Source organism: Myotis daubentonii, chromosome 6 (genome assembly GCF_963259705.1).
Source record: "Myotis daubentonii chromosome 6, mMyoDau2.1, whole genome shotgun sequence".
Lineage (NCBI taxonomy): Eukaryota > Metazoa > Chordata > Mammalia > Chiroptera > Vespertilionidae > Myotis > Myotis daubentonii.
Genome location: NC_081845.1, coordinates 27164646 through 27308824, shown reverse-complemented (window position 1 = coordinate 27308824; position 144179 = coordinate 27164646). Strand labels below are relative to the sequence as shown.

The window sequence follows — 144179 nt, the reverse complement described above, 5'->3', positions numbered from 1 at the left end:
TTCAAACCATAAAAACTGCTTTTAGATTCCGCATGACCAGAGAGACAAGACAGTGTCATGTGGTAAAGACATGGCCAATGATCTATCTATACTAATAAAAGGGTAATATGCAAATTGGTCATGATGCCCTCACAAGTCACGACCAGATATACTAATTAGTCATGACCAGTATGCAAATTGACCATCACTCCAACAAAAATAATAAGAGAGGGATATGCTAATTAGCCCTGATATGCTAATTAGTCATGATCAGTATGCAAATTGACCACCACTCCAAACACATAAGATGGCCACCCCCATGTGGTCAAAGATGGCCACCCCCATGTGGCCACAAGATGGCCTGCAGGGGAGGGCAGTTAGGGGTGACGAGGCCGGCAGGGGAGGGCAGGTGGGGGCGACCGGGCTGGCAGGGGAGCGATACTGAGGGTGACCGGACCGGCAGGGGAGGGCAGTTGGGTGTAACTGGGCCAGCAGGGGTGGGCAGCGGGGGGCAATCGGGCTGGCAGGGGAATACTTAGGCGTCGATCAGGCTAGCAGGGGAGTGGTTAGGGGCTGATCAGGATGGCAGCCAGAAGCGGTTAGGGGCAATCAGACAGGCAGGCAGGTGAGCGTTTTGCAGCCAGCAGTCCTGGATTGTGAGAGATTGTATTAACGGGCAGTCGGACATCCCTCAAGGGGTCCCAGATTGAAGAGGGTGCAGGCTGGGTTGAGGGACACCCCTCCCCCAGTGCATGAATTTCATGCACCAGGCCTCTAGTATATATATAAAAGCCTAAGCGACCGTTACAATCAGTCAACCAGTCACTATGATGCACACTGACCACCAGGGGGCAGATGCCCAACATAGGAGCTGCCCCCTGGCGGTCATTGTGCTCCCACAGCCAACCTCCCTTGGCTGGCCAACATCCCACAGTCCCTCCCTGTGGAATGGGTGATCGGCTCCAATGGTAAACCAGGCCAAGGGACCCCACCTGTGCACGAATTCATGCACCGGGCCTCTAGTAGATTCATAAGGAACAACCAAGAATATATTTCCTCATTAAAAACAAGAAAACTTAGGAATAATCTATATGTATAAAAGCATAAAATGCTAAGTGTCTGACCATTAGGTCAACCACTTGACCAGTCGCTATGACGTGCACTGACCACCAGGGGGAAGATGCTCCTACTGGTATGTTAGCTTGCTGTTGGGGTCTGGCCCACCAGAACTGGGCAAGACGGACCTGACATGCCCTGGGGCCCTCCTGTGGTCTCTCCCTGGCCAGCCAGCCCCGATCGGCTCCTATGGAACTGGGCGAGACAGGTGGACACACCCTGGAGCCCTCCTGAGGTCCCTCCCCAGCCCCAATTGGCCCCAATCGGGACTGGGTGAGATGGGCTAGACACGCGGTGAAGCCAACCTCCCTCTACCTCTAAAGTATTTCTTCTAATTGATTTCCTTTCAATGTGTCCTCTCTTATCCAAATATGTAGTTTTTCCTAGGCTCTCCTCCAACCACATGCATTACTTACAATTAGGTTCAGTTGAGTGAAAGAATCAGAGCAGGGGATGCAGGAGGAGGCTGGGGCATAAACAAAATAGAATTTGAAGTCTCCATTCAAATAAATATCTGGGTAGGTGGTCTATAGTATGAAGCACTCAATCTCCTTATTGCTCATCTTTCTATGAAGCATAAACTCAATGGTCCAAATGGTGGCATCTATAGCCAAGGTATTTAGGTTGAAGAAAAGCTAATACTTCACATATGTCATCTCATAGGGAAACTTCCCAGAGGCTGACACATGACATTTTTGCTTAAATCTCAACAGCCAAAACTTACACATCTAGTCATACCCAGCTGCAAAGGAGCTTGGGAGATGTAGTAAGCTTTTATTTTGTAGTACTTCCAATATGGCAGTTATTACCCTTGACTCCAGTGACCTACTATTATGTTACATCTATCCTCCTTTTCATCCTACTGCCTTTTCCACTATTTCTGCCCCAACTGACTAATACCTCTGTCTGCTATGGCTGCTGAATACCCCAGGTACCTATTGCCTCATGATTTTTGTTTGCTACCTTTCCTCTGCCGCTCTCAGTGTCAATCTTGCTGCAATACTTTTCCTCATATGCCTGATTGGAAGTAAGAAAATGGATTTTGACTGTATTATATAATTACCACACTCCACACTGAATGCCCCAGCTAGGCAAAGCTGTCAGTCTTCTAGTCCATGCCCCAGTATCCTGGCCAGCCAGAGAGGGCTACTCACAGACTGAATTCAAATTCAAATGTTGCCAGACCATAAAAATCTGATTTTATATTCCACATGCAATACAAAGGACCTATTAAGAAGTACATGTAGAATGGGTTATGTTTGGTTTTCTAGACCACAGGTAATCATAATAGTTTTAGCATAGAAAATTGAAAAGAAAAAGACACTAATTTCAGCCTGTTAGAAGTCACTAGCCAGATGTTATAAAAAGAACCACTAATGAAAGGTCTCCCTGGAGATTTTAAAAGTTTCTTTCTATTCAGCCTAATGCTCTTAAAGAGAATATCACATTTCATTTACATACAAGGCATGCGAGTTAAATTAAAAGGTTTGAAAAATACCCTTCTCTGAATTAAAGTCTAAGAGATTGGTTTTGAAGTTTGCCTACTTTCCTAAAGGACTTTGACTTCCCTCTGTCATAAATTGAGTAATTTTTCCCAATTTGACTTGATGCCATTCAATCTTTTAAATTAGACCTACAGTTGGATGTTCAGTTCAGGTGAAGCTGAGTCAACAATCACACTTCAAGTCTGTTGGGGCATAGGAACTAAGCAGTTAAACTACAAGTGAATTTAAAAGGCAAAATAAATGTTTTGTTTTGTTTTTTTCCCAAAATCAGGAGGAGGGAAAAGACCAGGTAATTAAATATTTTGTTTGGTATGCCTCACAAAAGTCAGTGGTCAGTTGTTTTCTATGTACTTGAGTCAAGAAATAATTTATAATAATCTGGGGAAACCAAATGTAAGAAGAAGCAATATATTCAATTTGTTTTAAATAGATCTGGCATAGTTGCAACCTTATCTCCACAAGAAATTCAACATCTCTTTTCCATTTTTTCTAAAACCAACTAATTTGCAGTTAGAGTTTTCATTCTGAACTGGTGCCTGCAAAAACTCACTTCCTGGTTATTTGTAGCAAAATGATTCCTTTCCCTGCCCCCATCTGATTCTAATGTGATGAGGTAACTTTGAACAGTTGTGTTCATAACTCATTTTCTTCACTGCTGGGAAAACATGAGTTGCTTGGGGAAGGGGGGGCTGCTCTTTTTTAAAAAACTCAACCGTCAGTCAGTCTGCAGCAAGTTCATATGTTAAAAGCAAATGAAACAAAATTTAAATTTTCTTTCTCCTTAGTTCACATTCATTTCGCAGAAAAGGAGCAAATTAGCTAATTGCTGTGGTAAGCATCACTTTAAAAGACTACTATATTCATACAGGAATTTGAGAGATGAAATATTGGAGAGACTATAAATATTTGGAAAATTACAAAGGCAGTCGGACTGCCAGAGACAGAGAACTTGAAGCTGAAATCAGAGAAACAGCAAGTTTCTAAAGAATATAGTACTGATTGCTTGGGTGACTTTTACATATAGGCAGGCAGGTTCTGCTAACATAGAAAATAATCTCTCTTGGTAGACATAGCGTTCCTTTTCCTGCACTCTAAAATGAATCCAGTTACATAAGTAAATGACGGTAATTAGGATATTCAACAGGAATTACCTGAGCTGACAACTCCCACTGGGAAGGTGGCAAAAGACAGAGCAAAAGCCAGAAAGTTACATGGGCCTATGCAGAATAAATTGACCTTCGAGCCAGGCCTCTGCTGATCTCATTGAGAGAAAAATCACTGAGAATCCAGGGACTTTTACACGTGAAAGTCCATGTTTGTTTCTGTGAACATTTATCTTTCCATCTGTGAATCATTATACGTACTCCCCATCCCTCTTCCTTCACACTTCTGCCCTGTCACCCACCTGCTTGCTTATTTTACTTTGGCCTTTTCCTCCCACTTCACTGACTGTTTTTCTAGTCCTTTTTATGTATCTCATCATCTTAGGTTTTCCATCTTGCCTGTGCACTTTGTGCTCTATAAATGTTTCAGTGCTTACAAGTAATATGAGGAGGAGGAGAGTCCTAGGACCTACCAAGTAATCTAACTCGGTACCTCTCATCTTCCCTGAACTAAATGACATGTTCAGTGGCCCCTAACACTGGTAGAGTTACATGCCTCCCAAATCAGGGAGGATGAGCCCAGTCTAAAACAATACAAATTGAAAGAGAATTTTTAAAAATGTATATATCAGAGTCATATATATAGTTGAAGTCATTTCTATAGTCATTGAAGTCATTTAACTACTCCTCATCTAAACCCAATAATCAATAACCACACAGAAATACTAGGATAGTGAAATCTTATGTTATAGAAGAATTGCTATTTCTATTCTCCACAATTACAAATGTCAGTTTTGGTATAGGATATTATATACTAATAAACTTCAGACAAAATTTATAACTTCCATGCTATGGACCTTTACATTAGCTTATTGTAGCATTGCCAATATACACATGTAATTAGTGTCAATTAATGCTCAACTCATTTAAAACGGTTTTCCCTAGCTTTGCCTCCTAATATAACCTTCTACTTCTATATATTTTACTTTGCCAAGCAGCAACATAGCAATTATAACCAGCAATGCTAAAATAAAAGTTATGTTGGGTTAAAATATCCCCAAGCCTCCCCCCCACACCCTTAACAAAACATTGCCACCACTTCTGCCAAGGATTTGTGAAGAAAAGATGGTGAGAGGGGGCGGAAAACAAACATGAGGGACTTCAGACCAGGGCACAACCTAAGAGGGGAGAACTTTTATTCATACCGGCAGTATAATCTTTCTCTAGGAACCTCAGTGGTCAGGATTATGCATGTTAAGGGTACATACCAAATGTAAACACATGAAGATTATCAGAGTCCTGACGAAAAGAAAATCAGTCCTGACAATGTCAGAAGTCCTTCTATTAAAATGATGGCTCCCAATTGTGTTTCCAAAACCAACAGTGTGCCCTAGGGTGTAATGAAATATTCTCTGGCAAAGAAAAAAAAATGTGATGGTCAAAGAGTTTGGAAACACAGGGTTAAACAGATATGTAAACCCATTTTGAATCACCCAAAGGTGATAAAAATGCAACTTTTACCAATCTAATTAGACTGTAAAACTCTTTGATCATAGAAAACATTAACATTGCTCAAAACACTTATTGTCCAAAAGGAAAAAAAAATTAAACTTTCGGAGCCTCTATATTAGACAGACAAGAGAGGACAGGATCGGGTATAAAAATAGGAGGAAGCAACCTACAGCGATGGTCACATGTTCTTAAGAAAGGACACTTCTGCAACATAATTAAAAAATAATAAAAAAAACTTTTAAAAATATATTTTATTGATTTTCTACAGAGAGGAAGGGAAAGGAATAGAGAGTTAGAAACATCGATGAGTGAGAAACATCAATCAGCTGCCTCCTGCACATGCCCTTGACCGGAATCGAACCTGAGACCCTTCAGTCCACAGGCTGACGCTCTATCCACTTAGCCAAACCAGTAGGGCAATAATAAAACTTTTAAAGGACACTTCTACACCATACCTCAAAAAGCATCTTTTGTACTTTAAATTTTTGCCAATTATTTATGTATTTATTTATTTTCAATTACAATTGACATACATTATTATATTAGCTTCAGGTGTACACTGGAGTGACATTACATAACTTACTAAGTGATCATCTTGATAAATCTCACACCCATCTGACACCATACATAGTAATTAAATTATTATTGACTATATTCTCTATGCTGTACTTTTTTTTTTATTAATGTTGTTAATCCTCACCTGAGGATATTTTTCCATTGATTTTTTTTTTTTTTTTAGGGAGAGTGGAAGAGAGAAGGAAAGACAGAGAGAAATATCGATGTGAGAGAAACACATTGATTGGTTGCCTCCGACCAGGGCAACCATGGTAACCTGCCCTCGACTGGGATCGACCCAGGACCCTTGGGTCCACAGGCCAACGCTCTATCCACTGAGCCAAACCGACTAGGGCCCTATGCTGTACTTTATATCCTCATGACTATTCTGTAACAACCAATTTATACTTCTTAATCCCTTCACGATCTTCACCAAAGAACAATTTAGAAAATGCTGTATTTCAATCTAAAAGCCCTTGAAATCAAGGTCTTTATTAAACACTGTGGCTATTCATCAAAATGATGAATTAATAAAAGGAGTAGCTACATATATAAAAAATAATTTAACCATGACTTTCCTAAAAGTGTAATTAAATAAGCAGACAACCAATCTGTTACTGTGCACATGCATTCTGTAATATAATATGATGATCATTTAAAGTTCATACTAATTTTTAAAATTTGCATTGTACTTTAGGGGAAAATTTGCCTTTATTTCTTCCCAGGTGCTTGTTTTCATAGAAAAAATGTAGTGTGGACAATGAATTTATTAACTATAAAGTCTTTACACCTTATCTTTCCATCTCTCCTAATGCTTACAAAATATTTTAGAGATTTTCCTCAGTTCAATGAATGGATAGAGTGGCCCAAAATGGAAAGACTTTTTTGTGTCCAAATATTTATTAAGAAGCAGCTCAGATTATTGCCTGTACCATTTGAAACTGGAGATTGAAAAATCACCCATGAATGAGAAGGTGCTTCCTGCTCATGTTTGGTGACTGAAATGCATTTTTTTTTTTTTGCATTTTCCTACTTTCCTCTGAAAACGTGGGATTTCCTTCAGATGGAGGGCTCCTTTATAAGCATTGAAATTGCTGAAGCAGCTTATTCTTACACAATAAAATCTATATATAACATGTGTCATTCTATCACTCTCGTGCTAATCCAAAATAAAAATAAATCATATATGAACTGAAATCTGACCTGTTTCTTGAAGCATAGCTCCATGGAAAGGCAGCGTTCTAAGACATTTACATTTAAAATAAAGAAGATGATAATTTTACCTTAAAAAACATAGATACTTTTTGAAGTTTTGGAGACAGTTAAATTTTATCCAATGCAAAAATGTCCACGAATGTGAGTTTTCACATATCTTAAAAAATATATAGATATCTATTCGATAATCATTCGCTAATATCTGCAACTTTCTTTAAGGCTAAATAAATGAGGAAGCCTACTTGTTTTCCACATCGCTGGCTCTCACATGCTATGGAAATCACCATGACAACAGGCGCAGGTTCGCCTGGTGGAGACAACAGTGTAGGCCTCACTTCCTAAATGCATGTTTCCACTGAAATTGAATCACCAATTAAAAGACTCCTTTCTGTCCTTGGGGACTTCAGAGATGCAAATAATATTGGGAAGGCTGACTGGTCAGCTGTACACCTAGTAACCCCTGCTGATTATCCAAAAATAAAAAGACTCTTTAAAAATCTTTAAAGTAGGTATTTCTGAATCACATTGAATAGGAGTTAATATTCAAAATTGAAAGACTTGCTTGATATTGTGAACTACCATCCTTGTTATAACTTGTGATTACTCTTTAAATCCCTTAAAAAGACTACTCTTAATGTATTTTTCTAAGTATCTTATTACAATAATTATGAGATACACAATGTTTGTTAACTCTCTGTGTCAATCATTATGCAAATAACAGACTGTAATAATGAAAAATAATATAGATTCTTCAAAAGATATGAAAATGTGTGATGATTACAGAAAATTAAATTTGATTTCATTCTAAATATATTCCTAAATATATTTAGGTGCCTTTTTAAATTAAAGCAAGAAAACAAAGTAGATTTTTTAAAATACCCAGATTCATAAAAGAGAATTTTCTTGACATTTAAATACAAACTACAAATGTCATTAATGAGATTTGATTTTAAGAAATGCTATTTCAGTGAATAAATAAAAATAAAAAGTTTAACGGAAATTTTTGAATATAGTAATTTTTAAAATATAGATCACTATTATTCTTTGCATGATAAATGATAATGTTTGTCATCTATCTCCCTAATGTATAGTATTCTATGAATTTCTCCTTTCTGTATCAACCTGATGAATACTTATTTCAATTTTGACATCTTATTATCCTAATTTACAAAAGAAATATGAAAAATATCCCAATAATGTTACTCACTATATTTATTATTTTTATAGTAAGAAAGGAGGATATGAGAACTGCAACAAAATTAATTTTCAAGTAAAATTACACATTTCCAATAATTAGCATGTAATAAAGACATGCTATTAAATGGTGCTATTAAGGAATTATATGCTCAAAATTAACAATACACACTAGCTAATTTTCTGTAACGTGTGTTTGTATGTTTAACTGTTTCTTTGTACAGCTAATTAAATGTTTGTTGCAAAGTCTCATGGGAAGCTCATTTGCATATACCTTGTTATAATGGCTAAACACATTCTCACTAAGTATTGCCTGATGAATAGATATTGTACAAATGCCTGGCATAGACACAACAAACAACTATAGGCACATGTCATTATTATTATAGTTCATCAGCACAACTCTCCATAGTTCTCTCTGAATAATTGACCTCATTTAGGAATTACTCATTTGCTTATGAGTGGTTAACTAGTGTAGCATTGCATTTTAATTTAAAAAGTTCAATTAAGATAAAAAGTTGTTCATTTTTTTACATATTTTAATATGTATAGGTACTTTAATGTGAGTTCATACACAAGTCTGATTTTATGAGAAAGTATTGCATTAGAAACAAATTGTCAAATTCAGATATAAACTGCAATGAAAATGAACAAGCAAAAATATTAACAATGTATCTTCTGTCACACCCTTACAATGAGAATTATGTGATAATAGATTTAAATGAAATGACTATCCACGGCTTTACAGTAAACATTAATTTTCTTCTAGTTTTTGCTCTAGAATGACACAACTTAAAATGACATTTTAAAAAGTAGGTAATTTTTAATTATTCTGAGACTCATGAGATACACTGGCGTAGATACGAACGAAGTTTCCTTGGTTTTGGAGTGATCGTAGTTTTACAGCCATCCAAAATTATAAAAGCAAAAGTTGTATGCCTTCTTCCACTTCCTATGAGTAAATGGTGGGCTGACTACTAAGCCTTTAACACATTCAATTAAATATTTTGCAATATAAATACCATTTTGCTATTTCTTTCACATATTTCTAACTGCTTTAAATATCTGTCCTCATGGATTTTCTTAACATCTTCCCATGTAGCATCATCTGTAAATTTAATTGTTTTATCTGTCCCTTCTTGTAGATCGTTTAAAAGCGTGCTAAATTAAACCATGGCAGACACCTACTAGACCCCACACTATCTTGTCATGCAAAACACTTTACCTCACAAAGAACCAAGATTACCTATACTGCTTTATAAAACACATGAGTCATGCAAGTATTCCATTTTTGCCAATGGAAAGAGCCCTGAGTATTTTGGCTAGGAGACTACTAAATTTTGTAACAGTATGGCAACCATAATTTTATATAAGTTATATAAAATCAACCTCACTAAACTTACTAAAGCAGGGGTGGGCAAACTTTTTGACTCGAGGGCCACAATGGGTTCTTAAACTGGACCGGAGGGCCGGAACAAAAGTATGGATGGAGTGTTTGTGTGAACTAATATAAATTCAAAGTAAACATCATTACATAAAAGGGTACGGTCTTTTTTTTTTTTTTAGTTTTATTCATTTCAAACGGGCCAGATCCGGCCTGCGGGCTGTAGTTTGCCCACGGCTGTACTAAAGACATTTAAACCAACAGTTATATGCATATATATGTATATGTATGTATATATATGTAAAACTATTTAACATGTACATTTGTGAATAAATGTATGAATCAATGCCATGTGTCAATGCAAGTACTCAACTGCTCAGAGGAATGGACTCTGAGGAATGGAATCAAAGAGGATTTTCACTCACTTTTTGGGGGGTATTTTTAATAATTTTTACAGTGAGCACAACTTACTTGTATATTAAAAAACTTAAATCTATCTCTATACATTATAGAACATACCTGCTTGATCTACCCTCACCATCCTAAATGGGCACTTAGAATCATGTGGCATGAAGTCACTGAAAGAAAGAGGTCACTTTTGCAAGTTCAAGCAAATTATAATTTTAAAATACCAAATTTTGTTCACTCAGTCTATCAACAAATCTATCTGGAGAATTTATGACATGTGACACATTTTGCTGGGCAGTACATGGAATGGACAGTTCATTCATCAGGAGGCAGTGTGGCTTAGTGTTCAGGATGAAAGTTTATAGCTGTAACACCTACTAGCTATGTGGCCTTAAGCAAATTAATTGACATCTCTGAGTATCAGTCTCCTCAGCTTACAAATGAGCAGCATAATAGTACCTCTCATAGGATTGTAGTGAGGATTAAATAAGGTAATTTTTGTGAAACCCTTAGAACAGTAACATTTACTTTAATTAATGAATTCGGTACAAAGTTGATAATCCAAGCTGTCTTAAATCCTTTAGAAACAGGGAGAGTTGAAAGTAAATGCTATAGACTGAATACCTGTGTCCTCCCCAAATTCATATGCTGAAACCTAATTCCCAGCATTTAGAGGTGGGGCCTGTGGGATGAGATTAGGCCATGAGGGTGAACTCCTCATGAATGGGATTAGTACCCTTAAAAAAGACCCTAGAGAGCTCTATTACACCTTCCCCCATGTGAGGATACAGAGAGAAGCCAGCCATCTATGAAACAGGAAGCAAACCCTCACCAGACATCGAATCTGCTAACATCATCTTGGACCTCCAGCCTCCAGGACTGTTATTTCTAAGCCACCCAGTCAGTCTATAGTGTTCTGTTATAGCAGCCCAAATGGACTATGACAGCAGGCCAATAAACAAAGAAAATATTATAAACAAATAAATAACCAAACAAGAGCAGCTGAAGGAATTGTAATAGTCTCTTGATTCTATGTTATGTTCTAATTAAATGAAGAAACAAATGAAGCAAGCTATGTGTGTGTGATACAATGTGCTGCCTTACAGTGATCCTGTGAATGAAGCCATGTGGAAATAGAAGCAAGTGATCAGTACTACCTTTCTACTGCAGAGAAAGTTTCAAAAAGCATATGTTCATTCTTGCTAAAGTCTAAAGAGTATAAGACACAGGCCTTAAAAATCATGTTAAGCCAGACCTTTTCATGAATGCTTCTTCTCATGTTTATAGTTTTTAAGTCCAAATTGATCAGCCTTGAAATAAAATATCCTTCTTAGTTGGATCCAAATTATCTTTCCAGTTTCATCCTTTTCATTCCATCTTAACAACCAATACAATTTCCTCTTCTATCCCCATAATCTCTTATCCAACAGGGGCAGGGACAGATGTGTCTTAGAATTCAGAATTTTTCAGATTTCAGGAAGGAAATTTAATACCCATCCTTAGGTTATCAAATTTCTGAAGTAACACCACATAATCAAACACATCTATATCTCTGCAACAAGGCAAAATTATTCATCTCATGCAAGTTCAGGTGAGATCTGCAGACAACTGAGATCAGAGCAGATCAGGATCAAAAAAAAAAAAAAAAAGAGCTAAGAAGAATGCTTTGTTTATGGAATATTTTGTATTTTGGAACTGTGAATAAGGAATTGCTGATCTCTGTGGCTCAACTCTGCCATGCTCTTTTCTTCCTGTTGTGGACAAAAGGGGCCACATGCTAACCTGACAAGCTCAGGGAAGGCCTGCATGGCAGTCTTGCAAACTCAGAGACCTAAAGTAACCACAAAGGATGGCCTGAAATTAAACTTTAACTCAAAGCAGATATGGTGGGTAGTTACGTCCTAGGCGGTATCTTCACTGACAAGTTCAACCTTTACCTTAAGTGAGCCTGTCTCTCTTTTTGCATCTATGATAACATATCCTTGAAATGTCTAGTTAACTTGTAACTTCCCTTTTTCCAGACCCCTTGGGTTCCTTCATTGTTATTGTTAACATGTTAATTGTTGACTGTTGACTATCCTTCACCCACAGGGGTCTCCCCCCTTTCCCCACCCCCACTTTGCTTTCTCCCACCTCTCTAGTCTATCACCAATAGATTTCATGTAACCCACTTATGTCCCCTCCTTTGATTGCAATGTATAAAAATAGATGAAAACTTGCCATCTGGAGCACTATCCCAATTCCTTGAGATACTACTTCCCGGCAACTGTGGACAGTTTGGGTCAAATAAACCCACAAAAATTCTTTAAAGGTTTCAATGTTTTTACGTTAACATTCTGTAAAATGTTTCTTACTAATGTACCTCCGTTTCCAAATAATTTATCCTTCAAGGCCCAACTCAGCATAATCATTTTTTTAAATTTATCCTTACTGTTGAAAGTATTACAGATGCTCCCTTTTTTTCCTCATTGTCCTCTTTAGCCCACCCCCACTCCCTGCCCCAGGCCTTCACCATACTATGAAGATAATCTATGATATCCAAGATACATCTCTGGGTCTCATCAGTACTCTGTGAATCCTTCTCTTATTGTTTTGGTGGCACTGCACTTTAATTATTTACTTAAATGTTTGTCACTACATCTTAACTACAAGCTTTCAAGGACAGGGATTATGTCTTAATGTTCTTAGTATCCTCTGTTACTAATACATTACCTGGCATATGGTAGATGCTCAATATTAGTGGCGGAATAGAGTGAATTTATAACTATTTACATATATAACACACTAGAGGCCTGATGCACAAATTTGTGCACAGGTGGCGCCTGGCTGGCCTGGCCCCAATGGGGGTCAATCAGGGGCAGAGCTGGCTAGGGGAGGGGCTGCTGGAGGTTGGGGAAGGGGGCAATCAGGGCCCCAATCGGGCCAGTTAGCTGCTATAGTGCACGTCATAGCAACAGGTCATTCGGTCAGTCCAGTGTTCCGGTCACTTGGCTTTTATATATATAGATTATACAAGTGTACAAAAATCTACCATCAAAGTGTCAAGTTATAGAAGTCATATGAGTGGTTCAGACTAAAGGTTATAGGAAAGCAATCATAAAAGTTTTATATATTATATATATGACATATAAAGAAATATGTTTATCAAGGGGATATAGGCTTTAAAAACATACTGAGGAAGAAGTCCAGATGAGCTAGAGGAGATGATTCATATTGGGGACAAACAAGAGATAAGGCTACAAAAGGTGAATGCTGATAAATTGAAGAGAAGTAGGAACTCTATATTAATACAGTCTGTTCTCATTCTATAAGACATCAGACACAAATACTTTTATACTTCTATATTAGACAGGGGAACACCCAGTAGAATGAAATTAGGCAATAAATCCTTCCACTCTGATATGTTATGTTTTGGTAGGAAAAGAATTTATACAGCAAGAAGCAAAACAATTTTAGGTGGATGGTTGATGAAGAAAATCATTGCTCATTTCTACACACTGAACCATGAAAAACAAATACAGGTACGTTGATATGACTGTGAGGCAGGAAAATCAATGAAAAAGAGGTTACTAGTTTTCTAAAGAAAAAAAAGGATAATTGATGGGTGAATTTTTAAAATGCCTTCACATGTTATTCCAACTCTATGAAGAGGAAATGTATTTGCCATTTTGGTGAAAATAAAGGGGGTAAAGAATTTCCAAATTTTAGGGGAGATAAGATATGCAATTATGCAAAATGTTTATTGGTAAGTCTGGTTATAAAATATTTTTTAAAAGAAAGTATATGCTGTTTGTAGAAATACATTAATTATTAAAACTGCTTTATGTATTCTGTGACTTGTTTTCCAAAATATGGTATTTCTAATATTAATGGTTATTTTTCACTAGGTTAAAGATTATTAAAAATGAATATTTCCTGAAGTAGAGTCCTGAGAGCAGGTTTGGACAACTTCTGTGATGTGGTTTTCTATGACTCCATCATAGAAATCTCTCTCAGTTCAACTCAGCCTCTGGCCTCCCATGGAGACTGAATACTAATCATGAAAGATCATTCCATTGGGTCATGAAGGGTTTCCATTTATTGGGGTTTCCTATTCAAATGGAAATACTCTCCAAAATGTAATCCTTTTTAAACCCATGTCACTGGGATATTTTAGCACCCATTCATTCAAAGCCAGTTGCAAAGTTGAAGGCAGAGGATATGTAGGTACGTCATCTAAAATTAAACAAAGGTAAGTGGAGGGGTGCAACAGACACAGACAAACTTCACAGTGTTTAATGACCTTACGCACACATGAAAGTGCATTCCTGAAATGCCGGCTCCTCTTCCCTTCTTGCAGTGCCTAGTTTCACAGCAAACAGAGTTGACCCCTCAGTTAATCATAAAATGGCATAAACCAGAAGCCTGGATCCCTCAACCATGCCTGTTAATTCCACTACTGCCCAGCCTGATACTATTGACTCTTTGGATTCTTTCCCTTTTAAAAATCATTTTAGAATCAAGAGATTACTTTGTGGAGACTCTTACCAAAAACCTTATACCACACTTACAAAAAAAGTTATTTGTAACTAAAGCCATACTAAACATCTATACATATATGTTTGCATTGAATTAGAAGAGGTGGTTCCTAGAAGTAATAACACCAATAGGATAAGGCTCCATTAATCTCTTACTTAGCCCTATCCATGTTAATAAAGAAGTTCCCAACATAAACTTCATTACTTTATCATAATCTAATTACATGTCAATAATATATTTAGTTTTAATATAACTGCCTCAAATCCTTTTGGAAACCAGGAGGAATAAAAGTAAATACATTTTGCTGTACAAAATTAAATTGAAGGATCACTCAGAAAAAATATGATCTATGTATTATAATTAGAGACTGGCTGACCTCTCCAATCACTTTCACATGTAATCTATGAAAGGCCTTGAAAATTCTTAAGTGAACTTGTACAAATTTCAGTGTAAATGTATTCTCATGGCCCACCATCTCAAAAATTTTGATTTTCATTATATTTCTTCTGTGTATGTTTATCTAGCAAAATGTCATGCTCCCCATGGAGTCTGAATAATTTTGTGATAATTACATGGGAATAAGTAATAAAATACAGTTCATAAATCTTGGGAAAATGTATCTGTTTCTCTCTCTCACTTTCACACATACATACACACACACATACGCACATGCAGCAAATACATAAATCTGTTAACTCATTTACACCCTAACCTAATCCCCCCCCCAAATAATGATGTGTTATTTAAAAATGCATAGATATGTGTTATTTAAAAATGCATAGCAAGATCAAAAAACTGTTGCAATAAAATAATAGTCAAACATTAATGCTGAGGGGAAAACCAGAGGAGGAATATAGACAGGAAACACTACCTGAGGAACATTGCTATTATTGGGCCAAGTTAGTGCATCATTTCCTAAGAGCCTAAGCTGGTAAGAGACAACATGATGGATTATAGGGCTATTATTTTCTATGAAAAGAAAGCACACCAGTTCATCGACAGAGGCACTTTCCTATCCCCAAGTTTCAAGATGAATTTGTCAAAAAGATCTTTATGTAAGGGGACAGTGAGCTCCATAATGTCCCCCATAGCAATTTTGCAAGCAATATAGAGACATTTCACATGGCTATTCCTTATAATGTCATGGCACTGAAGCCAGGTGCATGTTAAAAGTTGGGGTTTTAGCCCTAACCAGTTTGGCTCAGTGGATAGAGTGTTGGCCTGCGGACTGAAGGGTCCCAGGTTCGATTCTGATCAAGGGCATGTACCTTGGTTGCTGGCATATCCCCAGTAGGGGGTGTGCAGGAGGCAGCTGATCGATGTTTCTCTCTCATCGATGCTTCTAACTCTCTATCTCTCTCCCTTCCTCTCTGTAAAAAAATTAATAAAATATATATTTTTTTTAAAGTTGGGGTTTTATAAAGGCAGCGTGGGAGGTGCAACTGGGGAATGGAGAGAAAAGGGAGAAGCTGGCAGAAAGAAGAGGCCCAGATATGCATGTCTCCGCTACATGGCTTCATGGAAATTTATGCTTTAAACAATATTGAAAACTGAACAGCTAATACTTTCTTAGAATGTCTGCTTAAGCTTCTGGTGAAAGTTATATACCAGATCATTTAAGTGCACATACTAAGTTGTTACTCATGCTACCAGATGCAAAGGTAACAAAAATGGCATATTATTATGACAATTGAATATATTATTATGTGTTTACCATATCAGATAGCCCAATTACATGCACATGAAGTGGTCTGTAGACATCATCTATTTTGTTTTGTTTTGTCTCGTGTTTCTCCAGAAAATAGCTCTGTATTTTGAATAAGGGCTCAGTGGAAGCATCAAAGAGCTTTCCCACTGATGTACATGTAGTTTATGTGGACACTTAAACTCTTGCTTTACTGGCTTCATGGAGCTTTTAGAACATCAAAATTGTATTTCAAAGTCTATAATTTGCCTAGAAGAAAGACAAATGTTAGATATGCAACCCGTAAAAATGAGTTGTTTCCCTATCACTTATAAAAGAAGCTATTAGTTTAAGATTTAAACATGTTCTTTATAATAATAAATGTAACTATACATTGGATGAGCTTTCTGGGAAGACCCAGATTATAATCTCAGCTCTAACAATTATTAGGTAAGTGCGTTTTGGCAAGTAGCATAAGTTTTGCTGGCTTCGGGTTCTTCATCTGTAAAGTGGTGATGGTAATGCCTCTCTTGGATGTTGTTTGGAGGATGAGAGGTCATCTGGGGAATGCACCGTGCCGAAACACAATGTCCACAGCATCCAATCAGCCAACCAACCAATCAATCAGCCATAGCTATAAGCATTTTGAGGACTACAATCTCAGCTTCAGAACTAAGTCCTCCTTTCTTTTCAGAGAAGCAGGGACTCCAATTCATTTGACACACAGTTTGCTAAAGGAATCATGGTTTCTAAATGCCAAAAACTATATAAAAATAAACACACACTTAAATTAAGAGGGAAGTAAGTGGCTTAAATTGCAGGTATATCTCTCAATGGATAGATATGTGTGAACCATAAAAAATGTGTTTTTTCTCTGTCCAAAACCTTATAGGACCAACAAATTTTTTAAAAAAAATTCCAGGTGGATTTTAAAAAAGAGATTTCACAAAGACTATAGCAATTTCCTGGAAAAAAAAATTGCTAATATTTTTCTAATTATTTTGTGTAGTTAAATTTTTACTTAAACTAAAATCTGGTGAAACAATTGATTCAAGAGCTCATTTAGTAGATGAAATCTATTGATCTTTCTATGGCATGCTTTGCTACCAATAACTTCTTAATAGACCACCATTTGACACTATCAGCTCACTTACTAGCACTGGCAGGTGGAGTCTCACAATTTAAAATGCAAAAAAAAGCATCTCAAAATACTGCAAATGTCCTAGGAGCTAGCACTTTGCATGAGATTTCCATGAAATGTTGCTGACTTTGTGTGTATATATACCTAAATAAAAATATAAATGAACAATGATTCTCTCTCTCTCTCTCTCTCTCTCTCTCTCTCTCTCTCCTACATAAATTAAAAGGACTATTATTCTGCAAATCAGCTATTACTTTTATCTTGTTTAATATCTACAAGAAGGAGATGGCATTTATTCTTACATCTGTTTATCTTCTCTCATGGCAAGTGATATAGCAGAAAGAATGTGGCTTTCTGAGTTAGACCAACCTGTATTTTCATTCTGTTTCTCCTATATGCTAGTTGAGGAAACTTGAAAACACATAAACCTCTTAAACCTTGGTTTTGTCATGTGTAAACAGGGCTGATAACAACTGGCTCATTGTTTGAAGCCAACTTTTCTATTCTAGGGGAAGTAAAAGAACTTTTTACTTGAATATACCATTATATAGAGGCTGATACAGACTATACATGAAAGCTCAAACAAGCTTTAATGCTGTCTTTAGCCCCCAACATTGAGTAAGGAAAGGGATGGAATTCCAGTCAGCGTGGGATATTAAGGGTTACACATCTTTACCACTCCAGGCAGGCATGAAACACACCAAGAGCAAGGAAAAACTGGGTGTTATCTTGACAGCCACTTACCCTTAGAAACCCTGTTCTTTTCTGACAATGCAAAGGAATAGCAAAACTTCAATCAGGAGATTCCAGGAAGGACATGAGCAGAATATGTCAGGCCAAATTCATGTCCATGGCCTCAGACTGTCCCAGAGAAAGGTCATAAGTAACCCCCAATCTACTATGTCTAATGGGACTGAGTAGAGTCAGGCTCTCTTGTGGCAGGGAGAGATGAGCGGAATGGGAGGCAGCCTAATTATATTTAGAGTGAGGAAAGGTTAATGAATGGAGGTTGCCCAGGGTGTCCAGGAAGATGGGGCCTATGATTTTCCAGGCAACTCCAGTCAAACAAATCTTTAAAAATGATAGCTGACATCCAATCCCATGTGATTCCCAAATCAAACTGTGATGTCAGTCAAATGCCTCAGATGTTTTTCTATCTAAAGTCTATAACTTTTAAATTCCTCACAGGCTGGTTCTGTGACCAGATAAAATCTCTTTACAAAGTGGCTTCTCCTTGGAATAGTCGACCCAAGGAAGAGGGACTGTCCCAGAGTCCCCTGATCATGATGAAGGGCAAATAAAATACCATATGAGAAGTGTCTGGCCTATAGGAGGCACTCAGTACATGCTGGTTCCTTGCTGTGGTTGGTTTCATTTCTCCAGCCTTATAAATAAATATATACATTCATTGCATGACTCCCATGTGCCAAGTATTAGACTGGGGCTAAGCAGTGACCAAGAAAGGCAAATCCGGGCACTCCTGGAATGTAAAGTCTGGCTTTGCACTATGCTTAAACTATTTCTTCCAGACATGGTCTTGACAGTGTGATTTATAAGAAAGAGCATTTCACTAGGAGTTAAAAGAGAAAAAGGGGGGTTCTAGTGCTATCGTTAATTAGCTATGACTTTGGAAAAGCCATGTAATATTCCTAGAAGTCAGTTTCTATAGAAAGAAAAAAAACATATTTGGAAAGATAAGCTCTAAAGCCCCCTTTTTCCCTGAGCATAAGTAACTACATAGTTATCAAACACGTGTCCTTGGACTTGTGCATGCCATACTTCAACCAACCAAGCTCACTCGCTCTCTCAAGGGTGCTATTTTCCTTCCCTGATCTTGTTGTGACTCTTTCCTTATGCCTAGCTTGCTAATAATGGCAGCATGGTTCTTTTTGCCCAGTGTTAGCCACCTTCCTGTGGCACAGCAGTTTGCAGATCAAAGTGACCCGCAAGGCTTAAAGTGCAGCCACTGACAAACAGGTCTCAGGACACCCTCTCCAGCAGTGGACAGCTGCTCAGAAGCTGTCTACACCATGATTTAACACTGTGAACTTGTTTTGAAACAGCTCTCTTTGACACCAGATGTCCAACAATGGCTATTTTCACAGGCCTTACACAGTCCCTGCAATGCTCACGCATGTCATTTTGCTCCAAAATGTGCTATATCAATAACATGTCTGGACATCATCTCCTATCTCAGATTTCATGAGAAAAGGAAGGGGTTGGGGTGAAAAGTGGAGATTCTGCTGGACTGTTTGGTAAATTTCAGCCTTATCTCCACCCCCCTACCCCCCCACCCTCCATGTTTCAGGGTAGTTTTGTGCACTTTGGTGATGCTGAGAACAGATTGATACCAATAAGCCATTCGAGATAAGAACTAATTGGAAACAGAAGGTTGAAGAATGATGATGCTGGGAATGAGCAAAGGGGACAGACAAGTAATTATTCAGGCAGAATTTCTTTACACAAAAGGCAGATGGAAAAGGGAAAAAAAATTCCAAAGTCAGTGGCAGAAGTAAGCAGCTGCACATTTCTTTTTTGTGGAAAAGCAAACAGTGATTCACTGGGTTGGTAATGGGCTGGGATCCCTAGGGATTCACAATGTGCTGGCAGCCCTCAGCATGTAAAATCACTCCGTGGTCTCAATCTCACTCACCTCCTCAACTGACTCTAATTGTGAGGCACATGAGACGAGATTTAAGGGAAAGACTGAGGAGAAACAGGCGCCTGTTCACACATGAATCACGAAGGAGATGCACTGCGAAGAAGGCAGGAAGATCAATGCATACACATGTTCCACGTTTGTAATGAGGCATAGATCAGAATGAACTGAGCATTTCCATTCATAAACATAAACTCACTTCAAATAGAAAGCATCGGAGAGTGGGATCCTGTAAAATATTCCTCAAAATTATCAGTCATCAGGTTGCAGCTAAATAAAGCTCTATGCTCTCAAAACTGAATTTGAAAGACAAAGGCAATGATAATTAGTAATCAGGGTGGGAAACTGAGCCTCACAACTTCCCCTAAAAGCAAAATCCATTAGCAGCAATCTTACTCAGCGGGAGTAATTTAAAAGCTGTTTGACACTGGACTATTAATAATAAGAATAAATAATAATAATAATAATAATGATAAACAAAGTAAAGGCCCCAAAACTCTCCCTTAGTTTTTGTCTAGGGCTCAAACTAACTATCTATCTATCTATCTATCTATCTATCTATCTATCTATCATGTCTACATATCTATATATATGTGTATCTATATAGATATTCAAAAGTGACTTAAGAACAAATGCCTTAAGAGAATACTCTTCAAGGACATCCCTTCCCAAAGAATGAGAGAGTCAAAGGGAAAAGGCAGGGCCCTGTTAGCTGGGAACATAAAGCCAGATCACAGGCATCACAGTGATGAGAAAAAGTTTTAATATGTAGAAATGTATAAAGAAAAAAAAGAAGGAAAGAGAAATAAGATCTCGTACAAAGTATGAGTCATAATTTCGTAATAAATGATAAAAAGAAAGATAGGTACAGTTATTAAAGAAAACAAGAAAGGGTAATAACAGGTTTCAGAACAAGAACAACAACAGATTTCAGAATAGTACATTTTAGGATGGAATGAGGTTATGAACTTTTACAATGCTTGATTGGTTTGGGGTATTTACTTCAAATTGAAATTGAAGTTCATCCAACTGCAATCACTTCTCTGCCCCAACTCCCTCTTGCTTTCTTACCCTCAAGTCAAAACTCCTTCCTGCTTCAGTCCAGATCCCAGAGTTCTTCTGTTGCTTTAGTTCTTTTCAACTCTTCCCTCCAGCTAAATCACACTCAACCTTCCAGCCTCAGATTCAAAGTCTCAGAAATGCCAATTTTGACTGCCCTCCTCACTTTACTATAGAAGCTCTAGATTATTTTCTCATCAAACTCATGAGTTTTCTGGCACATCACATAATTCAGTTTGCAGTCATATATTTATTTCTGTGTGTATTTATCATCCCCCAGTTCACTGTGAGCTCCCTGTGGGCAGGAATTGCCTGATTTGCTCACCTCTTTGATATCCAGTTTCTAGCAGAAAGCCTGGCACAGAGTAAATGCTGAATTAACAGACATCACCCCCAAAACCTCTCATAGTCTTGGATGAGTTGGAAAATGGGTGAAGCAAATATTCAAATTTTAAGAAGCAAGTAAAGCAGCATTTTTCTATCTGTGGCTAAAAATGATGATGATGATGATGATGATGATGATTACATTACTAGAGGCCCTGTGCTCAAAATTTGTGCACAGAGGGGAGAGGTCCCCTCAGCCTAGCCTGCACCCTCTCCAATCCGGGACCCCTGGGGAATGTCCGACTGCCAGTTTAGGCCCGATCCTCAGGACATCCCTCCCACAATCTGGGACACTGGCCCCAAACTGCTCACCTGCTTGCCTGCCTGATTGCCCCTAACTGCTCCCCCTGCTGGCCTGGTCACCCTCAACTTCACCCCCCCCCCATCCCCTGCAGGCCTAGTCGCTCTGGGCAGCCTGCTGTTCAGTTGTTTGGTCGCCCCTCACTGACCCCCCTGCCGGCCTGGTTGCCCCACACAGCCTGCTGCTCAGTTGTTTGGTTGCCCGTCACTAACCCCCTGTCAACCTGGTTGCTCCACGCAGCCTATTCAGTCGTCCATTTGGTTGCGATGGTTGCTTAGGCTTTTATATATATAGATACACAATATATGATAAAAACCACAATTATATCTAGAACTTATATATAGATTAACCATGTGTCAGACATTGTTCTGAGAATCTTATTTACATTAATTCACTTAATCCTCATGAGACTCCACTCATGTGGGTACTATTGTGATATCCATTTTAGAAATGAAGATATTGAGGAATAGAGCATTAAATAATTCAAACTCACTAATAAATGATGGAACTTGTAATAGAAAGTGTTCCCTCCAGAGCAATAGAACCAATAGGATGTGTATATAGAGTGAGAGATTTATTTTAAGAAATTGGCTTGTTTTTTGCAGGGAAAGGCAAGTCTGAAATCTCTTGGAGACCCCAGGTAGAGTTAATGTTGTCATTCATGCCTGAAGGCATTCTGCTGACAGGATTCCTCCTTCCTCAGTAAATGTCAGTCTTTTTCCTTAAGGACTTCAACTGAGTGGATAAGGCCCACTCCCCTTATGGAAAGTAACCAGCTTTTTCAGAGTAAACTGATTTAAATGTTAATCACTAAAAAATACCTTCACATCAACATCTAGACCACCATTTATCAAAATTGGGTACCACCTGTTGGTGTGGCTCAGTAGTTGAGCATTGACCAGTGAACTAGGAGGTCAGGTTTCCAATCCCGGTCATGGTACCTGTGGGCTTGATTCCCAGTGCAGGAGGTAGCTGATCAATGAGTCTCTCTTATCATTGATGTATCTATCTCTCTCTCTCCCTGTATCTATTCCTCTCTGAAATCAATAAAAATATATTTAAAAAACAAACAACAACAACAAAAACCTGGGTATCATAGCCCAGCCAAGTTACCATATTAAATTACCCATCACAGAACCAGATTATAAAATAAAATTTTACTTTATTTTGCTTTGGTAATTTCCATAAGTAAAAATATTCCTTCATTTTATTGAAATAGCTGTTAAGTAACAAGAGAGCAAAAAAAAAAAAACCCGTAGGATTTGCAATGTAAAGATAACATTGCTTATTATCAATTTTCAAATGAGCTTTAAGTAGCAAGAAAAGAGCTCAGCACTTCAAAGCAATTCTTGCACTACAGTATTCCAAGACAGCAAAGTAACTATAGTAACAGTTATGTTTTCAAAGCACAACAGTGAAGAGAAGTGACAACCCAAGAGTTCCAGTTGTGTTTCTGCCATAAGTTGGAAAGTAGTCAGCAGAGCCAACCAGGAGCCCCCTGGATGCCCACAAGTTCTCCACTGTAGCATCTCCAGAAACTTCCCTTCAAGTCTAATAGAACAAGTTTCATGCTCAGTCATAGAGCAAGGTACTGCCTCTGGAACATCTGGGTTAAATAAAAATGTGTCACTCTGTGGTTAATATATTAGGTCATGAACAAATGCTCACACAAGCAAGATATAGTTGCTTTATAAGCCACCATAGTAGAGAGCCAAATTCTGTCATAGCGGAGCACAGGTCATTTCTGTTTTACTTTTCACATCCACAAAGTAGGGATAGAATTTCCAATTATGCACATTGATACATTATAGAATATTGGGAGAAGCAATTTCAGAAACACACTTCTCCAAGAACAGCTTTTCTTTTAAAGCCTGACTTTGTAGGGGATGTCCAATAGAGAATTGGAGTAAATATTTATTTGCAAAGATTCTTGGTGTGTGTGTGTGTGTGTGTGTGTGTGTGTGTGTGAGTTGTTTTGTTTTTTTGAAGAGCTGAGGATAAAAAAAAAACACTATTTGTTAAGAACTTTTATCCACTGTTAAAACAAAGACCCTGAAGCCTGCAGTGAATAGAGTCCTACTCCACCCCTGACATCCCCACTTTTTGATATAAACTATAGTATAAGTCATGAGTCAGGAGATTCTAGAAAAATAAGACTGCAGGTCAATTCCTTCGGGGCAGTACATCCAAATGCAATGATAGCTACATCATTCACCAGAAATAGATATCAGTTTATCTAAAACACTCAAGTTGAAAGTCCAACTTGAGGAATCAAAATTTTATGCGTAACTAGAGGCATGATAATTGATAATTTGGAACACCAAGAAACAATGTTTACATTACAAACATAGAGAGCTTGATTTTCCTGGTATGGACATGAAAAAGACAAAAAAGATGTGTACAGTTACACAGGAGAAAACGTGTTTCAGCTATGAACATTTCACCAGACATGACAAAGAGAGCCTATGGGAAAACCCAGAAGACAAGAAATTGTGCAAACACCATACGAACTTGCACAGAGAGATGATGTTAAAGGGGATAGAGTCAGGCCCCCTTTTAAAAAATCACATTTTATAATTTCTTCTTTGCCTGGTTCCTCCAGCTCCTAAAGGCAAGAAGAAAATTTGATGAATTATTTTCGGGGTCCCCCAAACAATGCCATCATTAGGCAATTCTGTGAGTGTAAACACCAGAAGCATTGCAGATAAGGTTAAAAATGATATTATCAAAAGGATGTGATAAATATATTGGCTTACAAGAGAACAGTAGCCAGGAAGAGGTGACTTGAGAGTCTGGACAGTGCAAAGTTAAAAAAAAAAAAGCAAAGACTATTTATCAAGGGACTGTCTGAACAAGGAGAAGCAGGCGTGAAATGCTCTCCCAAATTCTAAGTGAGATGTTGGAATAAAAAGTCACTGCCCATGTGAACATAAAACTGGTAAGAAGAGATGCTTTGGGAAGAAATATCTATGATAAACTGTTTTATGAAGCACCACTGTGTGTCTGGGGCATATTGACCTCATTTTGGTGTGCAGGTGGCCATTTCTAAGAGGCAAGAGAAAGACAGAAAAGTGTAACAGGCCAGGGTTAGCAAGCGGGAAGCTTGAGGGGTCATTAATATGCATGGCAGGTGGCAATTGAGTCGGGTGAGTTAATAGGATCCCCCAGGTAAAACAACAGATGAAGAAACCAAATGGGAAAGTAGAAAGGTGGGGCAGGCGCTGAAATAAGTGGCAAAGTAATGAAATATACAGTGAATTAGAAAGAGGAAGTATTAAATTTAGTAGAAAGAAAAAGAGGAAGCCTGTAAGACAGAAATTGATGAGGAAAAGGGACCCACGTGCAAAATATAACACTTAACTGATTTCATGAAAATTATACAAACTGGAGACAATTCAATTATCCTGGTCAGTCCAGTAGCACAAATGTTAACAAGACCAACTTTGAAGGTTGTCTCTGTCCCAGGCCTCCAATACTTCCACAAAGCAAACAATTCCTGTTTGCAGAGTATTTCTACCCCTGAACAGATGGTACATGCTCTTAGTCGCAGAGGAGCAGGGATACAACCTGAGCTTCATGGGGGTCTGAAAGAGAGTCACACATCTTTTTATTCTCCAAGGGTCAGCACTCTGTGATCATTAGCAAGTTCCTGCAACAACCTCAAAAGGTAGGGTATTAAAATATCTGAAGCCAAGGGGATGCTAGAGCTACTCGGAAAGAATGCGCCAAGGAGGCGTAGCTGTTGACTTTCAGTTCCCATTCCCCTTTCCACATCTCATTCCTGCTCTCATCTTGACAGCTATTCTAGAAATCCCAGAACTTGGCCCTGCCTTCCACCTTATCAGCATCTTGAGAAGACACATTGCCAGTTGCCACAGTGTGGTTAGCCCATGATGAGTCAAAGGACATACATCTGGGTTTTTAATCTTCATTTGGAGGCTTGCTTTTCAAAATTTTAAACTACCTTTTCTCTGGTTTGTGACTTTTCAACATCCTAGTAAACCCTTTGCTTCCTTGGTTCTCAGAAGGAATGGTTCGAACAACCGCCATCTATAAGTCAGAGGCAGGTGTGAGGTGGAAGCATTTGTCCCTCTCCCCTGTCCACTCTCATATTTTAAATGACCATCAGTCTTCATGTTTGTGGAAAAATCATAGAACCACATTTCAATTTCCCCCGAATGCAATCTCTCGCATGGCCAAAGACTTGCAATAGCTTATGGAGATGACAACATGCTGGAGTTTAGCTTTTGTGGTGTGAAGTGCATGTGTGTGGGGGGGGGGGGGAAGGGGGGAGCAGGGGGCTGTCCTTCCACAAGGAAGGTGTTCTTTTCACCTCGTTGGGGCTGCAATAGAGAAGAAAGCCTCTACAGTTTACGTTCGCTTTGTCAGACGAGTAAGCAACCATCTGTTTCAAGCGGCTGAGTGTGATCTGTCAGTTTAGTTTTTGGTTGGGATGCAGTGGCTCATTGTTGTTTCTTCGAGAACCACAAAGTAATTAACCATTCCAGTACTGGCTACAAAAGAGATGGCCGCTCTCAACATTGGGCCAGATTTCTGCTTTATCCAGTGCTGGAAGTATGACAAAAACTTGAATAGCTATTCATCGTGTTTCATTGTTCCCTAAAGAGGCAACATGCTCTTTGTTATAAAGGCAACCTGGATTTCCCGGCATACCATTTCATTTCGGTGTCTGTGTGCCAAAGATGGAACAAAGTCTGGGTGCTGTAGACAAACAATCAAAACATGACAGTGACAAACATGCTGAGAGACCTCATTCTCCAACACGTGAACAGTGACATGTTCACAGACGATGGGAGGTGTGAGTGGGACTGGGAAGAAATAAAGAAGGAGGGGGGACAGGGGGGTGATTTTTAATATGTTTGGGAATGTAATGCTTTCCTGAATGAGGATAATGTTATAGTGCACAATTCTAATAAATCAAAGATCAGTGGAAAGAGATAAGAGCAAATTGGTTTTTATGTTTCACTCAGTTTTCCTCATGTCTCTGCTCCATTTTCCTTCCTTCTTTCACTTCAGTCTTGAACATGATGTTTTGTCTCTTTTCCCATCCATGAAATGGGATTAACAATTAAATTTTAAACTATGAGATATTGAAAAACACCTCTCAAATGGATATGTAAAATAGATTTTAAGAACTTTTGGAAATAGTCACCCTAAAATGCTATCTCTATTTTCAATGGACTACTTTATCTTTCCCAGCAAATTAAAGTATTATGAAACAGGTTGGCTGTCACATGAGATAAGAAAATAGTGTGAACTAAATATTCCACATTTGTAGCTATTATAGCCATATACACAATAGCAGGGTTTGAAAACAGGTTCTCATCTTCTGAATATGTCCTTGCAAAAGCCGTCCTGACAGCTTACTAGATGTCTTATTTTTCCTAATTGACATTATTTTGCCTTAAATAATATTTTATAAAGATATTTTACTGTGCAATTAAAAATACTTCTTATTACTTAATGACAGCAATTAATCCATGTCTGGTTGTTAATATTTTTTATAGTTCTGGGAAGATTTCAAGTCTTCCATTCTTTTTACCTCTACATTCAATATTTATCAATTTTACTGTTTCAAGTAAATGTTTAGTTATTCATTTTTTTGGTCTGCTGTTTTGATTGTTTCTTTTATAAAAACTGTATACATAAGTATTATTGAAGCCTAACCAAAACCATGTGAGACAGTGTGTTAACTTCCTATATTTCAGAATGAAAATTTCTTGTTAGGAAAATTACTGCTTTTCAAGTTAAAAGGGTATCATTTTCTTAACTTATATATTATACCTATGAGTCTCTATATGTATTTAAAATTTTTGAAGTATTTGTATATTTAATTATAATTAGGATCATACACATGTTTCTGGTACATTGATTAAATTAATGTTTAAAGCATCATGCTGCTCCTTACAGAAAATAAAAAGGAATGTCCTGGACTTGACCTTGGGGCCCATCTGGTCTAGTGGCCACAGCATTTCTGACTGAATTGACTCAACAGGTATCTTTATCCTGCTGTCTGCTTTCAAAATTATACAGATCACTCTTATCAAGACACAGTCTTCCAGGGAACACTGAAAGCCCAGCCAAAGAGCAAGTTCATTGCAAAATTTCAGAATAAGTGATGTTTTAAGTTGTATAACTCTGCCCTTCTCACTAGAATTCAATATCTGTGAGGGCAGAATCAATGTTTTGTGCAACCTTGTAATTCTTTCTTTCCCCTTCAGTCTCAGACTCTGTTCTTCTCGATTAGAAACAGCGGAAATACCCAGGGAGTTCCTAAGATTCTTGCTTTCTTTCTCTTTTATCCTTATCTTTCGAGGATATTCAAATACAATCCTGCTGAAGACCTGCTTTCCCCAAGAGTGTTAGCATGCTCTTGCCTAGAGGTGCTCTCCAAAGTTGCTGATGGGGTGATTACCCCATCAACAATCAATAAAATCTTCTAAACTAATATATTCTATACAATTATAATTCTACCCCCAATTCCCATTCTGATGTGTGGGGGGTTTGCCCAATACCAAACAATTAACTCAATTCTGACACTATATATCCCTGGAGATTTCAGAATCCACTGGTTAAGTGCTCAGTCATACAAAACCACCCAATTCAGATGTTAATAGCAAGTCCAGGTTGTCACCTGGGCTTCTAACCAACCAGGTTTCCAGGAGGGTCCCACAATCTCCTCAGATTTGATTAATTTTCTAGAAGGGCTCACAGAGCTCAGGGAAACATTTATGTACTAAATTACTGACTTAAAAAAGGCTATAGCATATATACCCACATGAGGAGATGCAAAGGACAAAGTATTGGGAAAGGACAAGGAGCTTCCATGCACTCTCCAAAGACAACACTCTCCCCAATCTCCAGGAATGCACCAACCTGGAAGCTCTCAATCTCTGGCCTATTCATTTCCATGGAGGCTTTGTTACATAGGCATGATAGATTGGAACTCAATCACTAGCCCCGTTTTTCTATCCTGATGTCATAAGGTGGGGCTGAAATTTCCAACCCTCTAATCACATGGTTGGTTCCTCTGGTGACCAGCCCTCATCCTTAGGTGACATAAGAGCATTCCAAAAGTTACGTCATTACCATAACAAAAACTACCTTCTCAGCAAATTCCAAGGGTTTTAGGGGCTCTGGCAAAAATTGGAAGAAGACCAAATATGTATTTCTTACTATAAATCACAATACCACTATATATATATATATATATATATATATATATATATATATATATATATATATATATATATTTAGAGAGAGAGAGAGTGTGTCTGTGTGTATATATAGTGTATATAGAAACATACAGATAAACATACATACACATATATACAAATAGTCATTTCAACAGAATGGAATAAGGAAGAAATGAATATATTTTTTATAATATATTTTTTATTGATTTCAGAAAGGAAGGGAGCAGGAGAAAGGGATAGAAACATCAATGATGAGAGAGAACCATTGATCAGCTGCTTCCTACACGCGCCCCACTGGGAATTGAGCCCACAACCCAGGCGTGCACCCTGACCAGGAATGGAACAGTGACCTCCTGGTTCATAGGTTAATGCTCAAGCACTGAGCCACAGCAGTCGGGCAAAAATAAACATTTTTGACATAATTTTTATTTTTCTTATTAATGTGCAAAATATTTTTATTTCAGAAAAGATATTATCAGTGAAGAAGCTTTTTTTAGGGAATGCAATGTTGAAAATGCTTCTTTCTTTTTAAAAACCTTAGTTTAACATTAACATAAAAAGTATGGTAATAACTTGAATTTATTTTGATCCTTGATTTTCCACAGCTGTCACAACTGAGACATCCACATGGAAAAATTCCACTATGGCTACACTTACAAAATCATAATACTAATTTTTCAACCCTACCCGATAATTTTGAACAAGATTGTATTGAAATGTGGCTGGCTATAAATTTGCATCTTCCCAAATGTCACTCATCTCTTCTAGGAAATGAAGATTGTATAATTTTATATTTGTAACAAATAGGTACAGTTGAAGTTCCTCAGCTGTAATATATCAAAACAGATTTCGGAATTCTTTTTCCATAGTTTTTAAGTGTTCAGATATGAGACTTTAAATAGATGACATATTTGCATTGTTTTTAGCAACAAAATCACTCCACATTTTCCTACCATCCATTTTTAAAAAGGTTTCTCCATGGCAAGAATATTTTTCAAAAGGCATTGCTTTCTCAATCCTTGTAAAAAATGGCACATTTACAGATCACTTAGCACTGGCAGCATTCTCTCATAATTTGTATGATCAAGAGATTCTTTGATGGACCCAGTACCAATTGGGCCATTTTCTTGTTTCCTTGTGCCTGCCTTATTAGCAGTTTCTCAGCCAGAGTTTTCTTTACAGGAATCTTATTAAGGCACTTGTCTATTTTATCCATTACCTATACTGAATGATGCAATAAATAAATCAAACTAATGTGGCTATACATTAATTAAATTGAGTATATCACGGTATTAAAAGCAAATGAGGTTAAGAACAAAGAAAATTTTTACAAATCATATATCCAACAAAGGACTTGAATCCAAAATATACAATTTTCAAAACCCAGCAATAAGAAAATAAACTGTAAATAAAAAAAAAAGCCAACAGCCAATACAACAATAGCCATCTAGTGTGAATGAATCAAAATTAAACTTAGTTTTCGTCAGATCAGCAAAAATAAATTTTTTGGTGTGCTACAAAATTTTAGTGATTAGTTTATGTGTGACATGAGATGAAAAAGGTTGAAAATGTCTGGATTAGCAGCATTTTGCAGTCCTCGGAAACTTACTAGGACTCTGAGTATAAATTCCAGCAATCTGGGTTTTAACAGGCCTGCTACATGGTAATGATAAATGCTAAATTTTGAGAAACACTTTCTAGAGTGTCTTAACATATAGTTTCCTGGGCCCCTTCCCAGAGTTTCTGATTCAGTAGATCTTGTGTGGGAAAGCAGCTATTTAAATTTTAATTAATTAAAATGACATAAAAATTAAAATTTTAGCTTCTCATTTGTACTAGTCACATTGAAATTGCTCCAGAGTCACATGCTTTACCATGCGGCCCTTTAAGAAACAGTTTCCTGACTGGTGGGGAAGCACTGCCTACCTAATACAACTAGGTGATGATGGAAATGTCCAATATCTGTCCTAATAGAGCAGTCACTAGCCACATGCAGCTGTTCAAATTTAAATTCTAATTAATGACAATGAAATAAAATTAAAAATTTAATTCCTCAGTGAAACTAGTCACATTTCAAGTATCTATTAGGTACATGTGGCTAGTGGCTACCATAATAGATATCACATATATACACGGCTTCTAGCATCACAAAGAGTTCTATTTATTAAAAAGTGCTTCTCTAGATCATGAGTCAGGAAATTCATAACATTATCTTAATCATAAATAGTAAACAATTGAGGCTTCCAGTCATAACTATTCAACTTTGCCTCTGTAACTGGAAAACAGCCACAGACATTAAGTAAACAAATGAGCATGGCTCTGTTCTGATGAAACATTTACAGGAACAAGCAGCTGGCCTACAGGCCATAGCTTGCTGATTCCTATTCCAGACCATTCCAATCTCCAAGCCTTCAAAGTCTCTGGGATGCTGCTTTCACACTACAAAATGAACACTTCAGATATTAATTAAAAAAGCACGAAATGGGAGAATCTACTGACAGCTATCTTGGCCCCTTTAATCCTGGTTAGACCAAGGTGATGTTTAAATGTTGCTGTAAGAAGATTATGTAATATTATTGGAAGGGATTTAATGTCAAGAGAGAAAGGTTGGCTCTGAGGTTAGCCTAAAATAAAGGTATTTTGATACAGATGTAACACTTTGGCAACGTGTTGCTTTATTGTTTAGAATAGATTAATAACGACTATGAAGCACTCTTTTTTATTATTTCATTTAGTGCTTCACAGTATATATTTCCATATAAATTTTTTTCAGTATTTTATACTAATTGACCCATAGTTTTCTAATTTTTCTCAGTAATATATTAACTCATATTTTTGTAAGTATCTTAATTATAATACTACTTTATTATCTAATGTATATATTACAGCACACTTGTTTTGTTTTAAATATTAATACTTTTTTCTCAGATGTCTAGTAATTAATTGATTCCATTGAGCACTAATGCAATAAATTTTAGTTCAATTGGTGTCTTTTTTAATTCCAGTTACTCGCTGTGTTTTATTGTTTCCTTGTGCTGTAGTCAGTTCTTTGAGGGCAATAAAACTGATAAATGAAAATTATCATTGTCTCATTCTTTACATTAAAAAGTCTATGTACAAAGGGAAAACAGTTAACTATCTAATGTTTAAATTTCCTTTCAAGGTATAAAACATTATTTCTAGCCCAGCCAGTGTGGCTCAATTGTTGAGTGTCAACCTCTGAACCAGGAGGTCACCATTCGATTCTTGGTCAAGGCACATGCACACAGGTTGCAGGCTCGATCCCCAGTGTGGGGTGGGCAGAAAGCAGCTGATCGATCATTCTCTCTCATCACTGATGTTTCTATCTCTCTCTATCCCTTTCCTTTCCTCTCGGAAATCAATAAAACATATTTAAAAAATAAAATAAATTAAAAGTTATTCTATATAATAAAGAGATAATATGTTAATTAGATGGACAGTGGAACAACCTTCTGGAACAACCTTCTGGAATGATCAGTGGATGGGGGGTAGGGGCAGGGCCACAAGGCAGCTGGGCCACAAGGGCCGAGCCCCTTGCAGGAATTTCATGTATCAGACCTCTAATTTCTATATAAATTGAGTAAGTATTTAAGTATGCATAATCTACTGGGCACTGGAAAACTGTGAGATAAATATACAATATTGCTTTTGCTAAGTGTTTAAATGAACGTTTAGGTTTAAAAGCGCCTAGAATCTAAAAGCAGAAATGCATCAGTTGGTTTTCCTCACTTTATCTTTAATAGGTAAGACAGTTATTCCCAGGAGCCACTGGGTTCCTTGGGGGTATTGCTGAAAGAAACAGAAAGGGGTAGCCTGGCAAGTGAACTCTGTATGAATGTGGGAGGGGGAGCTGTTTATCTAAGTGTTCAAAAGAAGGATCAAGGTCATTTGTTAGGATTCTTTTCAATCACTTTATTTCTATTTTTAACTGCCTTTATTTTCATTTCCATTTTGTCCTTCCTTTGAAAATTTTCAAAAAGAAAAAGCCAATAAAATTTGAACCGCATCCAGCATGGCCAGGGGTGAACCTGAGGAGGGGCGGTGAAGGATTAAAGTAGACAGACAAGAGAATACAGCTGGGACCAGGTGGATCACTGCCTGGATGAGGAAACAGCGACCCAGCCTGTAAGCTGAAGCTTTATTTTATAGTCAGATCACACACAGCAAAACAAGGGGAGTTGTCAACATGTTTACAATGTTCTTGCGAGTTTCAAATCTATTTTGTTACTCAAGCCTTGTTTTGGCAGCATTTTCTGCAACTCCCACAGCCCATTAACTACCTAGGAACAAGGGAGGTCCATAAGGTCAAGCTTAATTGTGCTGGGACTTGTATGTGGTTCTGCCACAGGTCAGTCCGAGGATTGACCCTATAGCTGCTACCTATACCATTTACATTGTCATCCAACAAAAATAAGATAATTAAGTGGAATTCAAACAAAATATGTACAAAACCCATATAAGGAAAACTATGAAACTGATAAATGAGATCAAAGAACTAAATTAATAGAGAGATATTCCATGTCCATGGACCAATAGACTCAATACTGTCAAGATGTCAGTTCTTCCCAACTTGATCTATAGATTCAAAGCAATACTGTTAAACTCAACAAATTACTTTTTGAATATTGACAACCTAACTCTAAATTTTGCAGGAAGAGGCAAAAGACCTAGAATAGCACAATATTGAAGGAGAACAAGTTGGAACACTACTCAACTTCAAGATTTACAATTAAGCTACAGAAATCAAGACAGGGTAGTGCTAGCAAAAGAATAGACAAATAGATCAATGGAACAGAAGAAAGACCCCAGAAATAGACCCACATAAAAATAGTCAACTGATCTTTGACAGAGTCAAAGGCAATACAATGGAACAAAAATAATTTTTTCAACAAATCGTCTTGGAAAAACTGAGCATCTACATGCAAAATATAAATCTAGACACAAACTTCACAAAAAAATAATTCAAAATGGATATGGACCTAAACATAAAATGCAAAACTGGAAAATAACGAAGGAGAAAAGTTAAATGATTTTGGATATGGTAATGATGTTTTATTTTTTAAAATATATTGTTATTGATTTCAGAGGGAAGGGAGAGGGAGAGAGACATAGAAACATCAAGGATAAGAGAGAATCATTGATCAGCTGTCTCCTGCACACCTCCTACTGGGCATCAAGCCCGCAACTCAGGGCATATGTCCTGATCAGGAATCAAACCAGTGATCTCTTGATTCCTGGGTCGACACTCAATTGCTGAGCCACACCCTGGTGGGCTAGTAATGATGTTTTAGATACAACTCTGAAGGCACTATACATGTAAAAAAAATAATTGGTAAACTGAACTTCATTAAAATATAAAAAACTTCTGCTCTGTGAAAGACAGTATCAAGAAGAAAACTTGGAGAAAACATTTTCAAAAGACACATCTGATAAAGAACTGTCATTCAAAATATACAAAATCTCTTCAAAGTCAACAGTAAGTAAACCAACAGACCATTAATAAATGGTCCAACCACTTTATCGGATACCTCACCAAAGAAAATATGCAGATTATAAGTAGGCATATAAAAAGATGCTCCACATCATGTATCACCAGGGAAATGCAAATGAAAGCAAGATTCCACTACACATCTATTTGAATGTCCAAAATCTGGAACACTGACAACACCCAATGCCAGCTAGCATGTGGAGCAACAGTTACCCTCATTCATTGCTAATGGGAATGCAAAATGGTACAGCCATCCTGGAAGACAGTTTGGAAGTTTCCTACAAAACTAACATACTCTTCCCAAATGACCCAGCAATCACCTTCCCACTAATATCTACCCAAAGGAACTGAAATTTTATGTCCACAAAAACCTGCACCCAGATGTTTATAGCAGCTTTCTTTTTAATTGAAGAAACTTAAAAGCAACCAAGATGCCCTTTAGGAGGAAAATGGATAAATTGTAGTACATTCAGACAAGGGAATATTATTTTTTTAATATATTTTATTGATTTTTTTACAGTGAGGAAGGGAGAGGGACAGAGAGTCAGAAACATCAATTAGAGAAAAACATTGATCAGCTGCCTCCTGCACACTCCCTACTGGGGATGTGCCTGCAACCAAAGTACATGCCCTTGACCAGAATCGAACCTGGGACCCTTGAGTCCGCAGGCTGACGCTCTATCCACTGAGCCAAACCGGTTAGGCCAAGGGAATATTATTTAGCACTAAAAAAGGCATAGAGGAATCTTAAGTGCATATTTCTAAGTGAAAGAAGACAATCTGAAAAGGCTTCCTATAGTATGATTGTAACTATATGATTATCTGGAAAAGGAAAACTATGGAGTCAGTAAAAAGAGCAGCGGTTGCCAGGAGGTGGGTATTGGGGCATGCATGGCAAGGGATCAATAAACAGATCACAGATTTTTAGGGCAATGAAAACACTCTGTATGATATTGCAATTATGGATACACACCATTATACATTTGTTCAAGTTCATGAACATGTTATACTTTACCAAAAGTGAATTTTAATATAAACTATGAACTTTGGGTGATTATGATGTTTCAATGTAGGTGTATCAATTATAAAATGTGGTGGGGGGTGATAATTAAGTAGGCCGTGAGTGTTTAGGAGCAAGAGGTATGTGGGAAATCTCTGTACCTTCCCCACAATTTTATTTTCAATCTAAAAATGCTCTAAGAAAATAAAGTATTAATAAAAGTTTTAAAAATAAAATCACCAAAGGACAACAAAAAAGGGCATGTAGCAGCAGCAGGAATATTAAGAGATGTTTGCATAAATAGAGCTTTTGTAAAATGAAATAAAAAAGTGTAATGAAATGTAATATGCCAGGGCTGTCAAAGCTATGTTTAGGGTGTACAACGCAATCTGACTCAAAGTGAATATAATTAGCATTGTCATCAGTAACTGGAGGTCTTAATTCCTAAAAAGCAAGACCATGACTATTTCTTTCTGTCACATCAGAATCTAGAACAGAGCTCTTTAAAAAAGTAGGTGCTATGTAAATGTGTTTTTAACCAATTGGCAGAAGGTGTCTATGAGAATAGAATGGCAAATTTGCATACAAAATTAAGGTAGAAAAATCATTGTGCAGAAATTAGTTTCTAGGTCAATAATGAAATGCTTAAGACATAGTCAAGAACAGAAATTTGGGACATGAAAGACAGTGACATTGTATGTCTATATGACTCTAAGCACCATTTTATAAACCATTAAAAACTGTCAGGTCTCCCAAGACATATTATATTCTCATAAAAAGACACAAATGCAAGATTAAGTTTGAATTTTAATTAGCAAAGAATAAGAAAATCAATTTAAGTGTTCCCAGTGCAATCTCAACCCTTGCACTCTTGCTTTGCATCTGTGTATTTCATTAGTATATTTTGTTACATGATCATGTAATATTTATGCAGTAACATAATATGCTCTGTACATCTAAGATTAGAGAAAAAGTGCAGTTCCTTTCCATTATTTTGTGCCCTTTATCTGCTGAACACTCTGTAACATTACCCGAGGTTCGGTGATTATGTAATGAGGGCTCCTATTATAATACACACTGCACAGTTGGAGGATTGCTGTGGGAACCTTAACTCTGCAAATCCTGAGTTCTGGAACAATTAAAGCCTTGGTTTTAATGTTACATTCACCTCATTTTTTCCCCAAAATATTTTGCTTTTTTCTTTAAACCCCTTAAGTACTGCAGTAGAAGAAATGTAACAAGAATTATAGGAAAAAGTTCCACAGGAGATGAAATAACAGCTGCCATCTGGTGCATAACAGATGTGTGTTCCACGGACATTTTTTTTTCTTTTGAGTTCTCCTATCCAAGTCCTGGCCAGACCCAAACGCTATGCCTAGCTTATGAGATCTGACAACTTTACAGCCCCAGGCTGGATGACTGCGGGCTAGTGTTTTTCTTTGAATTCACTGATGCCCAGGGGAATATACTAACAGGTTCAAAAATGATACTCAAAGGTTATTTCTCCCCCAGAAAGCTGTGAAGAACTGCCACTAAATTTCCTCATAAGAAATAAAATTCAAACAGTTTCCAATAAGGATCATTAAGAATTCTGGACCCTGGAACCCAGATGTCCAGGACTTGTTGTCATCAGCAGATGCTATCCCAATCCAGGGAAAGGAATCGCCTACAGGACCACGTTGTTTCTTCTATCCAAGTAAACTAGGCTAAACCTAATCCGCCATTAACATTTGTGCAAGTACAAACCTACTGAAACTGCTAAAGCCACCTGCTTCCTAGCACCTGGTCACGAGTCCTGCCATTTCTAGGGCTCGTGATTTCATTCAGAAAGGACTGACATAGGTAAAAAGTAATTAGAAGTTTATAGTACCATCATCTTTGTGGTTTCATAAATTGAGACGTAAAGTAATTGTGTTTCAAAGTTCCAATGACTAAATTAAAACTAAAAAGTCTTTCATTTCACAATAGCCCATGGAAATAACATTTCCTTTATCAATTTTTGTTTGCTTCCAGAGCTCAAGAGCTCCTGACATCAGTTCTTGATTTTTGTCATTATGCTCGTTTTGATGAGTCAGATTAGTCTATTCTTAATGCATTGTGACTGTGATCGTAATGCACTTGACTTGTCCTTAGACTTTCACAGTTCTTTGTTCTTTTCTGTGAATGTAACCTTTATCTCTTTAGCTTCCACCTAACTGGCACTAGAGAGCTCAATCAAGGAAATATGATGACAATAACTGTCGTCTCTACTTCTGAGACAATACCAGTATAATCGCTGTAACTCATTGCTTTACTAGCATGCTCCATATTTCTCTTCCTATGGCCCCAGTGTGGCTCAGATTTCCTATGGTGGTCATGAATTATGTCTTTATCTAAAGCCACTATCATAAAGAACCCTATTTTATGTCCTTTGATGCCGTACTTAGGCATTTCCAGGTATTTATTGAGGTTCTAGATGCTGCACTTAGGGGCCTTCAGTTATTCTCCCGCATTGTGAGGGATTTGTCCCCTTTCTTGGTGTATCTTTCTGCCTTCCTATTGCCTCTCATGGTGTGGGTTCATGATGCAGTGTGTGGCCTTAATATTTGCTGCACTCATCACCATCACTTCATTTCTCCTCTGACTTAGCTAACAGAAAATAATCCCAGTTTGTATACTTGGTAATAATAGAAAGGAACCTACAGAATAAATTCAAGATGATTTGCTACTTGGTCACAAAGTTATTATGTTTATAAAATGCAAATGTACATAGAAAGCATTACTGGATGCAAAACAGTCCATCATAAAGTTGTATGTGTTTCAGTCAATAAGCACTAAAAAGATATGGCCAATTTAATTGGGAATCACTGGAATAAAGCCTATTATTGGCCTCCAAAAAAGGGTAGCTTTGAGTTCTGAGTCCTTACAATAAATAGCCCAGTTTTACATTTTTATTGGACTAGTCTAGCAGTCCTATTGTCTGGAAACCTGAAGCAAGTTCCTAGGGTGGGCAGGGATGGTGTGGGGGAATGAAACTGAAAGAAATATAATTCATTTTCTGCCCCTACGTGAAACAATTCTGAAAGCAAAGCAAATTTAATGTAGCTACTTGCTCCAGAGAGCTTAGTCCTTGAGGATAAACTGTGAATCAACTAAATGGATAACTTACCAAGACCAACACATTAATTATCAAGAGTAACTTCTATATTCTGGTGTCTCAGAGCCCATCAACCCAAAGCTATCTATATATATATAAAAGCCTAAGCGACCAGTGACTGGCCGGCAGACAGCTCTGACGCACACTGACAGGGGGCAGGTGCTCCATGCAAGAACTGCCAATCGACAGCAACTTTGCAGAGTGCCCTCTTGCACTCCAGGACCCCTCAGGAGATGTTGGACTGATCCTTGCAGGCAGGTGGAGGGACCCCTACTTGCCGGAGGGACCCCACTCACTCCACAGACGACCTTTGAGCCCCAGCACTGCCCCAGGTATGGTTGGCCAGGGAGGGAGCGCAGGAGGTTGGCTCCAGGGCATGTCTAGCCTGTTTCGCCCAGTCCCACCCCGCTGGCCACCTTCTAATTAATTTCCTTTCAATGTGCACAAATCCATGCACCGGGCCACTAGTTAAGTAATAAATTCTCTCCAATCCCAACTAGTATTCTATCTTGTAAGACCTGATTATAAAACTTCCCCAGTCCAGGCTCTAAAACCCTGTTTGAACTCCTACCTTGACCTTCCCTTTTGAAACATTGTCAAGATTTTGTCAAGGTGGTGTTCTGCTCATGTAATAAACTTAGTTCTCCTTGAGCAAGATATTTCCAGTGGACTTTTAAGTGGCAAAGAGTTGACAAACCTACAGGTCCCATCAGGATCCAATCAAGATCCCTTCATTGCTCTGTACAATGCCTGGAGAAGTACATTTCCCTGCGGCTCCTGGACTCTCTAAACTGGATCTTTGAGATCCATGATGGAGTGGTCTTCACATCTGCTTGACAAGCAGAAAATCCTGGGTTTGATTCCCAACGGAACCACAAAATTAATTTGAATGGAAAATTCAAAAGAAATACAAGGAGCTCTTAATCTTCTAAATTGGAAATGAGCATGTCTCTTTGACCCCAAGAGTGAGGTATGACTGAAATTGGATCTAAGCTCCAATTTCCTTTCATCAGCTCATAAAGATTAAATTGTATTTTCTCAGTGAGAATTAAAGCATTTTAGGAATTCTTTGATTATGGAGTAGAAAACAGCCCACCTTTTTTGTTTGTTTCTTTGTTTTGTTTTGTTTTAACAGTCCGGTCTATACCTGTCTGTCCTGTTAAGAGTCTGTAAGGGAAAGTCTACAGGGAGAAGAGGTGAGTAGGCCCAATAAGTCTGCCCCAGAACTTAAGCATTCAGAGGTCACGTAAGACTGGCATTCTTTGGACAAATTTTGCAGTATGCTTCTAGTGAATTTGGTTTATTGTCCTAAAATATACATTAATAAAGTGAATTTAAAATAAACACTTATGGACTTTCCTGAAACTTGTCTTTGTGTCCCTAGAAATGCTTTACTTAGTTTTGCTGGACCTGAGCTCCCAGCTATTGACCACTTATTTTTGGCCAAGTCTAGACACAAAGCATCAACGACCATCTCTTTCTGACTTTTACCAGTTGTGCGGTTCTCTTTGGAGATGTAATTCCTGTCCATGTCTCTCTAACATAATTCCACCCAGGACAATCTGAAATTTCAGGGGGCATTGGGAAGCTTTTGGCATGAACAAGACTGTTTATTGAAAGAGGCATTAAAACCAATAGATTATTGAAAGATTATCTGACTGACTTGCCCGACTCAAAGAGAGATATCTTTGTTTAACATAGGAAATTCTCCCTCTGTCAAGACCATACTTCACAGCTTGATGTATCGTTAAAAAGCACACAGCTCAATGGAATTGCAAAAAAGTCTGTATTCCTGTGTAAATCAGCTATAATAATAGTCTCCCTTTTTCTGTTGTGTGTGCACGTGTGTGGGTGTTGCCAATGGGTTTTCCTGAAGCTACTCCTTCTCCTCTCCATGCAGAGGGCAAGATAATTTGCCTATTGCAGTGAAAATTTAATGCCTGTCTGAAACCTGCAACATCTAACTTTTTTCTCCCTTCCCCTCTGACTCCTTTTTCTGTTTATGGGGTAATTTTAGAGATTAATTGATCAAATTTAATTGTTTTGTTATTTTGTACACACTCAAGGAATACCTTGTCCAAATAAACAGTCAGGGATTTCCAAAAACAAAAACAAATTGCTATGATGTTGTGTGTTTTTCATGCCCAAACTGTAAATCAGAAGAAAAGCCTGCCTGTCAACTTTTCTTGTTAGATAAAAAGCAAAGCTAGGCATTTTGAGCTTTTGACAGGAACTCACAATCTTAATTGGTTTCTGTGGTATATAAATACAGAGGTTAATGTATATGCTTAAGTGCATATACTATAAATGATTACTTAGACAAATGAGTAATTAATCTAACTTAAAAAATTTTAGCCTTTTCTGTAATATCACTACCCAAAAAAGTAATATGAGCAAAAGTATTTTAATAAATACATGATTTGGGTTTAATTTCTCCTGTTTAAAACTTTTTAAATTACCTACATTAGTTCTATGAGTCCATTAAGTTATCATTATTTTTACAAAAAGTTCAAATTACAAATAGATACTAAGACATGTTTAACTCGCCCTGGCCGGGTGCTCAGTTGGTTAGGCATCGTCCTCTACACGGAAAGACTGTCAGTTGGAATCCCAGTCAGAGCACATGCCCAGGTTGCAGACTCAATCCCCGTTAGGGGACATGCAGGAGGCCGCCAATAGATGTTTTCCTCTCACATTTAAGTTTCTTTCCCTCCCCCCATCTCCCTTTCTATCTAAAAATCAATAAAAATAAATTAATAAAACATGTTTAACTAAATGAAATTGAATAAAAGATATCATTTTAATATTATATATTCTTCTAATGCTATAAATCACAAGGATTGAAACACAATTTCCAGATTTGTAGTCAATTTAAGATCTTAGCCTAATATTAAATTATAATTAACAAATTATTTTTTATAGATGGACAACTTCTAAATAAGAAAAAAATAATAAAAACATTGGTCACAAAATATCACTTTAAATAAATCCCTTTCCTTAATTTTACATAAGGAATGGGTATATATTAAAAAAGTTGTACAAATGCCTTTAAATGCTATTATGCATCTTTATTTTTCAATCTTAAAATATGTTAAAACTGTATAAAATATGTCCTCAAAGGGAATAGTTACAACATTTCTGATGTATTACCTTGTAGATTATTCTATTGTTCACAAATGTTACCTTCTTTACTTAAAGGTTGTAATTAGTAGAAATGATTACAGAGAAACAGTAGTATGTATACAAGATAATAAATATATTTTATCTGTTTTTTAAGGAAATTGATCCAGTTTATTGAAATGATAATGTTAAAATTACATATGCATACTGATTTTGTAAAGGTGAGTAAGTTAATTATATTTAAAAGATGAAAAGCTTCAATGTTATCTCTTTGCATGGCTGCATAATGTCTGAGCCTACATAAAAAGATATAAGATTAATTCAAAGATCTATGAATAATAACAGAAGACAAATTAAATGGTACACTGTAAAAGTGGAATTTCCATAACAAGAACATTCTGCTTATCTGACAAGGGCCCTATCAAGTACTGTTAACAACTAACAAACAGTAAAACTCTAGGGTGTTGGTTCTTAGATTCACATTTTTCAATTGAAAACACAAACAAAGTCATTGAGTCATGTTCCAACCAGAAACATTCTTAGGAATCCTCCAAAGCTGATGCCATTTGGGAAGAGAAAGCTTCGCTCCAAACTTCCCTATAAAGATGGCTATCAACAGCTTCTATGCAAGACCCACAAACAAGCGCCACAGATCGTCCCACCTCAGTCTGAATGCTTTATTTTTTATTTTCTCTCCTCTTAGCTCTTTTAAGGTTCTGAATTTTTAACAGACACTTGCTATCCCTTAACTTTGAAATTTGTAAGGTTCCTATGCTTAACATTGCCCTTGGCATTCTTAGTCACTCGTTAGTAGAAATCCAAGGCCTGACTGCAATTTGCTTATGATTTGTCAGAAAATGTACAAAGTGACTGTTGAGTTCGTGCTCATTTTCCTAGGTGTCAACCAGTTTCCTTTCGTAAGAGTCACTTGTAAATTAACTGGTTTCCTTAGTAAATGGGCTGAGCCACTAAGCAACTTTCAAATTAAAAACAACATACAGGCCAGAAAGATAGAAATCTAAAATCCTTTATCATGTCAAACCTAAAAGGAGAAGTTCTACAGAAACATGCCTTGCATAACCTGCATAGAAGATAGATTCTGTAAAGAGCTAGGGTACAGATAGTGTATATTTGGAAGCAATCTTACTTTTATAGACCTTACAACAAACTCATACCACTTAAGCAGTGCTCTACATTTTTTGGTAGATAATCTCTATATTATAAATGCATTACCTGTTAACTGTGCTTAATGAGTGGCACCAAAATATAATGCTATTTGAAAGCCACATAAGGATATTTTGACTAAAAACATATCATTGTGTGGTCTTCTGGAATTAGATTTGTTGCACGACGTTTCTTGCCTATTACCCGCAAAGTGAGCAAGCGCTATTATCTTGGTAAGCGGACATCTCCTTTCAGTATAGCCTCTGATATCAGCAAGGGTCTTTTGGCCTGTCAATTTCCCAATCCTCCCCCCCCCCCCAAAAAAAATAATCTTGACATAATTTAATTCAAAGACAAAATTTCGGCCTCAGATTAGGTTAAAACTTTAGCCACTGAAGAGAAACTTGGACTATTTCCTTCTTTCTTAAATCATCTGTATTACTTATTTTACAAGAGGCCCCAAAAGTGGGAAAAATTACCCATGCAGAAAATAGCAGGTGAACTGGACTGTCACTAAGATGGTTTCCTATTGTTTCTGTAACAAATTACCACAAATTTAGTGGCTTGAAACAACACAAATGTATTATCTTACAGTTCTGGAGGTGAGAAGTCCAAACTGCATTTCGCTAGACTAAAATCTAGGTGTCAGTGGGGCTGCAATCCTTCTGACGTCTCCAGAGGAAAGTTCATCTCCTTGACTAATTTATTCATGTTGAATATGTCCCAAATGAATATCCTAACCTAGCACATAATTTGCAGGTTAAAAAAATAACACCTGGTTCAAGCTCAGGGTGAACTGTAAAATGTCTGTAACCCCTCCAACCAATCCTTCTTATACAATGCATAACCCAATAGTAATTTAACACAGTAATTTAATATTCAAATTCATAGAAATGATACAGAAGCAGTTCTAGTGATCAGACTTTTTTTCAAATAAAATTGCAAATTTCAAGATTTTACTGTTGAGTACAACATGAAAGCAAAAAACTCAGCAAGGGAAGTAATACTTTTGAAAAAAAGCTAAAAGTGCCCTAATTTCAAGAGAATGATTTAACAAATAAAATGTGAAGTGCTAAAATAAAATAAATAAATAAAATAAAAATAAAATAAAATGTGAAGTGCTTACCAGCACAATGTCCTATTTTTGTTGTTTCACCCACTTGGAAGCATCCTAATCCAACAGCTTGACTAATATTTCAATGTGGGCTCTCTCTTGATAACTTCTTTCGTTTAGATATACCTAAAATAAGTCATCTCACTTCCCATTCAATTTTTTTTTTTTTTTTTTTTTTTTTTTTTTTTTTTTTTTTTTTTTTTTTAGCAAAGCCTACATTAAGTTTCAAAAGTTCTAAACTGAAAACTAAGATTATTTTCTGTAAAGTCAATCTGGGACAATCTAATCCCAGAGTTGATTTTTTTAAAATATATTTTATTGATTTTTTACAGAGAGGAAGGGAGAGAGATATAGAGTTAGAAACATCGATGAGAGAGAAACATCAATCAGCTGCCTCCTGCACATCTCCTACTGGGGATATGCCCGCAACCCAGGTACATGCCCTCGACCGGAATCGAACCCGGGACCTTTCAGTCCGCAGGCCGACGCTCTATCCACTGAGCGAAACCGGTTTTGGCCCAGAGTTGATTTTGATGTAGAACAAAAGTGATGATGGAAAAGCAAATGCACAATATATTTTAAACACTAGAGGGAGTGAAAAAAAATTGAAGATGGAGTATTTTTCATTTGCAACAATTAAAGCACATATTTCTTAGAACTCTAGTCAAAATTCAACAATTAAATAATTCAATGCATGGTCAAACTTGTTATGTAACAGGAGTGATGACATGTGTGTCTCACTTAGCATTGGATAGTGAAGCATAGGTAGGGACCATGTATTCTACATTGCTTTGCTGTGTGACTTTGTGCAAATCACTCAACCTCGCTGGGCCTCAACTCTCTTATGTGTTAATTAAAAATAATGCAAAAAAGTAAAGTAGTTATAAAACTACTTATTTTAAATTTTAAATTGAATTACCAATATTCCTTAAAAAGAGAGAAGTTGCTGAAATTTCATGTGGTGGTTAAGTTTTTCGTCAGGCTAACTGGATGGTAACTTTACTGTGCATCTTTGCATCAGCTTTGTCAAATTTTTAATTAATATGTAACAATATTAATACATATAAGTACATAAAATAATGTACTTTTATCTTCATGAACAAAATAGATGATAAATCTTAGATTTAAGACTTATTTCCTCGAAGAATCTTTCTCTGAGATCCCCATCACCTCCTCTATTAGGAGAATGCACAGCCCTAAGAGACCAGGAGAGCTCACCATCCCTGTGTGTGTGGTCAAGCAAAGATGTGCTAAGGAATTGCATAATTAACAGAACAGTTCTGAGAGTAAGTGAGAACTGGATTTAAATCCCAAAACTAGCTAAATTCTAATTTTAGTTACTACCTCTGTGACCTTACACTACTTACAAAACTTTTCTTAACCCTTCTTTCCTTATTCATAAAATGCAACTGGTCCATGTCCCAGAAATTATGCAATTAAATATGATAATGAATTAAATCCTAAACACTAAGCTAGCAAAGAGTAGTCATTAATACTTGGCAAATAGTATGTCTTTAGAAAGTATATTAGCAAAAGATTGGTTCCAAAATTCTAAAGGTCACATATTTAAGGATGTAACTTTCCCGAAACCACATGAATATATTTATGTATGTTAATCTACGTTAATTTAAAATGGATTTTTTTCTGGGCTTTCCTTGATCTTATCAGAGAGTGTAAAAAAAAAATAAAAGAAAGAAAGAAAGAAAGAAAGAAAGAAAGAAAGAAAGAAAGAAAGAAAGAAAGAAAGAAAGAAAGAAAAGAAACCCCACACAATCGTTTTATACAGCTGTGTAATGGCTGCCTGACTTAAAGCTCTTGTAAAATGCTGAAGATTATAAAACACCATAGATTATTAAATGCGTTAGAGAGGTTTTCTAATTTTTTTTAAAAAAAATCTGTTTTAGAATCAATGAAATAAGTATCCTTAACCATTCTTGAACTTTTAGGACCATGAATTGGTACCAATTCCTCTTTCCAGGCTTTTCTCCCAGGAGCCCATTAACCTTCCTGCCTTCACACATGCTTGCCCTCTCTTCAAGTGCTCTCCCTCCTCATTAAATCCCACCATCTCCTTGAAGACTTCTTCCATCCCTCTCACTTCAGAACAACTATAATCCTTTCTTTTTTTCCCACAAATTGGAGTTAACACTGTTTGCCTTGCATAATGTTTACTTTTGTTTTATCTCCTGTATGAGAGTGCCAACTTCTGAAAGCACAGAAAGCACTTATTTATTTCTGTATCCCTCACAGCACTTCCTATAAGATAGAAACTCAGTAACCATTGCCTGATCAGATAAAGGGAACTGTAGAACCAATATTTACATTTCAATGAATCATAAGTTATTTCTAAGAATTTTAAAAATAACCAATTACATATAGCAAAATTATATTAACCTAAATAATTCTCATTTTAGGTAAAGTGATCACAGAGTTAGTCATTTAGTCAAGTAAAATTAAAAGAAATATTCCCCACCCCACTTTCTGACCACTGAAGAATCAAGTGCTTAGTTCAAAAGTCCTCCAACGCACCCTTTATTTCCTGTTATGGGATACATCATCTTTTAAAGTGAAAAGAGAAAAAAAACACAGTATTTAATTATTGTTATCTTGGCAATAAGATCCCCAACTACATTGAATACTAGTAATTTTATGAAGATAATTGTAAAACTGCAACATCCCACAGAGTATTGTCGAGAACTGTGAAGGGTCTAAGATATTTAGTATTTACAAATCAATTTGTTAATCTGTCACAGTTTCATGGATGCTGACAAGAGACAGAAACCCCATGCGTCAAAAACAAAGGAAAGTTTATTACTCAAAGCAATAGCAGCCACCAGAGGATTCTCATTTTTGCACTAGTTCTCCAAGCCTCAATTCCCACTGGGTGATACAAAGAGGGTCAAGTAAACAGTTGGTTGCAGAAAGAAAACCTTGGGCTTAGGGACCTGAATCTTTTGTACTGGGCAGTAAGCACACCTCTTCATTGCTCTGGAAGGAAGAAAATACTTTCTTTATTCAAGGCTGAAAGAAAATTTGCCCTTGCTCCAGAGGGAGACCATTTCTCTAACCGCCAAGGCCGTCTGCTCTACACACATCTTGAAAAGATTATCTGAAAGACACTTTGTGTCTTTGTTCAGAAGATGGACAGAAAAGTGACAAACTTAGGGATAATTTTCTCCCAACAGATGCCACCCATGGGCTCACATCAAAGCAAAGTACCAGGCTCCAAGATTCACTGGTCTGTCAGGTAGAGAAAACAATCAGTTCTAAAATAATGCGACATAGCTACTTCTAAAAAATGCCACACTACAGGGTGTGGCAAAAGTAGGTTTGTAGATGGTGGCTCTTCCATGGAATCATGAAGAAAGCATTCCAAGGACCCACACACGGGCGACTGTGGTGTGGCATAATTTATGTGTGATGCAAAACCAAAGAAGTTCCCCTCCTGGGTTCTCAATGTCCTATCTCCATCTATCCCACGTGGAAAAACTCCCACTGTGCCTTCAGCAAGGCCAAAAGAAAGACCAGTGGCCAGAGTTTCTATCTCATATTAGAGCTTAATCCTTTGGAGCCCACACAGCCTCTTTGGGTCAGGTCCTTCATGGTCACATGTTCCTGGGCAAGAAAACATGGGAAAACAAATGGGCAAGTGCAGGTCACTGAGGAGGGGAGAGAGGAGCTTCTTTGTTCCCCTGGGTTTTTAACAGGAGCTTTTTCAAAATAACCAACTTCCCTAGCTTTTGGTGCTTCTGATGGGCCCACCCCCTAGCCAATGACCCCTTTCCCAGGTTAGACTGACAGGCTCTAGTGTCAAGCACCGCCCCCTGTGCCATTTTGACTTCCATTGTGTATGTACTTACTTCCCTCTGCTCCCCCTTACACACAATCCTGTACCAAAGGGGGACAGGGTGGGTGTTAATCCCCTTGGCAGGGCAATGCTGTGATTCCCTGGGATGTGCGTGAAGCTGTAGCTTCCTGATGCAATCAACAGGCTCATGCTCCTCAGTTGATTATTTTCAATAATGTCTGATTCTCTTTGCCTCCTTTCTTTTATTAATGTCTATCTTACTGCGGTAGTAACAGGTTTACAGTTGTTTGTATGAAAAAATATAATAATTAATAAATAAGAATACAAAAATAAACTGTTTCACATACTCACAACTGCAAACCTACTCTTGCCCCACCCTTTATGCAAAATAGTGCAATAAAAATAACAGAGCTTAGGAAAGAAACAGTGTTAGGAGTACAACACTCAAAAATTTTGTCAATGACACATTAAAAATAATGCAAATAGGAATCTTATAAAAACAGCAGCATAACTGCGCATGCTAAATAGTTAACTAATCTATAAATACTCCAATAAATATGACACTTTACCTCAAAAAAATTTAAAGTTTGCTTGTGGAAGTGAGTGTGGAGGTTTCAGTTTTGAGTTACTGTGAAGTGGTAAAAGAGGGAGTATCTGAAATCAGATAGAAAATTATAGCAACGGATGTACATGGCATGACTCATAATACACATGGTGAACTGGATAGATGGTGGATGTTTGAGGCATGTGTGTGGTTTCACGCATTTTGTGTTTTCCTTGTGACTCAACTGAGCTGGGTGCCATTCTCTGCATTCACCAAGTATTTCTCATAAATGAAATCACACGTAAAGAAATATAACATTTGCATTATGCTCAAATTATTCCCTAATATGTCAATCTCAATGGGAAAATTTGTTGCATTTTCAAGAAAAGATTTATAGCAGAACTAACTTTATATGACAATCTTCTTACAAATAGTACATTGTTCTTATGTATTCATTAAAGCATTTTCCCTGCAGACCTCTATTAACTAACATAATCATTAGCTTAATTTTGAACTAATCAATGCACTTGAAACTGCATTCATTTTATTGGTGTGTGTTACCCAAATGCAAAATAATGGTAAGATTCTAGAAGAATTTAGTAATTCCTTATTCATGTTTCTTTGCTGCAAATCCCATTTCTCTCCCAGAACCAACTGGGTGACAATTTCGTGTCATTCTTCCAGACATTCATTTAATTTCACATACATGGAGAGATAGGTGCTTTTCTTTTGCATCGATGAGATTATTCAAAGTATATGTTTCTGAGATTCATTGGTTTTCCATTCTGAGAGTCAATATATTGCATAGATATTTCTGTTAGGACATCATTCTCTTCAACAGCTATATAATATTCCATGTTGTGAATGTAACAGCATTTATATCAGTTAACTGCTTCCCTATAAACATTCTTGAAAGAGGGAAAAAGTACTGATGATCACATGTGAATTTTGTGTAGAATGACTTTCTGGAAATAGCATTCCTGGATGAAAGCGTATTTAATTTCACATTTTTATAGATGTTGGTAAGTAACATAAAATTAAAGTACTATTAATTTATTACTCTTTTCTCCATATCTTTTAACATTTTTTGTCAATTTAATGGTGACTGGATTTCAGTCTGTATTTAATGTACCTTTGTCAGTAAGAATTAGAATTTTTATAAGTCTGTGGCTGTTGTATTTCATCTCTGAATTGTTTGTTATTAGCCATTGCCTGCTTTTGCAGGTGTATTTTCTAAAATATTAATTGGTGGAAGTTTTTTATATATTATTTTTAACAATCTGTTGTCTCTTATTTTTGGTGAAAATAGTTACTTCTAAAATGTTTTATATTTTAACTGTGGCATGATTAACTGCAAGGAGAAAAGAAAATATTATTCCTATAAAATGTTTGATGACTTTTTTCATCATTTCCATAATTTAGAGAAGAGTCTACGAATTAATCAGATGCTAGTAAATGAATGAATAAAATGAGAGAGGGTTGGGTATTAAAAATGCAAAGAAAGAACAAAAGAGAGAGAAACTGCCAACACAATAAGGTATAAAATGTCACTGCGGGCTGAGAGAGACACAACAGCCTTACAGTGCTTTTCTCCCAGATGAATCCTGTTAAGAGCATTATGACTTAAGAAAAGCTCTTTCAAATAGGGAAGAGAAAGGCTTCTAACAAGGAATAACACAACCCTATAAATAACACTAGGATTATTTTTACAGGTGTAAAGAAAGGGTAGAGGGAGATGCTATTATCAAATTTAATTATAATATCAGTCAAATGAAAAGGCTACATATGATGGACACAGTAATGTAAAACATAAAGAAATGTTCTATGAAAAGTCCTAGCATCTTAGAATTAGTGCCAACACAAGGTCATGGTGTATTTTTTGGGTGCCCAAACCAAAACTTCCAAGGAGGGGGATGGAATAAAAGTGCTATAGGTCTCTGGACACATTAGAAGAAAGGAGATCAAGATAAAACAAATAATACACAGGCTTTGTTTGAAAAATATTTTCCACTTTTCTTCATAACTTTAAAATATTTATGACTGTTGGTACCAGTCCTTTATATAAGTGAACAGTAAATTTTAGGTTAATTAAAAATGTTTTCCCAATATAATCACCTGTGTCTACAAGGTCAGTGCAAAAAAGAGGCCATACTGTGAGAACTCAATGATATCTGCCTTCTCAGATTCAGTAGAAAGAAATATATAACCCACAAGGGACTGAAATATGGGGGGAGGGGGTGTGTGATTATAATACTGTCCCTTGAGAACCTGGTAGAAATAAGATATGCTTCTCTTGAGGGCATTCCAGAGAGGAGAGAAATTTAGTGAATACAAACAGATAGACATGTTGCTCACATTTCTCAGCTCTAAACATTATGTTGAGCATAGCTGGATTCCATTATCGCACTTAGGCTGTAGGGCAGTGATCTGGACAGTCTTTGTTCTCCCCAGTAAGAACTGATGCATTTCATGTCGCTAATCAGCATTGTCTGTGCATTTGCTCAGCTAATCTTCTGGCAATGTGTGATGAACAATCTGCCTATTGACTGTCTCAGCAGTTGCTAGCTCCTCCACCCTCACCCCATGTTGATCCTCATCTAGTTTCTGCTGGCTGCTCTTTTTTCCTATAAAAGAAGGGGATATAAAAAGCTGGCCTCCCACTGCCCCTCCCCCAAGTTACAAGTCTCACTCTCCTGGCCAGTTCCCCACTCCCTCCGCTCAGTGACTCCTCCTGGAATTTGAAAAATGCTGCCCAATTCTAAGCTTGTACTTAGATAATTACTGAATTTCAGCCACCTTGAGCTCCCTCCCAAACAAGAGACGTGTTTCTGCTATATTTCACATCTGTGTGTGTAAAAGAGCTAATTTATAACAAATAGGGACATTTTGGTAACATCTGTCATCATTTCATCCAGAGAAAACTTGTAATTAACTCTTTGTGTTAGGAGATAGAGCAGGCAGTCAGGAAGATAGTGACCTCTGCATTACTGTGATAATATATGAATTTAACAACAGATCCCTTTGAAATAGACCCCTAAGAAGGGAATAGAGAAAATTTCTGGATTTCCTATTTTAAAACATTTTATCATTTACACTTTTGCAGGAATAAAAGATAAGACAAAATTTGCCAAGACTCAGCATGAATTTATTTTTTACAGAAGTTGTAGGAGAAGCTATAATGTGAAATGTACTTAATTATAATTTTAAAGCTACCAGTACAACACAAAATATTATTGCCTGAGACTTACAAAATTTTATTTCACCTGTTTATGTAAAGCTGTGGCACACACAACTTCTAGCAAACATATTCATTTGCTAGGGACAAAATCAGAAAGGCAATTAGATAATTACCTATGTTTCTACTTTGCCTCATCTTCTGGCCTAAACCACATATAACTACAACCACATACAACTCAACCACACATAACTAGTTGTATATACATACAACTATTGTATATAACTACATATGAATCCAAAAATAGAGAAACTAAAACTTTGTCCTGGCAGAAGAACACATACCAAAGGAGTATTTGTACTCATTGGACCCCAATTCCCTCCCCATCTTTCCTCCTTTTCTTTATTTCTCAAAAGAAAATAAATACACAAACATCACTATTGGAGCTAAAATGTTTTAAAGATAAATATACTTCCCCTGCTAATAATAGCAGAATCTAAGAACAGTCATTGTTTAAACACCCAAGATTCGAGGGCATAATTGCTTCTCACATATAAACTCAAAATCTTCAGAGACTGATTCTAGATCAACTGCACTTTTGCCCTATAGGGATTCAGGGAGACTAGAAATTGCCCCTGAAATAAGTAAATATATCAGGTTCCCTTTAATAGGCCGGTTATGCATCTAAGATAATGCTATGGTTACTTTAAATTTTGTGTTCAATCAATAACCTAGGACTCTCCTGAAGCATGTCAGAGTCACATAGATTTTTAAGGAATCAGTGAAAAAAGCAAATGAAAATCAAGACTGTTGATATAGTTAGTATACCTACTATGCTCCCACAGTGCTTTGTTAATTTCTTTGTAACAGCACTTACTCATATCCTCCTATCTAATAAAATAGAAACACGGTAATTAGCCGTACCTCTGCTACCCTTCCCACTGGCTAATCAGGGCGATATGCAAATTAACTGCCAGCCAAGATGGCGGCCGGAAGCCAGGCAGATTGAAGCGAACATGAGGCTTGCTTGCTTCAGTGACGGAGGACTCCAACGTTCCCCGCCTGCCGCTGCCAGCCGCTGAGCTTGCAGTTTGAAACATTGTTACAAATATAGAAGCTAAACAAAACCCCAGAAACCTGCTTTCAACCAGCTGGGATCTCAGAGCTGGAGTTGACACAGTGTTTCGATTATAGAACCCAAACAAACCAGATACCTGCTTTCAGCAGCCGAGGCCTCAGAGCTGAAGCCAAGCCTCAGAGCTAAAGCTGGCCCAGAATAAAAAAGAAAAAAGAAAAAAGGAGCTGTTGGGAGCGTCAGTCACCCGCCAGCCTGAAAACAGCCCTCAGCCCCTCACCCAGACTGGCCAGGTACCCCAGTGGTGACCCCCACCCTGAAGGGGGTGTGACCAGTTGCAAACAGCCATCATACCCTCATCCAGGATGGCCAGGCACCCAAGCAGGACCCCCACCCTGATCCAGGATACCCTTCAGGGCAAACCAGCCAGCCCCCACCCGTGCACCAGGCCTCTATCCTATATAGTAAAAGGGTAACATGCCTCCCAGCACCGGGATCAGCGGAGCCGCGAGGCCTCCCGGCACCTGGATCAGCATGACAGGGGGCAGCGCCCAAACCCCCTGATCACCCTGCGGCTCTGTGTGTGACAGGGGGTGGGGCCACAACCTCCCTATCCACCCTGCTCTGTTCGTGACAGGAGAAGGCGCCCCAAATACCTGATTAGCCCTGCTCTGTGCCTGATAGGGGGGAGCTCCCCATCCCCCTGATAGGCCCTTCTCTGTGCGTGACAGGGGGAGCTCCCCAACCCCCTGATCGACCCTGCTCTGTGCGTGACAGGGTACGGAGCCCCAACCCCCCTGATGGGCCTGCTCTGTGAGTGACAGGGGGCAGCTCCCCAACCCCCTGATTGGCCCTGCTCTGTGCGTGACAGAGGGTGGTGCCGCAACCTCCCCATCGACCCTGCCTTTAGTGTGACAGGGGGTGGTGCCCCAACCCCCAAATCGGACCTACCCTGAGTGTGACTGAGGGTGGCATCGCAATCTCCTGACCCGCCCAGCTCTGTGCATGACAGGGGGCGGCGTCCCAACTCCCCAATCAGCCCTGCTCTGAGCCAGACCAGGGGCTGCACCTAGGGATTGGGCCTGCCCTCTGCCACCCGGGAGCAGGCCTAAGCCAGCAGGTCGTTATCTCCTGAGGGGTCCCAGACTGGGAGAGGGCACAGGCCGGCTGAGGGACCCTCCCTCCCCCCGAGTGCACAAATTTTTGTGCACTGGGCCTCTAGTTGTATTATAATTTTACTACAGCTGAATCTACATACTGGTAAACTTTGATCCATTGAAGGCTAGCATAAAAGTAGATTTCATCTCTCTTACTTTAAATAATTTGTGCAATTGGGCAAATTATAAATATATGTGAATATCTACACTAATAAAAGACAAATATGCCAATTGACCGTACCTTCGCTACACCCTAAGCCATGCCCACCAGCCAATCGGAGCAACTATATGCAAATTAATCCAACCAAGATGGCGGCCAGAAGCCATGGAGCTGGAGCAAGCAGGAGGCTTGGTTGCCTGAGCGATGGAGGAAGTCAAGCTTCCTGCCAGCCCTGAGCCGGCTGAGGCCTCCACTCATGGTAACAAAGTTTTAGTTATAGAAGACAAATTAATCCCAGATACCTGCTTCCAACCAGCCTCCACAGGGAGCTTGGGTGGCAGGGGGTTGTGGCCAGCCTGCAAAGAGCCATCAGCCCCTCACCCAGGCTGGCCACATCCACATGGGGTGAGGGTCCCCACTGGGGGGCTTAGCCAGCCTGGAAACGGCCCTTAGCCCCTCACCCAGACTGGCCAGGCACCCCAGCAGGACCCCCCACCCTGAAGGGGCTGTGGCCAGCCTGCAAATAGCCCTCAGCCCCTCACCCAGAATGGCCAGGCACCCCAGTGGGGACCCCCACACTGAAGGGGCTGTGGCCAGCCTGCAAACAGCCATCAGCCCCTCACCCAGGCTGGCCAGGCACTCCTATATAATAAAAGGGTAATATGCAAATTGACCCTAACAGCAGAACAACTGGGAATGACTGGACACTATGACATACAGTGACCACCAGGGGGCAGATGCTCAATGCAGGAACTATCCTCTGGTGGTCAGTGAACTCCCACAGGGGTAGCTCTGCTCAGCCACAAGCCAGGCTGACGGCTGCCAGTACAGCAGTGGTGGTGGGAGCCTCTCCGGCCTCCTCAGCAGCGCTAAGGATGTCTGACTGCAGCTTAGGCCTGCTCCTCACTGGCAAGTGGATATCCCCCGAGAGCTCCCGGGCTTCCAGAGGGATGTCTGACTGCCAGCTTAGGCCCAATCCCCCGGGGAGCGGGCCTAAGCCAGCAGGTGGTCATCCCCTGAGGGGTCCCAGACTGTGAGAGGGCACAGGTCGTGCTGAGGGACCCCCCTGAGTGCATAAATTTTTGTGCACCGGGCCCTAGTAAATAAATAAAAGTCGTCTTTGCACTCTAAGAGACTACTACAATGCCTGCCATATATACAACTCATTTCATTATATGAACCAATTTGTGAATAAATATAGAGCAAGGAAGGTGACCAGATCTTCTCATTTAAACCTCATTTGAAATCAAACCTTCTCTTGACCATAATTCTTTTTCAAGCCTCTACCTCTTTTCCTTCTTTTTCTGCCAAACATTTTGCAAGAAACATCTATGTTTATTGTCTCCAACTAGAAGTATCTAAGACAATTGGAAGTCTTAACAATTCATATGGTTCCAAAGTAGAAAGTAAAAGATTGAAAACGAGTCACTAAACAGAATTTTTAAAAATAATTTAATCATAAAGTATTAGTGTTTTGTTTAAAGAAATCAGCAAAATTAGAAAATTTAAAAGCCATATACAGAAGAGTCAGGTTCCTAGAAATCCTCATTGAGAGATTATATTTTTAAAATTTATTCTGGCTTTCTAACCAATTCTATTAACAGTATATCTTGCTAATGATGGTTTATAAAATGTATCTCAATCTCTGAAAAAAAAATGTTTTTGAGAACTCCAATCATCATGGTACATGATATGACTCATTTTTGAAAGTTTCCACCCTCTGAATCTTTATCAGAACTTCAAAAATAAATTCAACCCTTTTGTACCACTTGTACTAAAAGGCTTTGATCAAGAAAAGTGGATAAACCTGGAGCACAGGTACTGAAGGCACACAGACTCACACCCCATCACTCTGAGAAAGTTCTCTACCTGGTAGATGCGTTTGTTAAGTTTCAAATGAAGGAACCCTGGGCAGCTCAATTTTATTTTCTCATTTAAGAAGGATTTTTTTGTTCTTATTTAATGGCCCTGTGCTATGACAGTGTCAAGATTACTAACATCAATGCATCTTGCAAGGATGGATCAAGTTCTTGGCTCAGGTCGGTAGGCAAAATTTAAGGGAAGGTTCCACTTCAACAGCATGGTGCCAGGAAAAATTATAAGCAAGGTCACAGAAAAAGTGTTGCAATGGCAAAGCACCTCCAGACCCACTGCCCTGTAGTTTTGCTACTACTGCTTTGCAAGGTCATCAATGTGTTAGTCTTTAGGTTATTTCAGTATTGAACTAGAAATCTTTAATAGTAGAGAGGAGCCAAATTCCCTAATTTTTTTGTTTGAGAATAAGATCGAAATCAATAAGATTTCACGCATATAAGAAATCTTGTCAAGACCTAAAGGAAGGATCCCCATAAACTTAATCTCCAAACTCATGCTCTTTTATATATCAAAGCTCTAATTCTAGTGTTTTTATAAATGGTTAGGAAGCTTTCATGATCTCAAACAATACTGCTGATGTGTGAATGTAAAAATGCAAAATAATAAACATAAACCCCCAAATAAGGAAGGAGTGATGAAAAGGGGACACCGTATCAAAAAGACACATCAAACACTATGTCCCATCAACATCTTGAGAGATACTAGCCCTGAGAGGAGAAAACAGATACAAGTAGTTAAAAATTCTCCTTTATAAGTAGGTCATATACTTTCATTCATGGAAAAAAGTTAAAACTAAATGGGAAAGAGATTTATACCTATTTGAAGTAATTTCATAGACTCCTACAGCAACCTAAAAGAAAATGCCCATGAACTAAGTCTAATTGTATCTCACATGCCTAAAAAGTATGACAGTAAAATAAAATAACGTCTAAATGAAAAGCGGGAAACACTTAAGAATGGCTGAAAGTGGAGAATACAAATATGAAAACGATGTGACGATTCAGAAATTATCTTTGTATCTAAGTTAATTGCTTTCAGAGAGGAAGGGAGAGGGAGAGAGAGATAGAAACATCAATGATGAGAGAGAATCATTGATTGGTTGCCTCCAGCATGCACCCCAATGGGGATTGAGCCCACAACTCAGGCATGTGCCCTGACTGTAATCAAACCATGACCTCCTGGTCCATAGGTCGATGCTCAAACACTGAGCCATGCTGGCTGGGCTTGCACTAAGTTTTCAAGGTAATTAGGGCTTATTTATTATTGTTGTTATTATTTTGATAGAGACCATAAACCTAAGAGTTAAGAGATGAATTCTGAATCAAACTACCTATGATTAAATCCCAGATCTACTCTTAAGAACTGTGTGATCTTTGCCTAATGACATAACTACCAAAGGCCAGTTCATCACCTGTATAATAGAGATTATCCTAGGTCCAACCTGAGGTTAAATTGGGTTAATATGTGTAATGCACTGTGCCTGGGCCACAGTAAATGTTTCATAAACCTTACCTATGCTTAGCCTCCATTTCCACCTCAGTGCCCCTCGGTAGTATATAGTTCTTGGCTCAGGCCAGTGCCAGGCTTATATGATCCAGTAGAAAACAGAGAAGCCATGCTCCCATTTATGTGTAGCTCTCAATACATAATGTCACACATTATGGTGTGGTCTGGTGTCTTTCACATCAAAATGATGTCACATGGATGAGACCAAGACATAACCCCATTTTCTCTGTTTTTCAAAGAATAGACTCACACAATTATGTTTCACCTGTTTCAAATGCCATTCCTTGAAATTTGAGATTGCTTTTCTCTTTTAAAAGGTGTTTTATTGAATAAAACCCAACCCGTTTGTTCCCTGATTGCCATTTCTGAAGCTGCTCTGCCAAGACAACATCATCAATCAAGGAGAGAATGTGTCAGCAGGGGCTTCTCTTCTTTTTCTCAGAGTCTGTGATGTTTGTTTTTCAACAGAAACTGAGCTCTAAGTAAACACAATTTTTTTTATTTCATAGTAAATGTTTTCAAGTTCTACAGCACCTCTCTTTTCTGAGAATGTCAATTTTAGTTTGTTTCCCAAGTTGACAGAAAAAGAAATAAATCATTTAAAGAACACATTTATTTCTTGCAACAAAATGGTCCAAAGAAATAGTGAAAATGTTCAACAAAGCAATGCTTTTGCTAAATAAATGAAAACTCCACAAGCTAAAGAGTGAGTACATGTATGAATGCATGCCCATAAAAAGGAGAAAGAAATAAGTTATGGCAGCCTTAAGATAAAGTCTGTATCATTATAAATCTCTGTACAGATGATAAAACAAAAACAGAATCTGATTGGTCTCTGTTTCCCAGAAAAATTGATTCAGGTTTATGTTGCATCTTCTGAAAATTTTCAATGTAGTAAGAGTTTATTTATTATTATTGTTGTTATTTTAACAGATAGAGTCAACATAAATCTAATAGTTAAAACATGATTCATGTTGTGCTCAAATTCTGCAAAATACACTTATTAATCAAGTTCTAAGATGTTGGCACCAGTTGGATATTCACAGACATGTGGGAGGCAACTTAAGCACTTTTAATTACTGATAGAGTAATCCTGTTATTATTTTATGTGTTAATTTAACAACTGCTTCTCAGAATCAGAGACATAAGACTGTTGTGTTTTATATGGGCTGTATCCGTTATATTCACAAACTGTCATTCACACATCCTTCCACGTCTCTGCAAAGCTGTCTGCAAGTTGAAGTTATAATGAACACAGTTTAAAGAGCCACAAAATCAAGTGGAAGGTTGGCAACCATCTGTTGAATTTGTGCTCCATAGATAGACAATCCCCACCATTTAGAAACTGGAGAGGATTGTTTTGCCCTGAATGGTGTGAATTTCCTCTCCAGGCAGTCCAAAGGCACGGATAATGGATAATGACTGCGTTGTACTGGAGAGGTCTGGTCTAAGAGCTTTGAGACCAGAAATAAAATCATACATTGTATCCCTTCTTCAGGAGGTCAACTTGCTTTATGCACACTATCTAATCGATTCTCAAAGCATTCCATTGAAATGAGGGAGAGGCAGCTACAATATTCACTTTACAGATGGATAACCTGAGGCTCCAAAAGGTTAAGCAGCTTTCCAAGGTCACATTACGCTGTTTCCACACAACTGCAATTACCTGCACGGTGCAGGCAAACAGCAACAGAAACAGACCCCAGACTGACTTCTCTTAGTGGAAGGCTCCGTACCTGAAGGACTACAGAAAAACAAGGACCAGGCCAGAATCACCCAAATACGTGGGCCTATACGCCCAGATTCCCCAGATGATTGACAATTTTCTATTCAACTTGAGACTGGAAACAGCAGGGCAAGCGAGAGAATGAGGTCACACATCTGCTATTTATAGGCTATCAGCCACCACACTCAGCTGCTTTTCAGTTAAGGTGAATATTGAATGTAATTTTCTTTCTCCAACTCCATACAGAAAAACTACTTTCAGAAAAGGAAATTACAGAATTTAATAATATTTCCTGTGACACGGTGATTTGCTTGGTGACGGTCTCAGCAACGTTTACCACATATTCATCTGGGCTTATTGACCATAAATATAAATGCAGTCACATTCTTTCTTGCTCCACAGATTTTAAAATGTATATATATAAAGCAACAAAGATTCCATGCAATTTTTTTTCTCACCTGGGAAACATTGGCTGAATTTGCAAAGTTATAATAAAACAGGACACCAGTGTGGAAAAGAAAGGTATCTAAAGCAACCTGATGTGCCTGTTGAGCTGCAAGAGTTAATTCCTGTGAAAAATACACTTCCGCACATTTCCTTTGGCTGAGAGTGGTCTGAGGCTTGTGAAGCGCCAGGCAGTGAGCAGGGGGGCAGGCCGGAAGCCACCGGCTCTTTTGATGTAGATTGATGCATGACAGGAGTCCCTGTGCCAAGTATGTTTTCTTTCCCTCCTGAATTTCTCCCAAATCATGAAAAGGGACTCCTTTAGCCCAAATACGCAGATAATAGTCCTAGAACACACAGAAAGTGGCCGATAAAAATGCCTTGTGCTTTCTGTGGCCGACCAACCCTAACCAAAACCAAACCAGCAAACTGAAACAGGGAGAGGTGAGTGAGATTAAAACTAAAAGGCAAAGAAACCAAAAGGATACCACCCATGGAGTGTCTCCAAACTTCTAATCTGGAAGGACTGAGGAGGAAAGAAGAGCTGAGAACCATTCACCTTTCCCTCCAGGAAAGGGCTCTGAGCCAACTGTCAGGGGCCCTGGCCATCCTAGGCCGCCGGGAGCTGCCAGGTGATCCGTTCCCAGGACCCTGTAGTTAGTGCCCACACTGACCGGACCGTGGGTTCTCACCCTGCTGTGTGGGCAGCGATCATGTAAAATTCTTGTTAAGCATGCAGGTTCCCAGGCTCTACCCAAATGCACATTGATGTAGTCAAGTTGAAGGTCCCAGGATCTAAATTATAACCTCAAACAATCCCAGGACCATACCTGGAGGCTAAGAAATGTATTGATAATGCCGCCTGGATGATGTTCCCGGGACGGCTTACACACTTAGGAAGCCAGAGCACCCACCTTTAACCCTCCCTTTGATGTGCATGAAGACCCGCCTATTTAATGGTTAATTACGCATAACGGCCTAAGAACAAATCTAGAATATATTATTTAAAGGCTTCTGTTCATCCACAAAATGAGACAGGTTAAATTTGTTTAAATACTCATGACTGTAGCTGCCAATTTAGAATGGACAATTGGTTTTACAGGGTAAGATTTGGCAAAAGAAATCATTCAGAGACATTTCAAGCCTACCATCCACCTTTTACATGCAAGAGCTACTTCTATAGAAGGATGAGGGCGTGTGTGTGTGTGTGTGTGTGTGTGTGTGTGTGTCTGTTGTGTCTTCCTTTGACCAGTATTTTCTGTGCCTCGCCCCTCCCCCACGTCACCATATGCCAGTCTTTCTCCTGTGCCATCACTGTTCCCTTTGTCTCATTTGACAGCCCCGCTTTGTCCTACAATTCCCATCATCCAGCTATTGTCCACACAATAAAGCTTACAAAAGAGGATTGCTCATTGGTGAGACTGTTGACCAATTTATGGAGAAGAGAACAAGAATCACCAAAGTCATAACTTGATGTTTGTTAACACTTTAGAATTTACAAAGTACTTTCACACTGAGTCATTGACATTCACAAAACAAGCAAACCAATGTAGTATTATTATGCCTGATGAAGGCATTGATATTGAGAGTACAAGTGACTTTCTCAAGGCCACATTGTGGGTAAAAGGAAGAGCCTGAACATGGACCAAAACTCCAAGTTTTAGTTACACTGTTTTTTCACACATGTCCTGTGAGAGAAGGAGGACTCCTAGAACTACTCAGATTTTTTATATTATTGAAGCATACCAGTTTGAAACTCAGGTTTTAAAAAAAATGATTATATAAAACCACTGGACTGTAAAGAAGATTCAATTTGTTCTGAGGTAATTTGTCCAATGGTGTGAGAAAAGAGCACTTTTTGCATTTTCCTAGAAAAGAGACAGAAAAAAAAAACTAGTAGAGAGCAGCCATCCTGTAAATCTATCTAAGGGATGAATTCTCTGTGTGCAGGAACTTACCCAGCCTCTTCTAGGGCTTCTGGGGTCTTCCAATTCAGTCCAGCAGATCTTCCAACATTATCAAGTTGACCATTCCATCCAATGAAAGAATAATCGCCCATCTTATTTTAGTCGGAAACACAGAGAATTAGCTGAAAGATGTCACAGACAATGTGATGTTGCAACTTCTCTGTTAAATTAGTCCAAGTAACTAAAGCAACAACCAAGAACCTATAATGTGCAGGGGAACACACCACACAGGTCATATAAACAGGATTACTTGAGAAGGACAATTTCCCAAGTTAGCTACTAAGCTTGATCAAACAAATTAGACAAACAATTAGTTCTCAATTGTATTTTATAACTTATAGATACAATATTTGAGGCAAAAAGGATTCCTTTATTGCATGGCTCCTCTTATAGCAAGAGAAAACAAATGCAAAATGAAAAAAGATAATAAACTCTCAAGTGATGCATGGGCCTCTAGGTGTTGTAAAACGTCCTTAACATTTTAAGCAAATATTATAAGGTCATTTTTTTAAAACAAACCTTCCAAACCAATTATAATCTATTTTGAAATGGCTTTAAACAGGGGAAAAGAACTTAGTGCAATTTTAATTTGCATCATTTATTAGCAAAGGGTAAAACTTTGAATTTGCCAGGAATGTAATTCCAAATAGTCCAAGAAACAGTGTCTCCTAAAACTACGCGACAGAAACCTTCAAAAGGAGATGTTACTTTCAAGTCAGAATTCTATCTTATGCTTCTCCGAAGAGAAACTGACATCTCCCATGGCTGGCTTTTTTTTCTAATTCAAAGTACACTCTAACCTTCTGGATACCGATGCTTATGGCTGAGACAATCATCTCATTTGGCTGCTGTGGGCAGCAGAATTCTGAAACTCAGCAGCACATGAGCTATTCCCTGCTTATGGAGAGCAAGAGAGGCAATGGCTGTAAACCTGAGAGAAAGAACTGACCTAAAGAGAGACTTAATGACAGAGGGTGATGTAGATACTAAATGAACTTTACTTGAACTTTATATCCAGTGGATGCTAAATAAGTATTCACGTAGACATAGAAAGAAATTAGTCTGTGTGACTTAGCCTGCCCTACCTAGCATTCTTCTCTCAAACCTCACCTGTATGTTCTAGAAGGTTGTAATAATTCAGAGGTATGCCACCAAGACTTTTTAAAAAATACAGTCACAGATATGTCCAGATTTATCCAACTTTCTATTATTGCACTCACATGGCTTTAAAAATGGCCATTCTATTGTGCCCTGGGGCCCCACCTCCACATGCGTCCCCATAAGTTTCTCCTTATTTGAAGACTCAGGAATTGTGTAAGAAGTTGTCAGATAGTGAAATCATTATATAGCCCAACACTGTCTTTGTTCTTCATCCCTTCCCTTCCTTTATCACACTTTCCCAGCATTCCTTCACCTCCCAAGTGCTCAAGACCTGCTTTCTGACCCAACATCCTTGCTTCACAGAAAAAAATATCAGATTTAATAAAATGAATTCCTACTAGGTATTTATATCTTAATATGTTTCTTCATACATGAATTTAAAGAAGCATGACACTAATGGTGAAATTACAGCATTTTCCATGGGCTGTTGATTATTTGGAAGGGTTTTCTTAGAGCCTCTCAAATACTGCTATGTAGGTGACCAAAATCCTCCTCTCTGAAGCTCTGACCATGAATGTAGGTAAAAAAAAATTGCTTTAAGATTCCATATGTAACTCAACAATAAAATTATCCAAGTGAAGAAAGCAGAATCCCTTTCTGCTCTTTTGGCTACAGGAGCAAATAAGTTACTATGGAATTGTTTTAGAGGAAAATAAACATAATGTCCCAGAAGTTAACAAAATGTTCAACTAAATATAGAAACTAAATACATAATTACTCAGGTAACTCAGCTCTTATACCTAAAATTATTCCTATCTATATATATAAAAGCCTAAGCAACCATTATGATAGGATGACCGGCTGGTAGCTATGATACACATGACCACCAGGGGGCAGGCGTTCAACACACAAGATGCCCTCTAGTGGTCAGTGCACTCCCACAGTCAACCTCCTACGGCCCTTCCCCCTGGCCAGCCAACCTCCCATGCCCCCCTCCACCCCCCCGACTGGGTGAGATGGCCCTGATTGGCCCTGATCAATGGCCAGGCTGGGGGACCCCACCCATGCATGAATCCCTGCACTGGGCCTCTAGTAATTTGAATAACAGATAATAAACTACTTGAAAGTCAAAATCAAGTATCTGTTAACTGATCCAATAAATGTTTAATGCTTCATGTCACTTCATCTTGTGAACACAACAAGGGAATACTTAGTAGACTGTGATTTGGGACAACTGTTGAAAATTCCCTCCAGGGTGGTCATGCTATATAAACACTGCTAGTACTTTTAGAGAACATTTAATGTACAGTATCTAGGTTTTAATTCTTCTGGCAATTCCCTGGGGGACATACATAACAAAAGGGAGCAAGAAGACAAAGACAAAGCAATGTCCTTAAAGCTAGGAGAAACAGCAACAAATAAAATTCAAAATTATATTAATAGAATAAAATGCTAATCTTAGTTATAAGGTCAACCCTTAAAAGGATAAAGATTGAGTCTTGCTAATAAGTTCAGTAAGTACATTAGTATATTGCTTTTATAAAAAGCCCTGGTAATTTTAGTTAACTCCAGATGAAGGATGTGATCTAAGTGGTGCATAGATAGAATTCATGGAGGGTCCATGAACTTGACGGTGGAAAAAATAGTTATTTCCAATAACCTCTGACTGAAACTTAGCATTTCTTTCATTATGAATGTAGACAAAATACCACAGTAATATTAGAAGTATCAGTAACTTTGTCAACAACAGTGGTCATTGTTATTTTCCTATCACATGGCAATTATGTATATCTCAAATGGCATTTATGCTTCACTACTTTAAAATTAAGGTAACTATTGGACCCACTATAAAATATTGGTAGCAATACATAATAAATAGATATATAATACACATGTATAAGAGTAAACCACAAATTTCTTTTCAATACTTTAATGACTGCATTTTAATATAATTTTTTTGTTTGTGATTCCATGCCTTTAATTTTTTGCACTGAAAACATTATTCTGAGATGGACATTTTTAACCACTGACATAGGGGTCTGTGGTACAAAAATAGTTAGGAATCCCTTCTATAAAACATAGATATATTGCTTTAAAAAGTAGGCTACATTTATTGAAATAGGTGGCACAGTTGTGTTTCATGGACAATATGCTTGTTCGCTCACACATACATAGATCATGCTTGGCTCTGCATTTCAATATTGAGATATTGGTAACTGAAATGCATTCCAGAGGTGAAGAGAAGCCATGACCAGAAAAACAGAAGTCGAGAAATAATATCACAAGGATCATAATTCCTCCAGAAGCAAATACTAGCTTGTGCAAGACACTAGAGAGAAACCATGATGTTGAGAAAAAAACATATATATGCTTTGATTTAGATATTACTACCTGCATCTCCCACCTCTACCACTTATCTTAGGTGGTTATTCAACATTCTGATTGTCCCTTTTGGTATCTCTATCTCAAAAATAATGAACACAGTACAAAGTTGTGATGAGGACTAAAAAAATATATTTTAAAGACTCAAACAGTACCTGGCATGTAATAGACCCCCAGAAGTTGCCTCATGGTTGGCATGATCTTGGCAAGGGAACCAAAATATTCAAGTGTCTTCTACCCCAATAGGGGTGAGAGGTAATTTGAATGGGCTCTTCTACCCTCAGGAATATTATATGAAGCTGAACAGCTCGATTTTTATCTTGCTCCAGGGGTCAGGGACCAGGAAAATGGTGCAAGACAAATTTTAGGCCACTGTCATGAAGAATGGCCCAGCAATAAAAACTGTCCAACAATGGCCTTGACTGCTTCCTAAAATAATGGGAATCTTGCTTGCTCAGGTGCTCATGCAGAGACTGGATCCCCAAGCACTCTTGATGTGGAAGGTGAAGCACTTGCTGAGAGAGGGGGCCGCCCACCAGGCCTCAGATGTTTCCTCCAACTGTATGGCTCAGAGTCTCTGCAGCCTCGTGAACAAGGGTTACACACAAATAATGCATTGGGCTGTCAGATTCAACAAATGTTGTTCCTCTGCTTCTGAGGGCCACAGCCATCATTTAAATAAACAGATCATTAATTTGAGAACAGAATTCTCAGCCTCTGGTGAAACAAATACAATATTGGACAAGGAATATTTATATTTCGAAGAGATACAATGAACAGTCATAGCTACAGGATTCCAAAATGAACTAAAGTTCAATTTTGTGGTAATTAATGACCACATAAAATGGCTGAAGTGATAATAAAAAAGTTCACGAGTAAACTAAAATCAAGGGAATGCTTAAACAGACTACTGTTTTCTCTGGGGAATTATGGCCCTAAAGTCAATCCAAACATCACCAACAAGGCCCTTTAATGAGAAGGTCCACCTCCAAAAACAACCGACTAGTAGGTTGAGTATTTCTACTTTGAATACCAGCAAAGGAATCAAACATTTTCTTGCCAGATGTATTTTGCAGATGGAAGGGCACTCGATGTTTTAGCAAGTATGAATAGGCAGAGAGAAACAGGAACACTAGAAAGCAACAAATGAGTTAATCAGTTGTTTCAATAAATACTCAAATACCCAAGAGATACTTATCATATATGATATAGTTAACAGAAAGAACATTATTTTTCCTTTCCTTTTCTCCTTTTCCCTTAGCAAGTTACTCCCCTCTTCTTTCTCTTTATTTCCTCTCCCCAAAGGGGCCCCTTGAATTGCTTACAAATGTTGAGGTTTACTCATGTTTCCACACTTTAAAATGTCCTCCTTCTCCAAATCCATCTCCATTTCCCCCCCAAAAAATCTATTCTTCAAAAATAGAAATAACCTTTTCACAGAAAAGTACATCCTGATAGAATCACAGTTGGTGAAGTCACTTGCATTTCCAAATAAGCTAACCACAATAAAAAAGAACCATAAGCAAAATATCATGCTGTTTAGAACTATACCTAGGGGACATCTACATTTATTATTATTTGGTATTTATCCAAATATTTTAAAAAATATAGGGCCAGAACCGGTTTGGCTCAGTAGATAGAGCGTCGGCCTGCCGACTCAAGGGTCCCGGGTTCGATTCTGGTCAAGGGCATGTACCTTAGTTGTGGGCACATCCCCAGTGGGGGGTGTGCAGGAGGCAGCTGATCAATGTTTCTCTCTCATTGACGTTTCTGGCTCTCTATCTCTCTCCCTTCCTCTCTGTAAAAAATCAATAAAATATATTTAAAAAAATATATAGGAAACTGCAGTACATATATCAGCATAATTTCCCACATAAAGTTTTTTTTTTTTTATTGCTTAAAGTATTACAAAGGGTATTACATATGTATCCATTTTATCCCCCCGCCCTAGACAGTCCCCTAGCCTCCCCTATCCCACATAAAGTTTTTATACATGAAATTCTGACCTAATACACAGTACATGTAATATTTCACTTATGTCCTCTTTACACAGACAATAATTATTTAAATACTTCCTGTAATGATACCTGAACGTATATTAAGTTGTAACTCAGAAATCTGAATACCACATATGATTAAATGTTGTGGTACCACTGCAACAGTTTCTAAGAGGAAAAGTCACTCTCAACAAACACTCTCTTGTGATGCCCCGTTAGTGGCTGAAAGTTCCCCAGAGGGGGAATTCCCTGAAGTGCAGATCCAGGAAAGTGACCTTTGCACACCCCCACAGGGAAGCCTCCTCTGAAGAGCAAAATGATAGCAGCCAAGTTCCAAGTGGTTGTATAAACACAATCCCAATTTATTAAAGCACAGAAAACTGTGTGGTGATAGCTAGAGGAAAAGGGGGGTAGGTGGAGGTGGGTAGCAAAGCAGGGGGAGGGGAGATGGAAAGGGACTTTGCTTGAGGCGATGGATGTATGATGCAGTGTGCAAATGATGTTTTATTGAGTTGTACACTTGAAATCTCTATGATTTTATGAACCAATGAAACTCCAATAAATTCAATAAATAATTAAAAATGCAATTTAATGGTGATGAATGTTATAATCTAAAAAATAAACCATTTATTATAATACAAAAAGTTACAGTGAAAAATGTAACTGCTAATAAGATCAGCTCATTCTGTCTCTGTAAAAGTTTTATGGGGATTTAGCCAAAGATTTCTTGGTGAGCAGTGAATCAGAAGGAGGGAAAGACAGGGTGGAACCTGAGGAGTCCGTGTCAAGGTAGGGTCTACTTGGTCTGGACAGGCCAATTTCTCATACCCGTGCTAGAATGGACACTGGCTCTAGTAATGGCCTATGTCTGTTTCCTTGTAACAAACCAATATTCTGATTATTACATTTTCCTTTAAATACTTAAACACCTTCAAAATACATAGTCAAATATTGACCTGAATACAATTTATATTTTAAGTGATTTTGTATTTCTCTGCTTTGATCTATGAATTTGTTGTGTGTTTTTTAAAATATATTTTATTGATTTTTTACAGAGAGGAAGGGAGAGGGATAGAGAGTTAGAAACATCGATGAGAGAGAAACATCAATCAGCTGCCTCCTGCAAACCCCCTACTGGGTATGTACCTGCAACCAAGGTACATGCCCTTGACTGGAATCAAACCTGGGACCCTTCAGTCCGCAGGCCAACACTCTAACCACTGACCCAAACCTGTCAGGGCAGAATTTGTTGATATTGGTGTTTTGGTCTAAGGTGAGGGGTAGGAGAGATTTCTCTTTGAAATATATATATATGTAATATGATATATAGACAAGGAAAGTTTTATATATGCATGTTAAAAGTGATGCATTTAGAAGCAGCAGTCCATGGAGATTGAGACTAAGTCCTGGTCCCACCATATGGCACTGCGTGAGCATTGGTCAAATTATTTAATCTCTCAGATCTTCAGTTTGATCGCCTACAAAGTGAGAATAACATCTGCCTCCCAGGTTGTGTCATGAAGACGTAATTGATGTAGTGATGTGTAAAGAGTCTGATGCACTAAGAGGCTGTGGCACATTCCTCACTTGAATTCTTTTCCCTCATTACCCACTTCCCCCTCCAAAAAAGGCAACCTTTGCATCATTCCCCATTGTATGTCTGGCAAGTTCAGTGAACTTATGTGGGACTCATATACGTCCCCCTCAATTACATGCCTCCCTCCTTCCTCTCCAATCACCTGTAGGAATATTTCTCTTGATGAGAATCAGTAAAGTCATCCTCAGGGTCAACATCTCCTCCTACATGCATTATCCCCTCAGAGCACTGCTTTCTCATTCTGACCTATGTCAATTTGCACTTAGTGACACATTGCTCAGTTTCATTACTTCCTATGTGCCTTGTTGTCCTAATATTTCAACCTATTGAGAGTAAAGATTTTGTTTTCCAGTTACTTTAATCTAGTGTCCTCAGTCACCTAGACCCTCACCCCCAGCTCTAGCTAATGCTGCAGTGGCATTAATTTAGTGTTGACTGCCTAGCTAATGGGAAATTATTTGAACAGGACAGAAGGAGGAAGTCTAGAGGAGCTGTTAGATATATCAAAGCAGCAGAAGAAAGGGGAATCACAGAAGGTGAGGAAATTACTTGCTCTTCTCCTCCTCAAAAAGGCAAATGATTTATTTATTCAACCTCACAAGGAATAAAAGTACCTTCCCTGTGGCTACTTTCTACAAACAGTGGGAGCACAGAAAAGTCAGAAATGCAAATATCAAAGCGGAGATAACAGGAATACTTGGGGGAAAGCCAGAATAAATCAATAGGTACTTAGAGTTACAAAGAAATTAAAGAATGTAAATGCAAACATTTTTATCAAGGGTATCTAATGTCATCATCTTAAAGCAATCTCTATAAAAAGCTGTATTTTCAATAACTAGATGTATACCATGGCACATAAAATTGAATATACGTCGGTTGGAAATATTAATGACTAAACCTTTGCATAACTTGTAATTAAATTATCTGTTAACAGAAGTAAAAATGAATATTTCATAATGGATAAGTGCAAAGTTCTGCATTAAAATAATATTAAAAGAGAAAAAAAATAAGGAACTCAATAGGCAGTGATTGCCTTGGTTTTCTGTCCCATAAAAATCCTTGGGCCTGATGGTGGGCTCAGTGACTGAGCATTGACCCAGGAACCAGGAGGTCAACAGTTTGTTTCCTAGTCAGGGCATATACCTGGTTTATAGGCTTGATCCCAGTAGGGGGTGTGCAGGAGGCAGCCAATCAATGTTTCTCTCTCATCAATATTTCTATCTCTCTATCCCTCTCCTTTCCTCTTTCTCTAAAAATCAATAAAAAAACATTTTTTAAAAATCACTGAAGAACTTTTCCCTCCTTTTATTTTTCAAAGAAGAGACATTAATTCAACGAATGTGCTTCTATTGGGATGAAAAACTGCATATTTGTTCTGAGAATTACACCCAGATATCAGAGTTTAAATTGTGGACAGATTTGGAGGGAAATTAGTAAATAGATTTCAAATTAGGGCAAAGTCAAATCATAATAGACCAATGTGAAAACAAATCCCATGTGGTTGTGTGGTAATCAGATTTTTACTAAAAACATATTTGGGGAAATAGTTTCAAGATTTAAATCTTTTCATTTAAATGTAACCCACTAAGGCTTAGTAATCCTAAGTAAATATGTTAACTTTAATATTGCACAACCAGTATAAGATTTTGATTAACATGACCTAATGAATGGGGAAGAAATTTCCTTTAAAAATATTTCAGAATGATTACAAAAGTACCTACTTCAAAGTTACACACTAAAATTATGTTTAGCCCAGCTGGTGTGGCTAAGTGGTTGAGCATCAACCTATGAACCAGCAGGTCACGGTTCGATGCCTGTTCAAGGCATAGGTCCAGGTTGTGGGCTCATCTCTAGTGTGTGGTGTGCAAAAGGCAGCCGATCAATGATTCTCTCTCATTGTTGATGTTTCTATCTCTCTCTCCCTCTCCCTTCCTCTCTGAAATCAATAAAAATATATTATTTTAAATTAGTTTTAAATGTTTTCTTATGGTAAGGAACAATACATTTCTTATTTTATGATACTTCCTAAATATCATCCTGGCAAACATTTCTTATTAACATCAAAGTGGATTTATGTTGATGTTCTGAGATTTTTAAAGGACTTCATGACACTCTGAGATCATTCCTGACACTTGGGAATCACAAAGCATAGATAGTAAATCACTTATCTGAAAGAAGATTAGAATCCTCTTCAGTTAACAGAAACTTAACGTAAAATGACTAAAGAAAATTCTGCTGCAGGTGCAACTCTAAAACACATGTAACATATTTGACAAGTAAAGCAGAGCAAGTCCTTGAACTTGGAAAATGCTTCTCACTAAGTGTTCATAGCTCTTAGAAAAATGAGGTTGTTTCAGTCAAACTTAAATAAAGAAGGACAGATGGATAGGAAAGAATGGCAGCAAGCTATGAGAGTTTTGGAATGAGGTTTACAGGGAGAAAGCAGCTGAGAGAGAAATCTTTGACTTTGGGTTACGCCAAGATTAAGGGTGTGTGTACACTTGCAATAAATGAGAAAAATATGGTCAGAAATTAATTGGAAAAATCAAACAATGCCAAAATAAGTTTGTGTGTAGGTGGGTGCATGTGTGTATGTGTGTGTGCATACACGCACTCTCTGGTAGGTTTGAATAACTAGAGTCATCTATACTAATGAATCTACAGAATTATAATCTACTAGAGGCCCGGTACACAAAATTCATGCATGGGGGGGGTGGATTCCCTCAGCCCAGCCTGCACCCTCTCCAATCTGGGACCCCTTGGTGGATATCTGACTGCTGGTTTAGGCCTGATCCCTGGGACATCCCTCTCACAATCCGGGACCACTGGCTCCTAACTACTCACCTGCCTGCCAGTCTGATCACCCCTAACTGCCTCTGCCTGCTGGCCTGGTTGCCCCCAACTGCCCCCTCTGCCGACCTGGTCGCCCCATGCGGCCTGATGTTCAGTCCTTTGGTCGTCCCTCACTAAACCCCCTGCCAGCCTTGTAGCCCCAGGCAGCCTGCTGGTCGTTACTGTTACTGTGATGGTGTCACAGACAATTTGCATACTCCTCTATTATCAGTATAGATTCTTCTAGGAACTAGACTAGATACAAGATTTAAAATGTGAATGGGACTACTTGAGGTCCATCAAGGGGATAAAAGACCATAGATTCATGTTTCCATTTTGGATATGAATAAGAAAATAAAGTTAAGAGAAACTAAACAACGAAGGAATAAAAAAGATAGCAAATTCTTTTTTTAATAAATACTTTGTGGATAGCAGGGTAATTTTATTTTCGGTATTAAATAAATTCCAGAATCCTCAATTTTGAATAAGGGAGGGGGGGAGGGAATGGGAAGAGACTAAAATAGAGATGGAAACAAAGAGAAGCAAAAGCTAATAGAGAAAGATAGTTGATTATTGCATATTTTTTCTTGCAATCTCATTTTATAGCTAGGCTATGATAACAGTGCCATTGATTTGTCACAGGTTAAATTTACCTAAAAGTTTTATAAAAGCTTTGTACTTGGAGATAGCTAGTATCTATTGAGAGTCTTTTTACTGCCAAGTTCCCGCCAACCGTTTGACATAATTTATCACATTAAAACCCTCAATAGTCTTAGAATGTAGGTACTATTATTTTCAATTTTTTTAAAAAAATAGGGATACAGTAGTATTGTAAAGTGCCCTAGGTCATACAAGTAGCAAGCAGAAAGCCTGGGATTTAAATGTGGGTCATTTAGAGTTTCAAGTAAAGATTGTTGAAGACAATGTTGGCAGCAGTGTCATTACGTCATCACTGCATCATTACATTAGTAAGTGCAGTAACTCTGCATTAAAGAAATGTTTCCTAGGAAAGAGTTTTACTTTTTTACTTCTCACCACTCTCCAAGCTGCTTAGGACTTTACTTCTTATATGTTCCCCAGTCCCTTCAAATTAACTTACTTAGAACTGAATGCATCTTGTTTTAAACATAACTCGCCTGAGTTATGAGGGTAGCAGCTGAAAATCTATTTCCACGTTCCTTTTAAATTGTTTCTCACCAAATCTGTCCCCATATCAGGCCAACCCTTAAACCAACTGTCTCCATCCAGTATGCCCTGGCCCACACTCCAGGAAGATTTCACATGTGTTCAAAATATTGGTCTTATCAGGCCCTCAGGCTGGCAATCATGCCTCAAGCAACAAATAGCCCCTCACAGTGGGCTGTAATTTTTTATGGATGAAATGTAATCTTAAAAAGTTGGAAAGTACTATTGTAACCCATACCATGTATCAGATTAGTTTGTTTAAAATATTACTTTCACAATTTTTTTTTTTTTGCATAAGAACACATGTATTCCAGTTTAAAAGATCTAATGGTATAGTAGTGATTTTCAAACTTCCTTAGTGGTAGAAGCTGTTTTTTAATATGCTCAGGATAACCAACTTCATCAACCTGAGGCAGAAATAGAAAACCATTTCAAAAACATTTTCAAGTAATTTCTCAAACTACCACATCCTTATTTGAAGAAAATCCAGTATCTCTCCCAAACTATATATTTTTTTGCTGTGAATGCTGTATCTTACTCAGCCCAAATTGGCTTTGCCATTTTCCCCACATCTTTAGTGCAGAGAGAAATGAATCATTACACTGATATCACTGATGCTTTTTGCTACTACTACAGTGAGCTGATACCAAAGACTGGCTTTGCACAATATAATAAACCTATGATGGCCACAGTGATTACAAGTCCTGGATGGTCCATAGTAGTGAGTTCTACCAGGACATCAAAGGTATCCGGAATCTAGGTTCACAGTCACATGTTCAGCCATTGTTACCCAAAATACCATACCATGCCAATTGGCTGGTTACTAAGATTCCAGCCTTCTTTGACTTTATGTAGCTACCCCAAAACTAGCAACCAATCTCCCCTTCTCTTTGGGTAGGAGCTCTTTTTGGAGAACCTTAGTATTCTTTTCTGCCTCCAGGCCTTAAGAGGTACCATTGTGGCCCACCCAGAAACGTTTCTGGATTTTGTATGTGTGTGTTCAGGTCCATGCTACAGTACCCATAGGTAAAGATCATGTCTGCACAAATATCGACATTTACTCTGAACCTCTTTGAAACAGCTTAGGAAAAATTCAACACCCTGCATGGGATTTTTTGGCAGTGGGTTGGATCCCATCTCCTGGTAGAGAAACCTTAAAGGAGAGTAATTCAATGTGGTGTATAAGTGTGGCTTTGTTTTTCTAGCCCTAGTAGGTTCCAAATTACAGAAGTCTAAATCAAACTTAAATTGCTGGCTGAAGGCAGAAAGTACTTCCCTTCATCCCTTCCTTGTCAGCTTTGTGATGGATTGGTTCTAGCCCAAGGCTATCATTCTTGGTGAAAACCCTAAGAGCCATACCTCCAATGACTCTACCTTATGATAGCATCTGGTCTCCAACATGTAGCAGGCATCAACTTGACTAACTGTTTGCAATTCTTTATCATAGTCATCAGTTTTGCAACATTCAATATCTGAGTACTTAATGTATTCCTCTTATTTCATTTGGCCAATGACATTTTGGGTTCTGTTTAACAAGACCCAATTCCTGGTGCTAAGTTCATTAGGACATGGTTCAGCTGTATGTAACAGATATTATACACACACAAAAATGGTAGTTTATATCTCTTGCATATTAAATAAGTTTAAAAGGAGAGTATCCACTGCAGTAACGACAGCTTTATGATTCAATGAAGTACCCAGTCTCTTGCTCCTAGCTGTCATTTTGCCATTTTTGGTGCATGGCTTACATTCTCAAGCCCATCATGCACTGACTGAAGATGGCTGCTAGAGCTACAGGCACAATATTCCACTCTGAGCAGCAAGAGAAAGAAAGGGAGAAACAGGCACACTCTTTATAAGAAAACATTTCAGAAATATTATATAAAACACTCCTACTTAATTTTCATTGTGTATAACCTAGTCATATGGTCATACATAATGCAAAGGAGGTTAAGAAAAGTCATCTTTTTAGCTGGGTGGCTTGTGCCTACCTAAAATGTCAGGATTTTTATCAAGGATAAAGAAAAAAATCAATGTTATGAGATGTGTCTCATATGTTGTTTCTCACAGATGTCTTAGGAATTTATAACAGATTAATGTAATCTTATTTGCCTAAATTTGCCACCAACTACGTTTAGTTATCAAAGCATTAACAAGTAATTTGTTTGTCTTATGTTTTCAGTTATACACACTGAAGAAAAATGTGCAAATTCAAATCCTTTTTTTTTGAAATTCAACTGACATATATATATATATATATATATATATATATATATATATGTATGTATATATTTATATATATTTACAGATACATATATATAATTGACAATAAGAAACCATCTGAGAAAAAGAGCCCTTACTATGAGAAGAAGTCTAATACCACAGGGAATTTGTTTGTCATAATTTTTTGTACAGAGTAATGTTTTCTTATTTAGACACTAGAGCCCGGTGCACAAAAATTTGTGCACTCGGGGGGGAGGGGGGTCCCTAAGCCCGGCCTGTGCCCTCTCGCAGTCTGGGACCCCTTGGGAGATAACGGCCTGCTGGCTTAGGCCTGCTCCCGGGTGGCAGAGGGCAGGCCCAATCCCTAGGTGCAGCCCCTGGTCCGGCTCAGAGCAGGGTCAATTGGGGAGTTGGGGCACCGCCCCGTCATGCACAGAGCAGGGCAGATTGGGAGGTTGCGATGCCACCCTCAGTCATGCTCAGGGTAGGGCCGATTGGGGGGGTGGGGCACTGTCCCCTGTCACACTCAAGGCAGGGTCGATGGGGAGGTTGTGTCGCCACCCCCTGTCACGCACAGAGCAGGGCCAATCAGGGGGTTGGGGCATCGCCCTCTATCACCCACAGAGCAGGGCTGATCAGGGGGTTGGGGCTCCGCCACTCTCACACTCAGGGCAGGGCTGATGGGGAGGTTATGGCTCTACCCCCTCACACACAGAGCAGGGCCCGTGGGCGGGGTGGGGGGGGGGGATTGGGGCGCCGCACCCTGTCACACACAAAGCAGGGCTGATCAGGGGGTTGGGGCACCATACCCTGTCACACACAGAGCCGCAGGGCAATCAGGGGGTTGGGGAGCTCCCCCCTGTCACAAACAGAGCAGAGTGGATAGGGAGGTTGCGGCCCCGCCCCCTGTCACACACAGAGCCGCAGGGCGATCAGGGGGTTTGGGCACTGCCCCCTGTCACACTGATCCCGGTGCCAGGAGGCCTCGCAGCTCCGCTCATCCCGGTGCTGGAAGGCATATTACCCTTTTACTATATAGGGTAGAGGCCTGGTGCACGGGTGGGGGCCGGCTGGTTTGCCCTGAAGGGTGTCCTGGATCAGGGTGAGGGTCCCCACTGGGGTGCTTGGCCAGCCTGGGTGAGGGTATGATGGCTGTTTGCAGCTTGTCACACACCCTTCGGGGTGGGGGGTCCCCACTGGGGTGCCTGGCCAGTCTGGGTGAGGGGCTGAGGGCTGGGGGTGACTGAAGCTCCCAACTGCTCCTTTTTTTCGTGTTTTTTTTTTTTTTTTTTTTTTTTTTTTTAAATTCTGGGCCAGCTTTAGCTTTGAGGCTTGGCTCCAGCTTTAGGCCTCCGCTGCTGAAAGTAGGTTTCTGACCTTTGCTTACAATGTTGCGATCCTGCTGGCTGAAGCCTGGCAGACTAAAGCAGTTTTCTGGGGTTTAGTTTAGCTTCTATATTTGTAACATAGTTGCTTAGAGTTGCAGCTCAGAGGCCTGCAGTGGCAGGCGGGGAACGTTGGAGTCCTCCATCACTTAAGCAAGCAAGCCTCATATTAGTTTCAAGCTGCCTGGCTACCGGCCGCCTTCTTGGCTGGCAGTTAATTTGCATATTTCCCTGATTAGCCAATGGGAAGGGTAGCGGTCGTACGTCAATTACCATGTTTCTCTTTTATTAGATAGGATATTTACCATATGTTGCACTAATAACAAAAGTAGATTATTCAAAAAAACTGTATTACTGAAATGAATCTTTGGCCAAAATTTAAATGGAATCAGTTTGGAAGTTTGTAAAAAAAAAAAAAAAAAAAGTTTCTTTCCCCATACCTATGAACTTTGAATTCAGTTTGCACTAGACATAACAACATATTCCAAGAAAGACAGTTTGTTTTGCTGTTTATAACCTGAAAAGTACTGGATATCTCCCAGGAAATTCCAGTCTTAGGAGGATTCCAACAAACATGCAGAGCCGAGTCGTTTAGATTGAAGCACAGATTAGAATCAGAGTATGACCGTATTCCAAGTCCCATGTGTCTGATTTCTGAGACTCAGCCTCATGCAGGCTCCTTCAGCGAGCCAGTGTGTCCTGTCCATACATAACCTGTCCATACATAACCTGCATTACTGGCATTCTGAAAATTAAAATCTACCACTTTCTCATAGTTCATTATTTACTCTGAACTAGATGGTAGTTGCATACAGTTTTTACTTTTTAATTTTATGCTGACCCATCCTGTACAAAGATGGTGTAAAAAATGCTTGAGCTGAAACCGGTTTGGCTCAGTGGATAGAGCGTCGGCCTGCGGACTGAAAGGTCCCAGGTTCGATTCCGGTCAAGGGCATGTACCTGGGTTGCGGGCATATCCCCAGTAGGAGATGTGCAGGAGGCAGCTGATCGATGTTTCTCTCTCATCAATGTTTCTAACTCTCTATCTCTCTCCCTTCCTCTCTGTAAAAAATCAATAAAATATATTTTTTAAAAAATGCTTGAAATCTTTACTGACACAATGTTATAAAATTACATATATTCACTTACTTCCATAAAATAAGTTGTTCTCATATATGTTTAAAATAGACTTTTGGTAATCAATCAAGTGTTAGCAATATTTTTGTTATAACATACAATAAATGCATTTATTTCAGAAAGGTATTTATAGCTCCAAAGAGCAGGTAATATACATTGAGTCATAAATTAGTGGATTATTTCTGTAATATAAAGTTCCATGTTCATATAAAGCAGCCCTTCCTCTTTTTTACTCTATGCTCATAGTCCTCTTAGTTTCTTTCTCTAGTAAAATATCCTGCACATGGAAGGTATTCAACAAATGAGGTTAAGTAATAGGTAGGTCAGTGGTAATATTAGAATCACCTTTTTACAAAGAGATGCATTAAGGAGCAATGTAGGTCAGTCCTGCAGAGCCTGAGTAACTGGTTCTGATACTGGCAAACGGTTCATTTTCACTAGTTCTAAAGATCACTTATTACCAACACATGCAATTTTAGCTTACTGGGGTCAATATCAGACATAAAGATGACAAAGTGATCCAGTCAGTATTGCTGCACTTTAATCCCTGAGTAGAGACAACATTACAAAACCTCTATGTACCCAGTCATTAGAAAAACCGTTAACAAGCAAAAGTTAGCCAGTTTTGCTTTACTGCTATCCGTTGATTTGGGGCAGGGGCAGGGGCTTATGTATTGATTTCATTTGATAATTCATATACATGATCCTAGAGAATCTGGGATAGCATTGAGAAAAATGAGCAGGACCATTGATAACTATTTCATTAATTCTCAAGTACATAATATTTTTAGACTTTTCAATATTCTTTCTTAACCCAGAAAGATATGTTTTCCTGGTCTTCAGTATCTGATAGGTATATTTCCAATTTCACCATTCCACTAACAGAAAGACAATGGATAGAGGAAAAAATGGACGAAAAAAAAACATAGATATATATGTTTACTAAATAATCACACATATATACATATTATTTTTTATTATTTAATACTAGAGGCCCGGTGCACAAAATTCATGCCCCAGGGGAGTGGGTGCAGTGTTCCTCAGCCCAGTCTGCACCCTCTCCAATCTGGGACCCCTTGAAGGACGTCTGACTGCCCGTTTAGGCCCAATTCTGGTGGGATCGGACCTAAACGGGCAGTCGGACATCCCTTTCACAATCCAGGACTGCTGGCTCCCAACTGCTTGCCTGCCTGCCTGCCTGATTGCCCCTAACTGCTTCTGCCTCCCAGACTGATCACTCCCTAACCACTCACCTGTCAGCCTGATCAATGCCTAACTGCTCCCCTGCTGTCCTGATTTCCCCTAACTGCCCTCACCTGCCAGCCTGTTCACCCCCAACTGCCCTTCCCTGCAGGTCTTGTCCCTCCCAACTGTCCTCCACTGCAGGCCTGGTCACCCCCAACTGCCCTCCTCTGCTGACCTGGTCACCCCTAACTGCCCTCCCCTGCTGGCCATCTTGTGGCGGCCATCTTGTGTCCACATGGGAGCAGCCATCTTTGACCACATGGGGGCGGCCATCTTGTGTGTTGGAGTGATGGTCAATTTGCATATTACCTCTTTATTATATAGGATAAAATATATAGGATAAAACAATTAGCCTGACTATAGAAATTAGGGGAACTGGATTTTTATCCTAGCTCTGTCCTTTCTCCCTGGCTGTCCTGTATATGTATATATATGTATATGTATATGTATATGTATATGTATATGTATATGTATATGTATATTTTTTTTGATTCCAGAAAGGAAGGGAGAGGGAGAGACAGATTGAAACATCAATAATGAGAGAGAATCATTGATTGGCTGCCTCCTGCATGCCCCCAGACTGGAATTAAACCTGGACCCTTCAGTCCAAAGGCTGAGGCTCTATCCACTGAGCCAAAGCAGCTAGGGCTCTCTGGGTGTTCTTGAATAAGACAGCTCCTTTACTGATCAATAACATTCTTATCTGTAAAATGGGAATGATGGTGCTCACATTTCCTCTTTCATGGCAATGTTGTAATAATCACACCAAATGATTTTATCAAATACTTTTTTTTCTGTATTGATTAAGGTATTACATATGTTGTCTTATCCCCCCATTGCTCCCCCTCCCCCCAGCTCATGCCCTCACCCCCCTAGTGTCCACATCCATTGGTTATGCTTATGTGCATGCATACAAGTCCTTTGGTTGATCTCTCCCCCTTCCCCCACCATCCCCTTCCTTCCCTCTGAGGTTTGACAGTCTGATCAATGCTTCTCTGTCTCTGGATCTGTTTTTGTTCATCAGTTTATGTTGTTCATTATATTCCACAAATGAATGAGATCATGTGATATTTATCTTTCTCTGACTGGCTTATTTCACTTAGCATAATGCTCTCCAGTTCCATCCATGCTGTTGCAAATGGTAGGAATTCCTTCCTTTTTACCGCAGCATAGTATTCCATTGTGTGGATGTACCACAGTTTTCTAATCCACTCATCTGCTGATGGGCACTTAGGCTGTTTCCAAATCTTAGCTATTGTAAATTGTGCTGCTATGAACATAGGGGTGCATATATCCTTTCTGATTGGTGTTTCTAGTTTCTTGGGATATATTCCTAGAAGTGGGATCACTGCGTCAAATGGAAGTTCCATTTTAAGTTTTTTGAGGAAACTCCATACCGTTCTCCACAGTGGCTGCCCCAGTCTGCATTCCCACCAGGGTTACTTTTTCTCCACATCCTCGGCAGCACTTGCCATTTGTTGATTTGTTGATGATAGCCATTCTGGCAGATGTGAGATGGTATCTCATTGTCTTTTTTATTTGCATCTCTCAAATGATTAGTGATTTTGAGCATATGTTTTCATATGTCTCTTGGCTTTCTCTATGTCCTCTTTCAAAGAGTATCTATTGTTCTCAAAACTGCCTGGTTCTGGCACAAGAATAGAAATATAGACCAATGAAATAGTATAGAGAACCCAGAAATTGACCCAAACCAAGAACATACAATGGAGTCAAGATAGTCTCTTCAATAAGTAGTGTTGGGAAAATTGGACAGATACATGCAAAAAAATGAAACTAGACCACCAACTTACACCATATACAAAAATATACTCAAAATGGATAAAGGACTTAAACATAAGATGGGAAACCATAAAAATCTTAGAGGAATCCACAGGCAGCAAAATCTCAGACATATGCCAAAGCAGTATCTTCACTGATACAGCTCCTAGGGCAATGGAAACTAAAGAGCAAATAAACAAATGGGACTACATCAAAATAAAAAGCTTCTGCACAGCAAAAGAAACCATCAACAAAACAATAAGAAAGCCCACTGCATGGGAGAACATATTTGCCAATGTTATCTTCAATAAGGGTTTAATCTCCAACATTTATAGGGAACTCATACAACTTAACAAAAGGAAGATAAACAATCCAATCAAATACTTGTAAAGTATAAAGAATTCTTTAGTAAAATGTTAACTTCATTAAAAACCAATTTGAAATGTGATATACAATGCTTATCAGGGAGATCATCAATTAGGACCTCATTATTGGCATTTCAAAATGATTATTTGCTTTAAAAACAAATTTTCCATAGGGGTACTATTTAAGGGAAGTTTATAAAAGAGAAAAAAAGGAAAGACTGAAAACTCTGGATATCTCTGGGGATAAATTATTACTCAATTTCTTGTTTTCTGGAATAAGATGTTTACTAGAAGCCTTCTTTGAATTATTCTGATTATATTAGGAAGTAGCTCTCAATTTTTTACCAACATGAATTTTCTACCACTGAGTTCCACTAAAAACTTAGCATCTGAGTGTCCTCTCAGTGTGATTCCTGACTCCCAAGCACTGGGCTATCCTAGGGGTCACTATTTGTACTGCAGTCTGTGTGAACAGTGACTCATGGAGTTGTGCCCCATCCAGATGCCCAACCACACAAGACAGTCCTGACTTGTGTTCACTAAAGAGCCACACTGAAAGCCTGTTTCCAATATGTTGGGACCGAGTAAATGATTCAGGGACAAACTATGAAAGCTCTCCAAATATATGTGAAATGACAAATCCTGAATCTAAGAGAGCAAAGTGTTTCCTACCTGAAGGCTTCCTAACACACATCTATATAGAAGGCCTAATTTCACTTTGGTAGAACTCATCAGGAACATAGTTATGACATAAAGCAAAGGCTATGATTGTTTCTATCTCCTATCTACTTCAGAAACCTGATAACTGGTATTTTCTAAATCAAATCCTCAATTTTAGATCCTCTACATTCCCATCATTCTAAAATCTCTGTAAAGTTAAGAATTTGCTTTCATCATCCATCTATTTTGAATATTTAAGACAGCTGGTAGCTCTGGGATATATGGAAATGGGTATGAGTTATGTGTTTTAAATGTGGCTTGTGTATATGTTTTCAGATCACAGAGTTACCCCATGCAGTTTTCTTTTTATTTGAGCTATTTATCTCCTTTGGAATAATTTGTTGCTGACTGGAATGAAAAGTCAATAAAATTCTCCCTTCAAATGGTATGGTTTTATGGGCTAATTATTTTGCAAACTAAAATGAAATCCAAATCAAATTTCAAAATTTCCAATAGCTTATAAATTTCTAATAGCTTATAATCCTTTTGTGTGTGTGAATCCATCAGATGTCACTTTTTTATTCCCCTTCACCTAACCATTGTTTAAAATCAATAACTGTCTTCTCCCCTCCATTTGTACTCCCCTCCCCTGATGTCAGCTGTCCACACACGGCTGGCCTGGGGAGTAAGTTAAGAAAGTGAACAGTGAGCTTTGTTGACATCACTTACACAAGGATACTTATGAGTGTAGCACTGTTTTCTAACCCAGCCTGCACACATGTACTCACACAGATGTTCATGCATACACAATCCTAAGCAGGTCATCAAAGATTACAATCATTCTTCTGGAAATAATCCTTAGAAATAAGTAAGTAAAGATATAGTTCATCAAGCCTATTTTTTCTTGTTTTCCCTCCCTCCCTCCCTCCCTCCCTCCCTCCCTTCCTCCCTCCCTCCCTCCCTCCCTCCCTCCCTCCCTCCCTCCCTTCCTCCCTCCCTCCCTCCCTCCCTCCCTTCCTTCCTTCCTTCCTTCCTTCCTTCCTTCCTTCCTTCCTTCCTTCCTTCCTTCCCTCCTTTTTCCTTTCTCCCTCCCTTCTTCCCTCCTTCTCTCCTTTTGCCCTTTCTTTCTTCCTTTCATTCTTTCTTTCTATTTTTTTTTCCTGGAGAGGTTTCTGAAGTTCAACAGTGATTTCTTTAATTAAGAGAAAAAAACAGGAGGGAACAAGAAGGAATAGTAAACCGTTCTCTCCACTGCCTAAGGGATTAGTTACAAAATAAACATTTCACAGACAAGGCCACCTCTCTAATGAGACAGCCCTGGCTAGTGAGACTACAGCTAAAGAGACTACCCCATTAGGGTATTCGCTTGGAAAAATTAAGTGACCCACTTGTGTTGACTAAAGAGCCTTGCAGAGGTTTTTTGCAACCACCTACAGCATTTTCTGACAATCTGCCTTGTGCTAAGCACTGTCTTTCCTGAAGGCTCTCTCTATTACATTTTTCTAATGGTTCAGCCTTCTCCCTTGTGATTCAAAGTCTAAGCTCTTTCTGTTAAGCACCTATGTAAAATAAAATCCATTGCCCAAAGAAAAGGACAGGTGAGAAGGATGTCCGGTTTGATTTCTGGTGGGACAGACAGAAGCAGGAAATTAGTATTACACTTTTTTCCTTCTCTAAACCAATATTTTTTGATAAAAGAAGATTATTCACATTTGCAAAATTTGCCTTGCACTTGTTAGAGAAAAGAAACTCTATAAAATCTGAAAATAAGTAATGACAAAAATGCCTTAGACTATAAAAAGAACATTCTAGTAATAACCAGAGACATTAGTCTCAGTCCAAGAGATGCAGGGAGAAGTCACACTAGGATACTTTTTGTAATCCAGAAGCAGGTCACATCTCAAAAATATGTGACCTATCAAAATCAGGTCACTATATCTAATATAATAAATACACAAACTATTAATGAACATGAAATGCTATTTCTATTAAATCATGAGGAGTTAGATGTAAGGGACTAACAGCCAAAATCATTGGGAAAACAACTGAATTTTAGCTCAGTCAGTGTTTCCAAGTAAGAAAAACTCACTAAGGGTCATATTTCATAACATTAAAAATGAAATGGGACAAAAATCCAAACCACCCATTTATTTGCCTTTCAAGCTACAATTAGAGGCTATTACTTTATGAAGGTGTTTGTTCACTTGTCAGCCAGCACAGCAGTAAATACGAAAACATGTAATTCACTTCCAGTTCTTTTCTGTTCTCCAGATCTATTCCTTTGAACCACTCGCAAAAGGCATTTTTCTTTCTACTACTGGTATATTAAATCATTGATTTCTTCTCTTTGTTTTGACCATTGTTTTCAGAATCAAATGAAAATACACTCAAAATTTCCTTCCCCAAATGTGAAAACACGCGCACTTTTAAGTCTCACTTTAAAAAATAAATTGTGAGCTAAACATACAGGGCATGAATTAGGAACTAGGAGACAGAGAATGACTTAGTTTATTCTGAGATTAGTTGTGTCTTCACTGTTATCCATTTACATCTGCTTGTGATTGCTTCCTTGTGTTTCTCAGTTCTACTATCTCCCTTCTCTGCTCCAAACAACTAAACCCAATGCAGATTTCACAACCCTGCTTAGTGCCACCCTTTCGTTTCTTTAGAAATCTTTGAAAATGACAGCTTCAAGTTGTCTCCCTTTTCTGTATCCTTTTGGCAGCTAGATTTTGTACTGCCCTACTTAGGACTTGATTATTTTGAATTATGCATATTAGCCTTGTCATTCATCCATTCATTCCACAAGCATTTATTGAGTGCCTACTATGGACCAGGGTATACAGGAGTAAACATAACAGATAGAAGAAGCCCTGCTCTAATTGGAGCTTATATTTTATTGGGAATCACAGATAATAAACAATATAAATAGGTTAAAATATAATGTGTCAGGTTGTTATAGTACTAAGGGGAAAAGCTAACGCAGAATAAGGAGATTAAAAATCTCACAGTGAAGATGTATGTCAGGCAAGAAAGTGTATATGTGTGAATAGAGTTCTGACCTCATTTTGCTGAAGACAGCTGAAAACTTTCTCACAAATTGACATAAGAAAAAGCTCTTGCAAACTGCCACTGCATAATTCTTACCACAGCGATGGACATAGTACAGGTAATAATATTCAAAAATGAATTCACTTAGTTCTCTGCAATTATTTTGCTATTTTTCTCCCTGACTTCTTCTCTGATAAGGAAAAAAACCTAAAAGATCTTAGCACAGTGCTAAAAAAAAAAAAATACAGTGGTAGTATTTTGGATTCTGAAGTCTTGAATTTTGAATTCACCTCTACTGCTCATTTACTCTGTGACCTTGGCCAAATCAATTTTTTTTCAGCATCTCCTTTGTCACTTGTAAAACAGCATAATTACACCTGCTTCACAGAATAAGGACCAATGCGGTCCTTATTTGTAAGCTGTTGTACAACTAGTGGTTATTACTATTATCCAATGAGAAGTTTTTTAAAAAAATTCCAGTTTGGAGGGAGGTGCATATAAAAGAAATCTCAGGGTGCAAAGAACTGAGTTAGGACACTAGAGCTTCTAGAACATGCTCGTAACATTTTTACAAGGCAATATTTTGAAACTTGCCTAAGGACTTCAACCACACACACACACACACACACACACACACACAAAGCCAAAGTTGCCACAGGCTAGAAGGAATAATCTCCCAGAAACTATATAGTATCTGTTCCTTGTAGTTTACCTTTAAATGAGAAAAGCAATCACCCACTCAGAGAAATACCAAGAAATACCAAGCCAATCAGGCCTAAAGTCATTCCAGGAACTTGTAGCAAGCCGCATACTTTTGTTTCAATAACTAACTGAATACATGATTCACTCAGGCCTGCTCCTAGATATTTTTATGGCTTATAGTTAACTGTGCTGGGTAAAGGTCTTGCTACTTCCCTGACCATGACCCCTGACAACACTATGAAACTGCTCCACACTCCGGTTCTCAGGTCTGCAGTAACTATGCTTTGTATTCTACTCCAGCATTTGAGAAACAGCACGTCTTCAGGAGCTTTGGAAAAAGATCCAGGTTTCTGTTGCCGGTAACGAGCTGTCTGCCTATTGTAGTGGTACTTTGCTTTATGTTTAACTGAGGCATATAAACATGAAAAGATGAGGGACAGGACATCAAAAAGGTTTACTAGAGTGACTCAACCATTTCTGCAAAGAACCAACATTAAGTTATTTGGACTCCATTCAGATGCATACAGAGAAATAAAAATAGGAAACTAAGCATGTGGATTAAAGAGTCTTTGGAGGGGACAAGAAAAGTCTTGTGTTTGCAACAAGGTCCAAAGGAAGGCTTTCTGCTTCATTTCTCCAGGCATCGGGAAAGCAGGCTCTCACTGGAGCAGGTTCATGTAGCCAGGGGTGGTGTCAGTGGTGACACTGGTATCACAAATCCTTTTGGCATGCTTAGGGATAACACCTCTGAATCAAACCTTTTCCCAAGGCAAACCCTTTTCAAGCCAACAGGGTGCTTCGGTGGACCATTAGAATAGTGAGTGTTCAGCAAACTGCCAAGTTGCCCCAGGGGGATAAGGATTCCAGATGTTGGAATTCAAAGGTTAAAGTAGGTTTTGTTTGGATTACTAACAGACACCTTTCTCCTTAAATCACAAAGATGCATGGGCTTGCAGGAAGTGACATACAACCTCAGAGGTGTTTACTGTCCTCGACCTGTAATAGCATCTCGCTCCACATGCAATTGTAACTGCAGAGACGTTCTCGGACATGTGTTCCCAGCCCTAAGTAATCTCCATAAACGTGGCCATAAATCTAGCTACAGCTAAACGTGAGCGAATCTGTTTTGTTATTAAATATCTTAATCCTCCACGTGGAACATCACTCATTCCACAAGAAAGAGGAGAAGAAAGGCGCTAAACAATAAAATCAGCAATGTGTCTCCCCAAATCATGAAATAGTCAGGAATGAGCTCCTCTAAAAGAACAGCCAGAATATGAGACAAAGTCTCCCACACGCCCATAAAACCACAGTCTCATGAGGCTGCCTCTGTTGAGTAGTCAGGGTTTGCTGGTCAATAGGTTGTAAATGCAAAGGAATGTGTATCCTTGGGTGTGACTGTTATTAGCCTGCAGGTAAGTTAGGAAAAGAGATGATAAAAATTCATATGCACTGTTTTTAATACCGTCACCTAAAAGTACTTTGCTTGGTTTTTATTCTCTGTAAAATTGTATAGATAGCTGCCAGGTTCATAACTAATTCTTCTTATCCTGTGATAGGATACAAAAACCATTATAATCACAGCACATTACAGTGCTCAACCACCTTGGTTTATCTGACAGCTGCTTATGTCAGGAAAACATAGAAATAAAATTATTGACCAAAACTGGATTTTATCTTTAGACCTAGCCTCGGAATATGTGGGTATAGTCTGAATCAAAATGAGACATAAAGGGAATTCAGGATAGATGGAAAAGACTGAACACATGTTTCTTACTATATGTTCTTCCCAATGTACAAAGATTTAAAAAGAAGAAAAAGCATACACTCAAGAGGCTAACATAAAAGGGAAGGATTTTTTTTTTTTAATAAGGAAGCCAGAAAGGAAGGATAAGTAATAAATGACATAGCAGAAACCCAGACTATTTTAAAGGAAACCTAGAAGTGAACCAAATCAACTAGCATTCTGGAGAGGTTAGGATATGGATACATCAAGGACAGGTGAAAATAAAGCATAGAACCAAAAGTCTATAGAACTAAGCTAAAAGTTTGTTCAGAAAACAAATAGGAAACTTTACCCTGGCTGCTCAGAAATAGCCCCTTCCCCATCCTTTAGAGAAGACTAGAATTTTACTTTCTAGTGATTCTGAATAACAGAAGCCCCAAATGCAAAAAAAAAAAAAAAAAAAAACAACAACAACAACAAAAAAAGTAGGCCCAGATGTGTTCTGGGATTCATTATTTAAAAGAGGAAGATTAAGCAAATGTCTATATTCTGAAAACTATGCCAGCTTCTTTGCTTGGCAAAGTTCTAGAAAGAATGGCAGTCAAGCTGAAGCAGTTACTCTGGGGAGAGCTCTACAAATGCTGCCGTTTGGGGACTTGCAATGAAAAATTTCAATCCTGTCAGCCTACTGGGAAACCTAGCATTTAACAAGTTCCACCCATGAATACAGAGCTTCCAGTCAACTTCTTAGTGCTTCATCAATAAATATAAATAGGCCACTAAATATTGAAAGATATTTGATGAAAGACATGGAGAAAAAGAAATAGAATAAAGGAAATTGAAAGTCATGAAGGCAATGAAGAAAGAATTCTACATCTATTATCAGTATATTTATATTAAGAAAACTTACACTAAAGCAATATAAAGATAATGCTTTAAAATATCAAAACAAAAAGACAAATTTAAAATAAAAAATCCTGGAACACCAATCAGAAAGAATATATGCATCCCTATGTTCACAGCTAGTGCCGTTTACAATAGCTAAGATCTGGAAACAGCTCAAGTAACCATCAATAGATGAGTGGATAAGAAAGATGTGGTACATTTACAAAATGGAATACTATGCACCTGTAAAAAAGAAGGATCTCTTAACCTTTGAGACAGCATGGAGAGAACTGGAAAGTATTACGCTAAGGGAAATAAGCCAGTCAGAGAAAGACAAGTATCACACATGATCTCATTCATATGTAAAATCTAATCAACAAAATATATTGATGAACACAATAGATCCAGAGACATGGAAGCATGGAATAGACTGACAAATCTTAGACGGAACGGGAGGTGGGGGGTTGGGGGGGTGGGAGGGTGATAAGAGATTAACCAAAGAATTTATATGCATATATGTATAACCAATGGACACAAACAATAGTGTGGTGAAGGCCTGGGGAGGGGGAGGGGAGTGGAAGTGGTCAAGGGCGGGGAAGAGGGACATCTGTAATGCTTTCAATAATAAAGATAAATTTTGAAAATAATAACGATACAAAAAATAAAAAATTGGTAGAAGAGCTAGGAGATAATTTAAGAAATCTCTATAAAATAGAAAGAAAAACACCCTAGCCAGTTTTGCTCAGTAGATAGAGCATCAGCCTATGGGCCAAAGGATCCTGGGTTCGAATCTGGTCAAGGGCACTTACCGTGGTTGCAGACTCCTCCCCGCCCCAGGCCCTGGTCAGGGCTCCTGCAGGAGGCAACCAATCAATGTGTTTCTCTCACATCAATGTTTCTCTCTGTTTTTCCCTCTCTCTTCTACTCTCCCTAAAAATCAGTGGAAAAATACCCTTGGTAAGGATTAACAACAACAACAACAAAATTAAAATAGAAAGAAAAGAAGAAAGAAAAAGAAAAGAGATAGACAATAGGAGATAAAAGAAAATGATGATAGAGTACCAGTCAAAGAGATCCAACATCTAAATAATAGGAATTCTTAAAAGAGAAAATAGAGAAAATGGAAAGGTAAAATAACCCAATGAATTATTCAGTAGATTTTCAGAATTAAAGTACAGGGGATTCTAGATTAAAAGGTCCCATCAAAGGCCATCACACTGAATGAAATTGCCTACACCAAGGCACATTATTGTGAAATTTAGTATCACCGGAAATATAGTGAAAATTCTAAAAACTTCCATATTTTTAAAAATTACTTAATTCTAAACAAATGAAAATACAGACTACAGACAGCAGACAGACAACCAGAAAATAGAGTGCCATCCGTTTTCTCAACTGCACCATTGGAAGATAAAACGCCTTAAAAGTTCTAAATGAAAGTCATTTCTAATCCGTAATTCTATACCCAGAAAACTATCAAATAATTCTAAGATTAGGATGAAGGTATTTTAAGACATGCAAAGTCTCCAAAAATTTAACTCTCATGTGTCCTTTATTAGTGACCTACTAATAAAGATGATCCAACAAAATGTGTATGTGAGCCCAGGTAAAGGAGCATTTGGGATTCAGCAAACAGGGCACCAACCAAAAAAGAGAGATGAGTATGAAGGGACATCCCAGGACAAAACAGGTGAGGTATAGACCTAAGGGAAAACTGCTCCAGATTGAAGCAGCAGGATGGAGGATTCCAGAAAGGGTATCTCCCAGAAAAAAAAAAAGGGAAAAATGAGAACTTATCTTATGGGTTTGAATGACACTCTTAGCAAAAGAATTTGGAAGGAAATTAGTGGTAGTTACACATACATTCTTACTTATTAGTTTCTAAGTAAGCCAAAGCTGTATGAAAAAGAAATATAGTCATACACTGCACGGTTTGCCTGTTATTCATAGTTAACATGGGCAAGACAATGTAATTACTGAATATTGGTTTAACTAAAATATTGATTTTATTGGGATGATGGGCAGAACATTGGACTTAGGATGGCACTAAGGGTAAGGAGTTGTATAAGAATTCAAAATAAGAAGTTAAGATCTAAAACTAAAAAATCAAGAAATAATACCATAAGCATATCATTTAGAAAGATGGAAGTAACTAGATGAAACCACTAAAAGTTGAAAGTGGCAGCTTCTGAGAAGTGGGAACTGAAGGTAGGGAAGCGTGAGTCAAGGAACTTGTATTTTAGTTTAGTCTTACAAGACCATTTGACTTTGAAAACCTTGTGGATGTATAACTAAAAAATTACTTTTCATTTTAATTGAAAAGAAAGAAGAGTTGAAGGAGTAAGTACTATAATACAGTTTGGTATATCCAGCTAGAATCTCTCTGGGGAGATTTATACAGGAGACTATTGTTAAGTTGTATTTTTATAGAAAAGTATATTACCAAGGAGAAATAATTAAGATAGGCATACCTGGCAGAATGCACAGCCTATACAAAGATATAGAGGCAGGAAAGGGCAAGCCACATTCAGGAAACTACAGGTAATGTAAACTGATCTTAGAAAAGGGGCACCAATCCCAGTGGCCTAAATGAGGGAGGTGGGATTAGGTCCAAATGAATGTTGGAATCCTGTAATCCTTTTGGACTTTTTTCTGTAGACAGTAGGGAGTTGTCAGCAGATTTAGGGTGTGGAAGAAACATAATAGATTTCCACTTTGGAAAAGTATCTCAGATACTTTTATGAAGAGTTAATGCAGAGGCCTGAGAGAGGAGACACAGCCTGTTATAAAAGGGACTGTTATAAAAGTCCAACCAGAAACAAGTGACTAAATCAAGGTAGTGTGGATGTAGGAGCAAGCGGATGTTGGGAGCTACCTACTGAAAAAATTGCACAAGAGAAAAATAGGAAATCTTCTAAATGTACTCTGTGAAACATACTTAGGTAACTTGACAAGAGAACTCAACAAGTAAATCAGGATTAAACTTAGGTCCCTCTGAATAGAAATCTCAGATTCTTTCAACTAGATTGATTACATGGCCACAAATGTACACTTAATATATAATAAAATGAGAATGATAATAGCCTCTAACTCATATGATTGTTGGGAGAAGAAAATGAGAAGGCACATACATTTGTCTTTTAATCTAAAAAGAGGTACCTAATGTTGGTAATATAACTTTGTCTGAGGCCCAACTATTCCCCAAACCTTTTTATTCATCATATCCACTCACTTTGGTGCTCTCATAGTAAGACTTGACAAATATTATTTATGTGTTTGTTTTTTACATGTTATAATTTTATGCGTGGTACATCTGCGATATGAACCTTATTTTCCTGAAAAATGGCTCCTTGTTTCAAAGGAATCGAAGTTCCCCTGAAAATGGGAAGGGGCTTTTACTCTTCCCTTGAGTCTATCCAAAAGTTATTATCTACTCAGATGAGTACTCACCTTTGAATTCTAGGTCCTCTTCCAATCTCTGAATTACTATGTAAGATGAAAACACACCTTTCTTTTCCAACCAATAAAAAGGACAGCCTAAAACACAAAGGCATGGGTTATTTTCTAGTCATCACGTGCGCATGTGGGTTGGGTTAATAATACTCAAGCGCACAATATCTGTCAGAAACAAAAGCACGAAGGTCTTATCTTTGATATGCTTAGAGGTGTCTGAGTAGGTTTTATTATTATTATTATTATTTCTGTTTCAGTGTGGCACATATTGTCTGGAAGAAGGAGCAGGAGGGGCTCTGCTGGCAGCTCTATCGATGCCTCATTGTGAGCCTTGGGAAAAGATATCACTTACTCTGCCACCTTTGTAGCTCTTAGAGAATCAGATAACCTACTTATGCTTTCTAGCCAGTTGAGCAATCTGGACCCTCCAAAGATGCTGTCAGTCCTTGGCACTGATTTCTCAGGCTAAACTGTTCCATGCCTGAGACTGCATACTAATTACTGAAGACCACCGCCTGGTGAAATAAGCCAAGCTCTCATGTAGGAGGGCTGCTATGCTGGGTTTTCTAGTAGTTCATCAATTCTCTCTATTCAAGATCATCTGCCTTAATTTTCCTCCATAATTGCACTAGATTTATTGCTCTAGTAAATTTCTGCTGGGGAAGGGGGGTGGAGAGGTACCTGAATACCCAAGGGATTACCAGCCAGCATGAAATCACCTGACTGCTTGGACCTTCTATCACAACAAGAACATTCCTGAGGATTCAGCTGCATTGTTGGTGCTAATCCTGGGCTAGAAACATCAGAGGAGACTAAAAGTGAGTGTTCGGCTTAGATAATTGAAAAGGAAAGGAGTGAAGACAGAATTCTCAGGAAGTGGGAAGACAACAGAGTCGTAGCTCTCTCAGACGCACTCTTAGGGGAAATGAAAAGCCACACTGTGCTTACACCCCTACGGGAAACAGTCAAAATGGGGACACTTCATCAAGATGAACAGTCAAATAAAAGTTCATTATTCACTGGCTTTTATTATTATTGTGACTGCATTATTATGCTTAATTATTCATTATCATTTTCTCCATTTTGCTACTGTTGATGATACTACTTTTTTTTTTTTTACCATGTAATAAAGACACTTTTCTTAATCAGTCACTGTTAATTTTCTGTACTTCTGTCTCCATGGCCCAGGGGACATAACTGTTTTTCATTTTTCAGTGGGCAGCACAGATGAAGAGAGAGGGAAGGTACTGGAAAAGGAGGGCTCTCCCCAGTGCTCTGCACATCATACATGACAACGCTATTCTCACAGGCATTGCTTTCACATCTGACCTTCTCAGCACACTTAAGGTGTGTCATGTGTTTCAAGGAAGAGAAAGTTAACCTGCAGGAGGACTTAACCCAGCAGGTCCATTAAGCTGTTACAAGTCATAAAATGCCTGTGCCCAACAGTGAGCCATAAAAGAGAAAAGATAAAGTTGTTAAGTATATGTCACAGAAAAAAATGTCTTCCCCCCTAGTTCTACCACACTTCACATGAAAGTTTATATTATAATAACTACCTGTGAAACCTATTTAAAATCTAAAAATTAGAGCAATCAGATGCTTCAAAGTGCTCATTTTACAGATAGAAATAATGAGGCTTAGAGGCTGAATGAACTACTCAAGGTCACACCAAAAATCAGGTGCAGACCTAGCAAGAAAAACCAATGCTCCTGGATCCTAGTCACATTCCTTGCCTGCAAACTACGGTCCTCCTCAATAGGATTTTCCAGAATTGACAATGATTAAAAAATAGCTTATGAAATGACTTAGAAACTCACAGTAAGGCTTATGCTTGGCAATAATAAAGTTTTACTTGAAATTGGCATTTTTACCCCTAAATAACTGTTCACCAAATAGAATTTTTGTACATTAGACCCTTCATTGTTATAACTTACTTTCAGCAAATTGCATGAACCCCTATATTAACCATGGTAAATCAGAGATCTATATTATTTTAATTCACATTCTACCATATATTGAAAGCCAACTATGTGTGAAACAGCTATGGGGAACAAAAGAAGCCTCTCTTTACCGTTCATAGTCATTGAGGTTGGCCTCCATCTCCACCAAACACCTGCTTAAAACTTGCAGGGAAACTTCACTTTCGTGTAAGGAAGCCTCACCCCCATCCATTGCAGTAATCTAACCCCCCTTTCTCAAGCCAATTTTCTCCCCAACTTTATCCATCATTCTATCTGAATCCCATCTTAGGCCTGCAGTAGAATAAAGGGTGCTGAGTGTCCAGGAGTACACAATTCCCACCTCAGGGCCCACTGTCTTCATTGGTTGAGCTGTATTTCCATGAGTGTATGCTGAAGGCAAGACTTCTGTTTCTTTGTCTCCTGATACTGAACGCTATCCCTGAAGGTAAACATGGTGAGGTAGGGGAAAAAAGAAAGGGAACAGCAGAGTGAATCCACAGTGAAGATAACACTTCTCTGTTCAGCTGGCACCGAATTCAGCATCCTACTATTGTAGACTAGGTAAATATGGTAGATTGTTTCAACCCCAATTCTTCACCCTTCCTGCATCCTTTTGCCATTTAACTGTGCAGTTCTTACCATCAAAGCAGGTAAGTGCCTTTGCCTGGCCATTCACTCCAGGCTCCTCAGTGTGACTTGCTTTGGTCCATAGAATATGGGCATAAGAAACAGTGAGCCAGTTTTAAGTGTAAGAAACCTCCTGTGTTTTAGCCAGCTCCCTGTACTAATGGCAATGCCATGAGAACAGCTTTCCCTGAGTAGCTACTGGCCATTCAGCCTGGGCCCTAGGATGAATGCATGTGCAGCCAACCAAAGGTCAACCCATGGCAAGGAGCCAAGACCAGCTTGATGCAGAGCTCCCTGAAGACTCAGCCAAGCCCTGGACAAGCTACAGGTAGGGAGAAATAGTGCTGTTGTTATATGCCACGGAGATTTGGTGGTTGGTAATAAATGCAGCAATAGCTAAATGATGGAGACAAGATTTTTGGCTTTTGTTTTTTCCTCCTTTTCTTCTTTGCTTCTTGGAGCAAATCAGATAAAGGATAGAACCACTTTATTGCTTATTGAATGTTTTCTTATTGACATAAAAGTCTGTCAAATGCCCATTCTAGTAATGGCTCTTGGAAATTCTCACTAAGAATTCATTCAAGGAAAAAGAGGTTGCTCTGTTCTCATAGATTTTGGATTTTCTGAGAATGATGAGTAGAACATTAGGTTGGTAGAAAATAAATTATACAGATTTTATAAGTATGCAAATGAAACTGTTTTGTGAAAAGTTAGATCATATGTTCATCCCACAAATATCTATTAACGGCACAGTGGCAAGGAACTAGAAGGAGGGGAAAGAAGGAGACAGATTAGGTTGATTTTCTGTTTGTTTTTAATCCTCACCTGAGGATCTTTTTCCATTGATTTTCAGAGGGAGTGGAAGAGAGAGAGAAAGACAGAGAGAAATATCAATGTGAGAGAAACACATCTATTGGTTGCCTCCAGCACACGCCCTGACCAGGACCCAGGCTGGGGAAGAGCCTGTAACCCCTAGGTACCTGCCCTTGACCAGAATCAAACCCAAGGCCCTTTGGTCCACATTCCAATGCTCTATTCAGTGATCCAAATCAGCTAGGGCTTTTTCTTTTGTTTTTGTTTTTTTTTTTAGCTGGGATTACTGGGAGGATGAGGAAGACAAAAACAGAAGTATCAAAATTGAAAAAAACACACATTATCTGCAAAAAGAACTTTGATGAGAAAGGAAGACCTAAGTAAGACCTTTAGGTAATCTAATATTCAGTACTTTGGTGGAGGAGGAAGAGGATCTTTCAAGAGAAACACAGACAGGAGAGTCAGAGAGGTGGGGTGGAAATGGAGGTGCTTTGGAAGGCACAGAAAAAGAGTATTTCAAGGAGCAGGAAGATGTTAATAGTGTCCAGTGCTACTGAGAGATGTGGTGAGATGAGCGGCAGAGAAATACACATTAGGTCTATAGGAGTCAAAGTGTATGTGATGAGGTGAGAAATTAATCACTCAAATATTCAATATTTAAGAGGGGGCTAATAAAGTTAGAAATACTGCTATAGAGAGAAAAAAAGGTTCTATCAGAGAGAAGGGGAATAAATTTATTAATTTGATAAGAGTAGGTATGAGGTAAGTAATTTCTCTACTGCACATCCCTTAGTGGAAACATGAGAAAATTAGGGTAAAGAAACTCAACAAGGAACAACTGAAGTGTTATTTAGTTACTAGAGACCTGGTGCACAAAATTCGTGCACAGGTAGGGTCCCTAGGCCTGGCCGGTGATCAGGGCCGATTGGGCCTTCTGGCTGCCAGCTGGGGCCTCCCTTCCCCAGCTGCTGGCTGCTGGCCAGAGTCTTCCTTCATTTCATGCTTCCCCCTGTTGGTTAGCACACATCATAGCAAGCAATAGAACTTCTGGTCTCCCAGTTAAACTCCTGCAGGGATACTTTGCATATTAGCCTTTTATATATAGACATGTTTTCTGTGTTGGGGAGATAAAAATGCAACATTTAAACTAGATTTTTTTAAGTAAACCTGAAGAATCCATACTGAGAGGTTCTTGCTTTCTAGGTTATTCAGGGATTATCTATCATGTACCACATTCTTTTATTTTAATATATATTTTATGTATGATTCTTGTTTAATGCTTACCATTACATCTGATATATATTACTCTGCACCAACTACGTTTCCATGGGCTTTATACATAGTCACTCATTGATACCATTTTTACACTGTTGGTAATCTTACTCCCTTTCTAGGAAAGAATTCAGTGAGGTTAAGTAATTTTCAGAGAGTCACAAACGTATAAACAGCACATCTGGGATTCAACTCCCTGAGTCCATAGTCCATGCTTTTTCTACCATATCAGGTTACGTGGCTTAAATGAGGAAGTGAAGCAAAACAGAAATAGGAAGTGAAATCAGAGATAACTGTCAAACGTTTACATTTAATTAATGAACCAGCTACATTTGGGCTTAGGTATGCACATATAGTGTCCTGAAAATAGCTATGACTAAAATTGGCTAAGCAATAGCAGGTTCTGCTGAAGTCAATATTGCAAGGAAGAAAGAGACCCTGTAACCATGATCTTGAGTGAGAAAACTCTCCCTCCTCCAATTTGCTTAAGTGGTAGAGATTACTCACAGCGTGGAGAGCACTGGATCTTAATTCTTTTTCTCATCCCTGTTTCCCAATTCATTAAAATATGTCTGCTTAGTTTTCACCCTCAGAAATACTCAGTGAATATGAGCTTTTTGCATTAGGGATAATAATGGTATAGTCAAAAGACGAGGTCAGGGTCTATTTCTTATCAGTTATATAACTAATTCACTTCAATACTGCATATGTTTTTCTGATCTGCAACTAATTTCTACTATGACTTATAGTGAAAAAAAGTCAATAAGACAATGTGTGTATAAGTACTTTATAGACTGTAAAATGATATAAAAATGTCATATATTGTTATGACATTTAGATTCTAAGAGACTGAACACTTAGATTCTAAGAGACTGCCCCATACTTCTTGACTCTCATTAATTTTCTCACCTTTCTCCATTTTACATCCAGCTCTCACCATTTCTCAGAAGGGACAGACTCTATGCTCACCAGTGATTGTTGTTGATTGCCAAAAGCTAAATGATAAAGCTTTAGAGTTATATTATTGATGTTAAAACTCAAGGAAATTCAAAATACCTAACACGATAAAATACTGAGCTATCACATTTCAATATAAGATGCATATATTTCTATATTCTAACATCTCTGAAATCTAGACACACCTTGTATTAATGCCATATGAAAACATAATGTCCTGCATGTCTAATCCAGCCCATCACCTGCTCTTGTATGGCTCTAGAAATAAAATATGGTCATTTTTACATATTTTTTTTTAATTTCAAAAGAAAAATAATGTTGCATGACATGTGAAAGCTGTATGAAATTCAAATTTCATTGTTCATGAATAAAGTTTTATTGAAACACAGCCATGCCCATTTATTAATGTATTTTCTATGACTTCTTTCTTGCTACTTTGGCAGTATTTAGTCACTACAGAGAATCTGTGTATACTGAACAGAGTTTGTAGTCAGACTAAAAATTAGACTCCTGGAGGGGTGAAGACTGGCAACAACTTGTCTTCCCTGACAGTTCTTTGAAATAACTGTTTATGTAAGGAGTTCAAGAGTAGTCTTTATAACTGGGTACAAATCTCTAAGTTGGCAATTGAGGTTCAAACACACATTGACAAATATTTCATATTTTCTAGTACCTAAGTGTCAATACTGGAAGCCCTGAGAAAAAGTATTTCATATGAAAGAAACCTGGCATAAGGAAGCCATTTCTGCAATGGGCCCTGGAATTTGGGAAAGGGTACAAATTACAAGATTAGTATACCAACTTAATCCATCAACCTAGATGTTTTTACTATAACTTACTAAGATAATAAAAAATAAACTAAAGGAGCCCTGCCAGTATGGCTCAGTGGCTGAGCATCTACCTATGAACCAGGAGTTCATGGTTCAATTCCTGGTCAGGACATATGTCCAGGAAGAGGGCTCAATCTCCAGTGGGGGGCATGCAGGAGGCAGCCAACCAATGATTTCCTGTCATAATTGATGTTTCTATGTCTCTCTTCCTCTCCCTTCCTTTCTGAAATCAACAAAAATATTTTTTAAAAAACTAAACTAAAGGAATATGCTCATTAAATGAAGGCCCAAGCTACCCTGCCATTGGACACTATCTCCAGGTAGAGAACCAGAGACAGGGAGTGTTTGCCTTTATTGATTGTAAAAGGCAGCAGAGCAGTCACAACCACATGATGGAGAGCTCAGAGAGTGGTCCAACTGTAAGAATCTGCACCTTACAGCCAAAAAAGCCAAAGACACTGTGAAAACAGACAAATGAAAGACATGATTTTCGAATATAAGCTACATACATTATTTAGGACTCTTCTGATTACATGTGAGAGAAACCTCTCACATAAAAAGGTAAATTTATTGGCTCACATGACCAAACCATAACAAGAACAGGGAAAGCAAAAAAATAAGGGGCTCATCCACTCTCAAGACACCTCAGGTACTGGTTCTTTTGTTTGGTTTCAATTTCCCAACTTTCACTGCTCAAGGTTTGAAGCACCTTCTAAGCTCTGAGGTCCTTCTCCCCTGTGACTCAGATTAGGAAAACCTCAGGGAAAGTCTCTGCTTGGCTGGTTGAGGTCACCTTCTCACTTTTTAGACCAATCTGCAGGTAAGGAGGTGGGGATCTCAGACTGACCTACAGAGGTCACTTATTTTTAAACCAATAGCATTACTAGGCCGGTAGGATGGTGACACTCCCATTCCAACCTCAGGAATGGGAAGTGGGGAGGAAGGTCAGACATCACCTGCTGTAAAAGAAGACCAATCAATGTCCATGTGAATAACAGAATTTTTGTTTTAATTATGATGATGGGAAAGAACTCCATAGATGATATCATGGTGAAATGGCGAATATGAAAAATCTACTGTGGTCATCTATGCTACCCTAATCCTGTTTGAGATGGGAGAAAATTCCTAATCATTGAAAACAAATTTTCACTAAGATAATGTTACAAATTGTAGAAAGAAGATTTAATAGAAACCAATTTTTTATGGTTGTAGTTGTTCCTCATAATTGAGTTTTCCTAGTGTTCATCAATGGGTACTCTAGTAGTCTAGGAGCTCTGTTGATGAGAATTAAGGACCCCTGCCTTCAATGAGGAAGAGATCACATTAACGTATGACACACACAAAAATGAAAAGTCTTAGAATTAGGCAAAGAAAGCTCAGGAGGGCCCCGACTCTCTATTTGTGTTAGGGAGACTTGCTGTTTGGCATATTGGGTGCCCCTAGAAAGAGCTCTGAAGGGTTTGAGCTTCCAGCCATGGAACAGCTCATCCCTGTACTGTCTTCTTCCCTCAGCTACAACTCACAAAGGACTTTGCCTTTCTATCAGCATAAGAAGAACCCAATATATGAACATTTTAAACAAGGCTCATTTCTTAACAGCTCAGAGGCCTTTTTGTTTCTTATTTTCTTCCATAGCTCTCTATTTCCTTCTTAACATATTTCCCTCTAAGCTTCTTTATTTTTAGTTTCGATGTCTTACTTTTTTCCTACTTAGTGATTAATTCCTACTAATCCTTGGTTTTATCTATTTTTACATTTAAACTTTTTATTTCATGGGCTTAAGTACTAGTATTGTATGTTATTCTTTATATAGTTTTATAATTTTAATGATCCATCCGTCTATCTTTTATTTTAACTCTCTTTTGTTTAATCTTATTTTTGAATTCAATATTTTATTCTACTAGAATTTTAATTTTCACACACACTTTTACTTTATTCTCTTTTCTTTACATTTTATCCTGTAAATGTCAACTGCTTGAACTTTGCTTTTATAATTTTTCTTCTTCTACCTTCTCTATTTCTTTTAAAAAATATTTTTACAGTAGCTGACAAGATGAATGCCCCAATGGTGATAGGATTATTATGATGAAATTGATGGTGATGATAATATAATAATAATAATAACAGAGGAGAGAGATTGAAGCATTTCTTTGTCTAGATCAGTGGTTCTCAACCTTCCTAATGCCGCGACCCTTTAATACAGTTCCTCATGTTGTGGTGACCCCCAATTTCATTGTTACACATTGAACAAAATTAAAGCATAGTGATTAATCACAAAAACAATATGTAATTATATATGTGTTTTCCGATGGTCTTAGGTGACCCCTGTGAAGGGGTCGTTCAGCCCCCAAAGGGGTCACGACCCACAGGTTGAGAACCGCTGGTCTAGATGGCTCTTGGGACTCTACTTTTTCCCCAATTGAGTCCCGAAGTCCCTTTCAACGTTATCTCTCCCACCCCAGTAAAAACAAGACAAAAACAAACAAACAAACAAAAAAAACTCATTTAGGAGGCTGGAAAAATCCTTAGTCAATACCTCCCAAATTACTATTTTCTCTACATAGAAAGAATAGCTCACTAGTTGAGATATTTTCACTTCCTGAGATCTTACATCATGTTGGTTTTGGCCATTTGTAGGCTTTGGCAGGCAGGAGGGAATGACTTGGTGAGGGACAGCAACTGCTTTATAACTCTGGTCTGAGCTTCTTATCAACAGTTGACGAACACTGAACTATCCTATAGCTACACATGGAAAGACACTCAGTGATCCATAGTTGAGTTTCTGCCTCTACGTGAACAACAGCCCATCCTTAGAAACAGTTGTGTCTACCTCCTAAAATTTTATGAGGGCTAAGTAAGTTGATGTTTGTAAAATTGTTAGAACTATATCAAGCATATCATAACTACTATATGTCAATTAAATTTAAAATGTAATACATTTCTAATTTGATTTCTCACATTTATTGGTATCAAAGTTGAATCTTCTTGTGGGTCAGTGAACCCAAGTTCCATTTCCTCATTTTGAGGATTAAGAAAAAGCTAATTAAAGCAAGAGTTACTCAAGAGGTTTGTTGTTGTTATTTGCTTTGTTTTTTTTTTTTTTTAATGGACTGAAATCATCTGGCTTTTCTGGACAGGCTTCATAGCTTTTCAGAACCCATATGGTTCAAATCAGACATTTCGGTCTTTTCCAGCTTCTTTATCTTGGGCATACGTGCCCGAGACTCGCTTATTTAAAGAATCTTCCCATCGCCTCCCGGGACAGGTGAAGCCAGTAACTAAAGAAAGAATCTGAAGAAAGAATCAATGACCATATATATTTGCATAGGGATGTTGACCTAAGAGATTGGACTGGTTAGATTCCTCCTACATGAAATTTTCTCCCTTCAGAGCTCCAGTGGAGTATTCTTGCTATGTCCTCATCCAAAAGGAATTCTGTCTCTATCAGGACTTTTGTCACAGTATTAATGGGTGCCCCCTCCCCCAGCTTTTGGGAATTGACATTTCTATATTTTTCTTCATGAAAATTGAATCCTTGGGTCTTCCTCAACCATTGTCCAACACTCTCTAGCAACAAATATCCTTCCTTGGCTGATAAACTCCACCTCAACACGGGTGACTTGCTCTTAAAACTTGTAGTCCCCATTTCCAAAAGGTACTACCCTATATATATGTACAGGCAGGTCTAGATGGTCCTTCATTTGATAAAACGGTGATAATCTACCTAATAATATTGAGTAACATTTTTTAGTTTTAGTAAATTTCTCTTGAATTTTTATCTCAAAAGCAAAGTGGTGTTTGTTTTTGTTTTGTTTGTTTTGTTATTTTTTTTCTCTCTTGGGACTCAGTGCCTGGGAGCTTACAGAATTCTATATTGTGGTAAAAATATATCTTTTTAAAGGGGACTGAATTTAAAACATCCATAAATCATATCTACAGTTTCTGGATCATTGATTTCTTCTGGTAGATTTGTCTTACCATTTATGTTTATTTTCATATACACATTCCCAAGTCAAGGCTCACTATGTGTGAACACAGGATTGTTGTTTAACATTCATTTATCCTATGTATCTATAGCAGTTAGTAATTCTTGAATATAAACACCAAGATTGCTGTTGGTTTATATGGTTAACCTCTAAGGCCATTGAAAAGTGGATGCATTACTTTTCCATGGACAACCTTTTAAAGACCAATATATTATGGAAACATTTTTAAAATTCCTAAAATTATTTATGAAAAAAAACACTAGTGGTGCTGATTAATAACCCATGGAATAAAACCAGAGCATTTATTTTCCCCACATTTTAGTCCCTGGAGTGGCTCTTATGCAATGTGTCTGCTATCCTAGTTAGGGTGCAAGAAACAAGGAGACTAGAAAGTGAGCACTTTACTAATGAGCAGTTGTTTTCTAAACAAGGTTTAAAACTACGTATTAACACCATAAGGAAGATATTACTTCTATTTTTGTTCTGGAGAGGTGTGGAAAAGGAGAACTAGAAAAAAAAATGAGGAGACTGGAGTTTGTCAGAGAGGGTGCAGCCAGGAAAAACCCTCTGGGGATATACAGTAGCATGTTAATATCTACTAGAATTTAATATCCATGAAGGCAGGGATTTTTGTAAGTTTTGTTCATTGATAAACCCCCCAAGCAACTTGAACTGTGCCTACAACAATGTGGGCACTTAGTAAATGTTTGCTGTAGGAATGAATGAACGAACAACGGGTAGAACTTTTCAGGGTTCAACTTGAAATAGTTTTGTTGTTGGAATGTAAATACCTCCTCAATCACAAATAAATAAATAAATACAGTCAAAATTACTATATTCCAATGCTTTTCATGAGTTACAGGATTTTTCTGAGGAGACTGAGGCTGAATTTCACATTTAGTGAAATGGTACAGAATAGAGATAGCATATATGAGAGAGGAGGCTAATCCATTAACCAAACTAATTTAGTGAAGGCAGGAACACTGGGCCCAAGGTAACTGTGAGAAGTAAAAATCTAATACATGTACAGAAAGTGTGAGGACAGGTTTGGTAGGGCAACAAATGAGGCTTTAGGACGATCTTTTCTATATATTAAGGGACCTGAAGTTCCCACCTGATACCCAAGGAACAACAACAGGAACACACACACACACACACACACACACACACACACACACACACACCATGATAAAGTTAGGGTAGTGACTTAAGAAAAAGGCTTGGAAGTTTATTATCCCAAGAAAACATTAGCTTTAAGTTCTTTACCCCAAGAAAGTATTATATATAAGCCCTTCCAGTCTAATGAGAATATATTGTGTCCTTTTAAAGCCTTACAAAAGTTTCACTTTTTTTCTAGTTGGATGTTCCACGGTATTCAGATACTTCAAGTCAATTCTTTTATCTCCACCAAAAGAATAGTCACACTTACCAAACACTATGACACTCAGAATTCCTTGCTATTTTCTGTCCCTTTTGGATCCCCCAAGGTGAAACTAAGTTCTGAGTGATGGACAGGGTGGGGAAGAGTCATCTCACCTATGGTTGCAAGTTTGCAGTCCTCAATCAGGTTGTTGCTTTGCTCACCTGTGTTAATGCTGCCCGCACACGCAGGCAGCACTGTGCTGCAGGCACTATGCTTGTCCATCAGCTTCGGTCCACACTGTTGCAAAGTTCCTCAATAAACTTTGCCCAGACCAGGAGCCACTGCCCCATATGTGTCTCTAATTCACCCATGACCTCCAACCTGTGGGAATAGAGCATTAAGTCATTGCTGCCACTTCCTGATGTCTTTCTTAGTTTACGACATTGATTTTTCTGTTTACCTCACCAGTTGATGGGAAAATGTCATGCTCTTCTTATAATTTCCCTTTTAAAAGAAGTGCCACTAGATTTGAGTCTATTAGGCCCTAAAGATACTGTTCTGATTTACTACTCAGCAATCTTGCTTGAAGTCTAGTTTTTACAAATTTTCAATGTTTTCTGTAGTCCCTTCTTTCCTAGGACACATGGATAGGGGAAACTAAGGTTATACAATTTCTTTGTCATGAGAACACTTGCCAAAACATAGTTCACATAAAACATAAACTACTTCATCATAGTTTCGTCTTATTTTTACATCCTTATTTTCTCTGGGTCTTTTCCTCCAACCACTTATTTTCAATTTATGTTATCTGACTGCACTCAATATGATTATAAGTGTTCTCCAGTTATTTCTAGAACAAGGTGGTATAAAAATAAATAACATATACACACATGCATATGCTTATGCCAAATGAGGCCAGGCTTTTCACTGAATCACTAGATGGGACACCATTTTCACTCCAGCGTTCCATAGGTTCATCAGATGGTCTGACTAAACTTGCCTCCCCCTACTTTGTTATCATTTACTTTGACATAAAGGGGTATCATTGCAGTTAACCTATCTCCGGGGTGTGTTCAAGTTTAATGAACAAATGTGTATAATGCCTTCGGAGTGTCTCACGTGAGATGTGCTGTAACTGCACGTTATTAGTGCTGCTATTACAGACCACCTCGGGACCCTCAGCCTGTAAGCTGGCTGGAGACAGGAAGTCTCTGTGCGTTTCTCCCTGAAACCTCGGAGAACTTTAAGGCATTACCTTATTAGGGTAAAACTCAGCACGAGATGGATGGGGATGACAACCGAGTGTTACCTGTTTCCAGGTGGGAGACATTAAGGCAACACTTTTGCATTCCTACACAACCTGTAATGTGAGCACTTACCAATATTCTTTATGAAAATTCAAAGCCTACTTCACAGTTCTCCACCAAGGCCTGGGGAATGCTGCTGAGAAGAGTAGGTTCCAGTCTGGTATTCCTTAAGTGTCTCACTGTAGTGACAAGAGAATGAAGCCACATTAATATATTAAGAAGCCTAATGGTGATCCTATTTTTTTATTTAGCCACTAGAGGCCTGATGCACAAAATTCATGCAAGGGGCTTGGCCCTCGCAGCCCTGGCTTCCTCCTGAAGGTCGTCTGGATGGTTGTTCTGCTGTTTGGTCAAATTAGCATATTAGCTCTTTATTATATAGGATGCTTTGGCTGCAGAGGTCAGCTAAAGGAAGCATCCACTCTTTTCTTTCCCCTTCAGTGATATCAACTGAATGAACAAGAAGCCTCTCTCTCTCTCTCTCTCTCTCTCTCTCTCTCTCTCTCTCTCTCTCTCCCTCCCTCTCTCTCTCTCTCTATCTATCTATCTATCTATCTATCTATCTATCTATATATATATATATATATATATATATATATACTTCTATTGAGTAATTTCAAAATGCCAGACACATTGGTGCTTATTGGACACCATTCAGTAGTCAAAATATTCCAAATTATAAGAGACTTGAATAGATAAGAAATCATTGGCTGAGAGTCAAAATGTTTTTGCCTAGAACCGCCTGATTTGAAGGCCAAATCCTTTGGTTTTGTGCGTATTGTGTCAGCCTGCTTAAAAGCAACAGAACTATAGATTGTAAAACTGTTCTATAAATCAGACATCCCTTTTCTGCAAATAGGGAAGCAATAGTTATATTATATTCAGCCTCAGTTTTGTGCTGTCCTTGATACCTGAAATGAGAATATGACGTAAAGAGTTGAGCTCTGTGGGCTCTTCAATAATAAAGTCTCTTGGAATTGGACTCCAAATGGACCTGGTTAGACTGAAGTCTTCAAGGGTTAACAACATTCCTCTTGCTCTTTGTATATTCTTGTTACATTAAATTTCCTTCAAAATTTTTATAAGAGGTTTTAAAAATAAACTCCAAAATTCTACTGCAGAAAATTGGCATTATATACTGAAATGCTGGGGATTTTAGTGAGTTGTGTGCTCACACCAATACATATTGAAAATAGAATGAGCCCCGGGGCTCTCCATCACTTGTTAAACCTCAGGCATTCAGCTGACATCACTCTTTGGCATTTGCCTTTCTTCTCTCACCCTTTTACCAATGGGTAATGGAAATACAGTTGTCAACTTCAAATTATTCAAATGTGGGGAAACTAACTCCTCAAAAACTAATTCTGCCTTCTCCATTCGGGCCCCACCCAGCCCTACACAGGCATAGCCCTTCTATTCGTGAATAAATAATGGGAAAAGAGCCCAATCTCCCTGTCAGACATTCAACTTAGTATTAGGCCACTTGCAGTGACCGATTCCTCATGCTTCACATAAAAGCAGAAATAGATGGTAATTTGCCTGGGCTGGTTTATAATGATGTGTGTAATGGAAACATTCCTCCCAGACACCTGCAGCAACTAGCTCAGGCTTTGAGGCATGAGATTGGCTTTCCTCATCTTAACATACAGGCCTACAAATACTGTTATTGATCATAAAGCTAGCCAATCTTTTAAGAATACAGCTACACGATTTGGTTAAAGTACTTTCTACTGCCATAAATTTCAGACGGACTGCTCCTCCATGCAGAATTTTCTTTTCACTTTGTTTTTGTACAAGTGTCTGCCATTAATTTCCTTGAGCAATTCTTTAGTCCCATGTCATGGATGGTTTAAGCAGGAGGAGTTGGCATGTTCATTTTAGTCTCAGCTTAGCAGGATACTAAACTATCCCTTCTAGGAAAATACCGAGTTTTCTGCTCTCTGTCTTTCTCAAGAGAAAAAAAATGCATCTTTCTCTCGGCCGGACCAAGGACCTGGAGTTAGAGAAAATCCCATTGTGATTCAGACTTGGTTACATCACTGGTTCCTGTGCTGACATAACTCAGCTCTTCGTAGGCGCATATAACTGTACTTTCTTCTCCCAAGTCAAAGAATCATTTCATCCAACTGGGCCACCAATTGTCTGCATGTGGCCAAAGGAAAGCATCATTGTTTGCTGGGAACTGATCCTAGTATTTGTGTTACAAATCAATTTCAACCTCTGAATCACAGTTTGCTTTCATTCCAAAGAAAGATACTACAGCTAGTGCACTGTAGAATGGATTTTGAATTTTCACAGGTATTAAACTCCATTAACCACTAACCAAAACAGAATACTGCATACTATTTTTTAAATCAGTCCTCTTAATGAAATAATTGGAACTATTTCCTAGTAATTTATGTCAAAAGATATGATTTCCTCGGGAATATTTTGAAAGTTCATTTTTAGCATCAATGATAGGGGTAAATTTATAATTATTTTTTATTGTGCTATTTTAGATTTTGGCCTTAGGAAATCTTTCAGAACATCACTTTCAAAAAAAAAAAAATCACTTGGAGTCAACAATCAATTACAATTTCAGAGTGCTTGATTACCAAAAAGACCTAGAAAGAATAAGCTATCATCACTCTTCATGTTAGCATGTGTCACTACTGACAGAGGTTGCTACCTGTGATTTGGGGTGATTGAAAAGATAGATTTGGTGACAACGTTTTTTTCCATCCTGGATGTGGAAAAAATGGCCTTTGATTTGTGACTATAGGCCTTATTTGATGGCCCCTGGATTGCTTTCAATGAAAAAGGAGGAGTAGTTAGTAATAATCAATGTGATTTTAATCCCCAGTGTATTTATTTATCTCAAGAGATCAATATCTCCATAGGAGCACTCCTTTCAATCAAAAACACTATGGTGAAACTCTGTTCATCATCTTAACCACATCCATTTCTCAGCATCAATGATTAAATAACTTCGGCATGTTTGAATTTGTTTGGGGTTTCTTTAAAGTAGACTAATTCTGTTTCAGTTGAATGTCCTTGATTATATGGTACTCAGACAGAAGGAGATTACAAAACACTAGAAACTATTCAAATGCCTTTGTGTTAATTAAATTGGAAATTTTATCATGAGGGCTGTACTGCTTTCAGTGCCCTGGCAGAACAGAACTCCTTTAAAAGGAGCAGCAATTCTGGAAAGGGAGCTCCCCATCCCTGACCTAGCAGGGCTACAACCAGCCTGCCTGCTAGAGCCCCTGGGAATTGGGTGAAGCAGCCCTTTGGGGACTCAGTTGATGTACAAAGGTTTTGCAAGGGTAGTTTAAAAATGTATGCAGTAGATCAGACCTTGAATTTGCTCAAACTAGGACAAGGTTTTCTACCTTTCTTATTTCAAAGTCTACAACTACTATTAGAACTTGAAAATGTGACTTCTCTCTTCACCTTCACAGCCTGTTAGAACTCATTTCATGAACAATGTTTGAGGGATTTTCTCTTGATTCTTATCATTGTACTTTCTTTTCCACTCTTTGGAACTTGATAGGAAATGTCCCATGCATTCTTCTCTCTCATGTGAACTTTGTAAAATCCCCTAGGAGAGTATTTTACCCCTAGCTTGGCTTTGAATGTGGGAATTTTATGATACAATGTGATAATGAACAATGTGAAATTGTTGGTGCAGTGATAGCATCCAGGGCCATTGAAAACTCCTGCTTGTTCTGAATGAGGCTGGATGGGTTACTATGAAATGTGTCTCCCTGGAGGTTTTATTCTCAGTCACTTTTCTCTTCCAAGACGTTATCCAACATAAAAAAGTATAATTTTTCTCAATATTGCAAGGAGCCTTCTTGCCTGGATTGCTGTTAGCACTTGAAATTTGAAGCCAGGTAAAACTTTCACATTTCTATTGGAATCTGACACTGGTCAGTGTACTAAGAGCTTTGCCAAGATTTGATGAACCTTTCTATGAACCTCGGAAAATTTCACGCTAGGACTGAAACCGGAAACGAAGCACATTTCACGAGGTGTCAGATTTCATTCTGACCAGCTCACCAGGCTCTCCCTCCAGGTTGTATTAATTATTTCCTGCCTGAAGATGAGGGAGAAGGATTAACTGACCTCACACTACCAAATAAAATATTTCTAAGGAAAAAGGAGTCTGATCAAATATTATCTGAAGAAGCTGACTTCACAATATCATGTAATTTTCCTCTGGATTCATTATTTTACCAGTGGCTTTGTTACAATACAGATAATGCTCTATGGAGATGAGGGCACATGTCAAGATTAAAATCATGACCAACTAATAATGATAATAACAAAATGCACAATGATAGTTTCAGAGAGAAAAGAAGAAAGGAGTAAGAACCTCATAAGATGTTTGCACATTCATAAGTGTATCAGTGTTTTCACTGACAGCTTAGAGGCCTTGATGTGATAAAGAGAATTCAAAGGCAAACATGCCTGTATAAAGTTATAAGACTTTACAAACTAGGCAAGCAATTGTGTGCAATTCTCTTTACTTCTTTTCAGATGTATGAAGTATTTATGTGCCTAAGTAAATGATACTTCTCCTTTGTTGCCTTTGGAAATCAGACTTTCTCAACCTCAGCACTACGATATTTTGGGCAACACCCCTGCCTGCTATCCACTGGATACCAGCAGCATCTCTCTCCTAGACATGATAATGAAAACATGTCTTCAAACATGGCCAAATGTCCCCTGTGCTGGGGGTGGCGGGGGAATTGTCCCCGGTTGAGAACTACTTGTTTAATCTTGTCTGCCCTGTCTTCAAATGCCTCCAAATTGTGCAATTTCTTTCCAAGTTCAGAGTACTTATGTATATCAAGACTGCAACTGTTAAACAACTCCAGGTACCATCTAGAAACAATCATAGAATCTATGAGTGGGAAGGGACCTTAGGGGAAAAAAAGAGAATTATAACAAGAACAGCAGTCACAAAAACAAAATAAATTATAATATGTAGATCTATCCTATACTAATAAAAGAGAAAAATGGTAATTGGCGTACAACCGATACCTTTTTCATTGGCTAATCAGCGAGATATGCAAATTAACTGTCAGCCAAGATGGCGGCTGGCAGCCAGGCAGCTGAGAATAGGAGCTTGGTTGCCCCAGCGATGGAGAAAGTCAAGGATCCCCGCAGCTGCGGGGCTCTGAGCTCCTGAAGCAACAACTCCAAAAGATACAATGTTTCAATTATAGAAGCTAAAAGATGGCGGTTAATTTGCATACTCAGGCTCCAAGCAGAGCGAAGCCAAACAGCCCTGAAGCAGCAGGGCAGAGAGGCCTCAGGGCCTGGGATCAGCAGAGTCGAGAGGCCTCCCGGCCCCAGTGATCAGTGGATCCGAGAGGCCTCCCGGTCCCGGTGATCAGCGGATCCGAGAGGCCTCCAAGCCCCGGTGATCAGCGGAGCCGAGAGGCCTCCCGGCCCCAGTGATCAGCGGATCCGAGAGGCCTCCAAGCCCCGGTGATCAGCGGAGCCGAGAGGCCTCCCGGCCCGGTGATCAGCGGAGTCCATAGGCCTCCCAGCCCCGGTGATCAGCGGAGTCCATAGGCCTCCCGGCCCCTGTGATCAGCGGAGTCCAGAGGCCTCCCGGCCCGGTGATCAGCGGAGTCCATAGGCCTCCCAGCCCCGGTGATCAGCGGAGTCCAGAGGCCTCCCGGCCCGATGATCAGCCGAGAGGCCTCCCAGCCCCGGTGATCAGCCGAGAGGCCTCCCAGCCCCGGTGATCAGCGGAGTCCAGAGGCCTCCTGGCCCCGTGATCAGCGGAGTCGGAGGCCCCGAGATCAGCGGAGCAGAGAGGCCTCCCGCCCTGGTGATCAGAGGAGCTGAGAGGCCTCCGGCCCCGCGTTCAGGGGAGCCAAGAGGCCTCCCGGCCCGGTGATCAGCGGAGCCGAGAGGCCTCCGGGCCAGGGATCAGGGGAGCCGAGAGGCATCCTGGCCCTGGGATCAGCGGAGCAGCGAGGCTTCCCAGCACCGGGATCAGTGTGACAGGGTGCGGAGCCCCAACCCTCTGATCGGCCCTGCTCTGTGCATGACAGGAGTGGCGCTGCAACCTCCCTATGGACCCTGCCTTGAGTGTGACAGGGGGTGGTGCCCCAACCCCCCAATCGGCCCTACCCTGAGCATGACTGAGGGTGGCATGGCAACCTCCCAATCCGCCCTGCTCTGTGCATGACAGGGGGTGGCGCCCCAACTCCCCAATCGGCCCTGCTCTGAGCCGGACCAGGGGCTGCACCTAGGGATTGGGCCTGCCCTCTGCCACCCGGGAGCAGGCCTAAACCAGCAGGTCCTTATCTCCTGATGGGTCCCAGACTGTGAGAGGGCACAGGCCAGGCTGAGGGACCTCCTCTCCCAACCCCGAGTGCACAAATTTTTGTGCACCGAGCCTCTAGTTAATAATGAAACAGAGTGTCCCTAAAAAGAAAATACAAACACCAACTCCTTTTAAAATTTTTGAAGAGTTGGCTTTTGAACTAGGCTTATCTGCATAATACTAGAGGTGCATTGTCCAATAGAGCAGCCATTGGTCACATGTGATTAAGCTTAAATTAAATTAAAATTCAGATCCTCAAGTTGCTAGTGTGCAAAGCCATATGTGACTATGGCTACCATATTGGACAGTACAGATAGAAACATTTCAATTGTGGAAAAAATGCTCTACTAGACAGTGCTGCTTAGAGTGCAAAAGCAATGGGTGGAAGGTACTATGAGATAAGTTTCAATTTAATGCAATAGAGAACATTACAGAATTAGAGTATAATAGTTATCCTCTCAAAGAGCATAAACAATTTTGAGCAGATGCCAAGAAAGAATTTTTGCTAAGTAGACTGCTACACTGGATGAACAAAATCCTCTAATTCATACTCAAAAGTGCCTATGTATGAGACTTTATAATTTTCATGTAATATAATTTTCATAATTTTTAAACACAACCCCAAGGAATAAGAAACATTCATATTTTAAAAGTGTGACATTTTAAAGATTACATATTTCTAAATCAAAATAATTTTTGTAAAATGAAGACTGATTAATTTTCCTCTATTGTAAGGTCTATTCAAATCTTATTGACCTTCAAAATTGTTTTTTTTAAATATATTTTATTAATTTTTTACAGAGAGGAAGGGAGAGGGATAGAGAGTTAGAAACATCTATGAGAGAGAAGCATTGATCAGCTGCCTCCTGCACACCCCCTACTGGGGATGTGCCTGCAACCAAGGTACATGCCCTTGACCAGAATCGAACCTGGGACCTTCAGTCCCCAGGCCGATGTTCCATCCATTGAGCCAAACTGGCCAGGGCTCAAAATTGTTTTTTAAAGTTTGTATTATTACATAATTTTTTCAAATAAATTCCAGTCACTTATAAAATATGAACATGGGTCATATGCCATTTCAGTTTATACAATATCCAAATTTAAGATTTACTAGTAGTCCTATATTGTAGAGAATGAAAGATACAGGCTTAGGGTTTTCAAAGCATGAGAAGGTAATCAAAGTAAAAATCAAATGTTACATCACCTCAATAAGGAAGATACTGCTCTTAGGTAGCAAAACAACTTCCAGTTAAAACAAGGCAAACTCTGGGAGGCATTTGAAATTTAGGTGATAATTGAAGATACATTATCCTTAAAAAACCCCTAACCCAAATACACTTCTATCCTTATCTATAAACCATTTTTCCCTAAAGTAAAAAGTCCACTCATACTCATACACACACACACATAATTAACAAATCCAATTAACTAAAAATTTCAAAGAATCAATGAGTACATATTGAGAAGTTGATTTTGTTATTTTGTTTATAATCTTTATTTAGTGTGATTTATACTATTGGTGAGGACAAAAAGAAGACACAATCACAGCACTCTAGGAATCTTAATGGTCTAGATGGAGTAAAGTGACACACAATACAATGAAAGAATGATTGTAGTTAATAGTAACCACAAGGACAATTAGTGTTAACACAGTAAATAGATTGCCACAGCTACAGCAGTCAACAAAGGTTTTGAGGAAGGCATGAGAGGAGTAGGATTTAGATAAATGGATGAAGAAGCTGAAATCAAACTCCAGATGGAAAGCAGAAAGTGCAAAAGCAAAGCTACATCCTGATGAAAGCAAAAAGGGATCTGCATATTTGGACTGGGGATCAGATAGAGCAATAACGGCTGAATAATGGAACAGGGTCCAATTGTGGGTGGCCTTAAAAGCCAGGCTGAATATCATAGATCAGATGTGTTGAGAAACTAGAAACAGGAAGTCTTTACACACTTCATGTAATCAAGTGCCAACATGAAGATCACTGGACACAGACTGTAGAATAAATTGGGGAAGAGGGGGTAGGTGAAGAGATGAATTATGGGAGATGAATTATTGTTCACAGTCTAGTCAGAAGGCTGTTACAGGGATCCAGGCATGACATGATGAATGCTGGACTATGATGTGGATGATGGCAAAGTTTGAGGAAGAACATTCTAGTAATAAAGAATGTTAAACATTGGTATGGATTGTAGTCAGAGTAAACTCACATGTAGGCTTCCCTACAAAGAGGCTGCTAGTTTCTCAGAGAATCTGACAACCCTATGGTGCCCTGATCCTCAGCAAAAGAGAATCACAGAGGAATTATTTCCTTTCTTGTCTTCCTTTTTATCATGCTGTTCCTTACTGAGCTGCTGGAGTGCTGGAGTGGATCGCATACTTTCTCTGCACCTCAGTTTTAGTATCTATAAAATATAAATTGGTTTGTTACCCATCTCACAGCAATGCTGCAAACTTGAGAAATAGTGGATCCTAGTAAATATTGGGCACTTGAGGGGGGGAGAATAAACTTGTGATAAATAGGAGACAGAACCACCTAAAATTAGATACAGACTTTTATCTTTGAGAGCTGCATATTTCTTATCCTGCAGGTACCCAGAGTCCATCATGGACAAAGATATTCACACACACAGATCTGAACAGCATGAATAGTAAAGTCCACAAATCTTCTAAAGTTCTAGAATCTTGACAACAAGTTATAAATGTAAACGTTTTTTTTAAAAATCTCTTCAAGCTAAGTGATTTTTCTATGCATTTAATACTCTAGAAGGGAATGTGCAAAATGAATGTTAAGATAAAATTAAGGATATTCATGAGCAGGTGTTAAGAGGTGAAAAAATGTAAATCATTCCCTTATGAGCAACACCACTGAAAATCAGTTACCATCTCCTGGTCCCTCAAGCCCAACATTCCCGACCAAAGAGAGGACTACTGTGTGATACTAAAAGCCACACAGGAAATACCTTATTCACGGTGGAAAAAGCTAATGTCAAAATAGGACAATAAAATACTGGGGAACTGCTAAATCAACCCCTTCACTTTAAATGGGTGAAGAATCTGATGATGTGGAGGACTAACTGACAAGCCCAAGGCCACGTGGCTAATTTGTGAAACCTGGGATTTAAACTCTTGATCCAAGGACACTGTTCACTTTTCTGGATCAGAATTAGCCCTGGTGTCATATGAAGAGTAATCATGGATGTATTATGCCTGAGATAAAGTGATATCATTTCTCCTCATGGGGCTCCTATCTTGCCAGAGACCAAAACCGAATAGTGACAGCAAAGTAATGGAAACGTATAAGAAAAGGATTTGGAACATTCCGATTAAATGTCTTATTTGAGGAAGACCAGGTTATCTCTAGTACTTGTCCTCATTACAAACATGTAGTCTTGGCCAGCAGGAAGGAAAGGGAGGAGTTACATTATAACTTGCATTATAGATAAAATATCTGCTGGTGCAAAGATAAGAAATTTAAGGGAACGTCTCCATTTTTGATGTATTAGAAAATATGAAAGGTTGTTACTGAAAAAGCAGAAAAAAAAGTGAGCTCAAGAAGTGAATCTAACCTCAAGGCTTTGCATAACAGAATAATGTAGGAAAAAGACAAGATCATTCAATCCACATTACAGGCAGGACGAACCTTCCAAATAAGGTGAATCAGGATCTTCTAAAGAAATAGGTTGCTGGCTTCACAGAACATTAAGAATGCTTCACAGGCTCAGGCTACCCTTGAAATGAGACACAGTGTGTTCATTGTCTAGTAGTGACTGGTAACCCTCAGAAAAGGAGTTTAGAGTTCTTCATGTGCTGATCTGATATAACAACAACGTGGAAGTACAACCTCTGATGGAGAACTCGCTTATACTTCCTGAACCCACCAACCTCTATCCATTTTACTTATGAACACGAACCAAATCATAAGGGGGGCAGATAATGAGGCAAAAACACATAGGAAAAGTGAATATCTATCTGCTGATTATAATTCCAGAGACAGAAGGATGAGAGCACAAAGACACAGATACCATTTGCAACTTCAAATTGAATCTCGTGGCTTAGGGTGGGGGGATGGAGGTGGGCTAGAAGAGGTCAGTGGGGGTGGGGGGAAGGACATATGCAATACTTTCAATAATAAAGGTTTAAATATAATTAAATATTTAGATGATGTTGAATAACTACTTGATTTTTCAGAAACATGTCACTCAGTATGTCAGAGATGGGTGTACTGAATGGTGATGAAGAAAAAAGTGACTGTGGGATAGTTGAAGGAGCGCTGGAATAGGAATAAAAAATTTGCTTTTAAGTCATCCATTTCTCCCTCTGTAAAGAATTGGTAATTTCACTTCTTCAGCCTTTCTAAAGAGTTGTTGGACCACTCAAATCCTAACATGTCAACGATTTTGCAATATGTAAACTATTAAACAAGTCCAATTTGGTGTAATAATTTGCAAACATGATGACCTAATATGAAAGTTTTAACTTGAAATTTGAAAAATAGAGTAAGTTACTCAGATAAATTAATAGAGCTGAGAATAATCATAAGCAGTATATATATATATATATATATATATATATATATATATATATATATATATATATAGAGAGAGAGAGAGAGAGAGAGAGAGAGAGAGAGAATGAATTCAAAGGAAAAGTAGCAAGGAATAACACCAGGGTAATAGCAACAGTCTCAGATGATTATATTCTGATGTATAAAGAATGCTATAGTAAAGAAGGCTTGAAATTTTCACAAGAGAATGCACAAACCTAGTATGTTAATAAGATTTGAAATAGAGCAATGAACATTGTGTTTACCTAAAAGGTATCTATTAGAAGTGGTTACAGCAGTGGTTCCCAACATGGGGCACACGCCCCACAGAGGGGCAATTTGATTTTTAAGGGGAGCAATTGGAGAATGAGTTATTAACAATGAATTTTTTACATTTCTTATGGTTCTAGGGGCCTCAAATATAGTATATAAATATATATTGTGACATATTTATGTATTTCAGATCTCTATTATATGTTTTGAAACTTTATTTGCTATTTTTTCATATCACTTCATATTATTGTTTTTTTAACAATTTCTTCCTCAGTACTTCAACTGTCCTTTCATTATTTTATTTTTCTCTTTCATGGATGCCATGTTCTTTGGAAGCTTGTTTAGACCCAGTTAATAGCCTTTTAGGCTTCCTCCATGTGAATAGGAGTTCACTTTTTGAATAATAAGAATTCTATGTCACAGGGGGCAAAGGACATGAGGATTTTAGAGATGCTTAGGTGGGGCATAGACAAAAAAAGGTTGGGAGCCACCGGGTTAGAGTATAGTGCAATAGAATAAGACTCATCTAGTTACATTAAATTCCATGGGACATGATACTAGTGTTAAGTGGTGGATGACATTAGAACATTTGGGGCTCCTGGAATATGTAGGGCCAGGGTGCCAGATGCCAAGAGAAACCCTCAAACTGACTCCCCAGATATTATCAATGGTGTCACCCTATCATAGAGGACCCCTTCCCCAACCACCTGTACACCTTTACCGCTGTACTAGAAAAAAAGAAAGTTCCATGAAAAAAGCAGATTAAACTAGAGAAGAGACTGTTTAGATAAGAATTAAATCAAAGAAAGAGAGGAAGAATACAATGGAATAGGAGGACCCTTTTGATGTAGGACAAGTTTGTCCTTGTTAGCCTTAACAATCGCACTTTATGTCTGTTTTCCAAGTATAATTGCTAATAGCACATCTTCCACTTTCTAAAGTGTCCTGGTGTGAATAAAAAGCATGCAGTGCACCTAAGTGGAAGGTAAATATAGGCTGCAAACTCAGATCACACTTATAAATGCATAGAATACCAATTAAGAAAAGAAGAGGCTCATTGTATTTGAGCCACATATATGTTCAAACCTGGTTCCTACATATTTTTTAAAAAACACTAACAAATAAGAGTAACCTAGGCTAGGAAAGGGCTGCAAATTATATCATATGAGAATCAATTTAAGAGCTGGAACAAGAGAACTCTTAAGTCTGACATAATATTGTCTTCATTCTTTTAATAGGCATTTTATGAAATAATGATGATTCGGCTTTATCTTTAACAGTGTAATAGGAAGACACAGGATTTTATGGGTAGAATTTGTGGAAAGGTAGATTTTAATGGATTGTAAGCAAGCTCTAGCTAATAGTACTGTTGTTAAAAGGAATGAACTGCTTTCATAGCTAATGAATACCCTGTCCCTTGTTGAGTTCAGAGGCTGGATATCTGCCAGTCATGGATGATACAGAAGGAAATCTTGCTTTCCTGGGAGTCTGAACTCCAGTACACTTAAGACTTATGTATCCATAGCTTAAGTCTTCAGCAAATGAATAATACACCTTTTCTTAGAGATTTCTGTATCTCAGTAAAGTCACATGGCCAAATTCCATTTAGAGCTGGGTAAGGATTCATAAATAAATAACATTTATTGTTTATAAACATATGAGTAAATAATATTTATTACGCACCATCTTTATACCAGAGATCTTCACATGTAGTACTATACTTAATGCTCATAATAATCCCTTGAGAAAGTGACTATTATCCCTTTCAAATGGAAGAATATGAGGTTCAGAAAGCTTTTGATGTGCCCGAAGTTACTTACTTAAAAACTGGTGGAACTGGGATCCTAATAAATACCCCATGAAACTAATCTATTCAAGCTGATTCCTACTGCCCAGCCATGTGCCCTCCTGGGAGGAGTGCTGAAATGCTCTATTGTTTTACCTCTTTCTGTACTTTCCATAAAATCAGTACAACGTAGCTCTTTCCTGCGAAAATTAAATACCAGATGATACCAGAGGAATGTGCTGTGGAGTGTCTTGCTCTCTCCCTCTGTGTATGTGACCTGTTTTGGTGATACAACTCCCCCCTCTCTCTCTCTCTTCCAGCTAAAATTAAACCAGTGGAAATTTTTGCCTCAAAGAACATGCCCTCTTAATGAAACACAACTGTGTTTAAAGGTCAATAGATTAACAAGGGAACACACATAGATAGTGTTCCTTATCTGGTGGGCACAGAGATGGTGACAGCATTTTCATTTGGGGAATAAGGGAAATGGGAGTTTTTTAGGGGTAATATGGACAGAACAGGAATATCAGGTGAGATGAGAGAAAAGTAAGGAGCTGGTTGAAGCAAGGGATGTGTCTGAAAGTCACTTACCGAGTAATAGCAACTCAGGGACCAGCAATGATATATTAAGAAATCATTGGCCCTAGAATCACTGTAAAATAACAAATATCAAGCTTCATATGTGTGCATCATTTTATGCTTTACAGGAACATATTCACTTGCATTACCTCACTGGATTGTCATCATATCTGTGGAAACTAAGCATAGCTGTCTCCCATTTTACCAAAAAGGGAACTGGGCTCCAGAGGCATGAATGACTCACCGATGTCCATAAATTGAGACTGTCTAGTGATATTGCTTTTCCACTACATTTCTTTTATTCCACAAATACAGTATTTGCTCCTTTGAAGATCATTTTGTCTGCTTGGTATAAATTTTGCATGTAAAAATAGATTTTTGACTCTTTATAGAAATTCTGAGTCAAAAATTATTAATAAAAAAGGGTGCCACCTCTATGTTTAATACCATATGTATTTGCTTTTCAGTTGATATTGCTTTTATCTGTTTATGATTACTCTGAATGAATATTTCCATTTGTTGGTTCCAGATTTAAATCTTATGGGCTCTATGATGGGGAAAAAATTGAAAGGAGCTGAAGGATTATCTTCTGGTCAGATTCTTGACCCACCCACTCCAAGGTGATCCATTTCTAGGCTACCAAACCAATATTTACTGGTTTTGATTTTTGCTATAGAACCAGGCCATCTGTAGTATTCCATGCCAGAGATCACTGAAAGTCACGGTTTTCTTTCTCAAGATCAGCTTTAGGGAGCAAAATGGTAGTTGGGCTACTTTTATAGCCAACATATAATTTGTCTGCCAGAAATGCAATTCAGAGTAGAGCCATATGATTTCCAGCTATATTTTTTCCCCAAAATTTCTTTTAAGTCCCTAAAACATCTTATAAATACCAACATAAACAACAGTATAAACAGGACAAAGGTGACAGTAATTTTACCTGTTCCTTTGCAAAGGAAAAGACAATGTTCATTGGCCTGCACATTGATAGGCATGGCAGCAAGGACTTTGAGAGAGTTCAGTGTCCATTCAAAATGAAAAGAATGAAGTCCCATTAGAAGGGTGTTTTGGGGTGGGGTTTTTTTGTATATTGTGATTTTTCTGAGTTTATTCTGCCACAGGCAGCACCACCTCATGAGCTTCATGTGGCATCACCTGAGAATCAGCATGGCTTAACAAGTCCATTTACATTGTTAGTACTAGCGCATTAATAGTATTCATTTACTTTACAAGAGCTTTTAGGGGACACTGGGGATAGGATGAAAGATGTCGCTTTATCTTGTCACAATTCTGTAATGGCCTTTCCACATGCATGAAGGTATGACAAGCAAACCACTCATTCTTATATTGTACTGATTCAGAGATTATGGAGGAAACTGCAAATTGCTCACCAAAATATACTGTACTTCTACCCTCTATTTCGCAGCCTCCCTTGCAGTTAGAAATGAGCCTAAGATATATATTTCTCACAAATGGATTCTTAGGGGGAAAGACGTCTACAATTTCTAGTTCTGAATTTTAAAACACGGGGTATGATTCTTTCTCCTATCTGCTGGCTGGAACTCAGGACACGGCTGAATCTTGGATTTGACCATGCAGCCATGGAAAATGCCCAGACTGGTCACATCTTACCTGAAAGCAAAATAGACTTTTATCATTTTTAAACCACTGAATTTCGGGCCATTCTGGTATGGTAGTCTTTCTCTATTCTAACTGAAAGAGAAGTTGACTGAAATGAAAGCTCATCAGCTGTCTGTTAATATCTTCAGAAAGAAAAATATACCAGGTTACATAAATGTACCAGGTTACATAGGCATAGCAGTAATACCTCTTTACTGTCAGAGTTCATTCTTAATGCTAGTATATGAAAAATCATCCCGATTCTTTGCAGAATTTGTGTTTGCTGTCCACAAGAACTATGTCCATTGAAACACAGATCTGATGGTTTGCAGTATTCTCCATTTCTGTCTAGTGTCCAACTGTCCTTACAGCACATGCTGTATTTTGCCAGATGCTAGAAACAGCCCAGTGACTCATTCTTCAATGGAGACATTAACTAAATTGAAGGTGATGGCATAGAACATTCTTAATGGGGTTTCCTTAAAATGAGGATATGCCATGTATTTTTTTATTTGTATTTTTTTTATAGAAGCAGAGGAATGTCCTTAAGTTAGAAAAGTGCTGAGGTAATGTGAGTTGAAAAATCATTTTTTATAATCTAAACTAGAGGCCCAGTGCATGAATGTGTGCATGGATGGGGTCTGGCCGGCCTGCCCCAATGGGGGCCGATTTGGGCCAGACCAGTGGGGAGGGGGGGGTGCAGGAGGTCGGCTGGTCCCACCCTGATGCAGGGGGCTGACTGGGGACAAAGCCAACAGGGGGGAGGGGGGAGGGAGGTTGGAGGGGACTGATTGGGGCCCCAATCGGGCCAGTTGGCTGCCATAGTGCGCATCATAGCGACCGGTCATTCTGGTCATTGCGGTCGCTTGGCTTTTATATATATAGATTACACCAGAAAACTTAATTCAACGAACAGTTTTTAGCCACCTACTACATGTTGGGCACTATGCTAGGGATACATGGATGAAAAACCCCACAAACTTTATCTTAAAGAGTTTATATATATTATAATTTATCCATAGTAGAGCCATAGTGATGTCAACCACTGTTTCTCAACTCTGACATCAACATCTGTTCTACATTTTTGCTTTCCATAAGTGCTGTTACTTTTTAGCATCTATAATAATAAAAGCATAACATGCAAATCGACCGAATAGCCGAACAGCAGAACGACCATCTGGGTGACCTTCCAGACGAAGCCAGGGCTGTGAGGGCCAAGGCAGCTGGGGCTGTGAGGGCCGAGCCCCTTGCATGAATTTCATTCATCGGGCCTCTAGTATTGTATAACTAAATATCATATTTATCATCTTGTCTCCCTCTCCCCACCAACTACCACTACTATAATGTAAGCCCAAGAAGGGCAGAACTCTTTGTTTTGTTCACTGAGATATCTCAAGAATTAAAACAGTGCGTGGCACAGAGTATATACTCCATGAATTTGGTGAAATCAATGTCACCCAAAGAGGTCACAGATACAAACCACTACTGTCACAGGCTATAGATGTAAAATTTATTGGGGTGGGGAGGAATTACCAGCAGAGAAGTACTAGAGTGCAAGCAATCATCTGAACCCTATGACCCTGCTGTTAGAAGAGGCATAAATGATCTTTATTTATACCGCATGCCTAGGGTTCTAGCAGAGAGTGTCCCCCAAACCATGATGCATTTAGGTAGCAATGATAAGAGAATTAGCCATGTTTGAAAGTGGTGCCTTTTGAGACTGTGATTGGTATCCTATTTTTTGGTAAATCTAACTCCAACCTGTTGAACCAACCCTCAACCAAACAACCAAAAGTGGGGGAAAGGGACCTCCAGAGTATCCCTGATTCCTCTCACTAAAGAATATACAAATGAATAATAAATAAAAAATGAATGTGGTCTCTATAATATGATGATACTTGGGCAATTTTTTTTAGGCTACTATAGGGTTTGTTTGAGTGAAACAGGGAAATAGTCAATAAATATTAATTACATCCTATTTCCTGGGCCTAAAGTAAATAAAGATCAGCTTCCATTTCTATCATATGAACTAGTGATAGGTTTTTGGGGAGAAAAGTGCCATTTCACTGCCAATATATTGAGTGCTCCATACTTAAGGCTTGCCTTAGAGAGCTAGCAAAATGTGGATGCTGATGCTTCTTTTTATTTTATTTTTATACTATGGTTGTTGTTTTTTCAATTTTTAGAGACAGATAAAGGGAAAGGGATAGTGAGAGAGAAACATCAATGAGAGAGAAATATTCATCAGCTGACTCCTCCCCACTTACTGGGGATCGAGCCAGCAACCCAGGTATGTGCCCTGACTGGAATCAAACCAGGGACCTCTTGATGCACAGGAGGACGCTTCAACCAACTGAGTCACACTGGCCATGATTATTTTATAGGTTTTGGTGATCTGTGAATATAACAAGAAATGTAGATAGGACTTTATTTAAAAATATGATTTCAGAACAAAGAAAAATGGTGAATAAGATAAAAAGGAATAAGTTTAGTTTTGATTTCCAGAATTCAAGGGATTGAAGTCCATCAAAGATTTTTCAGTGAATTTAGTACAAGTACTAGGTAAACAGGTCAATGATTGTTTACATCTTTTTTATTAAAATCAAATCTTAATTTTATCTTTTCTCCCTTTTTTTAGTTTCCCACTTCAATCTCCACCATTAAATGTTCCTGTACTTGGGAAGGGTAAAGTGGCAATATTATTAAAAAATTCTGGAGGTAGAACTTTTACTTACAAAGGCAGGAGGGTGAAATTTGTTTAAAGAAGGAAGGGTGTGTGTGTGTGTGTGTGTGTGTGTGTGTGTGTGTGTGTTTAATCACAATTAAATGAATCTACTTTGATGTGAAAAATAAACCTCCTACCCAAGACTTATCTGGAAGAAACTATAAAACAAAATTATTATCAAGTAAAAAAACCTAAGTTTCTATTGGCAGCATAAGCAAAAGAATAGGGCCATGTAAACAAGAGAGACGAGCGGGAACTGTGGCAAAAGATGAGTACCAGCAAAATAATGGCGGTAGTAGTAGAGGGAGGGATGGGGCCAGTGAGAAAATCCCCAAGATGGAAGATGTTCTACCTGTCTACTACACTAATGCTTGGCATCAAATTTGAAAGTAATGCTGTTTTATTGATTCTACCTAATCACAAACGTTTAGTAAAATAAATATTCTCTACACCAACAGCCTGTATTAATGGTAAAATTATTTTTCTTTTCTGTGCTATAATTACCTCTAATATCTTCAACCCTTCAAAATTACCTCTAATATCTTCAAACCTTCAAAAAAGATTCTTCTATACCCAATATGTTGGGTTAGTGCCACGTAAAAGTAATGTAAGAATAGGAAGGTAGGTCAAGAAGGAAGAGACTGAGAGGTATCGGCAAACTATGAAGCAGACTACAGAATAGTATAACCAAAAGGACTTGGAAATAAGTGGGATTTCCCACAGAAATCTGATCATCTTGTTGGATATTGAAGGGTTAGACTTAGGGGACATATGGGTTTTCTGATTTATATCCAAGTATTTCATGTTGAATTGCCTTAAGCACTGGTGCCTGTTCACCAATATCCTGAACCAAGGAGATACCCAAGATCTGAACCAGAAGAGCATCCTTACATCAGTTATAAAATAGCAGCCGAACAGGCTATGAAGGGCTGTCACACAGACATCTGGGGATGGTGGCAGTAGCTCCCTTACAAGCCAGGATTGAGAGTTTTTCCCTAAAGACTTATCTTTGTAACTTCAGTCTTTCCAATGATTTTGTGAGCAGTCCTTGTATAACTACATAAAGGGGATTTTGCTGTTTCCAGCTAGAAACCTTATCAAATATACAGGGTGGGGCAAAAGGAGCTTTACAGTTGGGAGTATACAAAACAGAGTTTATTCTTCTATTATTATTTAATTGTATAATTTTCCATACAAACAACTGTAAACCTATGTTTGCCCCACCTGTATAATAGCCTAACCTAACTCTGAACTTTCTCTTTCCAGTATTTTTTATTATGGTAAAACATAAACAACATAAAATTTACCATCTTAACCATTTTTAAATGTACATTTTAGTGATATTAAAAATAGTGATATTCAGAATACTGTATAAGCATCATCATTATCCGTCTCCATAACTCTTGCATTTTGTAAAACTCAAACTCTATATACATTAAACAACTCCTCATTGTCGTCCCCCCCCCCCCCGCCCCATCCCTGAAAACCAACATTTTATGTTCTGTCTCTATAATTTTGACTACTCGGAATAACTCATATAGGTGGAATCATATAATATTTGTTTTTTTGTGACTGGCTTATTTTACCCAGCATAATGTACTCGAGATTTATCATGCTACATATTGTAGCATGTGTGAGAAATTTCTTTCTTTTTAAGACTGAATAATATTTTACTATATCTATATACCGCACCCAGTCATCCACCGATGAAAACTTGGGTTGCCTCCACATTTTAGCTATTTTGAGTAATGCTGCGATGAACACAGATGTAAAAATGTCTTTAAAACCCAGATTTCAATTCTCTTGAGTATATACCCAGAAGTGAAATTGCTGGATCATTCTAACTCTCAATTTTTTGCCTGAGATAAATCTCTATTTAGTTAAGGCCTGGTCAGTAGACTTCTGATAACGGCGGAAGCCTTGGTTATTTGGCTTCTGTTATAAACAGACCCTGTGGAAACTGTTAGAGATTCACATGCAAAATTTTTAAGCTGTGCACAAAGTGAAGAAGAAGAAGCCTTCCCAATATGCTAACATTAGAGCATGGCCAATATTAGAACAAGTCCTGTCCCAGGCTTATTTTTCTGCACCAAGTTCACCATATTTACCTAGTCCACGTTTAAAAACACTATAAAATGTGACCTCCTTCAAGCCATTTCAACTACATATCCTGCTTCCTACATTTCCTCACTCTTCTGCTTTTATTAGTTATAACATTTCTACAATTTTGTGGTGTAAAAATTTCATACTTAGTTCCATAAGCATAATTTCCAACGTTGTTAGCATTTGTTAAATGTTTAAATGGATTCACTGCTCACCACGACTCCATTTATCCAGACTTCTAAATTCATATTTTGATTGGCTTAAGTCTTTCCTCTGGTAGTTTTTATAAGAATGTTTATGAAAACAATATTTCTTGATTTCTTGTATGTTTGAAAATATTTTTCCTTGGTTTTTATTATAGCACAGTGGTATAGCTGGACATAAAATATGATGATGGTGTTTCTTTCCATTAAAACTTTGTAGATATTGCTCCACAGTTGCTAGCATTGGATGTGATTCTGGCGAAGTTTGAATCCAGATGTACTGTTTTTCCTCCTTAAATATGACTACATTTTTTTCACTTTGCTAGAGGCTCACAGGAGAGTTCTGATATGATTACATTCAATAACTTTTCTTAGGAACAACTTGTAGCTGATCAGTCAGCATCAATTTTTCCCATGACATGTTCTGTTCTCAACTGTTACAACGTCTTCAGCTATTCCAAGAAATCTTTCTCTGAATTATTGGTGAAAATGTTGTCTTTTGCTGAATAATAGTTTTATATCTGCTGGTACTTCAAATTTTTCATGTTTTCCTGCTAATTCTTTGAAACTTTCTTTTTTACTTATTTTGGCTAATTTTTTAATCAAATGCTGCCTATCTCTGATTATTTTTAGCCATGTCTATACTTGTACCTGCTTCCAAAATATACTTTATTTCTACAGCAGTTTTATTTTTTGCTTCAATTTTTGTTTTGGTGGTAGATCTACTTGTTCTTTATTTTTATTGTTATATTTTAATTAGGCAATGCATTTTTATGTTCAAAATTGAGGCCACATACGCTCTGTACTTCAGAACACAACTCTAGTTCCCCTCCCTACAGACAATGAATGCTCTTCTGCATCTTCTCAGATGTACAAGCAATAAAAATATTTATTGCCCTAGCCGATTTGGCTCAGTGGATAGAGCATTGGCCTGCAGACTTAAAGGTCCCAGGTTTGATTCTGGTCAAGGGCACATGCCCGGGTTGTGGGCTCAATCTTCAGTAGGGGGCGAGCAGGAGGCAGCCAATCAATGATTCTCTCTCATCATTGATGTTTCTATCTCTCTCTCCCTCTTCCTTCCTCTCTGAAATAAAAATATATATTAAAAATATATTTATTGTTTTCCCTTTTACACAAATGGTGGCACAACCTATACACACTATTATTCTGCACTTTGAGTTTTTACATTTTAAATATTTATTGGAGATCTTTATTAATAAAAAGTGCTTCTTTATCTTTCCTTTTTACTTTTCCTTTTTTAACTTTTTTGCTTCTTTTTTTTTTAAGTTATTCCTCTCCTTTTATAGTTGGGTAGCATTCTTTTATTTATAATTTACTCAGACTCCTGTAGGGAGGTATTAAAGTTGTTTTTATTCTTCTATTTTTAACAATGCTGTACTGAATGACTTGATAGGTATGTTATTTCACATATGTACATGTACATTTATTTGTTGGGTACATTCTTAAAGGTGTAATTGCTGAACTAAAAGGTATTTGCTTTAGTAATTTGTATAAATATTGCCAGGTTGTGATCAGTAAGAGCTGTCCTAATTCACACTCCCACCAGTAACATACCAGTTTTCTCACACCCACTGTCTATTATGAAATGTATGCTCTTTGCCAATCTGATAGGTAAAAGATGGTATTTATTGTTATATTTATTTGTTATCTCTCTTATTGTGAGTGAGATGAGTACCTAGCCACCTATATAAGAGCCATTTATATTTCCTTTTCCTTGAACTCTTCCTTATATTCCTAACTCATTTTTATTGGTTTATTGATCTTTTATTTTCTGAATATATTATAGAAATAAAAAACGTCAATTTGGCTAATGATGATTTTTTTCTAAGAATACTTTTAATGCAAAATAATCTTTCTATTTTTATCTTTTTATGTTATTAAAATTTATATCTTATCTAAAAGCTCTTGCCACTCCAACATTATTATAGTTTCTTTACATATAGATAACCTTTCTTTTCAAACACAATTTATTCAATAATTCAAAAATGTATTCACTTTGTGCATCTTTACTCCACTGATATGTGATGCTACCTATGTGTACTAGACTTTTATTTCTGTTCCATTGATCTATCCACCCATTACCACACTTTTTGATTTATGTAACTATATACTATGTTATTCTTTTATTCAAAATTTTCTTTGCTTATTTATTTTTTCCATGTGAACTCAAGATTCAGGTTGTCTAAACTCCTCCAAAATTACCTTGGTATTTTTATTACTATTGTGGTAATACACTTAGTTAAACAAAAGGGATATTTATATATTTTCCCTCCCTATACAAAAATATTACAAAGTCCACTTTGTTTAAGTGTACATCACTCAAGATTGCACTAGTTTTCTTTATAGAAATGTTGCACATTTCTCAAATTTATTCCTATATATAGAAATTTCTATCTAACCATTTGATTATTACTAAGGTAACCAAGCAGACTTTAGTAGCCACACCTGACAGAAAATACAGACTTTACAGAGTTAGAGCAGTTGAGCCATTCAGAAAACAAAGCAACAATAGCAACAAACCACAAAGGGGTGGGGTTGGGGCGGGGGCAGAGAATCTTATCTCCATAGTTAAGCATAAAATTATTTTCAATATCTGTTCTTAACAAAAATTGTGAGACATGTAAAGAAATAAGCAAGTATGGCCATAACACTCCATAAGTAGAAAAAATAAAAGGTCAATAAAAACTGTCTCTGACCAAGTCCTACCACACCAACTTGAACCTACTGGACTAAGACTTAAATCAAGTATTTTGAATATGTTATTTAAAAAAAGGAAAGAACTAAAGTACATGAGATTTAAATAACTCAAATACAGAATACCATGAAAATGATATTCCAGGTTTGATGTAAATGAAGAATATTCCAGGTTTGATGTAAATGAAGAATAAAAACGACACATAGTAAACAAATAGAAAAATAGCAGATATAAATTATATCTTATCAATAATTAAACTAAATATAAATGGATTATATACTATAACCTAAAGGCAAAGATTGGCAAGATAGACTAAAACATGATTCAACTATATGCTGTCTATAGGAGACATAATTTAGATTCAAAGATACATACTTTAGGTTCAAATACACAAAAAATGATTAAAAGTAAAAAGATGGGAAAAGATACATCAAGTAAACAATAACCAAATCTATGTGGAGTGACTATATGAATGTCAGATAACATAAACTTTAATAAAAAATGGTGACTAGAAACAAATAAGAACGCTTTATAATAATAAAAGGGTCAATATGTCAGTAGATATGACAATCATAAACATATATTCATTTAACAGAGTCCAGAAATTGAAGTAAAAATTGACAGAATTGAAAAGAGAAATAAACAATGCAACAATACTATTTGAAAGTCTCAACAGCTCACTTTCAAAAATAATAGAACAATGAGATGGAAGATCAATAAGACTTGAACAACATTATAAATCAAATGATCCTAACAGACATCAATAGAATACTCCATCTAAAAATAGCAGAATACATATTCTTTTTCAATTCACATAGAACATTCTCCAGGACAGATCATAGGTTAGTCCACAAAACAAGACAATAAATGTACAAAGATAGAAACCATACAAAAACTATTCTTTAACCAATGGTATAAAATTTAAAATAGTAATAACAGAAGGAAATTTGGGAAATTCACAAATATGTGGAAATTAAACAATACATCAGGAAAACCAACTGTTCAAATAGGAAACTATAAGGAAAATGAGAAAATACTTTGAGGTACATAAAAATGAAGGCACAACAGCACAAAATGTATATGATGTAGCTAAAATATTGGTTAAAGGTAAATTTGAAAAGCAAACTAAATTCAAATAAAGCAGAAAAAAGGAAATAATGATATAGGAGAAATAAATTAAATTGAAAATATGAAAAAATCAGGAAAATCAATGAAAGTAAAAGTTTGTTCTTTGAAAAGGCCAACACAACAACAACAAACCCAGAAAACTTTAAGGTAGACTGAAAAAAGAGAAAAGACTCAAATTACAAAGATCAGGAATGAAAGAGGGGATATTACTACTAACCATACAGAAATAAAAAAAGATTATAAGGTTATATGAACAATTATATCCCAATAAATTAAATAACCTAGATGAAATAGACAAATTCTTAGAAAGATACAAACTGCAGAAACTGATTCAAAAATAAGTTAAAATTCTGAATGAACTATAAGAGAATGAATTGAATCAGGAACCCAAAATCTGCACCACCACCCCCAAAACACACACACACACACACACACACACACACACACACCCTAGACCAGATGGTTTCAGTGGTGAATTTTACCAAAAATTTAAGAAAGAATTAACACCAATTATTCGTACACAAAAAAGAAAACCTTCCAAAAAATAGAAGAGAAGGGAAAATTTCACAATTCATTATATGAAGCCAGTATTATTACTCTGGTTTCAAAACCAAAGACATCACAAGAAAACTACAGACCAATATATCTGATGAATATAGACAAAGAAATGCCCAACAAAATACCAGCAAACTGAATTCAGAAGCACATAAGAGGATTATACTCTATGACATTAAATTACTCTCAGGAACACATGATTGGTTCAGCATATGAAATATATGGCTCAGCATATTAACCAATGTAACAGACCATATTAATAGGAAAAAGGACAAAAACCACATAATTGATAAGATGGCTATAATCACCAATAGGGATTCAATGCAATGCCTATCAAAATCCATCTGCCACTTTTGTAGAAGTGGTTAATCTGATTTTAAAATTTATATGGAAATGCAAGGGACTTGAGAATATCCAATATAATCTTGAAAGAACAAAGTTGGAGGATTCACATTTCCTGATTTCAAAATTTACTACAATGCAACAGTAATCAAGGCAGTATTACACTGGAACATGGGTCAATGGAGTAGACTAGAGATTTTTTACAAAGGTATTAAGACAATTTAATGGGAGAAAGAATAGTTTTTTTTTTTAAAATGGTTCTAGAAATAATGAATTACCAAATGCAAAATAATGAAGTTGGACTCCTACTGTACACACAAATTAATTCAAAATGAATTATAGCTCTAAATATATATATAACTAAAAGTATTTAGCTGAAAGTATGTAACTATTTAAAAAACAGAGGCATAAATCTTTGTGACCTTGGATTAAGCAATGATTTCTTAGATATGATACCAAAAACATAAGTAACAAAAGAAAAAATTGATCAATTGGACTTCATGAATATTAAGAACTTTGTGCATAAAGGACACCATCAAGCAAGTGAAAAGACAAGCCATAGAATAGAAAATATTTGCATATTGTATCTCTGATAAATGAATAGTATCTAAAAAAATATTTTTAAAAACCTTTTTAAACTCAATAATAAAAAGACAAATAATTTTTAAATGGGCAAAAGATTTGAATAGACTTTTTGCTGAAGAAAATATATAAATGACCAATAACCACATGAAAAATGGGAAACACAAATAAAAATCACAATTAGGTACTGCTTCCCATGCACAAAGATAGCTATAATTTAAAAGATGAGTAACCCCAAGTGTTGCTGAGGATGCAAAGAAATCAGAACTGTCATTTATTGCTGGCAGGAAAGTAAAATGGCATAGAAGCTTTAGAAAACACTTTGGCAGTTTCTCAAAGGTATACATAGAATTACCGTAAGACCCAGAAAATCCGCACTGAGATGCATACACAAGAGAATTAAAAAACATGTCCTTGCAAAAACATATACTCACCCGGCTGGTGTGGCTTAATGGTTGAGTGTCTCCAGTAGGAGGCAGCTAATCAATGTTTCTCTCTCAATATTTCTCTCTATCCCTCTCTCTTTAAAAATCAATAAAAACATATAAAAATTTGTTTTTAAAAAACATACTCTAATTCTCAGAGTAGCATTATTCATAATAGAAAAAAAAAGTGGAAACAAGCTAAATGTCTATTCACTGGTGACTGGAGAGACAAAATGTGGCATAGCCATACAATGGAACATGATTTGGCCATAAAAATGAATGAAAAACTGGCCACATGCTACAATATGGATGCACTTTGAAAACATTATACTAAGTGAAATAATCCAGTGCACAAAGGCCACATATTAAATGATGCTATTTATAGAAAATGTCCAGAACAGGCAAATCCATACAGATAGGAAGTAGATTAGAGGTGGGGAGAATAGGGAGTGCCTGCTAAAATGTACAGGTTTCTTTTTGGTGACAAAAATATCCTAGAATTATAGAGTGGCGATTCACAATTTTGTGAACATAAGGAAATCACTAAATTGTACACTTTAAAAAGGTGAATTTTCTGGTGCATGAATTATATCACAATAGAAAAAATGCAAGGGTGTGCTGCATACTAGGAGAAATTGTGTATTTGACCCAAGGTCTGAAGCAGCAACCATCTTATGATGTCACTTTTTCTTCTCTTCTATGAGTCCACACTTCACTAAACTAAGCTATCCTTCTTCAAAGGTTTTAAATCCAAATTTTGGGTATTCCATAATTTCACTGACCAGAACTTCCATTTTCGTTTTGCAATCCTTTTTTTCATTTTTCTATTGAATTTTGAGAAAAAGTAAAAGGTAATTTATGATTTTCTTGTCTCACATTATAACAAATGCCTCAAGACTTTTTTCTAAGAGTCTAAAGCAGTGATGGCGAACCTATGACACGCGTGTCAGGGGTGACACGCGAACTCATTTTTTTGGTTGATTTTTCTTTGCTAAATGGCATTTAAATATATAAAATAAATATCAAAAATATAAATATTTGTTTTACTATGGTTGCAAATATCAAAAAATTTCTATATGTGACACGGCACCAGAGCTAAGTTAGGGCTTTTCAAAATGCTGACACGCCAAGCTCAAAAGGTTCGCCATCACTGGTCTAAAGCATCAGTTCTCAATTTTTTTGGTCGCAGGAGACCTTTGTGATCTTAAAAATTGTTGAGGAAACCAAAGACCTTTTGCTTATATGTGTTATATGCTGTGTATACCATAGCAAAAATTAAAACAGAATGTAAAATGTTTAATTTATTAGTTTTAAAATAGGTCTAACAAACACATTACCTGGTAACATATTTCTATAAAAGTAATATTTTAAAAGAAAAATTGAGAAAAGTGGCATTGTTTTACATTTCTACAAATATCTCAGAAGTCTTGCCAAATCAAAGACAGCTAGATTCGCATCTACTCCAGCATTCCATCTATTGCCATATCTATCTTTTCAAGCCACTGAAAACTCCTGACAATCAGTTATGATGGGAACGAGTGAAAAAGTAAATAAGCCCAGCTGGCGTGGCTCAGTGGTAAAGGTTCGACCTATGAGCCCGGAGGTCAAGGTTCGATTCTTGGTCAGGGCACGTGCCTACGTTGCAGGAGGCAGCCAATCATTGATTCTCTCATCACTGATGTTTCTATTTCTCACTCCCTCTCCCTTCCTCTCTGAAATCAATAAAAAATATATATATTTTTAAAAAGTAAATAACATCTTAGTAGTATTATGAAAATAGTTTCAACATAAATGGACTTCCAAAATGGTCTTGAGGACCCCTAGGAGTACCCAGACCACACTTGGGGCACTGGTGTTCTAAACTATATTTATTATACCATATACTTGTTTCCCAGTATACAAAATTCCATACTTGAAACTCAAGTTCTATATCTTCCCCTTCTGATCTTATCTCAGGTTCTTCCTATCTCATTGGACAATCAAGAAATCAGAAGAAATATCCCCCCAAGAGTAAAATTTTCATTATGCAATCAATCTTGTTAGGAGAATATCACCTCTGCAACTATGTAAGAAATCCTTCTGGCATAACAGGAACCTGAGTTACCTTGGGGAATATTTCCCAAGGAAAGGATGCATCCTTTCACATTGCTGGGCTTAATCCTTCACCAGTTCCCAGGATAATATGCCAGGTTGTCTGATATGTTTCTCAAACACATTCTCTCCTCTCGTGTTTTGAGTCTACTACTCCATCATTTGCTACTCCCCATCCAGGAAACCTCCCTTCTGCACCCTCCACCCCCTCAAGAAGCAAACAGCTTTTCCCAAACATTTATTCTCTTCAGGATTATTTTGCTCATTGAACCTCTTTCCAGGTGAAATTCATTTGATCCAATATACTTTAGGTTTGCATACCCTGACCCCATCATTTCAGAAAGCTATGGAGGACTGGGGAAGAGAGAGGGGTTAGCATGTGCTGCTACCCTGCTTTTTTCACTTGGCTATGAGAACACAGGCTCCTTATAGCTCAGTGCCTAGGACAACATCTTGCACATGGCAGCACTTGCAAACATTCTTGGATGTTTACTGAATGGCTAAGTGAATGAATAATGGTCTCCCAGCATCAAAATTGGGCCTACCCTTCCAATAAAATGGCACAACTTCCTGGCTTTTCTCTCTACCTTTCCCCACATTATTCCAATGTGCTCTCCTCCCATATTAGTTATTACTAAAAATAACATGATGATGATTAATACAGAATATAGACTTTGATATCTGTGGTGGAAAGAAGGTACTTTTGGGGAGTTACTTGTAGATATTACTTCCCCTCCATAAAAATAAAGTCTAATGAGGATAGCAGTCACTGAAAATGGCAAAGATAATCCAGACAGAGAAGTAATTTTTGAGAAGTTATTTCTTGTACCTCATAAATCATGATAGAGGAAAAATATCTAGTCTACCTCTGGATAAATCTGTCACAGCTAAATCCTATGCCTGGGAAATCTGATAGTGTTTCCTTTCAGTTACATTTTTCTCCTTACTCTTTTGTGGAATGCATGTCAAGGGTTCTGCCATGGCATTTCTCTTTAAATATAATCTCTCTCCATTTTAATTTTCCTACTAAAACACCCTTGACAGACCAAGATACAGATGCTGATCTTTACTATGCCATGCCTGATGTGTACAAAAAGTTTTTTATGAATCAAAGATTTGTTTTATCTTGTCATGGAATATTTCAGGTGCAATGTAGCCCAAAGTTTGTCTTTTGGTCTATTTATTTGCAAAGGGGAAATAAACAGTGGCAACTTAAATTTGTACTTGCCACACATAGGTACACAGATGTTTGATTATGTTTACATTTGGAAGCAATGAAATATAGTAGAAATAGTAACTGGACCTTGCATCAGAGGCCAGAGTTTTATGTTGGGTTTATGTCTTACCAGCTCTGTAAACTTAAGCAATATGCTCAGCACCCCTGATTCTCAATTTCCTAATTTGTAACGTGGCTGTAATAATACAACACTATCTCACAGTAATACTGAGAGGTTTGAAGGAAATGAAAAATGTGAATATGAATATGTCACGTTAACTATAAAGCACCTTACGGATGTTGGTGCTATGTGTCCTAGACCATAGCACCGCCATTCCTGACCTTTCTGCTGCACCTTTAGAGATGGATGATGTTCGCATACACAATGCACCCCCGTGTTCAGGCTTCAGGATTAGGCAGAACTGTATTAGAATCCACCATAAATTTAACTCCTCTTAGTTATCATTGCATTTCATTCCAGGTAAAGCATAGAGAAATAATACCATTTAATGCATAAATTTTAGTGAGAAATAAATGAAATAATACATATAAAACATAGTGATTGTCACATAATAATGACTGATAGATGTTTGATTACTACCTTAATTCTAAACACTCTGCCTGTAACTCCATCCATTCTCTCCTACTTACACAAGAAAACACCACAATAAAAGTGAGAGTAATGTTTTTTTAATATACCATTAAATCCTGATATAGTTTTCATTGGGTCAGCCCCAAATTTGGCACTTTATCTATTCTTTAAAAATATCACTTCCAATACATCTCTTAATAACTTTTATACACCAGTTTCATACACTGACTGTAAACAGTCAGTAGTCCTTAAGTTGTGTGTTTCTAACTGATGAAATTACTGAAATGTGATCTAAGTTTTATCTGTAGACTAAATAACAACAACACTATTGTAAAATGGGAGTTTACCACATATTTTAAATTTAACATGTTAAATGTTAAAATATGAAAAGGCTTGGAAGCAATATCTTTCAGAATGTTTCCAAATGACTGGAACCATAGCCAATTAATTAAAATCATCAAAATCCTAACACAGCTGTAGGCAAGGGAATACTTAATCAGAATCACTTGATGATGGTTTGATGGAACAATGTGAGGTGAGAACAAAATTAGAAAACTGAAAATTAGAGGTGATGAATTCTGACCTAGATGTCTTCTCTGGTAAGCATTATGCTTCCCTAAAATTTTCAATTCTTGATTGAAACAGCCTCCACTTAAAACTCATCCTGGTTAGAATTATGATTATGTTGTCAAGGTGCCTGCTAATGGATCAATGGCCAGATGCTTGCTTAGCTGAATACTCATTCTCATAACAGGAGATTATGATACATACGAGATAGGCAGAAGCCATAGATAACTGTAGGATCAGCTATACATTCTTACATCTCCACAAGCATGCAGTCAAAAGTAAAAAGAGGAAAATCAAGGAGAGTGTTATGGGAGAATAAATCTGTCATTCTGACTAAATAACTACTTTGATTAAATTTTTTCAAATAAATTCTCTGTATGTCATTGAGTAAGATTCAAAACAGTTTCTCTCACTCTCTTCCTCTCTCTCCATAGATAGATAGATGATAGATAGATAGATAGATAGATAGATAGATAGATAGATGATAGATAGATAGATAGATCTATGTATATATAGACTAGGGGCCCAGTGCACAAATTCATGCACCTTTAAAGGAACTGTGGGCCATGTGGTTGTAGAGGGCACAGGGGTGGGTCTTGGCCCATCCTCCGCACCTTCACCTGGCCCTTCCTGCCATGGCCCCCAGTCCCGTCTGCTGGCAGCCCCACTCCTGCCGCAGTTGCTCCCATGTGCTGACAGCACTGGCCCCGCTCGCACCCGCTGATGGTGCAGAGCAATTGGGGCCAGCGCCAGCAGCAGGTATGGGCAGAGCTGGCACCATCAGCAGGTGTGAGCAGTGGCTGCTGCCCTGATTGCCCCTCAGGAGCAGGGGGAGGTGGAGAAGCCCTCAAGGGCAATCGGGGCCAGCAGCCGCTGCTCACACCCACTGATGACAGCAAGTGATCAGGACTGGCACCAGGCGCCAGCAGTGGGTGCGAGTGGCGTCTCCAGTGCCGGCTGCAGGTGCGTGTGGGGCCGTCAATGGTAGTGGGTGCGAGAGGTGGCTGCCAGGCCCTGATTGCTCCTCAGGAGCAGGGGCAGGTGGAGAAACCCTCAGGGGTGATTGGGGCTGGCAGCCACCACTTGCACCTGCTGATGGCACTGAGCAATCGGGGCCAGCACCGAGTGTCAGCAGTGGGTAAGAGTGGTGGCTCCAGTGCTGGCAGCGGATGCGAGCGGGGCCAGCGCCAGCAGCAGGTGTGAGCACCAGGAGGGACTGCAGTGCACAGGAGCAAAGAATTTTCAGTAACCACCAGAGGCTCACCCCTATGACAGCGACCAGTGCTCCATCTTGGTCTGGCACCCCCGTTCACCTGCTCTACCATACCGCTGTGGCCAATGCCCACCATGTTTTGCGTGCACCCCTTGGTGGTCAGCGCACATCATAGCGACCACTGTTCAGTTGTTCGATTGTTTCGCTGTTCAGTCTATTTGCATATTAGCCTTTTATTATATAGGTTATAGTTATATGTGTGTGTGTGTTTGTGTGTGTGTGTGTGTGTGTATGAAAATTCCCTTTTCTTTCCTTTCTCAATTTGTTTCACTTACCTCCATAATAAAGAGCCTGATGAAAAAATGTAGGAGGAAAAGGTAATACAGGATAAAGAGAAAAGTTGTGGGGCTAACTCATGGCTGGAAGTAGGAAAGCTGTCACATCATGGATGTTACTGGTTGTGTGTATAATGAATGGGAATATCTGGGAGCATCACACTAAGTTAGGGACTAATATTCTACAGCATCGTTTAATTAAACTGATACACATAGAAAAGAAAAAAATCAGTCCACAGTTTGGGGAAAGATCAATGTGAGAGTCTATCATAAGTGGAAATTAAACTGGATTTTACAGGAATGGGGTACATTAAGCAGAGAAAATGAAGGTAGGAATTCTAAGCAGGAAGAATTCTAACCATAAACAAAGGCACGGAGGCCTGAATTAGTATGATATGTTCATAAGACTCTGAGGAGAAACCATATATTGGAATATCCTGGGGTTTCATATTGAAAGTGGAACATAAAGCTAGGAATGGAAGGTAAATTATGATAAAAGCTGGTTATAGCTGAATTATTTATTCTCAAATATTCCAATGAAAGTATTTACACTTTATTTTGTAAGCATATCTAGGCAAGAAATGATATTTTATGCAAGTTGAATTAGTGTAGAAAGAAAAATCAATTACAAAATACCTGTTCACTGAAGCATGAAATAACAAAGATCTTGGATACAGTGGTGTCCCTGGGTGTAGGGAGAGTGAGGCAAAAGTGAAAATTTTATGCAACCTGCAGGATGCAGTAACAGATGATATATGGGAAGTGAAGAGGTGTAAGAATTCAAAAATAACTTCAAAACACAGAGCATCAGTATCTGGTAAAAATATAGTAGTGCCTTTGGTGGATCCTAGGAAAAAGTAAAGAGCTTCTCAATTTTGACAAGAAAGGAAGAAATTTATGTGGAATAGACCAATGTACAGTTGGAAATCTAACACTATACCTGAGTGAGAGGTCACAAACTGAGGTTCATCTTTGGGAGATAGCCTCATAAAGATAATATTATATTTGCATAAGTGACAGGTCCCTTAACAACAGTCGAGAATTTTACTTCTGACCATAATGGGTTAATAGGAACCAAATGTACACTCCTGTTTTAAACAACTAAAAAATAAGAAACATGAATTTTGAAATATTTGATAGCACACATTTCAAAATTATGATCCCTGAAAAAAGAAAAAAGTGATGAGAGCCCCACAATTGCCCTCACATTTCTGCCTGCAGTTCTGGTAGATCAACGTAGCTAGACTCTATGGGGCAGAATTTAAGAGAGACTACAGAGAGAGGCCCTCAAGTTTTTATCTAAGTACTAATCAGCACATATGGGAGCAGAAACTACTAAAGGCTAAAAAAAAAATCTACTGTAAATCAGTAGACTAAACAACTCCCAGAGCTCACACAAAACTGGGAATGGTCATATTCCCACTAGCCAACATAGAAAGGCACAAAAGACTGGGTAGAGTTCTTTGAACTTATTAATAGCCTTAGACTTTTAGAATATTGGTCTTAGACTAAAGGCTGCTCTAGATTTTACCCCACCCACCTCTCAGAAAGTTCCAAATGAAGTCTAAAACTATCTAATTGATTCCAAGTTAAGGTGCACCAGACAAAATCCAAAACAGCAAAGAAATATCCAGCATTCATTAACATAATGTTCACAATATTTAATATTCAATCAAAAATTGTGAGATCTGTAAAAAAAAAAAGCAGAAAAATAATGACCCATAACCAGTAGGGGGAAAAAATGAATAGAAACAAACACAGATATAACAGGGGTAATAAAATTAAGAGTCCATGAATTTAAAGTAACTCATATGTATACATATACTCTATATTAATGAAGATAGATGAAAGTGATAAGATGAAAGTGGAAGAGATTTTTCTTTAAAAAAAAAATCCTACGAGTGTGTAGGGGTGGGATGGGGCTGATGGGTAGGAGGTATATGGACAGGACAGTAAGGAGAGGGGAGTTGGAAATTATTGAGGGGAAAACAATATTTGTCTGATGATCTCAATGTTCTCATTAAGGTACAAGATGAGATCATTTGCCAACTGGATTGAGGATTGAAGACTTGAAAAGAGAAAATGCCTGGAATGGCTCATGGGAGTCTCAAAAAAAGATGACTAGCACTGTCAGTGAGCAGATGTGACTTCTCGGTTGGAATTGGAGGCCCTGACGTTGCAGATGGCTGGAGCTGCATGGGTTTCCATCTTCACTGAGGTTTCCTCTCTACAGCAAAGAGAAAAGCAAATAGCAGGGAATTGGGGAACACAGAAGAATGCGGTAGGTGTTCAGCATCAATGGTGAAGGGCAGCATGGAGTCAGGAAGGGCAGTGGGGGATGTCAGAAAGAACACACTGGGCTGGGTTTCAAAAGACAAATATAGTCTCTTGTCTGCAGCTTACAACCTATTTGACCTTAGACAAGCCACCACTGAGGTCTCTTCTAAAAAAAAAAAAATTATAACTGGTTTGACCATGAAGTCTTTTCAGAGAAGGAAATCTAAATACAGAGAACAGGGCTGTTTATTCAGTTGAAACAGATAAGGGCCTGGAAGTTTCTGTGAGGACAAACGGAGAATTCACTGGGCAAAGGGGAAGGGGAGCGGGGCCAGGCTGATTGCTCCTTCAGTTCCTCGCTTTCATTCTTTTGCCAAGCAGGTCGGGGATGTGGTTAAGAGTGAGTAGATGGGGAGTTTAAATTCCTGCCCTGCCTCGTATTAACTAAGTGACTCTGGACAAATCTCTCTCTGGGCTTCCGTTTCCTTGTCTATTAAGTGGGGATGATAGTAATACAAGCCTATACACACCCTGTGTTACATGGTGTATCACAGGTAAAATATCTGAAAGGGCTTAGTACTCCCAACATGACTGCTATCTCCCTCTATTCTGTTTTCAAAAATTTTAGCTTAGAACTTACCTTTCTTTTCTGAATTCCTACAGCCCTTCTTGCTTACGCTCCCACATTTAGTCATGAAACAAAATGACTTTCAACTTCTAGAATATACTGTAACATTCAGCAAATACTTGTTAAATAAATACAGTTGCGAGTCCTAGGTGGAAAACTCTGTCTCAATTACACGGCTTAGGAAGAAGCAGGTGTAGAATAATTCAGCTAGCCTCTGGGTGTTTTTGTTTGTTTCCATTTGGTCTGTGACTATACATAGATTCGATCATAATGAAGCTGACAAAGGAGGGATGACATTTTGGAAACCGAAAAGGAATTCTGGATATTACAGCCCAACATTTGTCACCTCCCCGGCTGATAGCAGCACACGGTTGCTCCTTCCCTTTGGCTAAATTTGGATCAAATGCTGGCTGAGTGCACTAAGCAAGCCAGAACTGCATTGTACCTCTATTTTGTGACATATGAGCTCCCTGCTTTAATCTCTCTTCTACTGTATAAAAGAGGATCTGAGGCTGTTAGACTTCAATCCGGTGATTCATGCAGCTGGCACACAATAGATTCCACCGCTCTCCTCACGGCTGCACAGTATCAAGCTAAACAAAATGTCTTAGAAAGCTTCAGTACATGTAGTTAGCCCGTCACAGATCCTCCTCCCCGCACACGCGCTCTCCTTTTTATCTTTTACTGAGCAAGAGAGTCGGATGCCTAGCACCTGCCTTTTTACTGACATTTCCACAAAGGTAAAGGAATGAACCTTTTGTCAATTCCAGCCAAACGATCTGTTTTGAAACAATGAGATGAAATGCCTGGGCCCCTCTCCTTGCTACTGGATTACAGTGCAGAGGCTTAACATAAAGGACACTTGATTTTATTGATTTAATGAGGGATGGAGGCTTGTGCCGGAGCATCCCTGGTGGCAGAGGAGCAAGTCTCCTTGGCGGGTACCTCCACCGAGGCACTTCTCTTCCATTTGTTTGGGTTTGCAATGGTGCTTGTTTATGGGTTTGGCTGTTAGGATGACCCACAGTGTTCCTTCCCGTGCTGCACGAAGCAGGCAAATGCCTGCAGTGGTTTCAGTGCGTGTCTCTAGACAGGGAATGTGGAGGACAAGCAGCATGGCTCTGCAGGATAAAGAGCTTCAGGGAGAGGTGACGGGAAAGCACATCTTTGAAAAAAGAAGAGTTGAATGAAACAGAACGGGAAAGAAAGGGCACTTCTTGCTGCAAAAGAGATTGTGTGCCAAAACTATTACTTCTTAGCAGAGTCTATTTCAGCTGGGTTTCTAAACCCCTCTCCCCATCCACACCATCCGCTTCCCCACCCTCGTCTCCTCCCCCTCCCCCTCCTCCTCCTCCATTACCCAAGTTTGAATAGTCAGGGGGCTGAGGGTGTCCAGGCGGGACGTTTTGTTGTGGAAGGGTCCAGGCACAGCTAGATAATCTTTTTGCTTTTGTTCTCTTATTCTTTGGGGTTTTTTGTGATATTATTATTGACATTTTCATATGGAAATTTTTGCATTATATGTTTCTTCTTTTATATGTGCCCTATTTTTTTTCCATACAGTCTGATTTCATTATCCACTCTGCCGCGTGAAAGGGACATTGCCAGTCACCTGCTGACCAAATAGAAGCAGCGATCTACTTTTTAATACTGAAACGGACCGAGTGTATGCTACTAGACATGCGCGTGGCCAGGATTCCTGTTAATATGAGCAAATGTCTCCATACACTGTGTACATTTACTTCAATGTATTTATACAGCCCACCCATAGATTAAACACCCCCAATTCCCTCTGGTGTGACTGTGTCTCTGATTGCTAGCTTAAAGGGAAACAGTTCCTGAGAGCATATGGTTTCCAAAACACGGCCCTTCCCCCTCCCTTTCAGTTTACACAAATGGGCTGCTACCCCTCCCCCCACAGTTTCTCTGCTCTCTGCCTCAAGCAAGTCTGAAACCAGGGGGCAAAATCATTAGTTCTCAATTACCTTAAGCCATACAAGATAACCTCTCTCAAGGGTTGTTGGTAAAATATGCACACGGTGCCAATGTCTAGACAGTTATGAAATATCGGTGGAGAGCTCAGCCACTGCAGAACACCCATGCATCTCCAATGAAGTGCTTTTATTAAAGTATAATCACCAGGATAACTAATCACATCAATACCACATAGTTAATTAAACCCATTATAGTTACTATTCCCATGGAGAGGAGGTCACATAAAGGGACCATCCTCTTGGTGCTACTGTGCTAACAAAAGGGGAGATTAAATAAAACACATCATAGGCCTCTTCATTTTACATCTTTCTTCTTAAATGTTTAATAACTACCTAATAAAGACCTACAGGAAGGTCTTCAGGTATAAGCCATGCCCAAAGATTGCTGGGATGTTCCAAGACCACCTCGTGATATTCCTGTACTTCGATTAAGTGATTACCAACTGTGTGCTTGATTGGTGCAAGAAGAAATGACAAGTCAAAGTGAGAAACAGAATGCACAGCCGCTGTGTTTTTATTAATATCTTGCAGAGGAATATTATGGAGGGCAGTGCTTACGTTTCAGTTCAGTCTGGCTTCGTGACTAACTATGACGAGGCGCTAGCCCCCAGACCCGGGTTGACCCTAGCCAAGGACTTGGAGAATGACACACTAAGGTTAGGTATTAAAGCTCATTAACCGGTCCAAGGCACACAGATTACATATCCTGCAGTTTCAACAACAAAACTTTCTTGCATGACAACCAAATATAAAGGTGATTCTCGTATGAACATGGAAAAGACGCAAATTCGAGAACTCTATTACACAGTGACATTGTTTTCCAGAGGAAGAATGTGGACGAAAAGATGCACGTCTCCACACCCATACATACACAAGCACGCACACGTGCTTGCTCACACACACACACACACACACACACACACACACACAAACACACACATACCCTCTCAAATACTAACTAATCTCTGGAAAATAAAACCAAGATATTTTGACCCTACTTGTCTGAAAATTCACCAGGTCATTATATCACTGTCACACCTTCTTCTCAAAGCAGTGCATTGTCCATAGAGAGGATTTGCATTTACTTCTCCTGATTAACAAAGAAAACTTTGTATAAAAGGGCTACGCACTGAGACGTGCAAATGCGGCCAGCCTGACCCCCTGCAGGAGAAGGCAGACAGGCAGTAGGGAGAAGAGGTAGATGAGGAGGGAGAAAGAATGCTTTGATCCCAGTGCAGCACACACAATGGAACAGGCAGCATCCCCAGCAAGCCCTGACCCTGAGCAGGCTGGAGTTTGGCATGGAGTCACCGCGCCGGGAAGCAATATAATGAGTAGTGTTTCATGAGATGGTGAGCAACACAAGACTGCGAAACCCCTGTTCTTGTTGGGTTTTCTTGTTACCACTGATTGCTGCTGATGTTATTGCTGCTGTTGTGGATGCCGCTTTAGAGTTTGGGAATTTTTAATATTGTTACAACTGCCAGATAGGCCTAGTTATTTTGCAGTGAGTACGTGCTCATAAAATACAGTCTATAAGCAGAAGGAAGCACAAAAAATCACATAGGCCCAGTGAAAAACAGATTTCAGGTGTAAAATCTTTTATGTGCCCAATGGTTTACCCGTGGTTGGCAAACTGCGGCTCTTTGGCCCCTTGAGTGTGGCTCTTCCTAAGCCTTAGGAGTATCCTAATTAAGTTAATAACAATGTACCTACCTACATAGTTTAAGGTAAAAAATTTGGCTCTCAAAAGAAATTTCAATCGTTGTACTGTTAATATTTGGCTCTGTTGACTAATGAGTTTGCCGACCACTGGTTAAGCTGACATGGGGCATTTAGTTCGATGTAAAGCAACCTTTCATTCACCATCCACCACCCTCACCCTGTACCTCCAAAGCTCCTCCCCAGACTTCTTTGTTCTTGTAGAGCCACCATGCTACCTACCAGTCAACCAGACAGAAACACTGGGAGCAGGTATCTTGGTTTTCGTTATTTGACCTTCTTTACCCCCTTTACCAATTCAATTGCACAGTCCAGGAGATCTCTTGCCATCAATTAGTTCCTTCCAAACCCCCTTCTATCACTACCCTCATCACATCTCCTTGCTTTGCCCTCCTTGTCTCCAGTCACACCCTCCTTTCAATCTCTGATAAACATTCCACTGATTCACTTTTCTAAAGCATGGTTCTCATCTGATTCGTCTGGTTGCAAAGAACGCATAGATCACCCAGAACTGTCCTACAGACTCACTGATAAAGTCTCACTTTGCCATTATGGTTGTCTCCATTCTGGCTCTGCTCCCTGTGAAGATTTACCTCTTCGGACTTTCTTACCTATGACCTGTGCTCCCTGTGGAATAAAAGAACTAAATGCCCCAAGTCACACACTCCAGAGACTCCAGACCTTTGCTCATGTCTTTCACCCCAAATCCCTTCCACCTCACATCCTTCAAGAACTCTTACGCATCCTTCAGTTTCATCTTAATGCCTCTACCAGGGAGCCCTTCCTGATTTGCCTAAGCTGCAGGATGCCCTTACCACTCTGATTTCTCAGAGCCTGTTTTTTCATACATACTTTATGACCATTATCATGATCTTCCTCTAATAATCAGATGTTTATCATTTCTTCTGATTTTAAAGTCCCTATAAAAATTCAGAGACCATATCTTACTAACCTCTATAAGAGTTTAGGTATCTACCAGAATTTAATTAAAACTTTATTTTATAAGAATATGGAGTCTTCTCAAAACCAGAGTACATATCCATCTATTTAGAAAAGATTTTGTGCCATTTTATGTTCAGGGAATGAAATAAATGAATGCCGTCAGACACTTCCATCGCCATCATTTTCTAACCTAAAGAAAACGAGTTTCAATATTATAGTTAATTCATGAGAGAAGTGGGATGGGGAAACCAACCCCATAAATTATCCAAAAATTATTTTGACCAGACAAAATATTTTATAATATTGCCTGAAAATTTGTGTTGATAAGTTATATCATTATAAATTTTACCTTGATGCCCAAGCCAATGTACAAGAGCCACCTTGTGACTACAAAAATTTTAATGCTCTCCACTGGCCCTGATCCATGCTTTTTCAACTTTCATGTTGGA

General features: G+C 38.3%; 1 long non-coding RNA gene across 1 annotated transcript; it reads right to left on the bottom strand.

Annotated features, from left to right (window-relative positions):
• Window positions 1-61411: 61411 nt before the first annotated feature.
• LOC132236449 (uncharacterized) lies at window positions 61412-93515 on the bottom strand. The gene is made up of 3 exons (XR_009453312.1): window positions 93424-93515; window positions 91117-91203; window positions 61412-61536 (listed from the first exon to the last, which is right to left on the bottom strand). It is a non-coding gene; the product is annotated as an uncharacterized LOC132236449 (long non-coding RNA).
• Window positions 93516-144179: the final 50664 nt, after the last annotated feature.